The sequence below is a fragment of the Pipistrellus hanaki genome (genome assembly GCF_964339955.1).
Source record: "Pipistrellus hanaki genome assembly, chromosome: 2".
In the NCBI taxonomy this organism is placed as follows: Eukaryota; Metazoa; Chordata; class Mammalia; order Chiroptera; family Vespertilionidae; genus Pipistrellus; species Pipistrellus hanaki.
This window is the reverse complement of record NC_140504.1, coordinates 189,855,068-189,977,883: the sequence shown is the minus strand read 5'-3', so window position 1 is coordinate 189,977,883 and position 122,816 is coordinate 189,855,068. Positions and strand designations below refer to the sequence as shown.

Here is a 122,816-nt window from a genome sequence, read left to right as displayed (position 1 = left end):
CTCAGGTCATTGGGCTGTTCAGGTCAAATTAGCATATTAGCTCTTTATTATATAGTATTAAGATGGGCAGAGGTGATCCCACCTGTTTCTTTGTCCTGTAAATGTTGACTGAGCAACTACTGTGAATTTGGCACTGTTGTAGACAGCAGATGTAGCTGGATGGAAAGACAAGACACACTCCCCTGCCTTCAGGGAGCTTAGAGTTCGATGGAAGGACAGACAGACAAACTCTTGTGACACTGGAAGAGGAGGTTGCAGACAAAGTGCAGTGAAGACAAAGAAGGAACAACTCGGTCTCCTCAGGGTGGCCTGGCAGAGGTGGGAATAACGTGCACTCAGATGTGAAGTTGACCTGGGTGTTCCTGACAGACAAGGAAAGGAAAGGAGCTAGGCGAAGGCTTGAATCCTGCGCAGTGCTGGCAGAGCTTGGGAACCAGTGGGCCCGTGCAGCCAGAGCAAGTGGGGCAGGGAAAGGTGCAGAGGTGAGGCTGGGCACCGGTGCACCTGGTGTCTGGGCCCCGTTCTGGAACATCAACCAGACAGTTCTTGTAAGTGTTGTAATGAGTAGATTCAGGGTAGAAATACCCCCTCTTTTTCCCCTCCCTCATCCTTTACTCTTCTTTCTGGAAAGGTATGCTCAGCAGTGGTCCTCTGCCCTGCAAACTGTCCAAGCTCCTCTGCCCTCTGGGCTGTTTTGTTTCTTTGAATCTGTTAAAGCCCAGAGACAGGGCTGAGCCTAGGACTGTAAGTCATGGCCATGGCTTGCTATAGCCATTCCACTGTTCTTCATGTTGCCCTCTTCACTCCATGATCAAGACAACCCATGTAATTAAAAGAAAAAAAACCAGCAACCTGTTTCATCCTTTACACTTGTCTTCTTCATATTTGCTTTACAAGTTAATATTTTGTCCCAATTTTTCCATTTTTATTTAGGCAGGAGAAGAATAAGAGGTCCCCCTCCCCTAACCCCACCCCATAAGTCAACACCAGAAAACAGTATTCCCACTAATTCTCTAGACATGTCAGAAGACTGGAGTGGAAACGGATACTGGAATCAGACTTCTCTGTCATTAGTTATTAGGTTTTAGGCATTTATTTGGATGAATTCCTCTGCCCAGCATCTTTGAAATGCCACTTAAGTGTTTTGAGAAACTGGTGAGCTCGGTGAGGGAATGTTTCTGGGCAGAGGCCAGACAAAGGAAGCATTGGCTGTTTGCTTTAATTCTGACTACTTTGTATTCCTGTCTTGTAGCTCTTAGCAGAGACTGGCCCGAAGCACAATGCTCGATCTTGTCCCCACTCCCTGCCCCCGTCGCAAGTCAGCCTCAGAGAGTTCCAGCTTGTTGGCAAAAGCATACGTTCTGTTCTAAGTTTCGCTAGGAATTCAAGTCCTCCGGGGCCCTGTTCCCTTGTGGGGCTGTGAAACTTTGACTTTGCTTCTTATCTGCCCTTCTGAAACCAAATACAAGGAAATTCATGGGTTTAAAGCGGGGGGGAGAGAGAGATGGCAACCCAACTGGGCACAGGATACGAGGATAAAACTGGCGCCCCAAAAGAGGCCTGCTCTGCCAACATACATAAATACATATAGTCTGAGCTTGACACTATAATTTGGCCCAGAACAATATGTATTTTGAACTCATTTAGGTGAATGGTTTTGGCATTCCCAGTACCCACGGGGGAGCCTTTAATGGGCTGCATTTGCCCTATGCAGAATGATGCCTTTGTTCTGAGAAACAGCCTCCGAACACACTCCGAACACACTCAATCGAGTTGTCTCCTTTAGTGAGTGTCATCCTCTCATCCATTTCGAAAGATCTAAGGATGCAGCCTTGAAGTCCTGCTTGCAGGAAATGCAGAGATTGGGCATGGAGGATAAAATCTATGTAGTTTTGCTTTAAGTTTTCCAAACTGCTTACATTTTTTTTTTTATGTAACCAAGCCATAATTACATTTTGCTTGTTGTGGTGCAATCTGATTGTATTGTTGCAGGACTATTTTTGAACCTGTCCAAATAAACTCTCCAAGCAGTTCCACAAGGATGGAGTCCACCGGCTGGAACAGCCTCCTGAGTGGTTCTGAGACACGAACGGTTTCCTACTGCATGCTTTCTAATTACATAAATGCAAATGGGTGGAAGGGAGAAAGTGGAAATTCTAAGTACCAAAAGGAATGTTAAATTGAGGATAACAAGCTCATCTGGAAGCTATCACCACTTTTTTCTTTAAATGTGTTGCAAGTACCACTTCCCCTCGGACACCAAAGGATGATTTTGGGCAAACCAGGGCAGGGGCAGGGCAGAAATTCTCCTGTTCACTGAACAGCCTCCATGTGGAACAAGTGTGAGAGTCCGTGATAAGTCCTAGCGGGCGGGAATAAGGGGTTGAGGGAGGGTTACGCAGCAGGAAGAACACAGGATTTGGAATCAGAGGACCTGGGTCTGAGTTCCTACTCCACCATTTATTGCCATGCAACCATGGGAGTAGCGGGGGAGGGGAGGGGAGAGTTCCTTAAGCTTTCATCTGTAAAGGGAGAAAAAGAAATTCTTACCTTACAGGCTTTGAAGATCAAATACATGTGCTAACACAAGCATTTAAAAAGTTGTTGCTATTTGAATCTTAACAGAGTGCATGGTTTTAATGGTAAGTAGGGGATTGTTCCAGAACCGAAGGGCACACATAATCTTTGGGCTCCATTTGGCTCTTAGAGTCTAAATTAGCAAAAGCTGAGGGAGAAAATGGATGTCTCAGATGAGCTCCTAAAAATTGTTAGAAAACTGTGCGTGTCTTCAAAAATGAGTATTAATGTCAATTGTTTTCACTCTGCTCTGTCAAGATACACGAGTAAAATCACATGGTTTCTCCCCTTAGACACTCCACCTTAGCTTTCTAAAAATCAAGAGGTGCACACTGAGCACCCCGTCTCACTGCGAGGCCAGGAAGGGAGAGGAGGAGAATAGGACACTGAAGAAGCAGAATGGGAATCCGAGACTCCTCAAGGAGCTCTGGCTGGTAGGAAGCAGGAAACTGACTGGACGTTTGCATGCGGGATAATTGTCTTCAACTGCTCCATCCTCACTACCAGTTCAGTCAGAAGGCGGTGGGGGAAGGTAGTGTCAAGAATTCTATGAGGAATTCAAGAGTGGGCAGGGAGTGAGACTTTTAATAGGAAGACTTTAATAGGGACTAGAAAAAGAAACTCCTTCTCAACTGTCAGTCAAGTCATCTTTATTCCTGGTCTAGCCAGTTTGAGGCAGGCAGAACTTAATTTGATGACTTCAAATAAATATATAATAATAATTAGTATTTATTGGGTACATACTGTTTTACTGTTCTATGGCTTTACTTACCTCACATTGCATATTTTTTACAACAATCCTATGAGAGAAGTACTATTCATTTTATAGATAAGAGAGATTTTGAAAGGATAAATAAACTTGGCTCAGGGACAAACCAGCTAAGAAGTGATCCAGGAGGGATTTTTACTGATTCCAGAACCCAGGAAGGTTCATTCAAAATGGTTTGATCCAGTTTAAACCTGATTTGACACAAATCTTGATTAAACTAGTTGAAATTGATCAGAGTCCGTTTAATTGTGTTTAAATTGTTAAGAATAAGAACTTTGATATGAATAAGTTGATCTGATTTGAAATCAGCCATATTTGTTAAAAAGTAAAAATAATAATTCCTGTGTTCATTAATTAGAAACGTAATTGTCAACCAGAGCCTCAGGTCAGTGATACTGATGAGTTTTGCTAAATCCTTTCAAGTGAAGTAAAGCAACATGGTATTTTTATTGACCTATGCAACTTAAAAACTATATACAGCCCTGTTGGTATGGCTCAGTAGTTGAGTGTTGACCTATGAACCAGGAAGTCAGGGTTTGATTCCCAGTCAGGACACATGCCCAGGTTATGGGCTTATTCCTCATATGGGGGTACAGGAGGCAACCAATTGATGATTCTCTCTAATCATTGATGTTTCTATCCCTTCTCTGAAATCAATAAAAATATATTTAAACAAAGAAAACTTACACTTGCAGTTAGTTGTGTTTTTTTTTTAAGACGTAATTTACAACAGTAAAATGCATCCACCACTAGGTAGAAAATGGAAAGAAACCTTTTATATAATGTATACTAATAATTACTACCTTTATATTTTAAAGGGTTAAATAGTTTGGTAACTTTTGATTTTGATATAATCTTACACTTATAGAAAAGTTGTGAAAATAATACAAGGAGCTCCTTTGTACTCTACCCATATTTACCATTGTTCACATTTTTTCTTATTTATTTTCTTGTTCTGTGTGTGTGTGTGTGTGTGTGTGTGTGTGTGTGGTAGTTTTTGAACCATTTGAGAATAAGTTGGAGACATTATCTCCATTTACTTCTACACTAGAGGCCCAGTGCATGAAATGTGTGCAAAAGTAGGCCTGCCTTCCCCCGCTGCCGGCACCAGCTTCCCTCTGGCACCTGGGACCCAGGCTTCCCTCGCAGCCCTAGGTTCCTCTGGAAGGTCGTCCAAAGGGATGTCTGGTCTAATGAGCATATTACACTTTAATTATTATAGATGCTTCATTGTATATTTTCTAAGAATAAGGATATTATACTAGAGGCCTGGTGCACAAAATTCATGCAACAGAGGGTGAGGGGGGTCCCTCAGCCTGGCCTGTGCCCTCTCACAGTTCAGGAGCCCTCAGGAAACAGGCCTAAGCAGTCAGTCAGACATCCCCTTAGGGCAGGCCTAAGCTGTTAGTTGGACTTCCTTAGCCCTGCTGCAGAGGCAGAAGAGACTCCCGCCACTGCTGCTGTGCTCGCCAGCCATGAGCCTGTCTACTGGCTGAGTGGAGCTCCCCCTGTGGGAGCGCACTGACCACCAGAGGGCAGCCCCTGCATTGAGCATCTGCCCCCTGGTGGTCAGTGCACATCATAGCGACCGGTTGTGCCATTTGGTCGATTTGCATATTAGCCTTTTATTACATAGGAAAACCACAGTGCAGTTATCAAAACAGGGAATTAACATTGATACAATAGTATTTAATCCACAGTACATATCCAAATTTTGTAAATTGTTAAAGTAATATATTGTCACCCTGACCAGTTTGGCTCACTGGATTGATCATCGGCCTTTGGACTGACAGGTCCCAGGTTTGATTCCAGTCAAGGGGATGTACCTTGGTTGTGGGCACATCCCCAAGAGGGGCTGTGCAGGAGGCAGGTGATTAATGTTTCTCTCTCATCAATGTTTCTAACGCTATCCCTCTCCCTCTCTGTAAAAAAATCAATAAAACATATTAAAAAAAATAAAGTAATATATTGTCCAGTTGATTTCCGCAGTCCAGGGTCATATATTGTATATATTTGTTGAATCTCTTTCTTTAATCCAAAACAGTTCATCAGCCTTTTTTCTTAAACTAGTTTTTTGTTTTTTGGTTTTTTTTTTAATCCTCATCCAAGGATATGTTCACTGGTTTCAGAGAGAAGAAGAAAGGGAGAGAGAAAGAAACATGGGTTGCTCCTGTGCACTCCAACCAGGGATCAGAGGATCCTAGAGGATGCTCCAACTCACTGAGCCACCTGGCCAGGGCTTGACCTTGACATTTTTGTAGAATACAAGGCAGTTATTTTGTAGACTGTTTCTCAGTTTGGATTTGTTGATGTTTCCTCGTGATTAGAGTTCAGGTTTATAGTGTTGGCAGAGCTGTTGGGGTGTCCATCTGTCTCAACATTGAGGTGGTTTCGGTCACTTCTTAAAGTGGTGTTTGTTGGGTTGCTCCACTGTACATTTATTTCTTTTCTCTGTAATTAATTAGTAAATTATGGGGAGATTCCTTTGAGACTGTAAACATTCTGTTCCTTATCAAACCATCATTAGATTTAATGTTGCATTGATTCCTAAATTCATTATTCCTGATCATTTTATGAGGAAGACCTTTCCCTTCTCCCCCAAATATTTGCTCATTTATTCATATCCATGTGGACTTGTGAATTTTCATTTTATTAAACTGATTATAAGCCATTGCTGTCAATGTTTATTGTTCAAATTGTCCAGATTTTTTATTTATTTTTTATTTTTTTAAAGAATATATTTTATTGATTTTTACAGAGAGGAAGGGAGAGGGACAGAGTTAGAAACATCGATAGCTGCCTCCTGCACACCCCCTACTGGGGATGTGCTCACAACCAAGGTACATGCCCTTGACCGGAATCGAACCTGGGACCTTTTAGTCCACAGGCCGACGTACTGAGCCACACCGGCTAGGGCAAATTGTCGAGATTTTAATAGGAGTTTTTTCTTTTTTTTTCTTTTTTTTCTTTTTTTTTTTTTTCTTTTTTAATGCTTGCTGGATGAGCAATAACACACACTCGAATTTTTTTATATATATATTTTATTGATTTTTCACAGAGAGGAAGTTAGAGGGATAGAGAGCTAGAAACATCAATGAGAGAGAATCATTGACCAGCTGCCTCCTCCACACCTCCCACTGGGGATGTGCCCGCAACCAATGTACATGCCCTTGACCAGAATCGAACCTGGGACCCTTCAGTCCACAGACCGACGATCTATCCACCGAGCTAAACCGGTTTCGGAAATAGGAGTTTTTTCAAGCTGGTGCTTGTATCCTTCTGACTTGTCCACTCCATTCTTTAAGCACCAGACATCTCAGACTCTTCTTGTGTTTGCTTTCCCTCAACCCCAGGATCAGCTATTTCTCTGAGGAGCCCTCATTCCTTTTAGTGGAGAGTAGTAATTAGAAACCAAGATCTGTAGGTATGCTCATTGCTATTCGTGTGCCAAACGATAGAGCTACGAAATAGGTATATGTGTGTGTGACCTTGAGTTATACTGACATCTTAAGTCCAAAATCTAGGGTTTAGTTTGCCCCTCCCCCCATACTCCTAGAAACCTGCCTCTGGGATGTAACGTCTGAAGAGAATACTCATTTTCTATGTAGATAATATTTCTATGGAAATATACTGTGGTTCTTTGGGAAATGGCCATGGTGTGTGTGTGTCTGCTTGTGTCTTCCCATTTCTGTCATTCTTCACCTTCCACCCTTTCTGCTGCCTGTACCTCTGGATTTGTGGCATAGTTTGGTCCTCACTGTTTTTCAGTTAGGGAGTTGAGTTTCAGATTTCCTATATTTTCAAAACTTCTAAATTAACTTCCTTTTGAAGGTGGGTGGCCCTGACTGATCATGTCCATGGGTCAGTGACTTTCGATCAGAAGAAAGGCTTCCCAAAATTCTCCCTATATAGAGCATCCTCTGTTCTCATCCGAGCTGCTTCCCTGGGCCACTGTGTAATCATGAGACAGTCACTCAATCTCTCTGGCCCTCATTGTGAGGCTGTTGTAATGATCCCTTCCTGCTACTCAGCACAGATGTGAGGTCAAGCCCTCTGTTATTGAGGGAAGTGAAACAGCCAGCTAAACAAGGTAATTTTATGATATAACCAATTATGTAACAAAGTATGATCAAAAGAGTGATCCCCTGTTTGAACTGGAGGTGTAACTGTCAACAATAAAAAAACAAACAAATAAATAAATAAAATGAACTGGAGGTATTGCAATTCTGATATCACATGGCAGACTGTTTTACACCTCAGGAATAAAGAAAAGAGACTTTACCCTTTTCTCTCTCTGGTGGGCTTTAGAAATAAAAACCAAGTTCTAGCCCGGCTAGTGTGGCTCAGTGGTTGAGTGTGGACCTATGAACCAGGAAGTCACCGTTTGATTCCCAGTCAGGACATATGCCTGGTTTTTGTGCTTGATCCCCAGTGGGGGGCGTGTGGGAGGCAGCTAATCAATGATTCTCTCTCATGGATGTTTCTATCTCCCTCTTCCATTCCTCTCTGAAATCAATAAAAATGTATTTAAAAAGAAAATGCTGCCCTTGGTTGTGTGGCTCGGGCATCTCCCCTTGCACCAGAAGGTTACCAGTTTAATTCCTGGTCAGGGGTCAGGGCACATGCCAGGGTTGTAGGCTCCATCCCTGATCCCTGTAAGGGGCATGTGGGTGGCAGCTGATCAAAATGGCTCTCACGTGGATATTTTTCTCTCTCCCTCTCTAACAGTCAATAAAAAAAAAAAGCTGTGCTGTGGGATATTAAATATGCACAGAAGGACCATCTTTTGAGGGGGAACATTTTTATCCCACCCTGTGGATATGTGTGGGCCTCTGGGAGCTGGGAAATGAAAGAAACGATGATGATTTGCCTGGTGCTGCCCACCATCATGCAACCGTGTTTACCGTGTTTGCCGTGGGGGCAGGTCCCAGGGATTCCAGGCGGTGGCCCCTTCCTGCCAGCCCAGCTCAGGTGCTCACACGCTGGGTGGCTCTTACTGTGGGGTCAGGCACCCCAGCTGAAAAAAGCAGGGAGGCCGAAACCGGTTTGGCTCAGTGGTAGAGCATCGGTCTGCGGACTGAAAGGTCCCAGGTTCGATTCCGGACAGGGGCATGTACGTTGGTTGCGGGCACATCCCCGGTAGGGGGTGTGCAAGAGGCAGCTGGTTGATGTTTCTCTCTCATCGATGTTTCTAGCTCTCTAGCTCTCTCCTTTCCTCGCTGTAAAAAAATCAATAAAATATATTTTAAAAATAAAAAAAAGAAGGCAGGGAGAATTCAGTCGTGTTTGTGTGTGTGTGTGTGTGAGAGAGAGAGAGAGAGAGAGAGAGAGAGAGAGAGAGAGAGAGAGAGGGAGAAAGGGGGAGAGGGAGAGAGGGAGAGAGACACAGACATGGGTGGGGATGGAAGCAAACAAACGCAGAGCGAAGTGAGTGGTTGGGGAGAGCCCCTGGCATCCCGTCCCTGGCATTTAGGCCACATTCCTGGTAACCAGTATGTTTGTTCTTACACATGAGGAAACAACCATAACCACCACGCATACTGCCTCTTTGGAAAAAAGGACAGTTGGAGTCAGACAGACTTGGGTTTAAATTTCCACTCCAAACTTTCCAGAGTCTAGTTCTCATCTCTTGACTTTCTCCTCTCGTCTCCTTTATTCATAGTACTGGATTTTTTTTTTAAATATATTTTTATTGATTTCAGAGAGGAAGGGAGAGGGAGAGATAGAAACATCAATGGTGAGAGAATCATTGATCGGCTGCCTCCTGCACACCCCCTACTTGGGGATTGAGCCCCAAACCCTGGCATGTGCCCTTGACTGTAATGAAACCTGGGACCCTTCAGTCCTCAGGCCAATGCTCTATCCACTGAGCCAAACCAGCTGGGGCTGGATCCCTTTTCCTGATTCCTGGTTTTCCATCCTATCTACAAAGAGCAATATAAATTTTCCCATGGGGCTAAGCACCCTTCCCTTGGGCCCTCATTCCTGATGTCCTCTCTCAGCCTCAGTAGCCCTCGGGGACAGAGCCTTTGGTGCAGAGGCTTCCTGAGCCCCCAGGGACAGAGGAGGACACGTCTGATTCTGCGTCTGACTCACGGAGTGAATTTAGCATATCCTTTCCCTCCGTGGGAAGGGATGATACAAGTAGCTACCACTTCCTGAGAGCCGAGCCGGTGCCAGGCTCTGCTTCAGGGACCTGCCTCAGTGAATTCTCCAAGGAAGCCTGCAGGTGTGGACTCTTAAGCTTCCTATTTCACAGATGAAGAAACTGAGACTGGGGAGGTGTGGGACTTGATTGAGTAGGTGAGGAAGCTTTGTGCTCAAGCCTGGGTTTGATCCAGGGATTCTGACTCCCCGCCTCCCTTCGGCTATACACAAACCTCCCTAAAATAGCTTTCATTTTCCAGGAACTGTGCCGAGCACTTTGCATCCATTTATCTCCTTGAATCCTGGCTCCCTCTCATCCTGACCTTACCTTAAACGCCGCCTCTTTGAGATTCTTCGGAGGCTGCTTGCCGCACATCTCCCGCTCGGGCTCACTTAGCTCCTTCATAGCACTCTGCTTCGGAGAATCCCATTCGTCTGCTTATTTGTACACTCTCTGCCTTTCTGCTTCTTGAGGGCTGAGACCTTATCGGTCTAGTCCATTACTGTGTCCCCGACTCCTCTGTGCCTGTCGGGCACATAGTAGGCACGATAAATATTTGTTAAGGAAATGAGTCCCCACAACAACTCTGTAGAGTACACACCATACCAGCTGCGTTGTACAGAGAGGGAAACTGAGGCCCGGGCAAGAAACAACCTGCAGAGTCCCAGAGTCAGTGGGTAACGGTGCAAGGTTCAAACCCAAGCAGAGAGACTCCAGAACCTTCCATGATGAGTCTTAACGGCCTCTCCCAGCTTCACACATGCAAGCATGGATACACGTGGTCTTTATCTCATGGGAGAGGGAGGATCTGGGCCCCACTATCAACCCTCTGATTCTTCGGGGCGGACTCGGGAGGAAGGCCTTTTGCTTGTTTTCACTCTTTCTCCAGGAGAGTGCAGAGGTTTGGACCCCTGTCGAGGCCAGGCTGACGGGATTAGAGGAAACAGCTGGCCTGAGCCGGTGCCCTGCGGGAGGGAGCTCGCATTCCGGGACTCGGGGAGGGAGCAGCTCCCCACAGCCCAGTCACATTCCAGGTCGGTCTTTTTCTGAGCCCAGATGTTTGCTAATGAGCTGGGGAGAGAGGCTTTCAGCCCTCTCCCCCCTCCCTGGGCCCCACATTACCACGGCCCCAAGGGGCTGGCCCGGAGCCAGCAGGCTCTGGCTTCAGGCCTGTGCCCTGTGCCAGCCAGGCCTGTTGGGGCAACTGGCATACCGCTGCCAACCAGGTGCATGGCAGCGAGCTTGGAGACTCTAACGTGACAGGTCTGCCCTTCCTGCTGGGGCCGCCCCGCCCCGGGTCCGTGTGGTGCAGGGTCCCACACCGCATGGGGGCGGCTCTGAGGCAGCCACCGGGGTGTGGTGGGCAGTGGAGCTCCAGCTTCGGTCTGGGTTCAAGCCTAGACTTTGTCAGTCACTTTGCCAGCGATCTTGGGCAGGAAACTAAACATGTTTATGCTTTGACTTTTCTCACCTGTAAAATGGGAATAACGATGGGATTGTGGTGAGGATTTGATGGGGCTTAGCATAATGCCGCCGCATAATGGGTAGCTGTTAATAAAATTAACAAGTCACCTTCCAGACCACCTGCCCACACTGTGGTCCTGTCATGGCCAGTCTTCACCGGACGGATAGGCCTGACTCAACCCCAATCCCATATTCTTGGTTTAGGCAGTTGGGATTGTTCTAGAACCTCCCTGCGTTGAGCAGTGAACTGCCAAGGGCTTCTACTTCGGGCTCTCCCCGTGAGATCTGACAAGCTCATTAGGCCACACTCAGCTTCCTGCAGCTGGAGAGGGTTCTTACCACACGGAGGCATTTGCTGCCCACCCGCCCCAGGGGCCACGTTGGTAAGCAAAATGTAAACATAGCCAGAGCGCCTGCTGCGTCCAGTGCAAGGAGGCTGGGCTCTGTGGGACCAGATCATCTGACGGACAGAAGCCGTCACTGGCACCTCCTCTTCCCTGTGACTTCAGGTCAGTGGCTTCGCCTCTCTCTAGGCCGTGGCTTTTTTACTTATAAACTGGGGATAACAATACTTTATCTCATAGGTTTATTATACGGGTGGAAAGTACTTAGCATGGGACCAGGCACATAGGTGCTCAGGGAGTGTGACGTTATGATGGTTAGTTAGCCTCGGGGAGCACTTCCTGTGGGGGATAATACTTCATTGAGCCATGTATGTTGCCCACCTTGTCTGGCCCGACCTGAAATGCTGCTGACGCTGGAATCCTTGTGATCCTCAAGGAGCCCCTCCACGGGTCTGCAGCACTGGCAGGGTCCTGTGTCCCCTGCTCCAGGATCACAGCGGAAGAGGAAGTTTATGCCACCTGAGGTCTTGGGAAGGAAGGCTTTCCAATCTGCTGCTTGAAGAATGCCTTAGCTCCGGCCGGTTAGGCTCAGTGGATAGAGCATCGGCCTGCGAACTGAAAGATCCTGGGTTCAATTCCAGTCACAGGCACATGCCCAGATTGTGGGCTCGATTCCCATTGGGGCGAAGGGGGGAGGGGAAGCTTGCAGGAAGCGGTCAATCAATGATTCTCTCTTATCATTGATGTTTCTATCTCCCTCTTCCTTCCTCTCTGATATATATATATATATATATATATATATATATATATATATATATATATATATATTTTTTTTTTTTTTTTTTTTTTTAAAGAATGCCTTTAGCAGGAGATGAGGGGTAGGAATCCCCTGGCAGAGGGAACAGCATAAGCAGGTGCTGGGAGGCACGGGGAGGGCAGATAGGTCAGAGTACACCTCGGAGTTGGCAGCAGGCCACCAGGAGCCCCCGGGATGCTCAGTAACCTCCAGACTTCAGGGAGCTTCCACCAGGCTGCACAGGACAACTAGGATGGAAAACAAGTCTCCTAGTCCCAGGGTTGGGTCCTGGGTGGATACTTTTTTTAGGAGCAAAGCTAATTTCTCAGATCAGGGCATGACTGCAATCCACGCGAGTGCCCAACTGCAGATGGGTCAGTTGGGTGCCATCCACCCCAGGTGAGGCTGGACACTGAGCCAGGCCCAGGCTCTGCTCTCCCAGGAGCCAGAGGAATGAGCCCATTTCCTGGCGCTCTCTCCTGATAGTCCTTCCTGGGGTCTTCAGGCCCTTTTCCGGACGCTGAGCCCAGTTGAGCGGCTGCGGGCGGAGGTGCGTGACACTCGGTACTAACTGCTCCCGCCGGTCGCGTGCCCAGCAGTGTATCCGCCGGCCGGGAGCCCCCAGGACTTAGGGGCGAGGACAGCATCCTGGTGTCGGACTGGTGGACCGGGGCGCCGCACCCTCGGAGAGGACTGGGCTTCCCACCTAGAGCAACCAACCCCTCCGTGTTTGCCACCCCGAGGCCTGGCAGGGGCTGGCGGCCACCCTCTCGGGGAAGTCAGGCGGGGAGACAGCCGGGCGCAGAGACACCCGGCGGCGGCGGGAGCTTCCGAACAATCCGGGGCGCGGGGCTCTCCGCCGGGTCCCGGGGGCGCCATCGCTCCGCGCCCAGGCCGGCCCGAGGCTCCCGGGCGGCGGGGAGAAGCGGCCCGGCCCCGGCCGCCAGGCACCCCGCCCGCGCGCCCGGAGGGAGCGGCCGAGCGCACCGCCCGCTCCGCTCCGCGCCCTCCCTCCCGCGCCCCCGCCCTCGCTCCCTGTTTGGAGGGAGACACCCTGACGTCGGAGCCGCTCCCCGCACCGCGCCGCCCGCCCGCCCGCCCGGGGCCGCAGACGGCGCGCCGCGCAGCCCAGCCGAGCCTCCGGGGCCCCGCCAGCCCTGCCGGCCGCCTCCCCAGCCTCCGGGCCGCCGGGCCGCCACCCCCGGTCCGCGCCCAGCTCCGCGGGAACCGGCCGGCGCGCCGCACGGTAAGTCCCGTCCGGGCGGCACGCGGGCGCCCGGGGTCCGGAGAGTTCGGCCGCGCCCCCGGCTGCGAGCTCCGTGCCCGGCTGAGCTGCCCGGCGGCCCGGGGCGCGGGGCCGGGGCGCCGCCGCGGAGCCCCTCCGGACGTCGGGGCTGGGGCCGGGGACGTGGGCGCGGCGCGGGGCGGCCGGGGGACCGCGCTGCGCCCGGCGCCCGGAGCCCTCCCCGGACCCGCCCGGCGCTCCCCGGTCTCGGTGGGAGTTTCTGGAGCCGGGAGAGCGCGGGAGGGCGGTGCGCGGCGGGGCCGGAGCCCGGCGGGTGGAGGGCGGGTCGGGCGGCGCGCGGAGCTGGGCCCCGGGCTCCCGCATCCCCCGGGCTGCCTCCCCCCATCCCCCGGCCTCCCCGCGCCACGAGCCTCTCCGCACCGGGGCGATCTGCCTCCCTTTTGTCTCCCTGTCTCTGCCTCCCCGTCCGCCTCCCGCTCCCTCCCCGTCCCTCCGGCTCTGTCCCTTTCTTTCTGTTTCTCCGTCCTGAGTTTCCCCGGGTTTGCGTCTCTGCCCGTGCGCGTCTCTGTCTCTGCACCCCGCCCCGCAGCGGGGGCTCTGGGTGTCTGTGTGTCTCCCCGATCCCCCTCCCTCCAACTCAGACAGCCGCCCAGGGTCGGGGTCCTCGCCCCAGTTCCCTAGACCCTGAAACAGAAAGGAAACCCTCTCCCAGCCTGCCGCCTGCCCCTGGAGCCCGGCCGGGGTCATCCCCCGGAATGGAGCCTGGGGCCGGGGGAGCCGGCCTCTCCGGGGCTTAGGACACCCCCCTCCCCGCCCCCCGCCAGGCGGCCCGGACCCCAGGGCCCGCTGCCCGCCACCTGCCCGCCTGGCCCGGGCGGGGCGCCCTGATCTTTTACGAGCGGCCGGGAAGGGGCAGCTGCTGCCTTGGGGCGGCCGGGGGCCTGGCGGGCACGGGGGGAGGAGGGCACATGTTCGGGCTTTCGGAGGCCCTGGCCCAGCTGGCGGACACCAGCCTGTCAGTGAGGGGGACCCCCCACCCCCACCCCCACCCTCACCCCTCGGAAAACAGAGGTCAGGGCCTGAGGCCAAAGTCTGGGCCCTCAGGAGATGGGGGTGAGGAAGCAATTTGTCAACAGGCCCCTCATCCTTTGTTACTGTCAGACCGCCGGCCTCCGAACCTTCCCCAGATGCTGGGGCTGCTGGGGCTGCGGGGTGTGACGTGCCTTTAGCTGGAGACCGAAGAGAAGGTGAGGCTGGAGTATCTGCTCCGCCAGCCCCCCGCCCTCCCCATCTCTTCCCCCCACCTTTGCAAGCTTTCTCCAGGTCTGTGGAGTGGATGGGGGTGGAGTGGGGGGCGGGGGTGTAGGTGCTCTGCGTTGGCTACGGATATATCCTCATTCTTTTTTTTTTTATATATATATTTTATTGATTTTGTACAGAGAGGAAGGGAGAGAGATAGAGAGTCAGAAACATCGATGAGAGAGAGTCATCGATCAGCTGCCTCTTGCACACCCCCTACTGGGGATCTGCACGCAACCAAGGTACATGCCCTTGACCGGAATCGAACCGGGTTCCTTCAGTCCCCAAGCCGACGCTCTATCCATTGAGCCAAACCGGTTTCGGCTATCCTCATTCTTTTAAAGTGAAATCTCAGGCTGAGTTTAGCCCCTTCCCCCGGCCCCCAACCCCCCAAGGGTCGGAGGCTAGGGAGCCGGCGGCGGGGTGCTGGCGAGGTCTGCAGGGGACTTCTGCTGAGCAGATGTGCAGGCCGGCCCTGCAGCCGCTCATTAGCATGGGTTTGTTTCGGAAACAGCTTTGGGGCTTCCGGCTGCAGGGACTTCAGGGCAGGAGGGCCCTGGCCTGGGCTGGGGGTTTGTGGCCAGGAAGGTGGAGCTGCCTGGCAGAGACGGGCAGGCCTCTGGGGCCGGGGCTGGGCCCTGCGTGTCAGCCCCCTGGACAGTGGGTTCGGCTCTGCCAGCGCGCTGACGGAGCGGGAAGCCGCCCTGCGGTAAGAACAGTGCTCGGGGCCGATGCCCGGTGAGGGGACCTGCTGAAGTGGATGCTCCCTGTTTTACAGACGTGAGGCGGAGGGAGGTGAAGCCAGTGGCCTGGGCTGTAACCAGTAGACTATCCTGCCTCCAGGCACACAGGGAGCCAGGGCATGAGCTTGGGCCTGAAGTGGCCTGGGAAAGCCCGCTGAGCTGACCGGGGCTGGGTCTGACACCGGCCCGCCCCTCTCAGAGTGACCTTTGCAGTTGCACTCTTCACGGAAGTCCCTGCGCTCTGGCCAAGCCCCGCCGTGATTGCCGCGCCCTTGTGATCCCCGAGCCCAGGGCCACAAACGCCACACCCTCTGCACCCAGCAGCCAGCGCAGCCTGGCAGCCGGGCCCAGCCCTGTTTTCTGCAAGTTGGATTCTAGAGGGGGCTGGCCTCTCCTGGGTCCTGTCCCTTCAGTCCTCGGCCCAAGAATCAGAGTCTGAGTGGGATCTTCCTCTCGGCTCCACACCCCCTTCCTCCCCCCCAGTAAGAGTGTGTGAGGGGGACAGCACTTGACAGTTTATAAAACCTTTTCCTGGCCATCCTGTCATTTGCTTCCGTTTCCCCTCGAGGCTTCCCCTCATCACCGTGGCAGGTGCAACCCCGGATTTGCATATTTTCAGGACCACCCAGACCCTGGGGGGGGGAGTGGGGAGGGGAGGGGGAGGGGGCATCCTGTGGGAGGCCGAGGGGCGGGCGTGGGCAGAGTTCAGGGAGGATGTGTGGCCCAGGGAGACGCAGAGCTGGCAGTAACAGTGACGTTCACTGAGGACGGATCCCAGGACAGGGCCCTCCAGAGGTCTCCACGCACAGCTGCCCTGCGAGGTGGGGGGTTATCTCTGCCCACCTCGGCAGGTGAGGGAACTGCTGCAGAGGGAGGGTGACGTGGCTGAGCTAGGATGGAACTCGAGTGTCACAGTCCTCAGTGAAGGGAGGAGACCCAGACCCTGCTGAGAGAAGGGGGTGGGGGGGAGAGACAGAGGCAGAGACAGAGGCAGACAGGCTGGCTTGGGGTGCACGGATACTCTCTATCCAGAAAATCCTGCTGTGCTTGGCCCTAAGGGACCCTGAATATTTAGATGTACCCCAAAGAGGAAATGGGGAGCGATTGTTATACAAGTGGACTCAGCTCCACAAAGAGCTTCACAGTGGGGGGCAGGCCCAGGTCTCCCTGGAAACCTGCCCCCCTCCCTCCTGGGAATTTAAGACTGGATTCCGGGCCTCAGAATCACATGGGAGCCCATGCAGGTCCAGACCTACGGAGTCAGAAAGTCCGGGGCTGGGACCGGCCTCTCTGGGAAGAGGCGAGGTTCTGGGCAGTGTGGACACCTAGAGGACCCCGCAGTCCTGGCCCGAGGCCTGTGTTCCTGCTGACCCCCACCCCCAGCCTTCCCGCGGGAGCTGTGCGCTGAGCTCTCCCCGTGTGGGGGGCCTGGCGGCCGCTCTCTTGGGCTGAGCCTCCGTTTGCACAGGGCTGCGTGGGTCAGAGTGTCCCTCTGGGGGGACCTTCCTCCTGTGTGTTGGCAGCCTCAGAACGTGGCGGTGTTTGCACGAGGCCTAGGGCTGATGGGTTTGGAGCTGGGGGTGGACAGTGAGGGGGTAAACGGCCGCCCCCTGGGTTTGGCACCCTCTCTGAAGCCTCGCCTCGGCTCTGAGGAAGGGCAGTGCCATCCCCGAGGCTCCCAGGGGCAGGGTCGGCCGTGGCCATGAGCTCGTCTGCGGGGGAGTCAGCAGTGGGGTTTGAACTCTGTTTGAAGGGGCTTCCCAGATTCCCAGCCAGGCGGTGGCCACGCTCCGGAGCGGGAGACGCAGGCCGGCCAGGGATGAGAGACAGCGGCTGGGCCAGGGCAGGGCGGGGAGCCCCAGGCCTTAGGCCCACTCCAGACGATGCCCCAGGTTCCCGCGGCTTCTCCGTTTCCTGCTTCCTCCTCTGTGCCCCTCTGCGTGTGCCCAGGTGGCTGGTGGTTCCCCTGCGGCTGTCAGGTGCAGCCTCAGACCTATGTACGACCTGCGGGTTCTAACTGTGGGCAGGCATGTGCTAAGTGCATGCACTCATGTATTCAGTCCTCACGACCGAGGCAGTTGTCAACAGATCTGGAGCAAACCTCTTACCCTCTCTGTGACTCAGTGTCTTCATCGATAAAACGAGAACAAGGGTCTCGGCCGCAGAGGGTTGTTGTAAGGATGGATGAACGAGTTTGCAAAAGCACCTAGACCTGTGCCAGCCGGTACAGTTAGCTGTGTGCGCCGACGACAAATCCCCCCTCCTAGCCTTTGCTCGGGCAGTGCCTTCAGCCAGGGGCTCCCTTCCTGTCCTCACCATGATAACTGATTGCGATTCTGTGTCAAATCCAGAATCAAGAATCTCTGCTCCTGCCCTGGCCAGTGTGCTCAGTGGTTAGAGCATCCGCCTGCTCACTGAAGGGTTTGATTCTGATCAAGGGCAAGTACCTGGATTTTGAGTCCGATCCTCCTCTCCCCACCTTGTCAGTTGTGTGTGTGTGTGTGTGTGTAATTCTTTATTATTGAAAGTATTACAAATGTCTTCTTCCCCTCCCCAATTACCTATCCCCCCGCCCCCCCCCATCGTTGTGTGTCTTGATGTCTTGCTCACATCAATCACATCAATGTTTCTCTCTCTCTCCTCCTCCCTCCCTTCTACTCTCTCTGAAAAGCAATGGAAAAAATACCCTCAGGTGAGGATTAACAAAGTAAACGAAAAAGAACCTCTACTTCCTGCCCCCACACCCCTCTCGGGCTGCCCCTACTTTAACCCCCTCCCCTCCCCTCCCTCTCTGGGCTTCGAGCTCCTGCGTGGGCCCAGGGTCTGGGACCCCAGCGCCCCTGCCCACACCCCGCCTCCTAGAAGTTGCTCAGTAAATAAGTGTGGGCTGCAGTGAACCGTGTGGCTCAGGGGAAGGGCATGGTTTGGCCTGCCATGCTGGGGGGCCTTGGGACCAGTGGGGATCCCCCTTCCCACCTGGTCTTTTGAAGGCCCCTTGACTTGCTGTGTGACCTTCAGGGTGGGGAGGAAGGTCTAAAAAAAAAAAAAAAGCTGAGTTGCTGCTTGAAAAAAGAATCATAAACCCACAAAAAATTAAACCTGCCAGCAAAGAGCCTACCCCGGTCAGTGTGGAGGGGGCAGGGGGAGTGCTTGGTGGTGGGTGTGAGGGCGGGAGGAGGGTGGGGGTGTCCCGAGGACCAACATGCCTGGGAGTGAGCGGCCTGGCACCCTCCCCGCCTCCCATTCCAGCGCTGAGCTTTGGCTCTGCTGCCCGCCCAGCCTTTCCCATGATGCCCCAGGGGAAGAGGACTGGGTGCCCGCTGGGTACTGGGTGCTCTCCCTGCATCATCCCAGTTTTTCTCCAAGGAAGGGGCTCTGCTCCCCATTCTGGGGTGGAGGTCAGCGGGTGCAGAGAGGGGACCTTTGTTTCCCGTCATCTCGGAGCTCCGAGGCCGGAGGCTGGGGCTCACGGAGGAGAGCCCGCGGGCCTTGCATGGGGGGGCCCCAGGCTGCTGGCAGGGGAGGCTGGGTGTGGCCCAGGCCCCTCCTCCTGCCCAGGGCGGGGCGGGGGTGGGTGACCGCCCTTCGGTGGAACAGCTGACCCTCAGGATGAACTAGGAAGGGAGGAAGGTCAGGGAGGTGGCCTTCCCCTCCGCTTATCTCACTTCTCTTCAGCTTCGGCCGTTGCGTGGCCCTAACAACCAACCAGTCCCCGTCCTCTGGGCCAGCGACTTCCCTAAAAGACTCCCTGCTGTCTCCTAGTGAGCCTTGTCCTTTGGCCTCAGCCCCGACCTCTGCTCCCCGTGAGCCTCATCCTGGTCTAGACCCTGAGCTCATTCCAGCTCCTGCTCAGCCCCGAGCGCGCACCTCCAGGATTTCATTAAAATCCCAGTCTCCGGTCCAGATCCTAAGGAAACGGAAACCACGCCCTGTCCCCGGTGCTTCTCCCCCGGCCACACCTGCCCTGACCTTCCTGAGCCATCACGACGACGGGGTCAGGGACAGGACACAAGTCCCCGGGTTTCTCGGAGGTCTCCGAAGGGCCGGTCCAGCCTGGGGAAAAGCCAAAGGGATAAACCAACAAAAACATTAAAAACTTGCTAAACATGAAAGCTCTCTTCTGGTGAGCCGTGGCCAGACCCTGACTCAGGCTGATCCCCCGGGGACGGACGAGCACCGTTAGGAGAGAGGAGGCCTCCTGGATGCCAAGCCTGCTGAAAAATGAGCCAGGCTGCCAGCGAGGAAGGAGCCCGTTGTGTTTTGTTAGGATGTGGTTATACTAAAAACAGGGACTCTGCTGTCGATCTTGTGAGCGGGGCCGGAAACGTGTGGGTGAGAGCCGGGGCCGTAGCAGACTCCTCTGGGATGGGGGCATTGATGCTTCACCCCCGGAGCGGAGGGGACTTGCTGGACGGTGGAGGTCACAGCCCTGCAGGCTGGCCGAGCCCTGTGTGCAAGCCCAGCTCAGCCAGTCCACCTAGGTGTTCACTGCGAGGGGCAGGCAAGACCTCGCCCCAGCATGACCCTCCTCCCCGGACTCTGTCTAAAGCACCTGCCCCTTCAGTCAGGCAGTGGGCTGGCGGTGGTTCTGAATGGGATGTCCAGCTCCGAGCCAGCCCGATTTAGTGCTGGGCGTCTGTGGGACCGGTGGACAGTGCCTGACCCCTGCTCCTGTCTCAGCCTCACCCAGGCCCCGCTGGGGACGGTCCCTGGTGGATGCACCCCTGACGGACAGAGCCAACCTGGAGCTTGTTGGAACTGCAGACTCCCATCCGCCCTAGAACTTGCACTCCACAAGCCCCCGGGGAATTCTGAGCATCTACCAGGCTTGGGAACCGGTGGTCTAGGGCAGTGGTGGGCAGACTCATTAGTCAGCAGAACCAAATAACAACAGGACAACGATTGAAATTTCTTTAGAGAGCCAAATTTTTTAAACTTAAACTCCTTCTAATGCCACTTCTTCAAAATAGACTCGCCCAGGCCGTGGTGTTTTGTGGAAGAGCCACACTCAAGGGGCCAGTTTGCCGACCACGGGTCTAGGGCACCTCACTCACCTGACAGGTGGGGAGGCTGCCGCCTGAGTGTCCAGGGTCACATAGCATGTGTGGACTCCTGACCGTCCAGCGCCCTTTCCCCAGTGGACCTCCTTTCTGTATCTCCACCAAGCCTTCCTCCTCCTCAGTTTTCGAGGGGTTTGTCGGGGGGAACCTACAAAAGATGAACTTCGGGTACATGGGGAGAGAGTCCGCTCTGCAACCTTGGGACACACACTGCCCTGCAGCGCCACCTGCTGGCCAGTTCTAGTATTGTTCTAGTGTCTGGCTTCTTTCAAGAAGGGGTCAGGTGCTTGGCTGGGATTGTCTCCTGCATGTCCCAGGTTTGGAGGGAGCTGGGGTTAATGATGTGTACGTGTGTAGACTCAGGCTCAAGGCTTTGGTGGGTTATCCTAAAAAGAAATGCAGTCTAGTCCGGGGTTAATTTTTTTTTTTTTTTAACCTGGGGTTCAGCCAGCAACATGGTCCAAGTGTTTACAGTGACATGAAGGTGGAGGTTAGCTTTCCAGATGTCAGAATACTGGCCCCTGTGGCAGCATGTCCAGGAGGCATGCTGGATGGCCAGCCCTCGAGGGCCTGTACCGTGTGGGCCGTGGTTTGTGTTTTCCCAGAGGAGCGAGGAGGGGGCTAGTGATGGCTCAGCACTTGACACGTGCTTGCAACTTAGTGTCCCATTGGGTCCCAGCAGCAGTCCTTCACCACGCACAGCATCGCCATCCCTTTTTATTTTTTTAATTTATTTTTTAAATATATTTTATTGATTTTTTTACAGAGAGGAAGAGAGAGGGATAGAGAGCTAGAAACATCGATGAGAGAGAATCATCAATCAGCTGCCTCTTGCACACCCCCCACTGGGGATGTGCCCACAACCAAGGTACATGCCCTTGACCGGAATCGAACCCGGGACCTTTCAGTCCACAGGCTGACACTCTATCCACTGAGCCAAACCGGTTTCGGCTCACCATCCCTTTTTAGACAAAGCAGCTGAGGCACAGAGGGAAAAGCACTGTGTTCGAAGCTCCCTCGTAAGTTATAAAGATGACGGACACGGAGTGTGTGTTACCTGCCGAGGGCTTTTCATGCAATGCCTCATTTAACCTTCACGACAGCCATGGGGGTACACACGGTTACCAGCCCGTGTCGTGGTTCATGCGGAAACACGTGTCCAGGGTGTGGTTGGCTTGTACGTGGGAGAGTTAGGATCTGAACCCAGGCAGTCAGATGTCAGAGCTCGTGCTTACAATACCTGTGACCCTCACTTCCCAGCCTCCTCCGCCTGGCTGGCCTCACCGCAGTCTGTGCTCAGTTCTAGAGCTCCGCAGGACACGGGCATGATGCTCCGGGTTCTGGTGGGGGCCGTCCTCCCCGCCATGCTGCTGGCCGCCCCCCCGCCCATCAACAAGCTGGCGCTGTTCCCGGACAAGAGCGCCTGGTGTGAGGCCAAGAACATCACCCAGATCGTGGGCCACAGCGGCTGTGAGGCCAAGTCCATCCAGAACAGGTGGGGTCCCGGGCGTGGGTGGAGGGGAGGGGGCAGGGGCCCAGGAGGGTGGAGGGGAGGGGGCAGGGGCCCAGGAGGGTGGAGGGGAGGAGGACCGGGGCCCAGGAGGGAGGAGGGGAGGGGACTGGGGTTCAGGAGGGAGGAGGGGAGGAGGACCGGGGCCCAGGAGGGTGGAGGGGAGGGGACAGGGGTTCAGGAGGGAGGAGGGGAGGAGGATCGGGGTCCAGGAGGGTGGAGGGGAGGAGGATCGGGGTCCAGGAGGGTGGAGGGGAGGGGACTGGGGCCCAGGAGGGTAGAGGGGAGGGGACAGGGGTCCAGGAGGGAGGAGGGGAGGAGGAGGAGGACAGGGCTGCCCATCCCTGCCTCTGCCTCAGTGACAGGGGCACGGCGACCTCTCCTCCCACAGGGCGTGCCTGGGACAGTGCTTCAGCTACAGTGTCCCCAACACCTTCCCGCAGTCTACAGAGTCCCTGGTGCACTGTGACTCCTGCATGCCAGCCCAGTCCATGTGGGAGATTGTGAGTACCGTGCCCGCCCCTGCCCGGCCTGCCACGCCCCACAGAGCCCGGAGTAGTCCGGCTCGCCTGTCTTTCTGCCTTCGCCTTCTCTCACCTTCCTCACTGGCTTGACACATGACACCAGCTCACCTCCTGTCAGTCTCCAATGCCCGCTTGGGTGTCACCATCACAGGGCCTTTTGCTCATGCTCTTCGTTGTTGAGTGATTTTGACAAGTCTATTCCCACACTAGACTCTGAATTCCTCAACGGACTGTCTTTTTTTTTTTTTTTTTTTTTTTTTTAATATATATATTTCTATTTCAGAGAGAAAGGGAGAGGGAGAGAGAGATAGAAACATCAATGAAGAGAGAGAGTCATTAATCGGCTGCCTCCTGCATGCCCCCCACTGGGGATCGAGCCCGCAACCCTGGCAGGTGCCTTTGGCCGGAATTGAACCCGGGACCCTTCAGTGCGCAGGCCAGCGCTCTATTCAGTGAGCCAAACCGGCCAGGGCGAGGGACTAGCCTCGAGTCCCCAAAACTGGCACGGAGTTGAAGGAAGGAGGGAAAGAAAGGGAAGGAAGGAAGGAAGGAAGGAAGGAAGGAAGGAAGGAAGGAAGGGGAAGGTAACTAGGGGAACATAATGTTAAAAGGGTTCCTACAGGGCGAACCTCAGCCAGGCTGGCGGTCTGGGTGAGGGAGCGCTTGGAGGAATGAGTGTGAGCTCAGACAGAGGTTGAGGAGAAGGTAACGGCTGTGTTTGGGCCCGTGTTTGGGCCCGGCGGTAGGGCTGGGCTGGGTGCGGACCTCCCAGGCGGAGGGAACAGAATGTGCGAAGTCTCACGCGGATCAGGCAGCGCAGTTGGTGGGCGTGGTGCACAGTCAGGGGTGGAGAGGTCCCCAGGGGCAGCCTGAGGCCTGGGTGGCCTTAGCAAGAAGCCAGGATTTTTCTCCAAGTGCGGGGTGGGGGGGGGGGGGGGGGCGAGCACTGAGGGGAATTTAGTCAGGGGCAGGCCACATTGGGTTTGTCCCCCAGGGGGGCCTCTAGCTGATGAAAGGGGTGGATTGGAAGGCGGTGGGGTTGGGTGTGGGGAGTCAGGTGGCCTCTGCAGGGACTCTCCCCTTCTCTGCTGGGTGGGCCCGCAGAGCTAACTGGTGTCTCGCCCGTGGGCTCAGGATTCTTGGGCCCATGAGGATGTGAGAGCCTGAGGCCGCCCTGCACCCCTGGGCCCTGTCACCCCAGCTCCTGTCTCCGTGGGTGCCCTTTCCTGGCCTTGTATGGGGCTAACGGTGGGCGTCCCAGCTGCTTTTCTTGGTTTTGGCCCTTGGTCCCCTGGGCTGGCCCATGCCTTCCCTTTTCACCTCTCTGCTGCCCTCCGCAGGTCACGCTGGAGTGCCCCGGCCACGAGGAGGTGCCCAGGGTGGACAAGCTGGTGGAGAAGATCCTGCACTGCAGCTGCCAGGCGTGTGGCAAGGAGCCGAGTCACGAGGGGCTGAGCGTCTACGTGCAGGGCGAGGACGGCCCGGGCGCCCAGCCCGGCCCCCACCCCCACCCCCACCCCCATTCCCACCTCCACCCCAAAGGGGGGCAGACCCCTGAGCCCGAGGAACCCCCCGGGGCCCCCCACACCGAGGAGGAGGGGGCTGAGGACTGAGGCCCTCCACTCTTCCTCCCCGCGCGTCCCCCGTGGAATGCTGGGAGAAGTGTGTGGGGAGAGGCTGAAGCCCCCCTTTGGCACTGGATGGACTTGGATTCAGACTTGGACTTGGAATGCTTCCCGGTTGCCGTGGAGACCTGAGGGGGGGGGGGCGGGAGCCAGGCCGCACAATTTAATATATTTGGGAGTCGGGGGGAGGCCACTTCGTCGGAGGGGGCTCTCTTCCTCTCTGCCTCCTAGGGATGCGCCCTCGGGAGGGGAGAGCGCTGGCTAAGCCACTGGTGTGGGGGGGGGCCATGCAGATGGCGGAGCCAGATGGTGGGGCAGGCCCCTGGGCACAGGTGGAGCTGGGCCCTGAGCTGAGGTGGGTACTTGCCGCAGTGGCCCTGAAGGAGGGGCTGGGGCTGGGCTGGGCAGGCCACTGGCAGCAGCGGGAGCTCCAGCCCCACAGGCCTTCCCAGAGGCCTCCGCCCACCCCCATGCCCAGCGCCCCTTCTCCCCTTGCACTGAAGTGGCTCTCCCCCCGTGGTTGGGAGTCAGGCCGGGGCAGGACCCTGCTGACTCGTGGGCCTCTGGCTTCCTTTGCTTTCCAGGGGATGGAGGGAGGCAGGGAGGCCAGGGGGTGGGAGGGACCCCAGCCCATCAGCAGGAGAGCATCCCTCCTTTTCTCTGAGATCGTTGTCCACCCCCTCCCACGGCCCCCTACGTGCCAGGCCCCGCAGAAAGCTGATGAGACAGCCTCACCCCTTTGGGGAAGCTCTTTCTCAATCCCTGATGGTGGGGAGGGGTCTCCCTTGCTCAGATCCCCAGGAGGGGCCTGGGGGGGGTGGACTCTGGCTGAGCCGCAGGGGCGAGGGCTCTTGTGTTCACTGTGGCTCTGGCTGCCTGTCCCAGCGGCCTCCACCTCCCACTGCACTTTAACCCGGAGGAGGGGCGGGATCCGGTCCGGGGCGGGGCAGGCGGCGGGAAGAACTGCCTGTGTCCGCTCTTCTGTCCCCAGCTCTGTCCCCAGCAGCTTCCAGCCCCACGGCCCCCTGCCTGAGGGTGCCCTGCTCCTCATGGCTGTTCTGACAAGAGCTTCTGGAGCTTGTAACCAGTAGATTGTCCCCCTGATGGACCCTGAGTGTTCTCACGAATAAATCTGTTCAACGCCTGTGTTCTCTCCCTCACTGGCTGGCTCCGCCGACCCACGGTTCCTGAGGGGCCCCGCGGTGGGGCCTGGGGAAGGGTCAGCTGCACGGGGCGCCCTGAGTAGACCCTCCTGCATCCTGGGGTCCCTCTCACTTCTCTGCCAGGTGCATGGCACCCCTGGGCCCTGTCACCCCAGCTCCTGTCTCCTTGGGTGCCTGTTTCTGGCCTTGTATGGGGCTAACTGTGGGCTTCCCAGCTGCTCTTTTGGTTTTGGCCCTTGGTCCCTTAGGCTTGCCCATGCCATCCCTTTTCACCCTCACAGTGACCCAGCCTGGACCTTCTCTGGACTCCAGCCTGGCCTGGCGCAGGAGAAGGGGAAACGGACAAAACTGGTGCTGTGCTAAAAAACACACATAAACATGCATACACACACACGCACACTGGTGCTGTGCTAAGCACACACATACCCATGCAAACTGGTGCTGTGCTACACACACATACACACACTGGTGCTGTGCTAAAAATACACGTAAACACATACATACACATGCAAACTGGTGCTGTACTAAGCACACACACACATGCAAACTGGTGCTGTACTAAGCACACACACACATACACATGCAAACTGGTGCTGTGCTAAAAATATATGTATGCACATACATACATACACATACACACACAAACTGGTGCTGTGCTAAACACACACATACACACATACACATGCCAACTGGTGCTGTGCTAAACAGTTGACATAAATAGCTCACCATCCTCACCACCACTCTGTGGCGCGGGTATTGCCCTTGTTTTGCAGATGAGGCATGGGAAGTGCAGAGGGGTAAGTAGTGTTGCAGGGCCATCCAGGTAAGAAATGTCGCCAATAGGACTCAACTCCAGGCAGTCTGGGCTAATCGCTCTGTAGGTGCCAGTTCTCAATTACCTGCTGTGGGATGGTCCTGACACCGCACGGTGACCCTGCAAATTTGGTCACGTTAGCCCCATGCAGCTGAGCTTGGGCTCCTCCCCCCTCCCAGTTCTCCTTTGGAAGGGGACAGCGTGGGGGCCATGATCTCCTTTCTTCCTCACACACACTGCTGTAAACACCGCATACCCGGCAATTTACATACATTATTCCTAATTCCTGGGAAATACTTATCTTGCTAATGAGAAAAATGAGGTCCTTAAAGCCCTGGGAGTCCAATCTGGCGCCCCCTAGTGACGACTTCCTTCGTGTCCCAAGCCTTTCTTTCATGGCTGCTCCCTGCGCTGTTGTGATTTATGACTGTCCCAACTCAAGAATGGCACCTCCTGCATGCAGACTTCAGTGACCCTCCGTCTTGGAGGGACAAGTCCTGGCCATATTAATAGTCTTTCTATATGGCCTGAGGTGAGAACCCTCTCGGGGGGGGTGCAGAGAAAGCCCCGGGGGCTTCCGAGGACTCAGAGTCCAGGTCCAAATGAGAGGCCTGCTTACTGGGGCTTGGTTTTGGTGCTGGGCCTCGGAGACCTGAGCCCTTGGCCGGCTGTGTCTTGGTCAGGAACTGCCTCCATCCTGTGTATGGAACAAGGCAGGGAATAAATTCATCCACAGAAACATAAAGAAGTGAAGAGACTGCTTGGAAAGACAGCAGGAAGGTGGGTTGTGGGAGGGGGGGGCGGTGGCAGGCCTGGGAATGCTGGTCAGAGCCCAGGCCTCATGCTCTCTGCAGGAAGAGCCCCAGGAGTGTCTGAGTTTCAGCAAGAATAGAAGCAGGCTCGCGGGAGGAAGAGGGGGAGGCTGGAGAGCAGCTGGGAACTGCAATAGTTGAGGCAGGAGATGGTGGAGGCCAGAGTGGGGCAGGAGCAAAGTCTGGAAAGGCGGGGTCACACGGAAGGGGCGGGGCCACGCCGCTGAGACGCAGCTGATTGGATTGGGAGCCGCAAGTGGGCGGGGCCATATTGGAGGGCCTGGAGGCGCGTGGCGAGCTGTGTGTTTGCCAATCCGAGTGAGATGTCAAGTGGTGGCTGCCAGTTTTTCTCTTCGCCAACCTCAAACGGAACCACAACGGCTTAGAAAAGAAAAATTGCAGCGGACCCCCCCCCCCGCCCCCTCACCCGCAGGGGATTAAAATCTTTGCAGGGATTAGCACTGGCACACGGCCTGTCATGCAGGCCCCTCTCGGGTCGGGCCGATAATTGGCCCCAGCTTCCCCGCCTGGTTAGCCTCCTATGGAGCCAACAAGCCCCACCTATTTTATTTTATTTTATTTTTTCTCTAGCTCCAAGCCTCAGGGAAAAGCCAGTCTGCCTGGGTTCAAATCCTGGCAGGGCCACTCTTTAGCTGTGTGATCCTGAGCCAGTCACTAGGGATCTCCGGGGCTCAGTTAACACGGGGAATCATGATCACATCTTCTTCCCTCTCAGGGTCATGGCACAGCTTTCCACCCATCAATGTACGTGTAAAGCTTGACACAGTGTCTGGAGGATAGAAGACCTCGGTAACTGCCAGCCACCATTAAAATATTGAGCGTGAGTGATCGGCCCATAACGGCTTTTTGGGCTGATGGTTTTGTTCATGCGCTCATTGGACATGTATTTACTGACAGCCTGACATGTGCTGAGGATACAGCAGGGAGCAAAACCAACAGGCCCATCATGCAGTTCACTCATTCGGTTGATGTGTTCTGCGAGGGCAGCTTTGTGCAGGTCACACCCTCCCGGGACCGCGGTGTCTCCATGTCTGTAACGGGAGCTCTCTGGGTTCTCCAGGTGCTGACAAAAGCGGGGGCCTGGGGCAGAGGACGCTAAGGCTCAGCTGTTCCTTGCGTCACCCGCCTTCTCTAGGAAGAGAGTAGCCCGTGGCTAGGAGTAACCATCCTAAGCATCTTTGAAGGCCCCTCTGTACCCTAAAGTGTTAAGGAAGTCTCGGACATTATTTTTTTTAAAATATATATATTTTATTGATTTTTTACAGAGAGGAAGGGAGAGGGATAGAGAGTTAGGGACATCGATGAGAGAGAAACATCAATCAGCTGCCTCCTGCACCCCCCCACTCCCCGGGAATGTGCCTGCAACTGAGGCACATGCCCTTGACCAGAATTGAACCTGGGACCCTTCAGTCCGCAGGCCGACGCTCCATCCACTGAGCCAAACCGATTTCAGCTCGGACATTATTAATTTATCATGAAATGATAGATTGAGAAGCACACACAGGAAGAACTTCTGAAAAGTTCTGAAATTCAAGCTAGTAACAGCATGGCCACTAGGTGGCACCACCACCCAGGCCCAATCTTGAAAAAAAAATATTTTAAATTATAGCAAAGTACAGATCATAATATAACAAACATTTGTGACTCTGTCACCCAGAATGAACAAATATTAACGTGTTTGTCATGTTTTCTTTAGGTCTTTTTTTTTAAATAAAGGCTATCAAACATTACAGCAAATGTTAAAGCAGAGGGACTAATATTCTATTCCACTATAGTCCGTGAATTTTTCAAAGCTAAAATTGATCAGGCAGCCCCCATGGGTGGAATGGCTTAAATGCTCATTCTGTCCACATCTTTACCACCCCAATTTCAGAGTATCAGAGAACCGAAGCGGCTTTGCCAAGTTCACAGAGCAAGGAGCAGAATCAGGATTCCGAACCCACGTCACTGGGCTCCAAGATCTGCTGTGCACAGTGCGTCATAGGTTTGCTGTTGGTCAGCCAGGAATCCCTGGGCCGAAGGATTTTCTGCGGAGCTGAATGCATTCCCATTGTTCAGATGGGAAGACTGAGGCCAACAGCTAGCACTGACACAGCACCATCAAGTTCACAGATTACACCAGAGTCACATCCTCCCCTCAACAACCCGGTGAGGTGGCAGGGAGAAATTCTCCTCTCCCTTTCTAGGTCCTCCCATCTGGTCCAGTCATCAAACTGACATGAGACAAGTTGCAGACGAGAAAAATAGTGACTCAAGGGGATGGAGCCGCTAGCCCCAAGTCCACAGAGCTGGTGAGCCACAGAAATGGGACCCCAGGTCTGGTCTTTATGACGTTGGTATATGACACCCTATTCCTGGGGGCCTGGCAGAAACTGTAGGTAGGGGTGGTGCGGGTGGCATGGGAGGGACAACAGGCCTCCTCCCCCAGCTGCATCCACTGATCTGTGGGTAAGATGGGGGCTCTGAGCAACAAATACAGTGGCTGATGGGTGGCTGAAGGGTGCTCTAGGGTCTAAAGGTTTTTCTGTTTGGGGTGTTGAACAGACCCAGGTTTCAGTTCCACTTGGGTGAAGCTCTGAACCCCCGTGTTGCATCTCTCTCAGCATTTTTATAGTCAGAGCAATGTAACGGAGTCTTTGGAACATAGCAGGACTCACATGTGGAAATGGCTGCAGGATGCGCCTCTGTAGCATGCATGTTCTCTTGAGCAGAAGGCAATCGAGACCCTCTGGGCTCAAGAGAAACTTGGACCTCTCCCTTAAAAAAATCAAATTTGGCGCCCTGCCCATAATACCAGTTATCTCCAGAAATAACCTTTTGTTTGACCTCACTGTATGGCAGGGAGAACATCTGATTACCGCGCACCTGCTCTCCTTACTCATCTGTGAAGGGCCCTCCACCCTCTGAGGCCGGAGGCCCTAACCTCACCCTCAGCTCAGATGTCACAGACTCCATTTGCCCCGTCTGTCTCTGACCCCTGACGCGGGCGGGGTTCCCATATGTGCATACGCAATTCAGTTCGGTTATTTTCTCTTGTTAATCTGCCCCACGTCAATGTGATTATGAGACCAGCTGGAAGAACCTGGAAAGGCAAAGGGACCTTTATTCCTCCCGCTCAGAGGCATGGCTTCTCAGTTTCTATGGGGGGGGGGGGGCAGAAACATGTTCTCCCCACCCCCACCTCTGCCCACACTCTCTACATTTCCTTTATATTGCTCTCCATGACCGTTTTTTTCTCTAGCAAGTCTCCTTCCGCTGGAATGTAAACTCCACAGAGCTGGGGTCTCTGTCTTGGTTACTGTGTGTCCACGGGTCAGAACAGTATCACACCAGGTGCTCAGTAAGTGTTTCACAGTATTAGTCTGTGAAGTGTGATGGGGACTCTCAGCCCGGGGGAAGAGATACACAGCGGGGCCACAACCCCACCCCTCTGCCTGCAGTGATTCCACCCCCGACACCTGGCCTGGAGTTTCCCAAATCTGTCCACACTCCGGAGTGCCAGCAGGCCGGGGGCTGCTTCCTGAGCGCCTGACGCTGGAGGGGAAAGGGCTGGAAAGGGCTGAAAGGACTCCAGGAGGAGGGGACCTGCTGCTTACCTGAAGGTCTGAGGGAGTATGGGTAAGCATTATCTATATTATACAATATGTGTGCATGTGTGTATATGTGTGTGCACACATGCGGGTGTCCAGTGATCTGTCCAGTACCTTCCGCTGGGTTCCCGCTGACAGTGCGGTGCCTGGGCTGCGGGCGGGCGCGCAGACCCGCCTTGGGGGCTGTCCTCGATAGAGGCGGGCCACAGCCTCCTCCCCCGAGTTCCTCCTGCGCCGCTGCCACGTGTGGTCTGGGGAGGGGAGGGGTCCGCGGGGCCGGGGAGGGGTGCACGGGGCCGGGGAGGGGTGTGTGCGGGGCCGGAGAGGTGTGTGTGGGGCCGGGGAGGGGTGCGCGGGGCCGGGGAGGGGTGCGCGGGGCCGGTGAGGCTGCCACCGCTGGGGAGGCGACTTGCCGCAGCGGGGGCGCTCCGATCGACCCTCCACAGGCCTGGGGTGCCGGGGGCCCCGCCCGCCCGCGAGGCGAGGGCGCGGATCTCCCCGCCCCCCGCTCGGAGGGGCGCAGGCTCCGCGGAGCGAGGACCACGCGCCTCGGGTAGAGCCGCCGACTGCGCGCGTGCCGGCCCCGCGCACCCCTCCCGGCTCCCTGGGCGCCTGCCCGGAGGGCGGCCCGCTCCCCGCAGCCCCGCGGGCCCGGCTGCCGCAGTCCCGGCGGCGGAGCAGCGCCGAGCGCCCAGGTACCGAGCGCGGGCGGAGCGGGCGGAGGCCGGGCGGCCGGAGGGGAGGGACGGAGGCGCGGCCGCCGCTGCCCTGTCCCCGCCGGCGGGCCGGGCAGACCACCCCGGGCTTCCCCGCGGGGGGCCCCACCCCGCGACCCCGAGCGCCACGGCCCTGACCAGCGCACACCGGCCTCGGGGAGCGCCCCTTTGCCCTCTGCGCCTACCTCCCCGGGGCCCGGCCCTTCCCCCATCCCACCGCCCTTTCTAGGGGCCCCTGCGCTCACCCGTTGACCCTCCAGGAGCCATCCTGCGCCCTGTGAGGCGCTCTGCTCCCCATCAGGGGCCCCTCCCAAACTTCCTACCCTTCTATCCGGGTGCCCCTGCCCTCAGCCGAGGACGCCTGTGTAACAGACCCCTCTCCATCCTCCTGGGTCCCTGCCCTGGACTCATCTCCCCATCCCTCTCTTCCCACCTGTCCAGAGAGGCGGGGAAGGGGTCTGATCTCACCCAGGACGCCCCTCCAGGCTCCGCACCGTCAGGTCCTCGCCATCCTCAGGACTCCCCTCGTGGGTCTCACGGCCCGGCCGCCCCGATGGTGCCAGAGCCGGGCCCCGCGCACAACAGCACCCCGGCCTGGGGGTCGGGGCCGGCGCCGGGCGCCGGAGGCAGCGGCTGGGTGGCGGCCGCGCTGTGCGTGGTCATCGCCCTGACCGCCGCGGCCAACGCGCTGCTCATCGGCCTCATCGGCTCGCAGCCCGCGTTGCGCAACACGTCCAACTGCTTTCTGGTGTCGCTCTTCGCGTCCGACCTGCTGGTGGGGCTGGTGGTGATGCCGCCGGCCATGCTGAACGCGCTGTATGGGCGCTGGGTGCTGGCGCGGGGCCTGTGCCGGCTCTGGGCCGCCTTCGACGTGATGTGCTGCAGCGCCTCCATCCTCAACCTCTGCCTCATCTCGCTGGACCGCTACCTGCTCATCCTGTCGCCGCTGCGCTACAAGCTGCGCATGACGCCCGCGCGCGCCCTGGCGCTGGTGCTGGGCGCCTGGTCGCTGGCAGCGCTCGCCTCCTTCCTGCCTCTGCTGCTGGGCTGGCACGAGCTGGGCCGCGCGCGGGCGCCCGCCCCGGGCCAGTGCCGCCTGCTGGCCAGCCTGCCCTTCGTGCTCGTGGCGTCGGGCCTCACCTTCTTCCTGCCCTCGGGCGCCATCTGCTTCACCTACTGCCGGATCCTGCTGGCGGCCCGCAGGCAGGCCCTGCAGGTGGCCTCCCTCGCCACCGGCGCGGCCACGGGCATGGCCGGCCAGGCCTCGGAGCCGTCACAGGTACCGGGGTGCCCGGGGAGATGGGGCTGGCGGGTTGGAGAGACAGGAGCAGCCCCTGGATACCTCCTGGGGCGTCTGTCTCTTAGTATGTGTACACTTGCTGGCAAGGTCCGAGCCGCCACCCCCAGCTTTCCTCTGAACTCCAGACTCGGTGCGGGCCTGTCCACAGGACAGCTGCATGCGGAGGTGCGGCAGACTGCTGGGAGGTGACACCTACAAGAGGGAACTCAGGGCACCCAAGCCTCCCATCGGTTCCTGGGTCTCCCCCATGATGGCGGTGGCACCGTCATGACATCCCAGGCCAGAAACATAGAAAGATTTTCTCCCCTTGATCGTGGGACTCATTAGCGAGACCTGCTGGTGCTGTCTTTCACACACGTGCCATCTCAATGCCAGCTTCCTAAGCCAAGCCATTGATGCGTCTTACCTGGGGCCTTCGAGAGTCTCCCGTGGGCTCCCTGCTTCCTCCAGACCCGCTCCCCTCCATTTCTCGCACAGGAGTCAGAGTAGGAGAGAAAAAGAGTGACCCCAGCACTATCTTGCTGCAAACCCTCCAATGGCTCCCTGTTGTTGTCAAGGTAAAGAGGAGACCCAGCCCGGCTGGTGTGGCTCAATGGTTGAGCATCAACCTATGAACCAGGAGGTCACAGTTCAATTCCCAGTGAGGGTTCAATCCCCAGTGTAGGGTGTGCAAGAGGCAGCTAATCTATGATTCTCTCTCATCATTGATATTTCTATTTTTATCTCCCTCCTCTCTAAAATCAATTTTAAAAAGTGTGTGTGTGTGTGTGTGTGTGTGTGTATCCTATATAATAAAACCCTAATATGCAAATCAACTGAACAGCACATTGACCACCAGGGGGCAGACGCTCAATGCAGGAGCTGCCCCCTGGTGGTCAGTGTGCTCGCACAGGAGCAGTGCCACTCAGCCAGAAGCAGAGCTGATGGCTGGCGAGCACAGTGGCTGTGGCAGGAGCCTCTCGCCTCCCAGTGGTGCTAAGGACCCTTCAGGGGATGCTCAACTGGTGGCTTAGGCCCACTCCCTGTGCACTGGGCCTCTAGTATGTGTGTGTGTGTGTGTGTGTGTGTGTGTGTGTCCATGTCAGGATCTGGCCTCAGGAACCTGTCCTGCGACCTCTCCCACTTCACCTCCCCTCCTCCCTCTCTCTGCACCAGTCACATGGTTCTTCTGGCGGCTCCTTGAAGGTGCCAGGCTGACTTCTGGGCCAAGGTCTTTGCACTTGCTGTTCCCTCTGCCTGGAAATGTCCCCCCAGAGCTCCCCTTGCCTGACTTTCTCAGCTCACAGGTCACCTCCCCCTCGAGGCCGTTCTGTGGACCCACGTCCTGCCTGACTGGCTGTTGACCTGTGTGATTTGTCTGTCTCCCCACGTGAATGGAAGCTCCATGAGGACGGGAATGTCTGGGTCGGTTTTGATCTCCACTGCACACGCTCATGCTTCCTGTCATTGTGATTGGGGGAGGCGCTCCACATGCTGCCTGAGTCCTGCTGTCCACCCGAGGGGTGGGGCTTAGACTGACCAGACCTGAACCCCGGAGAATTAGGTCACACGCCGGAGGAAGTGTCAAGCTGGGCTCTCCAGATTCATCTTGGTGTAGCTTCAGGTGGAAGAGGCTCTTGCAGGATGGGGTGGGAGGTGCCTTGAGGGTCACTGGGTGAATAGGGAATTGGGTGGGGGCTGGGCGGGCAGGAGGTCCTGCCTGCAGGCCTGCTCTCTCCCCCTATCTGTGCTCATTGGAGGACATTCTGGAGTCTCGGCAGGTGTCTGTGGCCCTGGCTTGGCTCTTTAGCAGTAGGAAGAACTGCCACGGGCCAGCCCTACGCTCCTTGGGTTCTTGTAAAGGAACGTGTCCCGAACCTCGGGCACAGGGAACCACCTCTGGTTCCTGCCTTACCTCCCCTCCTCTCCCCCACTCTTCAAGCCACTTCATTCCTATGCGCTTAGTATTTTCTTTAAATCACCTCATTTATCTTTTTACTCCCATGCATTTGTTTAGGAAGGGAACTTGTTTCTTCCGGAAATGGAAAATCAATATCTTTGCCATAAATAGAAGGCGATCAGACACAGCTTCCGTGAGGGTGCAGAACCAGCAGTGTTCCCAAGACCAGCTCATTGGTCAGTGCCGGAGCCTCGGCCGGCTTCCTCTTTGTTGAGTGTTAGACGGATGGTAAAGCCAAAGGAGCATCCACATGAGGCTCTCTCGTGACGTAAGCAGAGAGCGGATGTTCCGACTCTGTGGCTCAGTTATTTCACAGGATGTCCATTTACCACTTCAAGCCCCCGCCCACCCCCCACGAAGCTCTGCACCTCACCCGTGGACATGCAGAGTCTGTCAGTCGCTGTGCCTGCGTTTGCAAACTGAAGCAAGGAGGGCACAGGGAGTCCTAAAACGAGTGCTGGGAGGATCATTTAGGCCAGCACCCTGGGCCTCTCCCATCAGAAATGTGTCTGTGCTGATTCCTCCTGCTCCCGGGAGGCCTTTTCTCCTGGTTTGAGTGTGGAAGAGCCAGACCCCGCCTCTCCCCTCGCTTCCCAAACCACCCGGCTCCTAAGCAGGCCTTCCGGTGCCGTGGTCCATGTTGCCTGGAGAATAGCTGTGTTTGGGACTTTGCTTCTGGGATGTGGCCTCTGTTCCGGCCTCCCGGGTCATGACCCCTTTCTTCCCACTCAGACAGTCCTGTCCGAGAGACCAGAGGGTGGAGGCTCTCTCAGTGCCTGGACTTACAGCAACTGATGAGAATGAACAAAAGCCGGGGCACGCTGGGCCTCTTTCCTCCTGTTTCAGCCCCAGTTAGCCCTTACCTCCCGCCCCAGTCCAGCCTCTGGCTTCCCCGCAGAAGCAAGGGAGTTGGACACGAGTCCCTGAAGTCCCAGCGCCTCTGGGCTGAGATCAGGGAGCTGAGCAGGGCGAGCATCTTCTTTCTCACCCCTCCCCTCTCCACACCTACATCTTGATGCGAACGGGATTGGAAAAGCCACGTGTGGCTCAGCCCGGCCTTTGGGCCCGAGGGGCTGTGAGAAAGGGGGTCATGCTTAGAGCTGAGGCAGAGACTGTGGGCGTGGGAGGTGGTGATGTCAGAGTAAGAGGCTGCCTGAATTGGGGGTGGGGGGGCGGGGAGGAAGAGAGAGAGGAGAATGGGCCCCAGTGGGAGTGGGGCTCATCCTTTGGAGATTCCAGAGGGACCCGTGAGGGAGCTCAGCATGATGGGAGCGAGTAGGAGGCCCTGCTGGCCATTTCTGCTTCCTCAGCTCCTCTGTCTGCCAGGATCCCGTGTCTCCGGTCCACAGCCCCTTCCCCATCGTCTTCCTCTGTACCTCGTCTTTCTCCCCTTCTCTCCTTCAGTTCCATTTCACCCCATTTTCTTCCTCCTGCGTCCCTCCAGCTTCCTCTGCACACTTCTCTCCCATCACTTTCTTCTCCTTTCCCTCCCTCCTCCCCAGCTTTCCCACCCTCCCTCACCCAGCAATGCATCATTCTGTCTTAGTAATCCATCTCCTCCATCTCTGCTTCCTCCTCCTCAGAGGGGGAGGCTGTGATCACAGAAATATCTCAGAGGGAGAGGAGGGGCTGGACTGGGGAGAGGCTGATGGAGGAGCAGTGTCGAGCAGGGCAGGCTTGGCTGCTGCTGGGTCTGAGGCGACCTTGTGGAGCCAGGGCTGGGAGCAGGAGCCTGTGTCTGGCTGGTCATGGGCTCAAATCCTGCCATCACACCCAGATGAATTCAGACAAGTCCTCCAACTCCCTATGCCCCTGGGGTAATGCTAGTTAGCACCTGAGGTTGAGAGAAGAACCAATAAGATGATATATGTACACTTGGCACACAGAGTGCTCAACAAATGTTCTCCTTTCCCCTTGTGGTAAAAATGGTTCTGGGGAGCTCACCCCCTTTTGAGCCTTTCTAGGAAAAAACACTATCGATGCCACCAGCATCATCATCATCATCATCATCATCACCATTATCCAAGAGGTAAACTGGACACTGACAACAGCCAACAACAGCATAGCGAACACATGGCACACACCATGTGCCAGGCTCTGCCTGAGTAACTCACTGCATACTCTCTTACTTCAGTTAATTCTTACCACAGTCATCTGAGGTCCATGCTATTGTGATTGCCATTCTGCAGATGGGAAAACGGAGGCACAGAGAGGTGAAGTGCCTTGTGGAAGGTCAACACCCAACCAACTGAGCCAGGCAGGACATGACTTCTTTGAAGCCTGTTAGTATTCTGCAGTGGGATGTGCCATGGTTTATTTAACTGCTCTCCTGATGGACATTTAGGCCATTTCTGCCTTTTTTTTTTTTTTCTATCACGAATAATGCCGTGGGACACCTTCTTATACCTGCCGAGGGTGCAGACCTGTGCGGGTGCTTATGAATATTGTCACCCGTGAGCGAAATTGGCCACTGGGAAGGCACTGCCAGGTTGTCCTCCAGGTCAGTGGTCACCAACTGGTGGTCCATGAGGCCCGAAAGGTTGGGGACCGCTGCTCCAGGAGGCTGCCCTCTGACAGTCACGCTTGTCATGGACACGTATAAGGGACATGTGGAGACAATGTGACCACGAGGGGCCGTGAGGTGGGTATGGGGCAGATAGGAGTGGGGAGGGGGAGGCTGGCATCAGCCAGAGGCTGGGGTGTGGGCTGACGGTTGCCATTGGCTCCTGCCCTGTGAGGGGCTCTTGGTGACAGCAGTAGGGTTTCTGCAGCCACACCCTGACTATGGCCTATGGATGCATCCCCCCCAAATGGCAGCGGGATGGTGAAGCAGAAGAAGTGCAGATCCTGGAGCCAGAAATGACGTTGGCCCCTGACTCAACACAAATCTGCGGTTACTTTGCCTCTCTGAACCTCCTCTGCAACATGGAGATAATAGCACGCGCCTCCTGTAAAGACGGAACGGCACCATGGATATCAAATGCTGGTGCATAGTTAGCGCTCAGTAAATGGGGTCACAGTGCTGATTTGGGGTCATTGATGCTTTGGCTCATGACCTTGTTCTGGCACAATGTGACATTGGGAAGGAACCCTCCTTCCTTTCTTCCCTTCTGCCTGTGTTCTTGGGTCAACTTGTTGGGGAGAAGAGCAGAAAAAAAACCGCCTACGATTGTTCTCTTCTCCACGGGAGAGCACAGAGGTAGTCTCAGATGATCTGTCACTCCATTTCCAGAGCTTTCTCCCCTGGTGATTGCCCCCAAGGTCTCTCCCTTAGTGCCCATGCCCTGGAGCTCTGAGAGGACCAAGGCTCTCTCTTGCCTCTCTCCTGCCCCAGGTCACCAGGTCTCAGAGGGGTTCCTGTATGGGGGGGGGGGCTTTTGGAGATGGTGGCTCCTCCTCCCCTGTGATCTGTCCCCATTGATGGCATCAATTCGAAGGCATGGCAGCTCCGAGGAGATTCTTTGGGGGAAGCAGGAGCTTCTCCTCCCGGATGTCCATGGTGGGGCCACACAAGCCATGTGGAGACCACTCTGGAGGAGAGAAAACGAGAAGAGGAAAGAGAAAAGCAGATCCCCACCCCCGCCTGCTTGCCCTTCTGCCTCGCCACAGCCCTGTGAGTCAGAGCATTTGTCCTGACGTCTGTGCTGTTTTGGGGAGCCAGAGCTGCTGGCAGAAGGACCCGGCTCCCGAGGGTGCTGAAATTTCTCCAACCTCATACACTCACCCTGAGCTCACATCAGGGCTACCATGTACGTAGCACTTTGTGTTGGGCACTGTGCATGCATTTATTACCCCAGCCCCACAGCGACTCCGTATGCTGAGTTGTTTCTCCCTCTTTACAGATGTGGGAACAGAGACTCAAGGCCACAGTGTGAGTAAGTGGTAGAGGCATGGTTTGAAGCCAGGTCCCTTGTCTTAAAAGCCCTGCCTGTGCCCAACGCTGCCCCACAGAGGCAAGAGGGAGGGAGCAGGGGCCTCTCCTTGTTTGCTCTTTGTGAATTTGTCCTTGATAATCCTATAACCAGGCTTCACCTGGGCAAACACACCGAGGGCTGGCAGTTGCCGTGTGCTTCATGTCTCCCCTCCTGCCCACTGACATTTCAGAATCAGACCCCCTGATCCTATAGGTGGATAGTAGGGAGCTGGTGTTTCAGCACCATGGACAGGAACAAAGACTCTGCTTCTTTGAAGAGGCTGGGGAAGGCAAGGCTGGAAGGTGTGTGTGTGTGTGTGTGTGTGTGTGTGTGTGTGTGTGTGTGTGTGTGTGTGGTGGTGGTGGTGGGGTGTCCTGAATCTGAGAGCATGTGGGGGGATTGACTTTTTTTGTGCTAATGTGATGGGGCTGACACATCCTGGCTTTGTCTCTTCCGCCCCCTTTCCATTTGGGAAGGTTGCTTGGGAATCTGGTTCCCTTCTTGCCTCCTTTTGACTCTGTCATCTCTCTATACCCAGCCCACTCCTGGCTGCCTCATGAACTAAGCTGCAGTTTAGGAAATGTTGGGGGCATTCTGTAGGCAGGTCTCACTTTGTGTACATGTTATATATGAAAATCCAAATTGCTTACAACCTGTGGTTTAGGGGAGGACTCCATGGACCCTCAGCGGTTCATGAGTGGACCTTACAATGGTCTCAGAAGCTCCTGGAATTGTGGGAATGTTTTTTAAAAAAATTTTAATTTTTTTTTTTTTTTTTTTTACACATTTATGTGTAAAAATGGAGCTTTTAGTTTTCTGGGGAGTAGTGTCTATTTCATTAGATTCTTGGTGGGCTCATGAGGTTGAAACAGTTATGGGAACTTCTGGGTGGAAGGATCATCCAGTTCAGGGAGACATTTTCATGTTTTGGGGCTGCGGACCCCCAGTTTTCAAAGTCATAATCTCATGCCCCTGTCCCCCTTCCGATGGCTGCTGTGGGGCAGCCCCGTTCTCCCCCTTCCTCTCCACACCCCTGCTCTTCAAGTCTGTGTTCGGGAATGGAGACGTCTGCCAGCGCACACATAATCTGAGCTGTGCAATGCCAAGGTCATGAGCACCACTACTACATTATAATACATTTCATTGTAAACGTTTGCTGTCTGCAAAGTGTTTTCAAAATAGCACTTTATTTTGTGGAGGGTGAGGGTAACAGTGCAAGCAAACAAAACCTTACTCCAAACCATGGACAGAACCCATATACAAAGAGATTGCCACGTCCTGGACAGCAGCAGGGGCTCTTGTCAAATACTCTTCAATTGCAATCAATTCTTGCAGCGCCAAAGGCTTTGGGGGGTGCTGGGGCTTACGGTCGTGCATGCCGGCCTGTGCAGAGCTGTCCTTTGCATGGAGCGTGGGTCTTTGGAACTGGTTTGTGTTTGGGGCAGTGTCGCTCTGTCTCACAGCAGTTCCTAGAGCTCGTTGGGAAGAGCTGGGTCAGGATCAGGGCTCAGTCTATCGCTGGGGTCAGGGCTCAGTCTGGGGCTAAGGTTGGCTCAGTCTGGTCCCCGGTTGAGGCTCAGTTTGACACCGTGGTTATACAGGACTTAGTCTATGGAAGCCTTCAGGGATCAATCAGTCCTTGGTTCATGGCTGATGGCAGGGTTTGGTCTGGAGTCAGGTCAGGCCTCAGGTTAGGGCTGAGTTGGGGCTGAGTCAAGGATCAGGACTGAGTCAATGATCAGGACTCAATTTATTGCTGATACTGGGGTCCAGTCTAGAATTAGGGTTGAGGCTCAGTCTGTGGAGGGGATCAGGGTCAGGCCTGGGCCCTCTCTCTCTCCGCTGACTCACGTGACCTTCCTTTCCGCAGGCGCCCAGGACCCCACGCCCAGGGATGGAGTCAGCTGACAGCAGGCGTCTGGCCACCAAGCACAGCAGGAAGGCCTTGAAGGCCAGCCTGACCCTGGGCATCCTGCTGGGCATGTTCTTTGTCACCTGGCTGCCCTTCTTTGTGGCCAACATAGCCCAGGTAATGCCACTGCAGGGGGCAGGGGAGTCCAGGCCTCGCTGGGGAGGCCCCCAAGCCCCACTGCAGCCCAGTCACGGAGGGAGGGAGGTGGGCTGCTGCTCATGGGCTGTTTGGCTGTGTCTGTCCCGGCTGTGCTGGGTGGGGGGTCTGTGTTCCTGCCCCGAGCGCAGACCTGACACACCCTTCCCTCCAGGCTGTGTGCGACTGCGTCTCGCCAGGCCTCTTCGATGTCCTCACGTGGCTGGGCTACTGCAACAGCACCATGAACCCCATCATCTACCCCCTCTTCATGCGGGACTTCAAGCGGGCCCTGGGCAAGCTGCTGCCCTGCCCCCACTGGCCCCAGGAGCCCCGGGCCAGCGCGGCCTCCCCCTCCATGCGGACCTCCCACAGCGGCGCCCGGCCGGGCCTGAGCCTGCAGCATGTGCTGCCCCTGCCCCTGCCCCCAGACTCCGACTCCGACCCTGACTCAGGCTCAGGGGGCTCCCCGGGCCTGCAGCTCCCGGCCCGGCTGCTGCTGCCGGGAGAGGCCACCCGGGACACTCTGCCGCCGGCCAGGACTTCAGCCACCGTCAACTTCTTCAACAGGGATCCCGCGGAGCCCCAGCTGCGGCTGCATCTGCTGGGTGCCCCCACGAACTGAGGGGGCTTGTGGTTAGGGTGTCAGGGGGGAGCTTGGCTGGGGGAAACCAAGCCCCCAGGCCTGGGGCCAGCTCCTGGCTGAGGCCAGGAGGCTGCAGGTCTCTCGGGAGCCCTATGAACTCTGGTGGGGGGCACTGAGTCAGCCCCACTACCCGCACCAGGCCTCCACCTGCGGGGTAATCGCTGGCTTCATGCAGTGTCTCCAGGATGCTGCTCTGCTGGGTATAACTTGTGTAGAGAATGGTTGGAGGGCTCTGGGAGTGGGGGAGGGGGCCCTTGGCTCAGATTAGGACAAAGACCATGGCTTTTGCACATTCTATCAGATCACACATTTACAGAGACGGGTCAGTGCAGGCTGAGCCCTTTGCTCCTCTGACTCTAGTTCATGGGCATGGTCTCCGGGGAGTTTGCTGAAAATGCACACCTCTGCCCCCACTCCGGACCTGCCGAGGCATAATCTACATGTGAGCAAGGTCCCCGGGGACTCGTGTGTGCGCATGGTTTGAGGTGTGCTGGTTAGCTGACCTTTAACCCTGAGGATGGTTTGCTGGACAGTTTTTGGACCAGGCAGCCCCTCGGAGGTGTGTGGCCTCCCAGGGAGCCCCTGCGCCTGGGAGCCAGGCCGGCCTCAACTGGAATCCCTGCCCATTACTGACTAGCTCTGCACTTAACCTCTCTGAGCCTGTTGTGGGATGTGCAACCTGGGGCAGTGATGCCTGCCTCGTAGGCTGTCATGAGAACTGGGACAATAGCATCGGATGCCAGCACCCGGCAGATAGTGGGTAGTACCTGTGGTTGTTAAACCTCCCGGCCGTTCAGCCCCCTGGCCTCTGGCTGCGGGCCAGGGAGGGCCATTTGTTCCCATTGTTTCCCCCCCACCCCGTCTTCCTCCTCTTCTTCAGCCCATCCCAGCTCCCAGGCTATGGCACTGCCTCTCCTGGGGCACAGGGGTGGCTGGTGGTTTTTTGCCCAACATCTGGGATGGGTGTCCTCTGCCCTGGGCTTCATTGGACCTAGAAGGAGACCTGCTGATACAGAACCAGCCCCTTGCCCCCACTCCCTGGGTCAGTGGGGGAAGAGGGCGTGGTGGCCACTCAGGTCAGCAGATTGAAGAGGAGCTGTCCCTGGTGTGGGCTGGTGCCTCGAGCAGGCAGGTGACCTCCGGCACAGGGACCTGGGTTTTTGTTTGTTTCGTTGTTGAGGGGGTGCTCAGTGACTTTGCCTGCTATAGGTTCCTTTTCAGTCTGAGGTTTTTCCCAAGAGTGTGTCCATGCAGCATCCACGTACCCTTCTGCCATCTTAATCTTCAGTCTGAGGTTTTTCTTACTCCCCACCTGCACCAGGTTCCATCAGCCCACACTCCCAGGGGGCTCTCCGCAGGTGGCCGGGCACTCTCCTTGGTGCTGATTAGCCTCCGGCCTTGGCTGCTGGCCGCGGGCTGCAGATGGTCCATGGTGCTTGTTGGGGCTTCCCCTCTGCCCCAGGCCTGCTCGAGTGGACTATCAATAAACACTAGCTGACCGCAGCGACTGCAGTGTGGACTGGATTCACGGGAGTGTGGACTGGGTCTGCTGGAGGGGCCACTCGGGCTGGGGATGCTGCTGATGGAAGTGGGAAGAGACCCTGGCACAGGGACCTGGGTTCATGTCCACACTCTGCCCCTAGTTTGCTCTGGGACCTCAGCCAAGTCACCTACCCTCTCAGGGGCTCAGTTTCCCATGAGCTGTCTGGATTAACAGCAGCAAGAGTTCTGTAAATATTTGTTAAATGAGCGAACAAATACACATGCCCCTAAGGACCAGTTCAGCTCCAACACCAATTCCTCCCATCTCTCCTCCCCATTGCCTGCTCCCGAGCTTGCCAACACTTTCTCTGTGTGGATCTTGATTTGCCCATCTGCACAATGGGTGTGGGGCGACCTCTGGCCCTGTCACTCATGGGCAGTGGGAGGAACAAAGGGGAAGGTCCTTAGAGGTGTAGGGTCCAGCCCTGGGCAGGGTCCCTGGATCCTGCTGGCACAGCTGGGGCAGCCCAGGTCATGGCTGCACGTCTGGGGGTTCTCTGCAGGGCAGGCAGCAGTAGGAAGCGAGGCCCCTTCGGGTTGGTCCAGCCCACTGGCACCTGGTACAATGGCTAAGAGCTGGGCTCCAGAGGCCCACGCTTGAGATGGACCAGCTGTGTGACCTTGAGCAGGTCACCTGACCTCTCTGGGCATCAGTGGCTACAGGTGTAAAATGAAAATGGTACTACCCTGTTTCCCCGAAAATAAGACAGTGTCTTATATTAATTTTTTCTCCCAAAGTTGCGCTAGGTCTTATTTTCAGGGGATGTCTTATCTTTCCATGCGCTAGGTCTTATTTTCGGGGAAACACGGTAGTAGCTGCCTCATCGGGTTGCTGCGGGGGCCAACTGAGGCAATCCACGGTCAATACTCGCTGGGTGGTAGCCCTTCTTTATTTTCACCATCACCATCACCATCCCCTCTGCTCCTGCTATGGCAATCCTTCCCCGCATCACCCACTCTTGCTACCAGGCCCAGCTCCCACCCGTACCGCACGCGGATTCAGCATTGCTCGCTGTGCTCTGTAACAGTTACATCCAGGGCCGCCATGCGGTACAGCTTTGGGGGTGCCTCTCTCATAGCATCGGGGTGACTGGCACCCCTGTTGTTGCATAGTGCACAGCCCACGTCTGATCGGCTCTCCTAAGAGCAGAGGGAGCCAGCTGCCTGCTCCTTCTGGTGCCCACTCCGTAGGTGTGTCAGAGGTGCCCGTGGGCTGGTGGGCAGCCCTGGAGTGGAAGGAGGGCAGGCAGATGGAGGTGTGTGTGTGTGGGGAGTGGCAGGTAGGAACCTCAGGCCCCAAAGAGCCCCCCGGACCTCCTGATGGGGAGCCAGCCCCACGCTGTGACCTAGAGGGTCCGAGGGCTCTCAGCTGTGCGTGGTTGACTCTGCAGGGAGGAGCCAGCGTCTCCCTACAATGCCCCCTCCTGTCAATTCCCTGCTCTTCACCCCCACAGCCTGCATTTAGGAAAGGCACTTCATGGTGGAAAGTCTTCCGAGCTCCTGCGGGGAGCCTGGTGGGCGGGGAGGAGCACCACGTATGGAAATCTGGGAAGACCGCTCCAGTCCCCTGTGGGGTCAATCCAGCCCCGGGCCGGGTCCCTGGTTCCTGCTGGCACAGCTGGGGCAGCCCAGTGGGTGGGGGCTCACGCCATGGCTGCAGGTCTGGGGGTTCTCCGCGGGGCAGGCAGCAGCAGCAGGAAGGGAGGCCCCTTCGGGTTGGTCCAGCCCCGTTGGCACCTGGGGTTGGCTGGGGTCAGCGGACGTGGGGTCTTGGGAGGCGTCTCTGAGTGCGGAACCCTGAGTTTGCCCATCCTGGTCGCTGGTCTCGTCCGATGAGGCGGCGGCTGCAGCCTGGCGACGCTCCTCTTGGGGCACGTTGCCTGGGGCCATCGTCAGCCCCTTTTCGTCCCAGCCTGGCTTGGTGGGAATGCCCACGGCCTTCAGGATGACATCCATCTGCTTGCCATAGTCCAAGTGGCCGCTGACCTGCAGGAGGACAGTGAATGAGGGCACTGTGGGGGGGCAGAACCCAGCCCTCCCCAGGGCCCCAAGCTAAGCTCCTGGGCCTCACCCTCCATCACACATGCTCTGTATCCAGCTCTCCATGACTCTGAAGTCCAGAGTGGGACTGGAACCTCTACGTTCAAGGCTGCTCTAAAACCCATTAAGTAACGATGGAATCTGGGTCCTGCTCTGGGGGCAGGAAGGAATCTCCTGATAGTTGGAGTGGAGGTTCTCATTCTGCGGCTTTAAGTTGTGGCAGAAGGGCTCTGCTGCTCACCACCCAGCTCTTGGCTCTTTTTAAAAAAATTTTAAAATATATTTTATTGATTTTTTACAGAGAGGAAGAGAGAGGGATAGAAAGCTAGAAACATCGATGAGAGAGAAACATCTATCAGCTGACACTTGCACACCCCCTACTGGGGATGTGCCCGCAACCAATGTACATGCCCTTGACCGGGATCGAACCTGAGACCTTTCAGTCTGCAGGCTGACGTTCTATCCACTGATCCAAACCAGTTTTGGCTAGCTCTTGGCTCTTATTCTCTGACCTCCACTTGCCTCAGCTGTAAAATGGGGACAATAAGCGTAGCTACATCAGACCGTTGCTGTAAAGGCCCCAGCCTGACAACAGAGCTATGTCACAGACTTCTTCTACAACCCACTCTCCCCGTTTCCCTGAGTCATAGAACTTCAGTGTATGGCTGGACACCTTCTTCTCTTGCAGCTGAGCATAGCACTGCGATCAATTCTGGCTGATGAATGAAGCAGCAGTGTTATGTGGTACCGCCTGGAGGTCTCTTTAAAAGGGGCGTGCTCTCCTTTCCCCCATATTTCCTTTCCTGCTGGCTGGAACTCTGACGTGATGGCCAGAGCGTCAGCAGCCATGTTGGACCATGAGTCAGCTCACGAAGTCCACCTGCTGGCTTGCACAGCAGCAAGGCCGGGAATTCTGGCCCCAGAAGACTATGGAGCCACCATCCCAGCCCTGAACAGCCTATTCTGTCCTGTTCTTACATGACAGCATCAATTCTTTTTGTTAAAGCCACTTCAAAGGCGCCTCGGTTAACAGGACCCGAATCTTCACTAAGACAAGGGTCAGGAACTCAGACGTGCCACCCTCTTCCTCCGAGACTAGAGACACCCCCGTTTACTGTGTGCAGATGTGTCAGCAGAAGTGTGAATAGAATGCAGGATGCCCAACTGTGATAATGAACCGTGCTCAACACACAGGCGGTCCTTCATACGTTGCGGAAAATGAACGCACTGGATGTACTCCTTGACAGGAGTTGGCTACTAATTAGAGATGAAGACATTGAGCCATAGAGAAGTAAAGTGACTTAAGTCATACAGCTGGAAAAGTATCAGAGCTGAGATTTGAGTCAGGTCTGTTCTCTTCACAGATAATCAGTGAGCGAGAGGAAAATTTTAAAAATCACTCACATTTTACAGATGAGGCAGTGAAGCTCAGAGAGGGGCTGTGGTTTGCTTAATGACACACAGCACGGGGAGAGGAAAGCCACGTGCTGTGCTTGAGAGGCGGCGTGCAGAGGCTGCTCAGCTCAGATCTGCTCCCTGCCCTGGAGTCCCATGCTTTACCGGCCAGGGTAGGGGGTCTGCGTCCGTGTCAAAGGTAAACCTGAGACAGAACTTCCCTTCAAGGCTGAAGAGGAAGACTCTGCTTATAACAAAGACAGGGAAACCCCGGGGGGGGGGGGGGGGGGGGGGAAGGCTGGTGTGGGGAGCTGTAGGAAGCAACACAAAGGCTTGGCTGATAACATCTGCATTTCCATCTGAATCACCGATCACACTGGCTTATGCAAACCATTTCTCAAAAACACAAAAAGATAGCTCCCTGTACAGTGTGTTATTTTCTCATAACCAGAACCTGCCTACTTCTCTTACCAAAACGTGTAAGTCGTGTTCAGTGACAGCACTCACACAGAAGGGCCTCTCAGAGTCCTGGGTACAGGGTGGGGGTCAAGGTGGGGCAGCTGCCTCCACAGAGGGTGGGCATTAGAACCGGAGTTTGGGACCTGAGAAACGCCTTGGCTCTGTCTCTGACTAGTAACTGGGTGAGTCCTTACGAGGTCCGGAACCCCGGGTCCCCATCTGTAAAATGAGGGTCATCACACCCACCCTGAATGACAGCTACAAGAGTTCAAGGGCCTGGCATTTCCAAGGGACCCTGTATATGCTCCCTCTTACTGCTATGTTCCATGGGGGACCCAAAACAGTTCTCCAGGGACATTAACTAGGGAGATGCTCACAGCACCTCCAGCACAGCACATGGCTTTGCTCTTCCCATGTTATGTGTCATGGACAAGCTACCGCCCCTCTCTGGGCTCCACATGACCTCAGGGTGTCTGTGGGAAGATATAATGCAAACAAGCCACAAATGTACGTTCCCTTACCTTAGTTTCCTTGGAAGCAGGGGGTGGAGGGGAGGGCGTTAGCTAGGCGGATCTAGGTGGGAACCCAAAGTGGCTGCCAAGCTCTAGCCATCACGTCTGCATCCCAGCCAGCAGAAACCTAGACCCACAGGGACAAGCAAGAACTGCCTCCCTATCCCTTTCCAATGTTGGTGAAGGTGGTGCTAGGGCTGGGCGGAGGCAGGCAGGGAGGACGGAGGGAGGTGTCTGTGGCCACTGGCTACAGCTGATTCCAGACGGAAATTTGCTGTGCAGCTTTCTAGAAGGCACAGCTCTGGTCCTTGGGGGCCACAGGTCAGGGTCCCAGCCCACCCTGTTCCTGAGCTGCCATTCTGCAAAGACCCAGGCGGAGAACTCTCTGGCAGAGCTCCAGTTTTATAGATGGGGGGAGGGGGGAAGAGAAGGGGGAGGGAGGAAGCAGGGGGAGGTGGGCGGCGGGCGGGAAAAGAGTATCTTTAGCAGTGGAAAGTTCTGGCGTGGCTGATGTTGGATCAAGATTTCAGCTTAGCCGTAGCAGGTTTGGCTCAGTGGATAGAATGTCAGCCTGCGGACTAAAGGGTCCCGGGTTCGGTTCTGGTCAAGGGCACGTGGCCAGGTTTCGGGCTCGATCCCCAGTAGGGAGCATGCAGGAGGCAGCTATCGGCGATTCTCTCTCATCGATGTTTCTATCTCTCTCTCCTTCTCCCTTCCTCTCTGAAATCAATAAATAATAATTAAATAAGATTTCAGCCTATGATCATCTCCCTGTCTGTCTTGATTGAAATTTGCCTCTCACCTCATTACATGCTGGGTGCCACTAGTGTGAGAAGCCACCCTAGACCTTCCCACGCTGGTTAGGGTCCCTCTTTGGGCTCCCTGTGACAGTATTCATGCACCCCATCATTTTCATCTGCTTACACGCTTGTGTTCTCTGACAGACTGAGCTTAGCGAGCACGGGGACCACTTCTAACTCACCTCTGCTCCCCACGGCCAGCCCTGTACATTGTGGGTGCTCACTGTTACGGATCCACACAGTATGAATGGGCCTCAGCACTTCCTGTTTCCTGCCTTGCAAGACGCCTCGACTTGCCCAAACAAGCTGCTGCTACCCACCTCTGCCTGCCCAACACCTCCTTTCAAGCCTATCGGGCACCTTCAAGCTCCTTTCCTCGTGGGCCTCAGTTTCCTTATCTGCAAAATGGGGCTAATAGAGACACCTATACCACGTGACCTTTTGTGAGGCTTCAATGAGACAATACATGTAACAGGCTCCCTGACCTAGAGGGAGAGGTCACTGATGGGACAGCACAGAGGTAGGGGAGTGTGTGTGTGTGTGTGTGTGTGTGTGTGTGTGTGCGCGCGCGCGCGCAGTAGGAATGCTGTGGGCAAGAGCCTAGGTCTGCGGCAGGTTCCCCGGATTCATCTGGCTCTGCCTCTCACATGCAGTGTCCCCTCCCGCAGCCTAAGTTCCCACATCTCTACAACGGGCTTCCTAGCCGTACTTCCTGGGAGCGCCCTAAGATCTGCGAAGCATGGAAAGCAGTACCTGGCACATGCTGGCTACCATTGTTCCTGTTAAGTGTCTATTTTATGCCACGCCTGTGCTAATAAGTTCTAGAAGCCAGCTGGCCTTTCCTTTGGGACATGAAGATTCAGAGACCCTGGGCTAGGTCTCTGGCCCAGAAGCCTTCTGACTTGGCCCCTGTGGTGGCGGAGTCCCCTGCCTATGGTAACCCACACTGGGAGGCAGCCTGGCCTTTGTCTGCCTCACTCACCCTGAGATGCGACAGGGCCAGCCCTTAGGTCAGGGGCCACCCCAGGCCACGTTTGGGCAGGTGGCTGGCATCTGAGATGATGCACCAAGGCCAGGCCAGGTGGTCCCGGGAGGAGGCAGCTCCGGAGGTCCTGCCCTGAGCACAGGGAGCAACGGCTTCCCCAGCAGCCCTACGGAAACTCTTTTGCCAGCAGCCTCTCCTCCAGCAAGAATTTTCAAGGAAAACAGGAGGGCGGCACAAAGCAATGCTAATTACTCTAATTGCCCCAAAGAGGAAAGCACTGCTTTTTGTGATGCTCTCCTAATGGGATAAAGAGCTATTATTAGGCAGAGCTGGGAGGCTGCCTTGTAGGCAGTCAGAGAGGGAGGTGTCTGGGAAGCTGCCGGGCCAGAGGGCAGAACGGAAGGTGGTGGCAGGCAGGAGAGGAGGGAGCTAGGATTAAGTGAGGGCCTTCTATTGGCCTAGCCCAGGGGTCCTCAAACTTTTTAAAGTGGGGGCCAGATCACGGTCCCTCAGAGAGCTGGAGGGCCGGACTATATGAACTACTAATTCCTACTGTAACACCTCGGCTGCGCTCACTGCCCAAAAAACCTGGCGGGCTGGATCAGACTCCTCTGCGGGCCGCATGTGGCCCGTGGGCCGTAGTTTGAAGACCCCTGGTAGCCTCTCACATGCGCTGCCTGGAAGGTAGGTGATTTCCCCCAGTTCACAGATGAGGAAACAGGCACAGAGACGTTAAGTAACTGGCCCAAGGTCACACAGCCAATATACCAATGACCAAACCAGGATTCTAGGCCATGCCTCCCTGGTGCCAATGGCCATGCTCTTCCCAATATATCCCACTCAGGAGCTTTCCTGGGGCAGAAACTGGATCTTGCGAAGGCTGTGGCATGGAAAGGAGTTTTCATTTAAAAGGAACGTACGGCCGTCCCTCCTCTGGCAGAGGGAGACTCTTGGGTGGTGAGGCACATATCACTTCTCCTATCCCCTTAAGGGCACAGGAACCCTTACGTGGGACGGAGGCCCCTGGACGTGAGTCAGGAGGCATCGCTCCGAGTCCTGTGGTTTCTGGTCTCGTCACCCAGTGCACCTCACTCCCACAGGGAGCTGGGCCGCTCAGGCCCTGGGCCTGGGGATAGGAACCCGCTGTCTCAAGCCTCGGCTTTCAGCCTGTGCCTTGGGGAAGCCTCACACCTACGTTCGGGGGCTGTGGTGAGGTTTGCATCCTATGAAGCAAGTCTGTCGGGGGAGGGATGATGGAAAAGGCGTCCTCTGGGGCCACCGGCTCCTGTCTGCCCCGGGATGACTCTCCCTTTAACCAGGTGCTTCTGCCGTGGCCTGGCCTGTCTCCTCCACCTGCGTCCTCTGGTTACTTTGGGAGAAAGCGGACTGTCCTGACTAGTTATCTGGGGTGAGGAACTCAGGGTGGGGACCCTGGGGGGAGGAATGGGGGAGAGGGGGAGGCGAGAGGCCTGGGGCAGAGCATGGGCTGTGGGGGCTCAAGTGCAGACTATTAAGTGCTAGTTTGTGATAGGAACTTTTCTAAGCCTCAGTTTCATACCCTATCCTGCGATAGGCGGGTGATAATGCTGAGGCCAAGCGTGTAAAGGGCCGGGTGATGAAGCCACGGCCCAGGGATGGTGCACAGAGAGGTGTCCCCTCCCCCCAAGCCGATGCCATGCTCTCCCTCCACGGTGAGGAATGGGCCGGGGCTAGAGCCCCTGGTTCAGGAAGTGCCCCGGCTGGCAGAGGCAGAGCCCTGGGAGGGCCAGGGGGTACTCACCACAGAGGACAGGTCCATGTTCTCCATCCTCCTGTCCTCCAGCAGCACAGGCTGCAGGCCGGCCACCTGGAGCTGCGCCGAGGACGTGCGGTACACGAAGCTCAGCAGCCAGTCCCCCCTGCGGGCACAGAACCGGTGAGCGCCAGCCTCGGGGAAGCCCCAGGACAAGGAGGGGCCCTGCTTAGCCCAGGGGAGTCTGGTGGGACTGGTGTTTCTGTGGGAAACCAGGGCGCTGACTGTACCCGTGGGGTGGGAACCGCAGGGGACCCTGGGCAGTGCTGCTCGGGGCATGGGAGCTCCAGGAAGGCGTGTGCTTTGTTCCCTGCTGGGTCCCCAGAGCTGAGAACTGACTGAATGCAGTAGATGGCCACCTATTGAATGAATGATTGAATGAATGAATGAATGGATGGGTGGATGGATGGGTGGATGGATGAGGGAACTGGGCGAAGTTCTGGACAAGTCAGCACATGGAACAGGAGAGGTGTTCTCGGGTCAGAGGAGTTCCCACTTTCCCCGGGATGCCTGATCCTCCTGGAGGAGTGGATAGATCGGAGCTGGGTGCACGTTCAGTTTTAATTCTTCCTTTGCTGTTTCTGACGCAGGCAGTTATAAACGAGCAAAGTCAGAATCGTTTCTTTCGAAACGTTTGTCTTATGAGAGCACTCTCCTCAAAGCGGAACAGCGCCCTCACAGGGACTGAGGAACAGAATGGGAACATCGGTGAGAAGGCTCCCTGTTCTCTAAGCTGTGCTGAGCAAACCATGGGCCTTCAAGACCCCCCTCTGCCTTTCTTGCCGGAGTGGGTCACCTGGAGCCAGTTCAAGTCCCGCCTGGTCGATGGTTCACTGTGTGATCTTGGACAAGATGCTCAGCCCCTCTGAGCCTCAGCCTCCTCTCAGGGGAGAGAGGGGAGGGGGGAGCGTGCACTGAGATGGGGAGTGGTGGGTGGAGCATGCACTGAGACGGCACGCATGTGCACAGTGCCCCCACGCGAGCACTGGAGAAGATTCAGGGACCAATCTACCGTCTACTCTGGGCCTTCGTGGGTGGTGTGGCCTCTCCTGCGTGGTCTACTCTGTTAGTGTCTGTGGGCTAAGAGAGACTTTCCATCCTTTCAAAATTCAGCGTGGATCACTTTCCCCGGGGGGCACCCCTGAACCCCTCCAGCTGATATCGTCACTCCTTTGTCCTTCACATCTATGCTCCTTTGGTGACGTTTGTCACACACCCTCCGTGTGTCCGGTCCTGGCTCTTTCCCCCAAGACTGCGCCTTGGTCCCATCTCCTGTATCCTGAGCTGAATCAGGAACTCCCTGGGGTGGGGTCCAGAAAGCCTTGCCTCAGTGGCCCTCCGGGCGATGCTGGGGCATGAATCACACAGCTGGACCCTTGATTGGCCATCACACGGCCCATTGAAGGGCGCTCCTTCGCTACTCAGAGGCTGAAGCCATTGTGGGTCCTCCCTGCTCCTCCTTCTACCTCATCTCCTGCTCACATGGTCCCTGGAGCAGAGGCCACATGGGGTCCCCCTGGGAGGCAGGATGAAACCTTCTCTTCATGAAGTGAGACAGGCCTGCCTGAGTTCACATCCTGGCTCTGCTGTGCAGTCCTGGTGAGGAACTGGACCCTCCAATACCACAGGGGGCAGCACCACTTGCCTGGCTAGGCTCTGGGGGTGTGTGTGAAGGGATGTGTATAGAGCTTTATTGAAGTACACTAGAAGCCCATTGCATGAAGATTTGTGTAAACAGGCCTTCCTTCCCTGGCTGCTGGCACTGGTTTTCCACTGGTACCTGGGACCCAGGCCTTCACTCTGGCCACAGTGGAGAAGCCAAGCCTCTTCAGTCTTCAGTCTTTGCTCGAGCTTCAGTCTTCACTCCACGCCTGCATATTCAAATTAACCCACCATATTTGTTGAGTTAATTTGCATAGTCACTCCTGATTGGCTGGTGGGTGTCACAGAAGTACGGCCAATTTGCATATTTCTCTTTTATCAGTGTAGAGTATACATTTGTTAGTGTACTTAGTCTGACAGTGTTGGTCTGATGCTCCCCTCACTTCACATTCAAGTAGGCTCATGGCAACTAAAATGCCTTTGGGAACCAAGAATATAAATTTCTGATTGGTGTTTAATTTACCAAGAAACTACAGTTATTGTCTTGGTCTGTTATGTTCCTTTCTTTTTCTCTCCTTCCTCCTTCTCCTCCTCCTCCTCCTCCTAACTCTCTCAAGGGATGGCCCAGGATTTCACAGAATAATTGAAAAGCAAGCTTATTAGCCTCCGGTCCTCAATAGAACAGATGGGTTTAATAAGAGTCTGTTGATCTCATATTGCACACATGCAATTTTAATTCTTTCCCTTGCTGCTTATGACAAGCACCAAGAAGTCGTGTGTCATGCGAAGATGCCAGAAACAGCCATTCTAACTGCCATAGTCTACTGGGCACCTGCTGGGTACCCTTTTTAATTCTCCTAGAACCTCATTTAATTTTCCCAGAACCCCTGTGCAGAGGGACTCCCGTTTCCATCTGATAGGCAGGAACACTAGGATTTAGAGTTGTTTGTCCAAAGCCACACAATAGGTAATGGTGGAGCCAAAATTTTAACTGAGGATAGTCTGACCTCAAAGGTTGGTCCATTCTTCTTCTTTTCTTGTTTTTAAAACTATCCTTACTTAAAAAAAAAAAAAAATTAATTAACGTCTCTTTCATGTCCTACCTCTGGTGCCTGTCCATTCCTTAAGAGTGGCCATGTCATCAGCTGCTGATGGCCCGCCTACACCTTCCTGGGGGGCTGCTGGGCAGGCAGGCTCATGTGCGCATGTGCAGACGGTTCTCCCTTCTTATATGGGATCGCAGTATGGATTATGGCACCCCCTTTTTCTCCCTTTAACTAGTCCCCTTCCTATGGTCCTTCAGGTTGTTTTCATTTTTAAGTTATAAATGAAGTTGCAACTACCCACTTTTTACAGCGCTCTCTGTGCACATGTGTATCTAGTAGATCAGGATCTTAGAAGTCAAACTTTAGGGGAGGAGTGTCAGAAAAGTGGCATGTTAAAACCCCCGATAGCTATTGCTGCTTGTCCTCCTGCCAGATGCTAGGTCCCCTGGGTTTGTTGGCGTGTTTGGTTGGCTTGTTCCCCTGCAGCCCCAGGCTGGTGCTCACTCAGAGTCTGTGGAGTGAACGCCCCACGTGGCCACTCCTGCTGCTGCTGAACAGTCACCGCATCTGCATGTGCTTGAACACCATGTGCCTCTCTCTACGCTTAACCATCCCCGCAGTCCTGGGAGTCACTAGTAACTCGCCTTCCTTTCTGATGGAGAAACCGAGCCAGTGTGGGGACCAGCTCTGTGTGGCTCTCGATCGTGAGCTCCTGAGCACGCCATCCTGTCCGGCTCTGCATGGAGACTGATGGGCATCTTCTCAGGCCCCTCCCCTGAGGTCTCAGCGATGGACATCATCTCTCTTCTTCCCCAAAGTCTGGGGCACGGCTGTGGCTGAAACCTCTCGAGTCCTCCTCTCGAACCCCATGCCAGGTGCCCCCACTCCAGCCCACAGCTGTCAGTCCTGGCAGGTCCCCGCCCCTTGCCGGAGGTCTGATGCATGGCCTGGGTCCCGTTCCCCTATCATTGCCAGCTTCCTGGTCCATCACCCTGCCCCGCCCAAAGCCGTGCTCGGACCTCAGCCTCCCGGCCCCTTCCTGCATTGCCAGGTGACGTGCACACGCGCTCCTAGTGGGCACTGGAGACTCCCGATGAGGCCAACCTTTGTTTCTCAAGCTATGCCCCACTCGCCCATGTCCCCCTCTCCCCTGGTCATGGGCACAGCCTGGTCTCAGGCCTGACACAGAGAGCCTGTGTCCAGCTCTTCACCCTGTGGGAAGGAGGCTTTCATTCAGAGCGCTAATGGGGCCAGGCCTCGGGCACACTGGCTGCTCCGTACGCGTGGGCACACCCACTGGGGGGAGGGGGGGCGGCAGACCTGCTGTAGCCATTGATGATCCTGCCGGACACCACCTTCCGGAAAGGCTCCCAGTTCTTGGCTTCTCCCTCCACGGGCGCGCCCAGCAGCACCACGTCCTCCACGATCCCCTGGCAATCTGGCGAGAGACCGAGAAGGCCGTCAGTGCCCCTGGCCACCATGCGTCCTGGGAGGGACTCTCCAACAGCGGTGGAGGAGATGGGTGTCACATACACAGGTGCGCACGCATATTCAGGCACACACATGTGCAAACACATGCACTCATGTGTTTGTGCACACATTCATGCAAACTCATGCATGCATGCATGCATGCGCACGCATACACACACACAAACACACGCACATGAGCACACAGTAATGGGAGCGTCTACTTCCTGAGTTCCAGGCCCTGCGTCAAGCCCCTTGCGTGCCTGAGCTATTCTGGCAAAGCACCGTTATTCCCATGTTAGAGTTAAGGAAAACCAAGGACATTTTTCTTTTCTTTTTTTTTTTTTTTTTTTTAAGTTTTCCTTTTTTTTTTTTTTTTTTTAAAGATACATTTTTTTTCTTTATTTAAAAAATTTTTTTTCCTTATATATTTTATTGGTTTTTTACAGAGAGGAAGGGAGAGAGACAGAGAGCCAGAAACGTCGATGAGAGAGAAACACCGACCAGCTGCCTCCTGCACACACCCCACCGGGGATGAGCCCGCAACCAAGGCACATGCCCTTGACCGGAATTGAACCCGGGACCCATCAGTCCCCAGACCGACCCTCCACCACTGAGCCAAACTGGCTTCCGCCCAAAGACATTTTTCAAGATCACATGGCCAGTGAGTGGCAGCCTGAGGTGGGACCCAGGCCTGTCCCACCATTCAGGAAGCTCACCACTGGCCAGGGACTCGGATGGGACATCCTTTAGAAGCAACTGACCGGCCTCCATCATCACATCTGCCCGGGGGAGGCACCACCGCCTCCCTTGGTGACGGCTCCTGGGAGCCAGTGCAGCACGGCAGGAAGGTGGGCGTGAAGGGGAGACGGGGCGGATGAGTCCGGGGAAGGATGGGCCCCTGGCACTGACGGCTTTGTTCGTGGCAACATTATGCCCAGACACCGAAATGGCCTTTGGGTTATGATTGATAATAGTATTTCACAAGCCAATAGCACACAGGGTCCTGTCTCTTAATAAGCCAATAAAGAAGTAACATTCTCCAAAGCAATGCTAGATGGAGGGCACGACTGTCCCAGGCAGAGGGGCGATGAAAGAAACGAAGCCCAAATCGCACTGAGGTGTGACTCTCCGCTGGCTGGTTCTCGGAGGAGTCGCTTCGCCAACCAGGAGCTGACCCCCGGCTGCCAGCGCTCATCCCGAGTCCCTGGTGCGAGAGCAGAACAAAGGTGCCCTGTGGGTGGGCCCGGAGCAGCCTTGCCCACGGCTGGAGCGAGTGTCCCGATACCTTTCGAGAGCCACTGAGGTCAGAGGGCGAAGCCTCGGCCGCACCGGACACTCTCTCGCTAAGCCCTGCAGACGCTTGATATTTCACGTTTCAGCGTCCGTTATGCCACAGTCGCTCTTCCATACATTTATGTCCATCAACATTGAGGAGCTCGACAATTCTGATGACATCATCCTGACACGGCCTCCCCAGGGCAAACAGATCACTCCTCAGATCGAAACAGCTTCATGTAAATTATAAACATTAAGATGTGAGACCCTAACACACCAGTCCGCAGCACCGGCCTAATGGCTCAGAGGCATTTTAGGCCAGGGCAGTGCCAAGGGCAGTTCCCGGCCCAGGGCCTCTCCACCAGGACTATCTGTCCCGAGGAAACAGGGAAGGAGCCTGGAAACCAGCAGTTCACAGGTGATTGTAATTACGAGCATCGTTCTTGACCAATGAGAGGTACCCATGCACCCCCCATTCTGTCACCCATCCATCACTTCACTCCCTTGCATTTTGCTCCTTGTCATTTACCACTTGTTTATGCCTGTCTCTCCCTCTAACACCCAGGTCCAATGAGGGCGAGTGCTCTAGCTGCCTTATCCACAGCCGCACGGGCTTAGCACAGTGCCTGGCGTATACTTGGTGCTCAATTAAGATTTGAATTAATGGCCGACTGAATGAATGAACTGCCACCCCTCAGGAAAGCCAGGAGATGTACTTCCTGATCGCAAAGCCCTGGTTCCATTCCCAGTTCCCCACACATGGCCCTTTCTTATGATTTTGAGTCTCTGCAGGCTCAACGTCACCGCTGGGGAATGGGCCCGGGAGGGGGCTTTGCTGATTGACATCGGACCACTGGCTCCCTCTCTCTGGGCTCCAGTTTCTAACCAGAGTGCAGCTAACCGCATTCTGTTTGGGCTTCCATGTCTGAGTTCGTCCTAGTAAAGGGTTCCAGGCTGAGAGAGGTCTGAGAACCCCTGCAGTACCAAGTTCTCTGAGTGCTCCTCTGTCTCTGACGTTGAAACATTCCGGGGCACAGAATGCTGATTTCGCTCCCTTTGCTTCCAGGGCGGTGATTATCTGGCAGGAGGAGGGAAGGCTTCGGTATGCTGGCGGTTGTGCTGAGCAGAAGGCTGACTCAGACACCATTTGATGTCAGGGCTATTTCAGGTGCCTACGTTGCAGCAAAGCTGTAGAGGACGAGATTTTTATTCCAGCCCCTTCCCTGGGCAGATGAGGAGACTGAGTCTCAGAAGGGGTGGGGGCATGCCCAAGGCCACACAGGGAGTGGGAACCAGGCTGGGACCAGGACCCAGACTGCACAGAGAGCTGCCTGCTCCATGGGGCCCTGCTTCCTGCTGTCTGCAGTAATAACACAAAGCTCAGAGATTGCATGCGCGTTACCATTGCTCCCACAGCGCCGAACGGTTATTGACCCAGGGCCAACGACTGAGCTCAGCAGCTCTCTCTGGGGGCCGCCCACTCAAGCCACCTGCTCTGCCCACTGAATCTCACAGAAGAGCTGGGACCACTTTCCATCCCTGAGTGTTGACACTTGGAGGGCTTGGGACCCCTTGTGGCCAGAAGTAGCAATGCAGGATTCCTGACTGAGTTATCCAGGGCAGCTGCTAGCATCCTGAAGTTGCCCGTGACCTTGAACTGAGACAAGTAGTTAAACCTCATTAGACTCAAGTCAGGGCGGGCTGCGGGCTGGAAGCACGTTTACCCTTCTCTGAAGCTGGCTGGCCGTTGTCTTACTAGACCTTTTCCTCTTTCCTCCTCAGGCTGCTGCCACACTCCGATTGCTCTTCTTAGGTTTTAGAGACGTTGCAAACCTGCTCTCTGTGATGTTGCAAACGTGGGATAAGCCATGTGACGGGCTCTCAGTAACACACATGTTAGCGAAGGGAGGTCGGCGAGAATCACTTGAGACACAGGGTGGAGTTCTGTGGGGCAGCTCAGAGCCGTCACCATTCCCGTAACAGGATGGTCCGGGAGGGGAAACTCGGGCTAGGAGACAGATGCTGGCCACTGGAGTAGGTGATGGAAGCGAAAAAATGCCAAAATTCATTGCTCGGTCCAAAACCTTATAACAGCAGATTTCAGCTGTCTGGGTAAAGGCGAAAGTCCCTTGCTCAGGGACCACCGTCAGTATGAAGCAGGCCTCTTCCTGGCACGGACGATCCCTCCCATGCCGAGAACTCATGCAGACGCCCCCACTGCTCAAGACCAAGAACAGACACCAGCTTTAACGTTTCCCAAGAGCCCCAGCGAGACTCCACCGCCGTTTTGCCGCGGGAACAATGAATGTTTGCTGCAACGTGTTTAGGTTTATTCCAATTGCTACCCTCCACCTTGGGAATTTTTAAGGCTTTAAAGATGGTCCTTCAGCTTACTTTTATCCGTGAGAACTTGGATAAACCAGTTTCTGTCTTGTCAAGTGCCCATGCTTTCAGCGGCTCACACTGGAATCCTTTTACCACGTGGCCCTTCTCAGTGGGGAGACTGTCTTAGCTTTTCAAAAAAATTAAGAGCTGCCCTGACCGGTTTGGCTCAGTGGATGGAGCGTCAGCCTTGGGACTGAAAGGTCCCAGGTTTGATTCCGGTCAAGGGCATGTACCTTGGTTGTGGGCACATCCCCAGTAGGAGGTGTGCAGGAGGCAGCTGATCGATGTTTCTAGCTCTCTATCCTTCTCCCTTCCTCTGTAAAAAAAAAAAAAAAAAAAAAAAAAAAAAAAAAAATCAATAAAATGTATTTAAAAAAAATTAAAAGCTGAGGACGAACACTGCCTTTGCAATAGCATACTTCCATCTACTCTATCACCTTGGCCTTAAAATATGTATATAAATTGAGTTTTTATAAAAGTAAATATTTAAAAAACATATATATTTATTTATTTCAGAGAGGAAGTGAGAGAGAGGGAGATAGAAACATCAGTGATGAGAGAGAATCACTGATAGGCTGCCCCCTGCACGCCCCACACTGGGGATCGAACTCGCAACCCAGGCCTGTGCCCCGGCCGGGAATCGAACTGTGATCTTTTGGTTCATAGGTGAACACTCAACCACTGAGCCACGCCAGCCGGGCAAAACTAAATATTTTTAAAATATACCAAACAGGGCCGGCTCTACCTACAAGCCCACGGAGAACCCTCTGTGCAGGGAAGGCCCCTCCGCCACTGGGAGCACCGCTCCCGGCCTGCCTTTGGCCTGTCTTTCCCACACAGTCGGCTCTCTCACAGCGGGGCAGGCCGGCCCGGGTGTTTCCGAACAGCCTCCCCTCGGAGCCGCACAGTCATCTCCCGCATGCCTGTCACGTCGTCAGTAATGAGATTCTCCTGGGCCGCAAAGACCAAAGGATCTCAAGTTTGAGGAGCGGAAGAGCCGGATTTTCTCCCTCCCGGCAGGGGGTCTTGTGTGCAGCCCGCGATAAGCGGCAAATGGATATCTCCCGCCTGCCGGCCCAGGAAACAGACCTTGAAGGAAATATGAATTGCATCCAGCACAAACAAGATCCATTCCAACACCCCCCTTCCCTCCCCGCACCACGATAAGCACATCGAGAGAAGCCGCCGGAGGGAGAGGGAGGGAGCCAGGTGGGGAGGGAGACAGAACTGAGGCAATAGGGACGCTCTGCCCGTCTCCCCCTCGCCCCCCACGCAGGGAAGAGCTGCTTAAAGAAGGTCACGTGGATATATTACAAGGACGTGGGGTGAATTCTTAGGGGACGAGTAAGCCTTCATCTGCCCCTTGGGGTCCCAGTCTCTTCGATTTGGCCATGCAGAGTGGTAAGGCTGGTACCAGCACCCCGGCACCCGGGAAATGAATCTGCACGCCTAACCCCCTCCTCGCTCCCACCCTGGGACGAAAGCTGGGTGGGTCCGAGGACAAAACAGAACTGGTGGGTGGATGTCACTGAAGGAATTGTCACATCTAAGGTGGTGTCAGCCGTCAGGAGGATGGAAGAGAGGAAGGGAAGAGGGATAGAAAGTTAGAAACATCGATGAGAGAGGAACATCGATAAGCCATCTCCTGCCACCCCCCCACCCCCTACTGAGGATGTGCCCACCACCAAGGTACATGCCCTTGACCGGAATCGAACCCGGGACCCTTGAGTCCACAGGCCAACGCTCTATCCATTGAGCCAAACCGGTTTCGGCCATAAGATTTTTTTTGATTGACTAATTTTAGAGAAAGGGAGGGAGAAAACAGAGAAACATTAATTTGTTGTTTCGCTTGTTTATGCATTCCAAATTTCCTGTTCTTTTTTTAGTGCTTTGTTCTTTCCACTTATTTTCAATGTTTTAATTTATGTCTTTAATAATTGCAAACACTTTTTTGGAGGGTCTAATCCTGATGCTTGTTGTTTCTGAGACTCTCCCCATGGCAGTTTTTCCCTTGTGTGTTTTAAAGTAAGTCTAGATTCTGAGCTCATGGTTAAAGCTGCTCACGTGTTCACAGATGGGAATCTGGTGGCCTGGGTGGAGGGCCTGTTTTTTTTTGTTTTTAAAAAAAATATATTTTATTGATTTTTACAGAGAGGAAGGAGAGAGACAGAGAGCTAGAAACGTCGATGAGAGAGAAACATCGACCAGCTGCCTCTTGCACACCCCCTACTGGGGATGTGCTGGCAATCAACGTACATGCCCCTGACTGGAATCGAACCCGAGACCTATCAATCCGCAGACCGATGCTCTACCACTGAGCCAAACCGGTTTCGGCGATGGCCTGTTTTCTCCAGAGTAAGATGGCATCAGCTTTTTTGACGTGGGATTCCTGGGTCTTGCAGGTAGCATTAATTTGAACGCTAATCCAGTAAGGCCTGGCCCTGAGTCTCTGAATTTCCAAGGAGACATCCCCGCCTCATTCTGGGGACATGCCTACTGCTTTGGCTTCTGTTTCCTCCTTGTTTCTCAACTCTGGTAATTTCCTTACTTTTGGGGAGCGCAGCCAAGCATTTAAAGGGACATTTGCTAGAGCTTGCCTCGCATTTCGGGAGTATTTGTAATGGAAGAATTTCCAGGCAAATTAGTCCATTATTGCCACTGCAGAAGCTTCTGGTTTAGCTCTGTTATTTGTTAACCTCCCTTTTATTTATTTTTAAAAATACATTTTTATTGATTTTTAGAGGGGAAAAAAGAGAGAGATAGAAACATCAATGATGAGAGAGATTGGCTACCTCCTGCACACCCCACACTGGGGATGGAGCCCATAACCCAGGCATGTGCCCTGACCAGGAATTGAACTGTGACTTCCAGGTTCATAGGTCAATGCTCAACCACTGAGCCATGCTGGCCAGGATGTTAAATTCCCTTTTTAAAGAAAAGGTTCAGGTCTCAGGCTCAGAGCTTTTGGCAGGTGACAGCATTATGCTAGATCTCAATAGCATTGTTTTATTTTTATTATATAACTTAGAGGCCTGGTGCATGAAATTCATGCATGGAGGGGGAGCCCTCAGCCCGGCCTACACCTTCTTGCAATCCAGGACCCCTTGGGGGATGTCCAACTGCTGGTTTAGTTCCAATTCTGCAGGGATACCAGCAGTTGGACATCCCTCTCACAATCCAGGACTGCTGGCCCCTAAGTGCTTGCCTGCCTACCTGCCCGAATGCCCCTAATCACTCTGCCTTCCTGCCTGACCACCCCTAACCACTCTGCATACTTGCCTGATCTCCCCTAACTGCTCACCTGCCTGCCTGATCACCCCTAACTGCTCTGCCTCCTTGCCTAATCACCCCTAACTGCTTTCCTGCCTGGCTAATCACCCCTAACAACCTCTGCCTACCTGCCTGATCGCCCCTAACTGCTCATCTGCCTGCCTGATTGCCCCTAACTGCCTATGCCTTGGCTCCTGCTGCCGTGGCTTCATTTGGAAGGATGTCTGGAATGATGTCCTGAGCAGCCTACATCCCAGGATGTCCCTGTGAGCATGCGTGTGTGTCCGTGGACCTCCTTGGTCCTGAGGCAGCTCTCAGGACCAAGGAGGCCATGACCCCTGTCACTGATTTCTCCTCCTCTCTGGAACTGATTTCTCCACCAGAGTCTGTCGCATGACAGGGGCCTCCCAGTGATGGCTGGGACATTGTAAAATTCTCAAAAACAACCTCATCTGAGTTCCCATCCACCTTAAAAAAAAAAAAAAAGAGCCATGTGACTGTTTTTTCATTGTTCTGGTCATTTTAAAACATGGTGGCTTGGCACTAAAAAGACACAATTATTATTTCGTTGTCCTTTCTTATAAGAAATGTTTGGCCAGATCAGTCCCTCCGGATTGTCATCCAGGAAAAGAAAAAGGTCACTCAAATAACAGCACATGTCGGGCAGCTGCTGCCTAGAAGTCCAGTCACGCTGAGCTGGGCAGAGCTTCTGCTCTGATAACACTGAGCGGTGGTCCGATGCCAGCCCGAGGCTGCCGGCCGCGGGAGCCGGGCCAGGATGCACCTGTCCATATCCTCATCTGGAAAACGGCCCAGGAGTCCCTGTGAGAAAGGGAAGCCTTCGGGCTGTTGGGAAGGTTCCATGGGATGATTCCTAGAAACACCTGGCACAGCAGGTACTGGGTAAATACCAGTTCTTCCCCCTCTTTGTGCTTTGGGTGCCTAAAATGTGAGCCAGAGGACGTAAGTGGGTGGCACAGACATCTCTCCGGAAGCAGGAGCAGCTGCTCAGTCTTGCACAAGCCCTCGATGGAAGGCAGTCAGTAGACTCGGCCCAGCCAGCTCGTCCCAAACCCACCCATTGCTGGGCTTTGAAGAAGGATATCTTCAAAATATCAAAATATATATCTTCTGGATAATATCTGCCCTCCTGAAAGTCACCACAAGGTGGCGGTGTGGCGACCACAAAAACTCCAGGTGTCTCTATGGCCAGGTATGGGAGCTTCCTGGAATGCCATTCCAGTTAAAGAGGGCTAGAGTGGCCTGCCAAGGGGTGGGCTGACCACACCCCAGATCGACCACGGCTCTCTAGGGCCTCTGAGATGAGCCATGAGACTGAACCTGGCTGTCCCTGCCTTTAACTAACTGTGCAGCCTGGGCAAGCGGGGTAACCACTCAGCTATAACGGGGCAGGGTAGAGACCCCTGGTATGGGAGTCAGGCCCGAGCCCACCCTCAGCTCTGTGGTGTACGGGCTGTGTGATGGAGAACAGATCCCCCGAGAGCTGAGCCTGCTCTCCTGAGAACCAGGGACAAGCGTCCCTCTGTCCCTGGCTGGCTGTGACAGTAAATGCAGCCACAACACGTGAAGGGCCCGCCGTGAAGGGAACTCGATCAGCTGGCTTCGTTTGGTGCAGCTCGACAAGCCCTGTTATAGGGGATCCAAGGTGGGGCCACACGGGGCTGGAGACCCTGCCTTGGGGAAGTGGGGCATGAGAGGAAAGGACTTCAATGGGTAGGTGCAGCCACAGGCGGGGACGGCTGCAGGGCAGGGCAGGGACTGTGTTCAGAAGGGAGATCCCCTTCTATCTGACGTCCCAATGGGGAAGAGACCTGGCTGACCTCTGCCCCCTCTGTGTTCTGCACAGGTCCTGGCAGAAGTAGGTGCTCAGCAGGTCGGCAGCTAATGGATAAATAAATATACCGAGTGAAAGTTAAAACGGAAGACTCAAGTCAGAGCCTGCGTCCGTCTCTGCTTTTAGTCTGACAGATCGAGCCCCTGCGTTCAGAGAACCCTGTTCATCCCCCCAACCTTCCTCCTCCCACTTCCCAGCAGAAGCCTTTGCGCAGGCGGCCGCCTGCCTTCCCAGGCCACTTACCTTCCTACCTCTGGGTCTTTGCTGTCGCCAAGCCTAGGCTCCAAGGCCTCCTGCCTCCCTCACTGCCTCTCAAGGCTACTAGTTCTTCAAGGCCTACCATTCTTCCCCCACTCTCCCCCCAAACCTCCCCTGCCACCCGGAGGAAAGGCTTAGTGTCGAGGCCCTTGTGATGAAGGCGCCTGGACCAGTCACCTCACCTCTCTGGGCTTCTGATTCTCCATTCGTAAAAAACGGAAACTATAACACCTGCTTCCAGGTGTAACCAGGCCCACACCTTCCACCGTGCCTGGGAAGAAGATCAAGATGGAGTCTGTCCCTCTCCGGCACATAGTAGGTTCTGTCCCTCTCCAGCACATAGTAGGTTCTCATCAGCTTCCTCCCTACCTCCACCCGTTGGAACGACGGTTCTTTATTCTGGAGATGAGCAGCTGCTCTCCATGAGTGTCTGCAGGGCAATGTGGCAGACGGAATAACCCCACTTCCCACTGCTCTCTGAGCCTGTGGCCCAGGCTCAACGAGTCCAACAAAGCCTCAGTCTCTAGCACCAGCTGAATTCCAAAATGTACAACCACCCAAATGGAAACGCAACGTGGGACCAGCTGCCTGATTCATCGTCTTCCCAGGTGCTCCCCAGGTGCTCCCCAAAGCGGAAGAGACCGCGATTGACCTCTAGGCTCAGTTTCCAAGGGAGCCCCTGCCGCCAGCCTCCTGACAGCCAGGCAGCTTCCTGAGAGATTCTTCCCCACCAGGACACTCCCCTCCCTGTTCTGGGTCTGCAAGCCCAGCCCCGACCTTGCTGGCCAGCCAGAGGCAGAGATGTCTGAGGCTCTGGGGGCGGAATAAGCCTGAACCTGAGCGCTCAGCTCCTAACGAGGGTGCAGCTCTCTGGCAGAGTAAGTCAGGTTGAAAGCTGGCACTTCCGTGTGCCCTCACGGGCCTTCTGTTCTGCTTTGATTGCTAGGAAGCTACTCGCTAAATTCGCAGCTCAATTACGGCAACGGGGTAAATCACAGGAGAAAATACCTTAATAACCCTAACAGGGACAAAAATAGTGGTTACTAAGTGCCTGCAGTGAGTCAGCCATTCTGCTAACTGCTTTACATGTACCAGTGGTAGGCAAACTCATTAGTCAACAGAGTGGCAAACCACGGCTCTCGAGCCACATGCTATATACTGATATATACTATCCCACTTAATCCTCTTAATCGTCCTCTGAAGAAATATTGCTAGACCCATTTCACAGGTGTGGAGACTGAGGCCTAGGACTAAAGCATGCACCTGTTCGTTCAGCTTGAAGTAGTGGAGCTGGAATTCAGGTCCAGGCCCTGCTTCCCTGTATCTGAGCCTCTTAGCTGGTTTATGTATCCCATTCAGGTTTGCCTTTTTTTCTGGCTGTGATGTTTTATATGTATCCACAAGTTGTTGCTTTCGTGGCTGTGTTTCCTGAGAAGTCCTAGCAATCCTTTGGGGAAAGAGATGTAGCTTTGTATGAATGAATAGATGAATGAATTAATGAGTGGAGGTGTGAATAAATGAGTGAACAAAAGAGAGAGGAAATCAAGAATAATGAAGAATATGCTACAGACTTAAAAGGTCAGAGTTTACACAGGGACATCCTGTCCCGGGGTTTCCTGCCATTAAAACACAAAGTGTGGTCTGTGCACTGACACCCACCCCCCCACCCCCGGCAGGAGCGTTTCTATCTTCTCTTCTGCACAACAGGCCTGGCAGTTTTCTAAAAGATAACAGTTTGGACCATACCGGCTAAGCAGGCTTGATGCTCATGGACATCCTAGATACAAGGACAAGCATCCCCACTTCCCATTACAGAACGCCAGGAACTGAGATGGTTAATTAACATGTAAATTAATGAGACTGGAGGGTTTCCCTCCCTGACTTAAACCCCCCCAGGAATGCACTTCTCTACAGACAGTCCAGATTCTTCAGTTATTATGGACTAAGTCTCATGCACAGGACTTGCTTCTGCAAAATTCTGAACGAGGGGCAGGCCAGGAGGGGAGGAGACAGCATGGCCACAGGAGAGGGGTCTGTCCAGGTGTCTGGGATGGTCATCAGGAAGAGAATTGTCCCTGGACACCATTCCCTCTCTATCCCTGTGCTCGCCACCAAAACTCTGGCCCATGCTGTGTCCCCAGGCACGTGGGCAGCGAGCACGGACATCTGTTCCATCCGCCGCGTGGCGATTATCGGGGGACGTAAAAGAATCAGCATTCGGTTTGTGCATTTGCATAATGGGGCTCTGATCAGCTCTGGGTGCAAAATGGATAAACTCATGTTTCTGAAAAGCCTAGGACCAAACCTGGGGACATGCTGGTCACGCGGGTACTGCAGCCTGCAAGTGCTCCGTCAGAGTGCCAGCGACCTCCAGGGCCCACAACAAGGGCATCTGCATCCCTGAGAGGAAGCAAATGCCCTCAAAGGCAGTTGGCATAATCCCTGGCCAAGCCTCTTGGAAACACCCCATTCATGTAGACAAAAGCAGCAAGAAAGCTAACTTCTGCTAACTCCTTCCTCCCTGGGAGCACGGTCGCCTAAAGACGGTCCTGTGTTTAGCGAGCTCAGACGTGGTGTCGCAGCCTTGGATAAATCCATCTAATAAAGTAACCGAGAGAGGAAGAAAGTGGCCCCTGTTTAATGGGGGTCTCCCATGTGCCAAGCATTGTGCTGTCATTTACACCATATTGCTGGGCCAGCTATGCGGTCCCCCACACCTACATCATTGTGCCAAGTCCCTTACCGGGCCCTGGAGACACAGGGGGAAGGAAATGGACACGTCCCTCCCCTCAACCTCTTCATTGGTAAAACAGGACTATCAATCCCCACATCTCAGGGCTCTTAGTACACCAAGGGGGGGGAGACTATGCAAAATGCTTAGTGTAGCTTAGTGCCTGGTACACTATGGGAAGGGTTCAATAAGCATTCAAGTCCCAGGACACTCGGGAGGCATCAGTGTCTCCTTTGACTAACTAGCCTGAGCCACAGAGGTGACATGACCTGCCTTAGGGGACCCAGACAGAAACTTGCAGGGCCTGGATTTGAACTCAGGCGTCTAGATCCCAGGCCCTTCATTCAGCTCCTGACTCTCAACTGATTGCCACGGGCCTGTGCATCTTGAAGATATGGGGTGTGTGTGTGTGTGTGTGTGTGTGTGTGATTCAATGGAGGCAGCTTACAGGTGGAGAGGGGGTGGGGGAGCCAGGACAGTCCTAATTAGTGGGTGGCGGTGCCAGGGTCCAGCAGCCCCATGGGTTTTATTTGCTGAGTGGATACACCGACAGGCAAGCCGACTCATCTCAGGATGTCTCTCCCATGGGGTGGACGGGGCCCCGGGCAGAGACAATGCCTCTAGTTCACTCCCTCCAAATCCTCCGGGAATGAAGAGGAGAGCAGATGCATACATCAGCCGAGGAAGAACTGATTTCTTGGCTCATGAGGCCATTGCCTGGCCCAGCCAGCAACCACAAGTCCATCTGAATGGAGCTCACTTTCCAACCAGTTAATTTTTGAAACCTTGAAAAGCAAATACATAGAGACTTGAGCATTCCACTGTGGTCTGGGGCCCGGGTCCCTCAGGGAGACTTGGAGAGTGGCTCTTGTTGGCATCAGGCACTGCCACCCCTGCCCTTGCCACCTGCTGGGGCCAGAAATACCCTGGGTCAGAGGATCGGTCACTCCCAAAGCGCGCCACCCTGCTGGCTGGCAGGTGGGCCATCGTCAGACGTGCCTGCTCGTCTCTGGGCGTTCTGGCTACGCTCATGTCCTGTCCGAACGCACACACGTGACAGGGGTGCTTTTGTCTTGGGGTGTCGAGTGGGCAAGATCACTGCATGGGTGTGCGTGTGCTGGCTGATCGTGCCTGCTGGGCAGTCCGGAAGTGGGGTGGCCCAAGTGTCCTGGGTCACTAGAAGGTTGGGCCAGTGACTGTATCTCTGTAAGCCTCAGTTTTCCCGTGTGTAAAATGGGCGCAGTGACAATCTCCTAGGATTATTGTGAGGATTCAATGACAGCTGGCAAGATGGTGGCAGGACGAAACAAGCAGGCTCTCTTTCTGTCTGAAGAGACGATGCCTCAGCCACACCGAGCATTCAGATGCTCATCCAGAAGGCAAGCGACTCCCAGTGGCAAGGCTGCTCTGAGAACCGGAGGAACAGATGGAGAGAGCTCCGAAGCTGCCTCACGCATCTCCAGGATGATGCACAGCGAGCAGGGTCCAGCCCCCCGATGCCCCTCTGCCAACCCAGACCTGAGGGTCAGTCCGCAGGGCCAATTCTCATCGTCTCATTTTAACCTCCCCACGAGCCTTCGAATGCTCTAAGTCCACCTTCAGATGAGGAAGCTGAGGTTCAGAGCGATTCAATGACCTCCCCCTGGTCCCACAGCTGGTCAGGCCCCAAATCCAGGCCCGTCTACCAGCAAAACCCCAGTTCTTTCCGTTGGGCCATCCGTGAAGATGCCGGGAAGGGAGCAGCGACCAGGAAAGAGGCAGGAAGGCAGCTGCTTTGGGAACCATCCCCGAAAACGGAGGTGCAGGGACATCTCTCAGTGTCTCCCGAACCGGCCCTGCCACCCAGAGGTGCCACCTGCCTCCCTCCACCAGCTTCCAGCCTCACTTCCGATTGCCACGGCCAAGTGGAAAATGGTAATTGATTCAGCTGGATCCGCAGGGGAACGGAAGATTTGGCCTGCGTTACCGATCTGAAGTTATCGTGTAATTTATGCTAATTGCAGCCAAAGACAGGCCTTGTCTTCTAAATGGAGAATCGGTCCTATTAATAAGAGCACGTCACTCCCGGTAATGAGGAGCCTGGCAGATGGTCTGCTGCATGGGCTGCGGGAAGGATGACAAGGAAAGGAGCAAAACGATGACAGCACAGAGAAGGACAACTTTTCAGGAGCCTCCCCCGGGGCAGGGGGAGCAGTTTTAGAGACCAAGGGAGTCTGCAGCCACCCTGGACCTGCAGGGGCCTCAGCCTGGAGGCTGTTAAAGGATGTGTTGACCAGGACCCAGCCTGGGTTGCCTGCCTGACTTCCTGCTCTCTGGCCTTCGCCACTGACCAGCGGGGACTTGAATTTCTTATTGCACATGGAGAGATAGATGTCCGGGGAGGCTGTGTCCTAGCCTAACCCAGAGGCAGGACTGAGAACCAGGTCTCACTGACAGCAAAGCCCATGCTTTCCTTTCCCCAATATGAGTCTGGGTTGCCATCGGAGGCTGGGTTACTGTCGGAGTCTGGGTTATTGTTGGAGTCTGGGTTATTGTCGGAGGCTGGGTTATTGTTGGAGTCTGGGTTACTGTCGGAGTCTGGGTTGCATTCGGAGCCTGGGTTACTGTCGGAGTCTGGGTTACTGTCAGAGGCTGGGTTGCCGTCGGAGGCTGGGTTATTGTTGGAGTCTGGGTTATTGTCGGAGTCTGGGTTATTGTCGGAGGCTGGGTTGCCGTCGGAGGCTGGGTTATTGTTGGAGTCTGGGTTATTGTCGGAGGCTGGGTTATTGTCGGAGGCTGGGTTGCCGTCGGAGGCTGGGTTATTGTTGGAGTCTGGGTTATTGTCGGAGGCTGGGTTATTGTTGGAGGCTGGGTTATTGTCGGAGTCTGGGTTATTGTCGGAGGCTGGGTTATTGTCGGAGGCTGGGTTATTGTCGGAGGCTGGGTTGCCGTCGGAGGCTGGGTTATTGTTGGAGTCTGGGTTATTGTCGGAGGCTGGGTTATTGTCGGAGGCTGGGTTGCCGTCGGAGGCTGGGTTATTGTTGGAGGCTGGGTTATTGTCGGAGTCTGGGTTATTGTCGGAGTCTGGGTTGCCGTCGGAGCCCGGGTTATTGTTGGAGTCTGGGTTGCTGTTGGAGTCTGGCTTACTGCCTGGCATTATGGGCGGAGTGCACTGCCCACCTTACACCCAGGCCTCGGCAATCGCTTGCTCTGGCAAGCAGAACACGTGGAAGATTAAAAACTGCCGAGCCCCGGAGTGTCGTCTCATACACCAGAAGGTTGTGTGGGGGAGGCAGCCCTTTCACACCCATGTTTCTCTCTCTCTCCCTGCCCCCCTTAACAATCCAAGTTTTAAAAATTGCCCAAAATTCTTTGCCACATCTCCCACCCAGAAGAGGAATCGATCTCCCTTGAACCCTTTGAATCTGACCAGGCCTGCCGCTTGGTTTAACAACAGAACATGGCAGGAGAGCTGCCTTCTAGAATCTCGGCCTTCAGACGCCTTGGGTTTCACTCTTGCCATCTTAAACGGCTGCCTGAGGACACCATCTAAGGAAGTCAGGCCTCGTGGGGGTGAGAGGTCTGGGGAGGGACTGAGGAGCCAGGGCGGCTGCCAGCGCCCACAGCCAGACTGTGAGTGGGATGGACTTGGATGGTCCAGGCATTCCAGCTCTGAGGGCAACTGCCGAGTGAGACGAGGAGAGGAACTGCCTAGTCCCAGGGTCGGCAAACTGCGGCTCGCGAGCCACATGCGGCTCTTTGGTCCCTGAGTGTGGCTCTTCCACAAGATACCACGGCCTGGGTGAGTCTATTTTGAAGAAGTGGCGTTAGAAGAAGTTTAAGTTTAAAAAATTTTGCTCTCAAAAGAAATTTCAAACGTTGTACTGTTGATAGTTGGCTCTGTTGACTAATGAGTTTGCCCGAGCACTGGCCTAGTCAATTGCCACCAGTAATCAGTTATGGCTGTTTTGAGCCACTGTGTGGGCAAATTGTTAGCAGTGATAATTAACTGATACAGAATGCTAGTAAATACGATGTGAGCAAAGTTCTGAATGTGCATGTGTGGCCTGGCCTGGCTCTGTGCTCTCGTGATAAACTGGAAGAGCATGCCCCGGAGGCTGCTGCCCTTCAACCTCCCCTGGACAAAGGCACGTGGAGCCAGATCCGAGCTCAGCCTGCAGCCTGGGCCCAAGCCTTTGCCACTTTACAGCCAGAAACAGGTTATTCGAGATCCTGGGCATGAAAATATCTGTCTGGGGGTGGTTTGTTACGTGGCGTCACTGGAGCACTAGCTGACTGATACACCCATCCTGCCTCTCTATATCCCACACGTTTTCATAGCAAGGACTGTGTTCTGTGTGAGAGACAGTCCCCCTGTTTGTCCCGAGAGAGGTTTCGGTGGCGATATAGGTATTATTTGTACAAAGCTGCAGAAAGACGGAACAAGGCGTTATGCAGTAGGAGTCAATGGCATTTCTGCAGCTCAGCAAAGCCATTTACTGGAGGGGATGAAGAGCTAAGGATGGGGAGACGATGGGGGGACCCAAGGGGGCCCTCCTAGCAGGCCATGAGGCCCCAGGTGGATTATCTCTGGCAGGCAGAGCAGGAAAGGCAGGCAAAGGGTGCCTTTTTGACTTGCTCTGTCTCGGCTGATGCCGGGAAGGGGAAGCTCGAATATAGAGAGGGAAGACACAACGCCCGCCTTCACCAAAGCTCCCGATTCAACCTCCTCAGTGGTTACTGCCTGACCTCTGACCCCAGGCTGGATTTTCCTGCTGAAAACAGCTCAGCCTCCCCAGGGCCTTCTGCATGGTGGTCCCAGGTTACCCAAACTGGGAATGGGACACTGTTGACTGATGTGGACAAACCAGGTGGAAAGGAGGCCGCTGAGAGCTGCAGGGGGCCTCAGGGGCCTCCAAAACGGCCTAGAGAAGGTGGGGAGGCCCCGCACGGTGCTCACACACAGGGCATGGCCCTTCCACACGGAACGCCGAGGATGGCACGTCCCCCTTGCCTGTGCAACCGAGAAAACAGCTCTGACCCCCCGTCCATGTCTAAAAGCTGAGAACACATTCACAGACTCACGACCCCAGGTCCCAAACCTCTGGACTGGGTGTAAACGTGGGGAGGGGGCTCGCCTGTGACAACAGCCAGACTCACCTTTCTCCTTCGCCATCTCGTGCAGGCAGAAGTAGATGACTCTGGCTCCCAGGCTGAAGCCAATCAAAGTGACAGGCCGCCGGCCCTGGGGGAGAAGGACACAGGTGTCTGGGAGGGCACACAGCTGGTTCTGCAGAACACCAGCTCCGAAGAGGGCGGCCCTTGCCCACTCCCCAGTGCCTGCCGTGAATGTGATGCAAGGTGCATGTGCCTGTCCCGCCCCCCCCCGAACTCCGATGGCCCAATCAGGAAAGTCAGGGCCCTCGTTCACACAGGATCACACCTGACCCCGGTGTCGGCTGCCTCCACGGCCCACAGGCAGCCGCTGGCTGGGTTAATTCCCTTTCACCTCAAACCATAATCCAGCTGCCATCTCTTCTGCCCCCGGAGACAGGACTCATCTACCTTGTGACCAATGACTGCAGGGCGGTGGGGCCATTCTGGAGCCGGGGAGAGGAGGGGGAAGGTACCCCAGATGCGAAGGGAAAAAGCAGAGTGACATGGGAGGGCCAGCTGTTCTCTCTCTAGACAGGCAGGTAGGGCATGAAATACTGGCCTTACGTGATAGGAGTAGGGAGTCAAGTTAGACGTAAAGAGGAACTTTCTGACTATAAAGAACTCGTAGAAAAGGTAACACATAAGAAAAAGGAAGTTATTTGGGGTATCTGGGCACAGGTTCTCCTTGGAGCAGATGAGCTCCCAAGGCCCAGTCCGGTCTCACCGGTCTATCCCTTTTCCTTGTTTTTGTGTCAACACATGTGCCTACCTCCATTTACAGCCATTAAATAGGACTCCAGCTCTGAGGACCCTGATGGCAGAGGCTGCTACTCAGCTCCCAACATCCCTACTCCCCCCCCCCCACCCTAGTCGGTGGAGACAGAACTGAGTTTTCCTGGCTCCCAGCCACAGGCAACGTTTGTAGTAACTCCCCTGTAGTGAGGGACAGCCACAGGCTGAGCCCGGGCCAGGGGTGTGAAGGAAGCAACTGGTGTGACTTCCAGGCATGCCCTTCACTCCACTTGCCTGCCTCTGATGGTTTGGGACAATGTGGATGTAACCTGGGACATATCACATGGTATATGGACCACTGATGATCTGCTCAGAGGGGAGCTCTATACTTCTTCTTTTTAAAAATATGTACATTTTTATTGATTTCAGAGAGGAAGGGAGAGGGAGAGAGAGATAGAAACATCAATGATGAGAGAGAATCATTGACCAGCTGCCTCCTGCACATCCTACCCTAGGCATGTGCCCTGACCGGGAATCGAACTGTTACCTGGCTCATAGGTCAACGTTCAACCACTGAGCCCTGCCGGCGGGCGAGAGCTCCGCACTTCTATGAAGAAACACCGGGCTTTGTCCTTCCCTGCGGTGCCTCCCTTATCCAGTCCTCACCTACTTACCTGCCAGGGATGCACAGTCCACAATTCTTACTGGTCTGTCCTAGGGTACTTTTGTGACTGGGGTCGGAGGAGCAGTGAAGACCCCCCCCCCCCAAAGCCACTGGGCTCCCCCCACACAGATGGATTTAGGGCTGACGTCTGTGCCAGCCCCCTCATTCCCCTCCGGGCCCCCAACCACAGCCGTTGCCACATACCTGCTGCCGGGAGAGCAGGACGTGGGCCAGGTGCTTGCCAACCTCTGCTGACCGATGGAGACAGACCCCCCAGGGGTTGTCGATGATGTTGGCGACAGAGAGAAGTGAGGCCGGCCAGGTCAAGGCAGCCGTAATGCCTGGGGAGGTGAAATGTCGGTGATGAAGTCAGTGGGGTTCCTTTTGGGGAAGGGGCTGGCTGGCTACTGGATGCCCGAGTGAGGGCGTGTGGCATCTCTGCCTTGGAACCTATAAGTTCTCCCAGTGTTGTCAAGCTGCTACATAGCAAAGAAGAAACTTGAAGCTCGTGCGTTTCTGACACATGGCCTAGATCCCTTCTGTTCAGGCATCTGTCATGTGGGAGATTCCAAAGATGACCCCACTTTGTCCCTCCACCTGGTACCCTCCCACTTAGCCTGGTAACTCTGCAGTGTCTCGCCCCTGCCCTGCCCCTCCACTGTGGGCTCAGCCATGTGACTTGCTTTGGCCAATGAGATGCTACTAGATTTGAGACTTCAAATGGACTTGTGCATGGAGGCCAGCCTCCCATGTGCTCCACCACTGGTGTGGGCTAGCCTGCTGACCCCAGGAGGAGGAGGAGAGACACATGGGACAGAGCCAAGTTGCCCTGGTTGCCCCAGCCCAGGCTAGCTAGATTGGTGGACAGTCAGCTGACCCACAGATGCACAAGCAGACCCAACAAAGATCAGCCAACTGCAGACTCATGACTCCAGAGCTATTATGATAAGTGATGGTTATTTTAAGTCACTGAATTTTGCGGTGGTTTCTTATGCAGCAATAACCAACCGATACATTATGTGATAATGGAATTGGCCGTTCACCTGTCTCCTCCCCACAAAGACCCTATACTTCTCCCAGACAGGAACTCAGTGTCTTAACCTCTCCATGTTCCTATGGGCCAGCACAGTGCCTGGCTCACCTGGGGCCTCAGGTACGCAAAGGTTTGGTACCAGCGTGGATTGGGAGCGGGGGCATGCAGCTGGGGGTAGACAGGAGGACTTACCAGACAACACTGTGTACTTCAGGGCCTCCTGGGCCACGATGTTTGCCAGGCCGCTGAGGATGGTCTCCAGGGCGTTGCCGAGCTCCATCAGGTACTTGGCCTCCCAGGCCAGGCAGTACTGCTCGCAGCTGCGTGCCAGGGCAGCCCACGGAGCGCTGAAGGTGCCTGGGGAGGACGCAGGTAGGTGGGGTCTCTCCTGTCTGTGTTAGAGGATGCCCCGCCCACTTCCCCAGACAGGGGACCACTCACCCTTGGGGATGGACAAGAGGCCCATGGTGTGTACTCTATACATACTGTTGAGTGGGTGGATTTATTGATGGGTGGGTGGGTGAACAGGTGGATAGATAATATTAGGATACAGGGATAGTTGGATGGATGACTGATGGAAGGATAGATGATGGATGGATGGATGTGTAGGTAGTTGGGTGGATGGGTGAATGGATAGACAGTTGTATGAATGGATGATGGGTGACAGATGAATGGATGAGTAGATGGATGTGGAATGAAGTCTCCTTACTTCTCTGAGCCTCAGTTTCCTCCTCTGCAAAATGGGGCTCCCTTACCCACCCTCTAAAGACACACACAGGCCAGAGCCAGGTCAGGCCCCCACAGCAGGCCTGCTCAGCCAACATCTATCCCCTCTACACCCTGGTCCACTCCACTCTGGTCCTCACGGTATTTGCCGGATGCCAGCCACCCCGTGATGGCGATGGTGATGTGCAGCTGCCTGCCTTCCGTCAGAGGCAGGAATGTGAACTCCTCAATGGCCCCGACACGCTTCTTCATCTTGTATCCTAAAGACCCAGACACAAAAACGAGAACGGAGGTGACCTGGAGTCCCCGGGGAGGGTTAGTCAGAGTGGCTCTCTGTGTTCACAACTCACACAGTGAGTGCTGGCCATGTGCCCTGCCCTTGGACACGTCTCTCATTTTCCAACTCACTAAGGTAGGTGCCATCATCGTCCCCCATTACAGATGAGGGCAAGAGGCTTCCAGAGGCTGGCCTGCCCCCGAGTGGCAGAGCTGGGGTTGGAGCTCACTGCCCAGGCTCATCACTACCACTCCGCCCTGACTCAGTCGGTTCCATGTCGTTTTTCCTGCCCACACCCTTCAGGGTTACAACACACTCCTTTCAGTAAAAGTGGACCCAACGGACCAAGATTTTCCATGTGGAAAGCGACAACCCATGTGAGGAGTTAGAGGATGCCCCATCCCAGGTCATATATGTCAGCAGCCCCCCAATAGGAATGTGGGGGGCTGCTGACACATATGACTTGGGAAAACTCCGCCAGCAGATGCTGGGAAATGAAGAGCAGCCATGTGCTCTCTTACATGAGGAAGCCCAAGTGTCTCCGAGGAGGCCCGTCTGGAAACTTCCTAAATGGTGACAGGGAGGTCCAATGAGACCTTTCTCAGGATGTCTACACAAGGTGCATTTTCTCAAGCGCAACCCTTACACCAACCCGTGTCGAGTGATCGCCCAGTTCTCTGTGAAGCCTGCTGCTAGTTCCGGCAGGCCTGGGACCCAGCATGAGAAAGGCCGTGTACTCCTCCTCCATCTTTCGGGGAGCCATCACTGGGGAGAATCTGGGTGGGTCCACCCTCCTCACTACCCCCTCCTCTGGAACCTTACCTGTCAGACTAGCTCCAGCTGCACCGAACAGCGACGTCATGACAGCTATGCCGGCCACCGAGCCCAGAGCCGCTGCCCCAGCGCTGCCAATGATCGTGGCGGCCCCGGCGGCAATAAGAGGGGCAGCCAGACCCCCGGTCACTCCTGCAAAGAAAGCAGAAAGTTGGGTAAAGTTGGGAGTGAGGACGTGGCCTGCTGGGTTATTCTCCCATCAGCTACCCACTGCCTTCCACAGAGGCACACTAATGAACACACTGCTGATGGAGCACCTGCTATGTGCCCGGGGACACCTGCCAGCCCATCTCCTCTCCACTCCCAGCCTGACATCCCCCGTCACTCTGCACTGCACTGACCCACGTGCCACCACCTCGGCTTGAGCTGGCCTTACCGATCACTGTCCCGCCTCCGACGGTCGCCAGGCCTATCAGGAGATAGCGCTTCCATTTCCTCCGGTTTTCTTTCTTCTTCCTGGACGCCTCAGCCGTTCTGAGGGAGAAGAAGTTGGTCCTTAGGGTCAGTTGTGCCTGGCACTCCTTGGGATCCCTCTGCCTCACCAACCCCCAAGCTGGGATCAACTCTGTCCTTCAGAGCAAGGTACCAAGGTCACCCTGGGCCCATCGGTGCTTTTAAAAAGCTGAAAACATTCTAAAACCCAGCTGGGGAATCCCAGTGTGTGGGATGCACTACTTACCCAAAGGATCCATCCTAACAGGGTTGCAATTTGAATGATGGGAAGACAAAAAAATAACAATAACAGTAAAAGAAGCGCAAAAATATCTTTTCACAGATGGACCCGGACGAGTACCGGATAGAATCACAGACTCCCTCGCCTCCTTCCTTCCTCCCCTTCCCCGTGACATCTGCGCTCGCCTCCTTCTGGGATATGTGGAAACCAATTTCTTTCAGAATCATCACTTCAAAGATGGGTTAGAGACATGTCTGCTCTGGAGACCGTGGCTGTGGGGCAATAGCTAGAATCGTTCGGACTGGAAAGGTAAAAGCTATAAGATGTAGCAGGAGGGAAGCATTTAGAGTGATTTGGGTCAGTTGAATCCTGAGAATTGCCAACGTGAGTGCTCAGAGCGTCACTCAGCCTGTTTTCCTGACGGACACCCGGTCCTCAGTGCTTTGGGACACTAAGGAGTAGGACCAAGAGGTCATTAGGGGCACAAACTCTGAACTGAAGTTGGAGTTGGGACAATTCAATGTGTAGAGCGATAGCCAAGATGTTGATAAAAGAGGAATGGTTAATATTGATTGTGGAATTCCTGCATGTTTCATGTGGTTTATTTTATCCTTGAAGCTGTGTCACTATTGCTACAAAGTCAGGGCTAAGATCCCCCTCGAGGGGCTGTGGGGATCGGTAAAGAGGAAGTCTGTCAACCATGTGGCACCATGGCACATGGTGAATGCTGACTAACGGTGGCTCCTGCTTCTGCCCGAGCCTCAGTTTCCTCTTTTGTAAAATGGGGACAACAACTCCTACCTCTTAAAGTAGTTGGTTTGTAAAGATTAAATCCATTCCTTCTTCATTCATTCAATCAACACACTGACTAAGAGTGGACGACCTGGGGGCCCTTCCAGGTGCCAGGGATCGGCAGTTTGGACCAGTATCTGTTTCCTTCCCATCTCTTCCCTCATGAACTGCACAAGATGTTGAGAAATAGCTCACCCAGCCCGGTCAGTGTGGCGTGGTGGTTGAGCACTGACCCATGAACCAGGAGGTCCTGGTTTGATTCCTAGTCAGGGCACATGCCCAAAAAGGGTGGTGGTGGTAATAACAATACTTAATTCCCAGGGGTATGGTGAGAGTTCTGGGCAACAGTCCACATTCAACCCTGGCATGCTGTCATCTGTCTGGTGGTCTCAGCCTGCACTTCTAGACCATCAATTCTCAGGGGATGGGCTCTGGATCAACTGCATCAGAATCCCCGGAGGGTAGCCATTAAAAGCACAGCTTTCCTGGGCCAGAAGCTCTGGGTGTGACGGTGTGGAAACTACCTGTAACCAGCTCTCCAGGGACCTAGTTTCCTAGTTTGAGAACCACAAGGCCAGACCTTCAGGGCTCAGGCTGAGCCTTTCCTGCTTTCCACCCTCAGCAGCTGGCCCTGGGCTAGGACAGGGAGGGTGCTCAGAGAGTGTTTCTTGAATAGAACATTCTGACCAGGATTGACCCTGAACCTCTTGCTGCAGCAATCTATCCCCCCACTCGCAGTCCACATCTATGAAAATCAGAGGGGTACGGTTCAGAACATAAACAATCACCATCGAGAATGAAATTCTGGCCAACCAGTGTGGATCGGTGGTTGAGTATTGACCTATGAACCAGGACATTGACCTATGAACCAGGAGGTCAGCATTCAATTCCCAGTCAGGGCATGTGCCCTGGTTATGTTCTTTGTCCCCAGTAGGAGGGACAGGAGGCAGGAGGCAGCTGGTCAATGATTCTCTCTCATCATTGATATTTCTATCTATTCCTCTCTCTTCCTCTTTGAAATGAAATCAACAGAAATATCTTAAAAAAAAAGAATGAAATCTGGTTGCAATAGCTATGTATGGTACCAGGTAGGTATTAGAAATATCGGGGAAACACGTGGTAAATTATATGATTGTCTAATCACTATGCTATCCTCTTGAAACTAATACAAAATCATATTGAATGTAAACTGTAATTTAAATAAATAAAATTATTTAAAAAAAGTAAAATTCTGGGATATTAGAACAAATCTGGAATGATATAACATTTTAATGATTACTACGGATTTGTTTTTAAGAACACAGTCACATTTTTGAGCTGGTGCCTTTGACATCTGTCAGCCCCATCTGCTTCTAGATGGTTCCTGCAGTGACATCAGCACATCTATGACACTAATCATCGTGTTTAGCTGAGCTTATGGAGGGGAGACTCATAGCCTCGAGGGAAGACAAGTACTAAAAAGTAAAAATAGTTCTTGAGGCTGTTGTATCTAAAGGTGTGAATGCTAGTGTATCACATCCATTTTGCCAAGGTTAGATGGACCATTACTCTAATCTCCCGCATTCTGCTTTGTATTATGAGTGAAATGTTTATAAACATTTGCTGAGTCACTCTCTCCTGGCATTCACCTGAACTGCCAATGTACTTCCTTATTTATGTAAGCACCTGAACGTCCTTCATAGCTGTTTTGTACATAACACGAAGAGCTTTGCCAGTCATCATCAATTATCCCAGCGTTTTCCTCCTGCTATTACTTCCCTTGTCTGAATGTCAACACGGAAAGCTGGAGGCATTCACTCGGAATGTCTGTCCTATAGTTGGGAGTGAGAGCTCCTCGCACAAATCCCAATTCAAATGAAGATCTGTTCCTACTATTGACTTGGCCTTTTGGTTAGGTACCATGGCAATCTCCGCCATCCTAGTCCCTGGCCACACTCAGGTTCTGGAAGGCCAGAGAGGACCCTGAGCTGGCCTTCCATGTCTGCCTTCCGAAGAGGCAGGTGTTTAAACACAGATCTGGGCCAAACCCCAGGCTGAAAACACAGATGCTTAACCAAGAGCAAGAGGTCATCCTGCCCATCTCACAGTCTCACACGTAGGTTTCAATCCCAGCCAGCTTATCTCCCTGGGAGGGTGCTCCTTGCCCAGTCATCCTTACCCCACCCTCTTCTTGGTTTTAGTCACCTTCTCCAGTGGATGGAGAAGAGAGCTTATCCCTGGGATATCTAGAGACACTTCCTAGTAAAAGCTCCGAAAGCTCCATAAAAGAACTACCTTTGCTGCTTTCTTCAGAATTAAGGAGGGAATCTGGGCCGGTCAATCATGCCTTGAGGGATGCGGCTGTGAGTGACGTGCAGACTGGATAGGTGGTTGAGTCAACTGACCAAGAGTAACCTTGGGCAAGTTAAGTCTCTCCTCTGACTTCCTGTTTCTTCCCTGTGAGACCCTATGGAGATGGTTAGGAACACCCAATGTGGAGACCTCATGTGCCTACATCAAGTAAACACTCAATAGTGATTAGATGTTGACCATGTTCTTATGATGTGACCAGTATCAACCTCCAGCAGGACTTTCCCTATGTGCCAGGCCCTGTTCCAAGCTTTTGATATGCATTCATTAACTGAATCCTCTGAACTGCCTAATGATGGAGATTCTACCATTATCCCCAAGTCTGAGAGGAAGAAACCGAGGCACAAAGGAGCAAAATCATCAAAGAAACAGGGAAAACTTGGATGGCTTAAGGACTCAGACAGGGACCCAAGGACAGAAAGGAGGTACGTCACACCCTGAACCCCAGCTGCGAAGGATCGCCTTGGGGTGCCGAGTGATAAGCTCACCTTGCAGAAACACAAAACCTTCAAGTTAAAGAAAACCTACATGCAATCCGATCCTCTGCTTGTATCGGCGAAGAAGCTGGTGCTGGTGCTGGTGCTGGTGCTGGTGCCGGAGAGGGAAAGCGGCATGGCCAGGCCCACAGAGACTGGGCAGCGGAATCAAACCAAGCACCAGGCTGAACATGTGCTATGCTTTTCCTGGGCCTCAGGTCCTTCCAGAGACCACAGACAGAACCTGAAGCATCTCCAAAGTCCCTAACATTGAATTAAAAAATTCCACACATGGACTATTTTTGTGAGAAGAGGGTTCATACATAGTAATAACAGCCATGATAACAGATACTATAATAAATAATGAGATTTGTCAGCGAGTTGCTCTGTCCAAGGCATATCTGAAGCACGTCACATGTATGAACTCATTTGAGCCCCATGAGAACCCTATGAGCAGGGTGCTATTATTTTTTAAAATATATTTTGTTGGTTTTTTACAGAGAGGAAGAGAGAGTTAGAAACATTGATGAGAGAGAAACATCAATCAGCTGCCTCCTTCATACCCCCTATTGAGGATGTGCCTGCAACCAAGATATATGATCTTGACAGGAATCGAACCTGGGACCCTTGAGTCCACAGGCCGATGCTCTATCCCCTGAGCCAAACTGGTTAGGACGCAGGGTCCTATCATTATCCCCATTTTGCAGGTGAGGAAACTGAGGCCCAGAGAAGTGAACTAACTTGTCCAAGGTCACACAGCTGGTAAGTGGCAGAGCTGGGCAGTGTTAGAACTTCTTCTGTTTCCAACATCCCCTGATCTGACTACCGGTATCACCAGGGCAAATCCTCTGGGTAATGTTTTTCTGACAACAAGTTTTGCAAACGACAGCTGCGAGTTTCCTCCATTTCAAGGCACCTGAGACACTGCAAATGTCCAAAACATTTCCAGACGCTGAGCAGCCCTCGTGAAGGTGGTCACTGACCTGGTTCTTACTTAACACAGTTCTGGGAGTCAGGTTTTTAAAACAGACCAAGCTTCTGCCTTTCTCAAGCAAACCTCCTCTCCTTTTGCCCTCCAAACCCTGGCAGGAGGGCGACTCCAGGTCTGAACGTGGCTTCAGAGCTAAATTCCCAGCCGGGCTGAGCTGGCACGACCTGGCTGCTCAGACAGTCACCGTGTCTGAACAAAACCCGAGGCTGGGAGACGTGCCTGGTGCACGGAGCCTGCAATTAGGCTGTGACTGGATCGATTGATTGCTCTGGGATTAGATTCTGTGTGTTTAGCAAAGAGCTGAGCTCTGGCCAAGTTGCCAGGGTAATTTTCCTCTACACACTCCTGACAATGCAAAGATAGCACAGCTGGTATGTCCCGGGACACATGGGCGGGGGGGGGCGGGATGGGAAAGACTCACATACTGCCCACTTGCTCATGCCAGCCCTGGGCCGAGCACCTTCTAACATGGTCGCATTCATTTTTCACAACCACCCTGGCAGGACGCTATCCTTATTCCCGTTTGACAGATAAGAATATTGCATTTTAGAGAAAGGAGAACACCTGCCCAAGGTCAAAAAGGTGAATGGATGTCAGGTAGGATTTGAACCCAGGCCACTCCAGCCCACGGACAAGAACCCGGTGTGACACCAGATGTTGGCACCACAGAATGTTCAAGTACAAGCCTTCAGCAATCACCCTTCAATCTCCTTTTCCTAGAAATGAGGACTGGGGCCCAGAGAGGGCAAGTGACTTGTGAAGGTCACACAACCAATCTGGCTGCCTCGGGACTCTCTGTGCACTGTCTCTTCATGGAACAAGGGGGTTTTTATCTGAAAAGTGCATTCAAGTGGCAGTTCTGGATTCCTGGCGGATGTGGCTAGTCTCGGGGCTCGCTTACTCAGATTCCTCCTCTTTGGTTTCCTTCAGGCTCTCAAGGAACGTCTCTTCCAGGAGATCCAGCTCCCCCAAAGGCAGGCGGAGGAGGAAGGTCACGTGGCAGATGAGGACCCGGGCCCGAGCATCGTATCGTCCTCGAAAGAGAGAAACAACACGGGGAAGGGAGTCAGTTTGCCTTTAAGAACAGAGACGTTAACAGCAGATAACAGATAAAACCCAAACCCTAGAAACATCCTAAACACGCAACCCATGAGAACCAGTCAATTAAACAATAGCACAGCTTCCTGGATGGAATATGTGCAACTATTAAAAATATTGATCATTTTGATGATGTTGACTCTACCAATCCATGAACATGGTATGTTCTTCCATCTGTTTATGCCTTCCTTTATCTCTTTTTTCAGTGTCCTGTAGTTTTCTGAGTATAGGTCTTTTATCTCCTTAAATTTATTCCTAGGTATCTTAAAAGCAAGGAAGTACTTTTTCAAATTAGCAAAGGTTATTTTTTTTAAAAAATCCCAAAGCTGTTAAGGAGGTGGTGAACACGGTGCTCAGGTGAGAGTGTGTAGTCTGACAATATTTATTTATTTATTAAATATATATTTTTATTGATTTCAGAGAGGAAGAGTGAGGGAGAGAGAGAAACATCAATGATGATAGAGAACCATTGATTGGCTGCCTCTCACAGGCCCCACACTGGGGACTGAGCCCTGATAACCTGTTTTCTGACAGGGAATTAAAGTGACCTCCTGGTTCATAGGTTGACACTCAACCACTGAGACATGCTAGCCTGGCGATTGTGAAGTCTGACAATATTTATATCAAAAACTTTAAATATGTGCATTTTCTCCTCCCCCCACCCCAAAATCATAGGGCCAGAAAGTAGAATGATGGATACTGGGGAGGAAGGGCATTGAAAAGGGGAGGATGAGGAACTATTGTTTAATGGAGACAGAGTCCCAGTTCTGCAAGATGAAGAGGGAGGGATGGTGGTGATGATTCATCATGTAATTGTACCTAATGCCACTGAACTGTACACTTACAAATGGGTAAGGTGCTGAATTTTATGTTACATGTATTTTACCACCATTTAAAAACATGGGAAGAAGAGATGCATCCCCCTTGGCCCAGGAAGTCCGGTGGTAAGACCGGCTTCCATATTGGATCTTTTTGACAGAGGGGAAACCACAAGGACCTAGTATCCCGCTGCTCTGCACCCACCTTCGTATAGGCTGTCTGATGACGTGCGCTGTCTAAAATGCACATCACAAAGTTCTGAGGAGAGGACACCTGTTCTCTGACCAGCCCCAACGAATGTTACAGAAGTATCTCCTTTGCTGGGCAACCCTATCTAATAAAGAGGGAATATGCTAATTGACCATCACACTCTCACAAAAGATGGCAGCACCCACAGCCAATAAGAAGGGAATATGTTAATTGACTGTCACACCCTCAAAGATGGCGGTGCCCACAGCCACAAGATGGCAGTGCCCAATCCTTTCAGTCCTGGTGGGTCTGGCCACTCTGTGCGCCTGCCTCCGGAGTTCCCCATCCCCTCAGCCCCTCAGCCACCCAGGACTGGCCTAAGGCGCAGGCCAGCCTTGGATGACAACTCAGGTAACCAGGGCCACCCAAGCTTGTGCTGCCAGCAGTGGCAGCAGCAGAGATATAATGGGGGCATTGCCTTCCCCTGATCACTGGGTCGTCTCCCACCCCCGAGGGTTTCCAGACCTTGAGAGGGGGCAGGCCAGGCTGAGGGAAGCCCCCTCCAGTGCATGAATTTTCATGTATCAGGTCTCTAGGAATATTATACTAAAGTAGTAGTGGCTAGCCTTCGACAAGATGCAGCCTCATGTCCTGAAGTTTGAGGTGTCCTTGAACCTTCCTTGAACTAGGGTCCTCAGAGCAAGCTGCGGTCTGGCAGCATTTGCCCAGCCGGCCTTGGCTGCCTCCCTCGGTGTGGAACTGTCTACGTGCTGGGGAACAGACACCTGCGTGTCGTATCTTGGGGTTATTGAGTCAATTAAAGCTCCAAACAAAGGAGCTCGCTGTGCTTTCACAGGATCAGACTATCGCACCAGGTGATAACCGAGCCGTGGAAATTAACCAAGCCTTGGCCGTGGTGGCTTAATTGGTAGCAATTATAATTAGTGACTAATTTTTATTCCATTCGTTAAGGCTGCAGTGGAACGGGCTGCCAGGGGCACAGGTAATCTCCCAAGGCATTCTCAGGCACGGGGCTCTCAGTGGCAGCCTCGTGGAAGGGTCACTTCAAGGAGCTTGGTGGCCAGGCTGCTGGACTTGGGGCTGATATCCCAGAGCTGCTGAGGGGTTGACAAAATTAGCATAAAACACAGGCACTCGGTGAGGATCAGCTATGGTTACATTTACTCCCAGGGCCCAGCAGAGGGCCTGGCGCATGCACTGGGTGCTCAGTTCCTATTTGCTGAATGGATGGTCCAGCCAGTGTTAATGCTGGTAACAAGCTGTATGATGCTCTAGGATGCTGATGGAGAACCCAGTGACCTGGTGACAATGTTTGCCTTTCACCACAACCGGAGACCAGTATCTCTAACCCTTCTGATTCATCAGGGAGGCAGGGCTTTCGTTTCAAGAATAAAGACCACGCCAGAGAGGAGAGCCAAGTTTGCGGCAGGGACTGCTCCGTCCCATGCAGCGTGCACCTCCGCAGGCCCCTTGGCCTAGAGTTGATGCCATCTTTGGCTTCAGAGTGCAGAGGGCAAAAACCACGATTCAAGTTTAAGTCTCCAGGGCACCAACGCAGAGTTCACGAGGAGACCGGCTTTGCCTTAAATGGCATTTTGAATGTCTGAAAGGTAGTCCTGGGCTATTTAACCTACTGAGCAGGCTCTCTTCTCCTGCCAGTGGGCATAACAGGACCGGCCTGAGCAGTTGATCTGAGGATTAGATGCTATGCAATTCCTCACAAGCTATGTTCGGGATCTAGAAGAGCAACTAGAATACCTTGTAAAGATTGCTGACTACAAATAAAGCAGCCCCTCCTGAGATGGCCAAGTTTGGGGTCCTAGAGCATTGGCTTCTGGCCAGGGCTGTGTTTGCTGTGCACCCCCGACTCCCCCTCCCCCCGGCCCCCGAGAACATGTGACAATGTATGGAGACTTTTCTGGTTGTCAGCACTCAGGAAGTGCTTCCGGTGTCTAATTGACTGGAGGCCTGGGATGCAGCTAAGCATCCTACACTGCACAGGAGGGCCCCCCCAGAGAAGGACCCAGCCCAATGGTCACCGTGTCTAGAACAGAAAGCCCGGCTTAGAGTCAGCTCACATTCAGGTTAACCTTCAACACACAAAGGACGTCTTGTTTTCGTTGTGTGTGCTAAGAGCTTTGTGGGTTGTTACAGGATGAGGAGAAAGAAGTGATTAGCACTCCCCGAAAATTCCACCCAGCTGCCCAAATGGCATCGTTCTGTGACTCAGATCCCCACACTGTCCGTAAAGGTCAACCTTCCAGGAAGTTCCGAGAAATGCAGCTTTTCATGTTGATCTGCTGTGCTGATCTCATGACTCATCACTCCCCTCACACCCGAGGGAAACCCAGACAGAGCCTCCTCCTCCGCTGTGTGCCCACCTCATCAAGGTCTGCTGTAGAGATTGAACCCTGCATCCATCCATTCCCCCATCTATCCATCCCCCCATCCATCCATATATGCATGCATTCATATATCCATCATCCTATTCATTTATCCTTTCATCTATTTATCTGTCCATCTATCCATCCATCCATCCATCCATCCATCCAGTACTAAATGCCCACCGTATGCCCAAAAGTGCTGTAGATGCTGAGAAGCGATGATATGCAATCCAGACAAGGCCCTGCCCTCATGGAGTCTGTGAGAAGGGACTTGAATAGATGGCCCAACTATGACACGGTTCCAGACCCTCAGTAGATGCCAAACTGTGGGCAGTACTGAACTCTATATATGCCACGTTTTTTCCTTTACATACAGACCTGTGAGGAAGTGTAATTTATAAATTAGGCACAGGAAGAGAGAAACAATGACTAGTAAGAAAAGAGAACAATTATAACAATATACTGCAATAAAAGTTATGTGACGGTGGTCTCTCTCTGATAAACGATTTGATAAGTGAGGTGGCTATTCTGTGACTAATGGGAGGGTGGCATACATGGCACAGATATGCTGGACAAAGGGATGATTCACATCTCAGGCCGGATGAAGCAGGACTTCAAGAGTTCATCACACGACTCAGAATAGTGTGCAATTTAAAGCTATGAATTGCTTATTTTTGGAAATTTCCATTTAATATTTTCGAACCGTGGTACACCACGGGTAACTGAAACCATGGAAAGGGAAACTGCAGAGAAGGGGGGTGGATTACTGTCATTAAGTTAGAGATCTCTTTATGAGAGACGTGCAGAGGAGAGGAAAGGAAGGGGGGAAGCGGAGGAGGAAGCCCTGGAGCAGGGGTCCTCAAACTTTTTAAAGTGGGGGCCAGATCACGGTCCCTCAGAGAGCTGGAGGGCCGGACTATATGAACTACTAATTCCTACTGTAACACCTCGGCTGCGCTCACTGCCCAAAAAACCTGGCGGGCCGGATCAGACTCCTCTGCGGGCCGCATGTGGCCCGCGGGCCATAGTTTGAAGACCCCTGCCCTGGAGGATGGAGGCAGAGACGGCAGTGATGCAGCCACAAGCCAAGGAGATGCAGCCACAGCCAAGGAGCACCTGGAGCTGTCAGCAGCTAAAGGCATGAGGGGTTCTCGCCCACAGCCTTCAGAGAGAGCAGGGCCCGGCTGACACCTTGCTTTCACACTTTTGGCCTCCAGGACTGCGAGAAAATACATTTCTGTGGCTTTAAGCCACCCATCTAAGGAACTTGGTTACGACAGCCCTAGGAAACGGATGTAGTGAAATCCTGAACTGCCACTTAGGAGCAAGCGTGGGTAAAGTGCTTAACCGCTCTGAGCCAACGTCCTCATCCATAAAACAGAACACTAGGACCATCCCATTAATTCTTCTAAGGATGTTTGCGGAGTGTTTGCTATGTGTAAGTATGTGGTAAAGAAAACTAGGCATGGCTCTGCCCCCATGGAGCTGACGGTGGGAGGGCAAGCCAGTCACCAAGCAAAGCAGCGTGCAGCTGGGTGTTCAACCTTGGCGGACATCATACCGAGGCGTGCCGGGGGCTTTCCCTGGGAAGTGGTGACTGAGCGGAGGGATGAGGGACAGGGAGAGAGCACCGGGCAAGAGGAACAGCACTATCTCCAGCCAGGGGAGGGCCACGTGCAAAGACCCATGGTGCCAGGAGCAGGTGCACTCAAGAGGGGAGGGCGTGTGTAAGAGGTGAGGAGGGGGAGGGGCCAGCCCACCAGGAGGCGGGGGAGTGGCCCCGGGTAGGAGCCAGGAGGCAGCATTGTGGACTTGCAGGGTAGAGACCAAACTGCAGGTCAGAGTGATGGCAGGAAGATCCGAGAGGAGACCCCTGCTGTTATCCAGGAGGAGGTGATGGTGGCTCAGACCAGGGTGGTGGATGTAGGTGAAGACGGGGCCAGATTCAAGAACTACTCAGAAGGCAAAACCACAGGCATGGCGAGGAAGAAATGAAGTAACTGCTAAGAAGTGCCCCACAGTGCTTGGCACGAATGAAGTGCTTCCGGCTCCCTGGCTTGTACCAAATGACCACAGGGAACCAGGCCACGGGTGGCAGCCCATCCCAGGCTTTCCTGGGGGAAGATGAGTACCCACAATTCACGGAGCGTAGAGAATCAACTCACCGTCCTTGAGGGAGAAGCTCAGCAGGTCCTGGGGGAAAGGAACAGAAATGTGTCACAGCCTGCTCATGTGACACATATGTATTGACGCCTACTAAGTGGGAGAACAAGACAGACAACATCTCTGCCTTATACTCCAGTGGCGAGCCAGACAAACGAATAAGCAAACAGTGTGTGAGCACTTCCGGGAGTGAAATGAAGTTGACCCACCTGCAGCCCCTGTCACAAGCTGCCTGTTTTCACTGCGCGCAGAGCCAGGGAGGGACATACCCAAGGGACACAGCAGAGCTGCTGCTTCTGAACAAAAGCACCACAGCGTGGCAGCAGGAGCCATGATTCTGGAGTCAGAGTGCCAGGATTCAAATCCGGGCTCAGCCACGTGTGAGCTGCATGACCTTGAACAACAAGGTACTTAATCTCCACGTACCTCTACAAAAGGGGAATGTGCCCTGACCGGTTTGGCTCAGCGTCAGCCTGCGGACTCAGGTGTCCCAGGTTCGATTCCCTTCAAGGGCATGTACCTTGGTTTTGGGTACATCCCTAGTAGGGGGTGTGCAGGAGGCAGCTGGTCCATGTTTCTCTCTCATCAATGTTTCTAGCTCTCTATCTGTCTCCCTTCCTCTCTGTAAAAAATCAATAAAATTATTTTTTTTAAAAATGAGAATGCTCACACTACCAACCTTATAAATTTGCTTTGAGATAATATTTGATAAAGGAGTTAATATTTGTTAAGTTACTAGCACATACAAAGCACTATTTAAGTAATACATGAAATCAATAGTAGATATTCAATAATGATCACTTCACATAGCTATGATCATCATCATACGTTATTCTGATGAAATATTTTATCTTCCAACTCCCACTAGACGTAGTTTGAGCCTGACTTAGAAAACCTTTTGTTCTGGTTCCCCCGGCAGCCGCCACCCGGGGGCTGGGTGTACCTGGGTGATCACCAACGGGTCGTCCTTCAAGACGGGGTCCTTCGTTAAGATCTGAGCAAACATGTCAGCTCCTTCGCCTCCCAGGCCGCTGGCAAACGCAGTCATGGTCGGCAGGACGGCTTCGGACAACTCCAGCCACCTGGCCAGGCCCGTCACAAACTCTATGCAGAAGGAGCTGAAAGACAGACACGACTCAGATCCGAAAGTTTCCCGATTGCACTTGGCAAGGCTGCTGGGAAGCTCAGAGGAGCCACGTTCACAATGGAAACAGCTAGCACATCCGACATCACCATGGTGCCTGCGGTCCACGGGATACAGAGGGGCCCAAACCTTATCTCGGGTGGCGGGATTCTAGCTTCTTCCCCCACCAAACCTCTGACCAACGAGGCTGATAAACCACAGGAATGAGGCCACGTGCCCCGGGCCCGGCCTGGGCCGGGCCTGGCCGGGGCTGTGAAACCAGAGAGAGCGAGGTGCGGCTCTGATGAGCAGCTCACAGCGCAGGGAGACAGGGAAACAACGAACTCATCCTGGTGGCGTGAGGTCTGCGAGGAGAGGGGCAGGGATCGATTGAGCCCTGGTGAGCCCCGAGGGAGCCCCAGACCGGCTGGGGAGGAGAGGAGCAGCAACTAGAAAAGGGTTCCCACAGAAGGAGACTTGCTGCTGTTGGGGAGCACCCAGATGTGCTTTCTCAGGAAAAGTCGGTCACTCAGCAGTAGATAAAGTGCAGAATCTGTCCTCCCCATGTCCACTGCCCCTATGGGCCTCTCTCCACACCAGGCATTGGAGTTGAGTCCCCAGGAGTCCCTGGCTGGAGGATGGCTGGATCGCTCTAGGGGAGAAGGAGCCCTTAGAGCTGAGACACGGCTGCAGGAAGCATGTGGCATTTGGGGATACATCAGGCTTTAAAGTTTCTGCTCGTGGCAGCGAGAACGGTGAGCACGGTGGGTGGGCAGGAGATGGGGAGCACGGGCGTTAGTTAGGAGGTGATCACACCAGTCCAGAGACAGGCCTCTCTCTAAACCCAGCAGCCCAGCCTGCCTCGCCCCCACTGTCCTGGGGCTCCCTGTACTGGGTCCTACACCCCTCGTGCTGGCCAGATCGGGTGGAATCAGGCCTCCTAGGGACAAGCAGAGCTCCCCGGTGGCGGGGACAATGTCAGAAGGCCTCCTGCTTGCACCACCTGGTGCCCCAGGCCCACGGGTCCCAGACAGCCCACCCATCCCGGTCCTCAGAGCTGGGGCGGCCGAAGCCCAGTGCAGAGAGTGCTGCAGGCCAGGCCCCCGGCAGGAGCGGTGAAATGCTCAGGTTCCAGCCCTGGTCCACCCCTATGACAGCCCAGGTCCCCAGGAGGCAGCTCTGAGGTGATTGGGACCGGTGCCTGTGGGAGGTCGGGGAGGAGGCAGGAGCGGGCAGGGAGCAGCGGGGTTACCAGGCAGCCCTGCAGGGAGTTCTGAAGATGAGTGGCCTTTCAGAGCCGCGGGAGGGCGAGAGGGCGAGAGGGCTGGGCCTTCTGCCGCCACATCCGCCAGCCATCGGATGCGGCTGCCCCGGGAAGGGGATAGGACCGTGGGCGAGGAGTCTCGCTTCCACTGCGACAGGCCCGGGCGGTGCTGGCAGCCCTCTCAGCAGCAGGGGGACAGTCTTTCATTCTTAAAGGGGCATCTGGGCGATGGAGCACCTTGCAAAAGTAACTTGACTCCTCTGGGCCTCAGTTTCCTTATCTGAAATGGGTTTAAGAGATCAACTACAGCCCTGGCCAGTGTGGCTCAGTTGGTTGGGTGTCGTTCTGGGCACCAAAAGGTTGTTGGTTCAATTCCTGGGCAGGGCACATATATACCCAGATTTGGGGCTCAATCCCCAGGAAGGGACATGCAGGAAGCAGCTTATTGATGTTTTCTCTCTCTCTTCTCTTCCTTCCTCTCTAAAATCAGTAAAAATATGCTAAGAGAGAGAGAGAGAGAGAGAGAGAGAGAGAGAGAGAGAGAGAGAGAGAGAGAGAAATATCAACTTTATAAGGTTGTTTGAAGTTAAATGAGATGATACATACGAAACACCCAAAGGAGGGATTGGTATGGAGTAGCTGTCCAGCTTATGTTAGCTAGCGGCATTACTTTTATTTATAAGCCAGCCAAGAGAGGTAGTGGAGAACAGGGTGCAGAGTCGAAGGCCCCCTTGGAGAGTCCCCTTCCTGCCTTTTCTTCATTTTTCTATGCTGTAAAATGCAGAGGGTAACAGACATACCTCGTAGGTTGGTTGGAAAGATTAAATGCCACAGTAACAGCGCCTGGCACCCGATAACCCTCAGTAAATGTTAGCTACTGCTATTACAATCACGTGATGGAACTCGCTGCCATTACCGGGGTTACCCAGGATGGGGTGTGGGTGGGAACGGGGCCCAGGGATGACTCTGTGAACTGAAGAGCACTCAGGGGTAACCTTTTCTGCAGACAGGGCGCGGGGCTGAGGGCAGCAGTGTGGCCCCGTGTCCACGGAGAACGTCTTGGATGCAGAGAAGCATCTCCTAACAAGAGTGGAGGCAAGTTAACAGCTCTGCCACTGGCTGTGTGACCTTGGACAAGTTACCTAACCTCTCTATGCTTCAGTTTCTTTGTCTGTAAAACAGGTGATAATGACGAAACCTGTTTCATAGGGTTGTTAAAAGGATCAACTAAGGTAACATCTGCCGTGTGTTTAGAATACTACCTGGCACATTTAAGGCACTCTATATGTTTCTTTAAATGAGCAACGGAATTAATAAATATATATGTAAAGGGGCAGAACAACAATCTATAATAATAAAAGCATAATATGCAAATCGCCTGAACAACTGAACAGCAGAACAACCATCTGGACGACCTTCCGGACACCCATGTATGACACGCACTGGCACCAGAGCAGACAAGGCGGGTGCGATGAGATTGGTTGGGGGCCCCCCCCACATCGCCCCATGATCACCCCACAGAGGGAGGCCCAGGCCTCCGGCCAGCGATGCTGTGGCGGGTGTACGGGGGGAGGGGGGGAGGAGCAGCCAGTGATCACCCCTTTGAGAAAGGCCCAGGCCAGCCAGACGATTTCCCCCCATGCCTGCTGCCCACGAGGGAAGCCTGGCAGCTCTGCACAGAGGATAAGCAGTGGCAGAGGTGGGGGCGGGGCCAGCTGCCAGCAGCTGGGGGAAGGAAAGCCCTGATAGGCCCTGATCGCAGGCCAGGCCTACGGACCCTCCCGCAGGGGTCCCGGATTGCGAGAGGGCACAGGCATTTTAGATGGGCGGAGCCTCAGGACTGTCTGAAGCGGTGGGTGGTCTCATTGAGATACAAGAAAATCGACAGCAGCAATGACAATCACAGAGGAGCGATCCCTCAGTCCCTGTGCACACTGCCTGTTTACTTCCCACCAATCCCCATGAGGGAGGATTGGTGCTAGATATAGGACACCCAGGCCTGGAAGGGGTATGGGACAGCTCCAGGGTTCAAGGCCACCACCGTCTGGCTCCAGAGGCCACGCTTCACCACTGCAGGGATTACAGACTCTCCAGGGATTGCAGACCTGGGCCTCACCCTGTGCCGGGCGCTGGCGGAGCAGGTGCATCCAACGTTCCCTTTCATCCTCGCCGCACCTGGCAGGTGGCGGCCCGGGCCGCAGAGATTAAACGCCTTATCAAGGGCGCCACTGATGCGAAGGGCAGAGCTTCGCCCGTGGTCCAGGGAGCCTGAACTTGAGTCCAGAGCTCCTCCTAGTCCCCAGGGGCCCGCACTCCACCAGGCCGCCACTTCTGGCCCGCAGCCTGTTCCCGCAGATTATGTTTTATTGGGACAATAAAACATAATCGCAGGAAAGAAACCTTTGGTGGAAAGAAACCAAATCAGAACTTTCAGGAAGGCGTGCCCCAAGGCAAATGCTTCCAGCCTCACGTGCTTAGAACTCATCGGGGGCGGGGGGGGGGGGGCGGAATGGGGGGAGACCCTGGACAATAACCCACTTTCCTACGTGCTCTCCCAGGCACAGGCCTGGCACACTGTCTAGGCTCATACATGTTTGCTTATGTGAACAAAACACACAGAGCTCTTCCCCATCTATGCACCAGCGTATCAGGCAGGGGATGTTCAGGCCAGAGGAAGCTTCTGGAAAAATGGAGGTTTCCCAGATATGGCACAGGCAGGAGCAGGGGAGAGTTGGGCCTTTGCAGGGAACAGAATATCCAACGAGATATAGTCTAACCTCAGACAGAGGATGTGATTCCATTATTAATGATGAGAATATTCAACATGTGTTGGGCAGTAGCTCAGCTCTGCAGGGCCACCCACACATTCCCTCCTCACAAGAGCCCTCTCTGACAGTGCTGCTTCTCTGAGGCAGTGACTCCCAACAGAACCCCCTTCCTGGCCAGCAGAACCCACTCTCCTGTGGAGGGCAGGAATGGCGAGGGCCTTGATTCTTCCCCAGCCCCCACACCTTGCTGGTGAGGCTCGGGCAAGTGACTGGATCTAGCCAGAATCCTTCGTGGCATATTCTGGGAGAGATTTCCTCCTGATGAGAGAGATTGAGGGGAATCCCTGCCCGCATCCTTTGTGCCCCGGGCCTTTTCCTGTGAGGAGGTGATGTGTGGAGCGGAGCAGCCGTGTTGTGATCTGGAGAGGAAGGCCAAGAGAATGCAGAGAAGCCAACCCAAAGGCTTTCTGAGGCACTGATCAAGCCTTTTGATTTCCTATTAAGTGAGGAGGGAAAACCTATTCTTTAAATCTCTGTTAGTGCAGTGTCCTATTACTTGCAGCTCCAAATACCCTGACTGGTAGGAGGAAGTGCCCGATTGTCTCCATTTTACAGATGAGGGAACTGGGGCAAATACAATAATTCCCAGCGTTAGCAAGTAACCAGTACATTTATTGAACACCTACTATGTGCCAGCACTGTGCTACATTATCTAATCCATCCCCTCCATTTTATAATATATATATATACACACACACACACACACACACACACCACACACACACACACACACACACTCACTGAGTGGCCAGATAATTATGATCTCTGAACACATAATAATTTGGCCACTCAGTGTATATCCTATAAATAAAAGGCTAATATGCAAATTGTCCCCTCAACCAGGAGTTCGAGCAGCAGGCCAGCCGGCCAACCACCCATGTCCCCTTCCCCCTGGTCAGGATGGCCGGACCCCACCCATTCATGAATTCATGCTGAGTGGCCAGATTATTATATGTCCAGAGATCATAATAATCTGGCCACTCAGTGTGTGTGTGTGTGTGTGTGTGTGTGTGTGTATACATATATATATGTCACTGTGTAAGTTTAAGGGATACAGCATAATGGTTTAACTTACATGCATTGTGAAATGATTACCACAATAGCCTTAGTTAAGCTTGCAGCACCTCATATAAACACAATAAAAAGAGAAAGCATAAAAAGAACAAGTGTGTTCCTTTCGATGAGAACTCTTAGGATTGACTCTTTTAACAACTTTCCTGTGTATCACACATCAGTGTTGGCACAGTCATGCTGTATATTACATTCTTAGCACTTATTAATCTTGTATGAAAGTTTGTACCTTTTACCCCCTTTCTTCAATCATTTAGTTCTTGTAATCATCCTGCTTCTAAACTCTTTCCCCATAGAATCATTGATGCCTTTCAAGGCCAAAGCCTGAGCTCTTACCAAGTCCTCTATTAGAATTTTAGATGTACATCTAATGCACGTGCTAGATATTGACAAGGCAGATATTAACACTGTAATTCGAACTCTCTTTTGCTCCCATGACATCCCATCTGTTCGCTACTACAATCAGTCATGCGTGTATCCTCCCCTTAGATTCTGTCTGCTTTGTTCACCTATACCTTCTCTGTACTTCAAATGATGGCTGGCACACAGTAGGTGCTCAGAAAATGCTTGGTGAAGGTATGAGTGCGGGATGAGAGGTCATATTCCCTGTCAGGCTGTGAGCTCCTTAAAAGCAAGAACAATGACTCTCCCCCCTTGTGGGCTGCTTGGTGCCTCTGAGGAAGCACGACCTTCCCTCTGTGAGACAAACGCACTCACCTCTGCTCAGGTTCCGGAAAGAGCTGGGACAGGGATATGCCACAGAGGGCAGCATAGGCAAAGCGGTTGGCCTCGGACAGCTCCCGGCCCGTGGGCAGGCGTGGGTCTCCCTCCGCAGCTGGCTCAGCCTCCTGATGCAGCTGGGGGCTGGGCCTGCCCCATGTGGCCATTTCCAGTCCTGCAGGGAAAAAACCCAGTGAGCATTGCATCAGGGGTAGGCAAAGGTTACTTAATGGGACACAAAAATTCCCAACCCTGAGAGGAAAGGTTCCTTGAAATTAAGAACTTCATCATCCTTAAGAAAGTGAAAAGATATACCAAACACTAGTAGGAGATATTTTCTTTTTTTTTTCTTCTTTTAAAAAAAAAAATATTTTATTGTTTTTTTACAGAGAGGAAGAGAGAGGGATAGAGAGTTAGAAACATCGATGAGAGAGAGTCATCCATCAGCTGCCTCCTGCACACCTCCCACTGGGGATGTGCTCACAACCAAGGTACATGTCCTTGACCAGAATCGAACCTGGGTCCTTTCAGTCTGCAGGCCGATGCTCTATCCACTGAGCCAAACCGGTTTCGGCTAGTAGGAGATATTTTCAACTTAGAGGCTGAGGTAATGGTGCTTATTAACCAAGACGGCATTTTATTAGGCTGATCTCCAGGGAGACCCACATTGGCTTTTAGTTCAAGATTAAACAACCCTGCACGGCTGGTGTGAGCGTTGGTTGTGCGTTGAGCGTTGACCCATGAACCAAGACGTCAGTGGTTGGATTGCCAGTCAGGGTGCATGCCCGGGTTGTGGGCTTGATCCCCATCTGGGGGCTGGCAGGAGACAGCTGATCAATGTTTCTCTCTCATAGATGTTCCCATTTCTCTCTCTCCCTCTTTCTCTAAAATCAATAAAAACATATTTTTAAAAAAGAATAAACAACCTTCTAATCAGAGAAGTGTGAGCTGGCCTGCTTCTAACCACAGCGAGAAGGGGAGATACAGGGGTAAGTAGGTTTATAGTTGTACTTGAAACTCAAAGTTTATTTTGTATTATTATTTAATAATTATTGTATGATTTTTATATATGAACAGCCATAACATTCCCGCGCCCCGGACTTAATGCACAAAAACTCAGCTCAGGCCAAATGCATTCATTCATTCATTCATTCATTCATTCATTCAACAAATACACTCCTGAAGCCCTATAATCCGTCCTCTCCACAGTGGCCCCGCATGGCCTTTTTTTCACAGACACCAACCCTGTCACCCGCCTGCTTAAAAGCCTCCGAAGGTTTCCCACGCACCAGGATGAGTACAATCCCCTTCGGATGGCCTACGACTCCCTGTGTGAGAGCCGCGCCTGCCCCCAACCTTCTCGTGCCCCCCACGCCCGGCTTGTTCACTACATTGCGGCCACACTGGCTGTCTTTCTTTTTTTTTCTTTTTTCTTTTTTTTAATTAATATATTTTATTGATCTTTTTCACACAGAGAGGAAGGGAGAGGGATAGATAGCTAGAAACATCGATGAAAGAGAATCATCGACCAGCTGCCTCCTGCACATACCCTACCAGGGAGGTGCCTGCAACCAAGGTACATGCCCTTAACCGGAATCGAACCTGGGACCCTTCAGTCCGCAGCCTGATGCTCTATCCACTGAGCCAAACCGGTTTCAGCCACACTGGCTGTCTTTCTGCTCTTCCAACACCCACACCGGTCTCCTTCCATTGCCATTCCTCCTGCCTGCGACACTCCTCCCCTGACCTTGACATCCTTTGGCCTCAGCCCGAATGTCTTCAGGCTAAAGTTCTTCTGTCCCTCTCTCCCAGCATCCTGTCTAGTTTCATAATACTTAGTTCTATCTTAAATAATATATTTTAAAATATTCTGTCTGTATACATATTTACTAATTTATACAAACAGAATATCTGCTTTTCAAAGCAGGCCCCTGGTTATTTCCTCATGGGTGTCCCCCAGATTTTGGAGCAGGCCCTGAATGTTATAGGCATTCAATTAACTACTTGCTGGATGAATGAAGAAGGATATATGATATATGATGTCCTGTTCTGGGCCTTGGGGCAGATCAGGGGACAAAACTGACAAATTCCCTGCTCTCCAAAGGCTTATGCTCTGTGGGACACAGGAAATAATAATAATACACCAATACATAATGATAATAATAATTTAAATAACTTGCCAAAGATTACATAGCTGGTAAGTGGTGGAATCAAGATTTGCATGTGAGCCGGGACCAGTTTGGCTCAATGGATAGAGCGTCGGCTTGGGGACTGAAGGGTCCCGGGTTCGATTCCGGTCAAGGGCATGTACCTTGGTTGCGGGCATATCCCTAGTGGGGGGTGTGCAAGAGCAGCTGATCGATGACTCTCTCTCATCGATGTTTCTAACTCTCTATCTCTCTCCCTTCCTCTCTGTATAAAATCAATAAAATATATTAAAAAAAAAAAAAGATTTGCATGTGAGTGGTCTGTTTATAGGATCCATGCCCTTAACAGTCAGCCAAATAAATCAGTAAACATTAGGTCAGGAAGTGGTCATGGGGGAGGGGGGCAATAAGGCAGTGAGGGAATAGGAAGTGATAGGCAGGAGGGACGTGGCTGTGGTCTGCAGATGACAGGTGCCCTTCCAGCAGAGGAGGCAGGAAGTAAAGGGGACAGCCCTGCCAATAGGGGGGAGAGTAATCCAGGTGATGAAACAGGACAGTAGAAGAGACAGACAAGTAAACAGATGATGACAAACCAGCAGACTAAATGCTGCGAAGAAGGAAACATATAGAGAGGGGTAAAAAGAAGGCGCCTGGAATGTAGAATTGGCTTCCTGGAGAAGGTGACGTCAGACAGGGGTGGGGGGCGGGGAGAGGAAGAACATGTTCTGGGCAGAGGGTAGAAGGGAGGAAATGCTTTTTAAGAGCCCTGAAGATGCTCAGTGCAGCCAGGGTTTGAGCGAGTGGGTGTGGAGGGGTAGACGAGGTCGGAGGGAATGTTGCCGGAGCCAGACCATGACGGACGAAGTTCTCCCAGCTAAGGAGTCAGACAACTGTAAGGCCACGGCCATGCTGGGAGCTGTGAGGATATGCAGGACCTCCCATACTATTTTTACAACTGCCTGTAGTCTATAATTATTTTAAAATAAAAAGTTAAAAAAATAAAAAGCACCGAAACCGGTTTGGCTCAGTGGAGAGAGCGTCGGCCTGCGGACTGAGAGGTCCCGGGTTCAATTCCGGTCAAGGGCATGTACCTTGGTTGCGGGCACATCCCCCGTAGGGGGTGTGCAAGAGGCAGCTGATCGATGTCTCTCTCTCATCGATGTTTCTAGCTATCCCACTCCCTTCCTCTCTGTAAAAAATCAATAAAATATATTTTAAAAATAAATAAATAAATAAATAAATAGCAAGAAGTGGAGTGTCTCTATAGAATTTGAAAGACCTTTTCTTAAGGTCTAAGTAAACTAAAAATAAAAATTCACCACCTCCCAGAATTAACCAGTTAGTGAATTTAATAAACACGTATTGCCCTACTATGTGCCAGGACTGTCCTGCATGCTGGGGACACAGCAGTGACTAAGACAGACAGACAACAACCCTCCATCACAGAGCTGTATTCCAGCGGGGCAGACAACAATGTGTAAACTCAGCACATTTACAAAAAGACCATTTGAAACAATGATGAGGGTTCTGAAGGGAAAGAAACCTTAAATAATATTTACCCAGATTTCAAGAAACAACTGTGGACCTCCCCTCAAGGTCTCAAAACAGCTGCCAGCTTCTGGATGGTTCTTCTGGGAAATATGCAAATTGTCCCAGAAGAGCAAACCAGAAAAACCAGCCTGTGGGTCCACAGGGAGTGGAGTCTGGAGGCCTGTGGGAGACAGGGATCCGGTTCCCCAGGCTCAGGAAGTCTCACTACTACTTTCCTCTGAGCCTTTGCCCCGCAGGTCCCTCTACCTGGGATCTCTTTCTCAGTAGGGCTTCAGGCAGCCCTGGACTTTGCTGGAACTGTCTGTTCTAACTCCTCGTACCCTGAGCTGTGGTTGCTGTACTAACTCCTTGGTAAGCTTGGCAGTAGAGGGCAGACACCGGATCCCTTTCATTCCCATGCCCAACCCTTACGTGCCATAGACTGAGTGATCAGAAAATGCCTGCTACGTGAATGGATGGATGGATGGATAAATGAACTAGTTTCGGGGGCTTAAGTGAGAGCTAGATTTTCCTGGTTATTTCTCTCCTATTCTTACCCTCCCATGGAGCATCAGATGAAGGACAGAGATGGAACAAGGGCCAAGTGTCTGAATTACCCAGGGATGTGCCAGAACCCCAAATCCAAGGTCCCCCAAAGCTTCAAATAACCTGAACTTCATCCTAATGGCCTGTTTTCATCCCAAGGAACTAGAATATTATTTTCTGCCTCTTTATGCCTCCGGAGGGTTTGTAATAAGTTATCAGTGATAACACCCTTCCGCTGGATGTTCACCTTCTATGGGGCATGGGAATGTGCCTGTACCACGCCTTATGAACTCAGAGAATCAAGCTATGAGTCCAACCATCTTAAAGAGTGCAGAGAAGAAAAATGGCTGGGAGAATATCCTCCAAAATTATTTCTGAAGTTGAGATGAGAATTTTCTGGATTCCCCAACTTTCTGCCATATATATGTACTAGTTTTGCACTTAGTGCAAAAAAAATTATTTTATGTCTCTATCCATAGCGAGGGGACTGTTAGGATTTATATCAGGATGGTGACAGTGGCTGTCTCTAAGCAGGGAGAGGGAAGGATTGATTGTGGATTATTTTTAAATTTTTCTTTTACGTTTCTGCTTTATGAATTTTTAATCATGAGCATGTACTGGTTTTAAAATCAGAAAAAAAATAGATGCGATTTTAAATTAGAATACGGTGTGCTGCTACAGGCTCATACTGGCTGGTGAGAAGTGATGCTAGTGCCTTGAAATGGGTCCTGACAGGAGTATTTACACCGCAGGGATTGGCAATTGTTACAAATGAGGAATTTTATTTTTCAGAGAGGTGGTGAATAGCATACCAATGTCTATATGATAAAATCCCAGTTATGCTTTTAAAAATGTTTCATGGAGCAAGAAGATCACAAGGAACTACATCAGAATGTTAATGATCATTGTCTCTCAGGGGTAGGGCTGTGGGACAAGAAGTAACTGGTATGTGTTCTTTCCATTTTTGGGGTATTTTTAACGTTTTCTGTCACAAGCTTATTGGTGCTTTTATCATAGAAAAAACAGCTTTAATTAAAAAAATGCCAATTCTGTTCTTAATCCCTAGAAGGGGAGTGCTTTATCTCAGAGAGTCTGGCCCTGTGCGGACCAGCCAAGCCTTGCAGGGCTGAGGTCACAGTTAAGTCCCACTCCTCTGACCAACAGGTTTTGTTATCAACAAAAAGGATATAAGGGTTGGCTGGACAGACAGGGATTTCCAGCCATCCACCATGGCGGGATGGAGGTGCCCAGGGTTCCAACTCCATGGATTGTCCAGTCAGATGGGCTGGGCCCCAAACTATTCCAGCTGTGGGTGTGTGTGGCAGCTGTGAGGTGAGGGAATGTGCCAACTGAACTGTGCATACTGGTCCTCAGGGGCCTGCACTGGACCCAGAAGAGCTCCGACTCTCAGAGAAACAACAAAGACCCAGTGAGAAGAGCAGGCGAACACTGAACCATGGCCAGACTGCAGAGACCAGCAATGGGATGGACAGGGACCTCGTCTTGTCTAGGACCTTGTCTCCATGCCCTACGACTATGGTTTTGCCAGTCACATTACCTGCCACCAAAGAAAACACTGGCTGCAGTATTTTTGTCAGTAGTGGGGGTAGACAGACATTCCACAAATATCTCTCCTTAGTCTGCAAGCACCCACAGTGGGTGTTCACCAGTGTTATGTTGACTAACGCCAAAAACAACACGTGGGGTTTCTCCTCAGGAAGATGGAAAAATTCTGAAGTCAGCATCGAGGAGAAAATCAAATCTGATCAATATCATCCTTAAGCCAAAATTGGTTTGGCTCAATGGATAGAGCGTTGGCTTGGGGACTGAAGGGTCCAGGGTTCGATTCCGGTCAAGGGCATGTACCTTGGTTGCGGGCACATCTCCAGTAGGGGGTGTGCAAGAGGCAGCTAATCAATGACTCTCTTTCATCGATGTTTCTAACTCTCTATCTCTCTCCCTTCCTCTCTGTACAAAATCAATAAAATATATTAAAAAAAAATATATGTATATATCATCCTTGAAAATCTTTTAAATCGCCCTTAATGCCCTGTGACCTGGGCCCTTAGAAGATCACATGCAAGAATACATTACTTTTGTTTTTCTTTACATGCTACAGTGACGGCCTTTATTTTACTTTTTTTTTTTTTTTTTTTTAACTTGGAGCAGCCAGTGAAGGTCAAGGTGAAATTTGATGTGCCTGTGCCAATGTGTGTGTATTGTTCTCTTTCTCGTTTCTGGTTAACTGCATTTTTAAATGAGTCTGCAGTACAATACAATGAGCATTTCAACTAGAGAAGTGGCTACAGAGTCACAGGAAGGCCGAGAACTAATTATCTAATTGTTCTAGAGCCAAGGAGAAGGAAAAGCGTCTGGTTGAAGAAATCCTTTATAAAAACTAGAGCTATAGCACTGATTTTAGCCAGAAACTCGAAAGACTGTAGTTCGAAGTTCACACACACACACACACACACACACACACTTGAGATGGTCTCAGAATGGAGAATTCAGGCAGGCCCAGTTTACTCCCCATTCCCCTCTCCAGCAATTTGGGAGAGAAACCCATTCATTCTGTACCTCTATCTGGAAGTTAAGTTGGAAGCCACTGGTAAATGCTGCAGCATCTCAGGAGGTCTCCATGGCAACAGTTCCAACAGAGGAGAACCCAGAGGGTTCTGGACAATCCCACTACAGACCAGAAGAAAAAACGGACGTTGGCACAAAAAGTTCCCATCCCAGACTCACTTCAGCAATCTGGAGGATGGGCGGGTGCTGGGGTGAACAGATGCCATCAGGGGGGTGCCCAGGCTCTGTAACACGTTGTCCATATTTATCATGTGCCTTCTTCCCCGACTCACACTCCAGTACAAGCTGCCACCCTCTCTCCGGCAGGAGCCTCCTCATCTCCCACTTCTTTCTGCCCTCACCCCTAGCTATCCACCACCCAGTACCCAGCCTGAAGTCAGACCACGCCCCTTCTCTGCTCCACACCTCCAACGACACCCTCCTCACCCACAGTCACAATCCTTACAATGGCAACTGGGCCACATACAACCTGCCCTCCTTTTTCTGTCCCCTTCGCTCATTCTGCTCCAGCGACACCACCCTGGATCCCATCAGGCACATTCCCACCTCAAGGCCTTAGCCTTGGCTGTTCCCTCTGCTGGGTATACTCTTTCCTCCCCCAGATAACCACCTGGCCAGCTCCCTTACCGCCCTCCGGCCTTGGCTCCGATCTCACAGCTCACTGAAGCTACCCTGTCCCAGCCTCTCATCCCAGGCCTTTTTACCTGGCTCCTTGCTTGCTTCAGAACACACATCACTTACTTGTCATTTACTTGTGTATGTTTACTGCTTACAGTCTACCTCCCTCTGCCCACATGTAAGTACAGTAGGCACTTACAATCATTTGTTGAATGAATAGAGGTTCCCACTTGGCATCACTAAAAAAATAATTCAAGAGGCAAATCTGCCTGGGAAGCAAGGGGAGAAATGGCACCGTCTGCAATGGTTTGTTTGACTCCCTGATTTTCAAACTGTTCCATAGGGCTCCAGGGACTTCTCTTACTCTGGTGGCCAAGAGGAAGTACCGTGGGAGCCCTCAACGCCCTGCCTTCAAATTATAACCGTAAATAATTCCTGGGTGTAGACCTCAGAATACAGACAGCAGGGCCTCAAAAAGGGTGTACCAATATGTTCACAGCAGCATTATTAACAACTAGAGGCCCAGTGCACGAAATTCATGCACAGGGTGTGGGGGGTGTCCCTCAGTCCAGCCTGCACCCTCTCCAATCTGGGACCCCTTGAGGGATGTTCAACTGCCCGTTTAGACCCGATGTGAGAGAAATACATCGATTGGTTGCCTCTACATGAGCCCCAACCAGAGCCTGGGCTGGGGAAGAGCCTGCAACCTAGGTGCATGCCCTTGACCAGAATTGAACCCGGGACCCTACGCTCTATCCAGTGAGTCAAACCAGTCAAGGTAATATAGTTTTATATAAAGCGAGGCCCCTGTATTTGCTCAAGAGCTACACCAAAAGGTAGATTTCATTACTGAGCATCCCTCTAAGCCAGTGTTTCCCAAAGTGTGGTACGCGTACCCCCAGGGGTACGGGAAGAGTTTTGTGGGGTTACACGTTGCACTGGAGTTTGGTGGGGATATGCACTGCACCGTGCTTAGCTGTGCCTAATTCTACGTTCTCATGAGTATGAGGGGTACTCAGCATTACGAAAATTATAGAAGGGGTACACATATGTCACAAGTTTGGGAAACACTGCTAAGCGAACATGGACCTACCCCAGAAAGCCTAGGAGTTATGGTCCAGGTGGAGTGCAGGGTACAGGCAGAAATTACTCCCAGTGAAGAGTGTAAAAATCCACCTGAGCTACACCTCCCTCCTATGTACCCAGGACGTCCTGTGACCTGCGGTACTATTATAGTCTAATTTGGCTCAGACCTGAAGGATGAGGAGGTGTTAACCAGGAAAAGGGAGACAGGGAGAGGAGTGGTCCAGAGGAGCATGGGCAAAGGCTCGGGAGAGGGAGGGAGCAGGGTGCTTCCAGCATAGAGGGCCATTGACAACGTGCTCTGAGACAGGCTGGAGGAGGCCCAGTGTAGGTGGGGTCTGGGCTGTGCAGAGCCTTGTGGTCCACGCTAAGGCTTTTGTTCTTCACGCTGAGAAAATGCACAGCCGCAGCGGGGTTTTACACAGAGGATGGAACAATCAAATCCGTCAGGCTGCCCAGTGGAGGGGAGCCAAGTGGAAAGAGCGTTGGCCCTAGCCGATTTGGATCAGTGGATAGAGCATCAGCCCATGTGGGCAGAAGGGTCCAGGGTTCGAATCTGGTCAAGAACACATACCTTGGTTACAGGTTCCCCAGCCCTGGTTGGGGTGCAGGCAGGAGGCAACCAATTGATGGGTCTCTCTCACATTGATGTTTCTGTCTCCCCCTCTCCCTTCCACTCTCTCTGAAAATCAATGGAAAAATATCGTTGGGTAAGGATTAATAACAACAAAAAACACAAACTATAAAAAATAATTTTAGCCAGAACCGGTTTGGCTCAGTGGATAGAGCGTCGGTCGCTGACTGAAAGGTCCCAGGTTCGATTCTGGTCAAGGGCATGTACCTTGGTTGCGGGCACATCCCCAGTAGAGGGTGTACAGGAGGCAGCTGGTCGATGTTTCTTTCTCATCGACGTTTCTAGCTCTCTATCCCTCTCCCTTCCTCTCTGTGGAAAATCAATAAGATATATTAAAAAAAATAATAATAATTTTAAAAAATACAAAGAAAGTGGTGTGGCCCCACTCCAGCCCCCCCTCTGCCCACTGTACCACATCCAAGGCCGCAGGCCCCCCTCTCATCTGAGGCCCCAGTGTACAGCGTACAGCAGTCTTCTCAAGTCCCCATGCACAGGCCCTGGTGGCCGAGCAACCACTGTCACTGGTGGTACCAGGCAGGGACAGCTGGGTTCAGGCGGATGAGAAATTCTGCAGGCTCAGACCCTGATAAGCTTCCCACACTGAGCTATGCTACCTAGTCAGGCAACCGCGCCCCTCCTGCCGCTCCTGGGCCTTAGGCCCAAAACGCAAAAAGGCTCCCCGGGTGGCAGACACTGCACGGGGCTCTTTGTGGTTCCTTCCATCCTCATGACAACCTCGGAGACAGACATTTTACAAATGAGGCCACTGTCCAAGAGGACTCAGTGAGGAAGCCGCAGAGCTAGGACCCGAGCCCACATCTGTCGGATGCTGCACCCGTGACGGCGCTAACGTGCTGACTGTGGTGTGACCATCCCACTTCTAGTGCCGGGCGGTCTCCTCCCGGAACTCACCCACCCCATCGCTGCCTCTCACATCTTACTGAGAGCAATAGCAGGTGACCGGCCGGGTTCCTAGAGCCTCTAAAGCAGCGGTCGCCAACCAGTGGTCCATGAGGTCCGAAAGGTTGGCGACCCACTGCTCTAAAGAAACATCCTAGCCAAAACCGGTTTGGTTCAGTGGATAGAGCGTCTGCCTGCGGACTGAAAGGCCCCAGGTTCTATTCTGGTCAAGGGCATGTACTTTGGTTGCGGGCACATCCCCAGTAGGGGGTGTGCAGGAGGCAGCTGATCGATGTTTCTCTCATCGATTTTTCTAACTCTCTATCCCTCTCCCTTCCTCTCTGTAAAAAATCAATAAAATATTTAAAAAAAAAAAAAAAAAAAGAAAGAAAGAAAGAAAGAAAGACAGACAGACAGACAGACAGACCCTGGCTTACACCTGGCCTGACAGGGCCTCTGACACAGGCCATGCTTTGGATTGTGCTTTGCCATTTACGAAGCATTTCGACATAGTATCATCAGCTCCGTGTATGTCTTATGACCCCCACTGTACTAGAAAGCAAAGGCCCAGAGAGGTAGACCACACAGCCAGGAAGTGGCAGTGCCAGGCTTCCAGGCGCTGAGGTGTTTGGTTTAGGGCTTCCTTTGGACCACTTTCTACCCACCTCGCCCCCTCACCCCCAAACCCCTGGGGGTGGGGTGAAAGCTCGAGCTGGCAGAGCATCTCCAACAAGCGAGGGTCAGAGGCTCAGAGGGTTGAAGGCTGTTCAGCCTTTCTTTGTCCTCTCTACATACTTCACAGGGTGGGAAGATTCCAATGGTCTCTCCTCTCTGCCCAGTCCCATCCCCCAAACCCTCCTCCCCGCCCCCTCTCCCTCCACTGAAGGGCAGTGTTCTATTCCACTCTCTGGGGTGTACTCTTGTTCACTGCTGTATTCTCAGGGCCTGAACAATGCACACACCGGCACACAGTAGGTGCTCAAGAAATAGCTGTTGAATGAATGAGTGGATACCGCTAAAACTTAAAGGGGTTACCTGTTTTCTGCAGTGAAATGCACACTAGATTAGGGAAAGGAGAACCATCTGTTGACTCCTACTCTGTGTTCTTCAGTAGTCTCTAGGCCAAGACCCTGGCTCAGGCCTGTCTGTGCTCCTGACTCCCTGTGTGAGCCAGGGCAGGGCAGAGAAGGGCACTGTGAAGGCCTACTCTGTGCCAGGCACTGGGTCAGGCTGCAGGGTGGGGTGTCCCAGGTTCTCATCCTGTTCTCCTCCCTCGCTGTGTGGTCTGGGGGGGTGGGGGTGGGGAGGGGGGGATTACCCCATCTCCCTGAGCTTCAGCTTCCTGAGCTGCAGACTCCACCCTGAAGTCAGCAGCAGCAATTCTCCCTCCTCTAACCACAGCGGCTGGCTGAGGACTCAGGCCGGCCTGTAACACTGGGGGCCGGCTTTGCTCCAGCCGGAGGGTCTGATAGGAGCTCAGAGGCTACAGGGACAAGGAAAAAGGGGGAGGGAGATGGGAAGGGGCGCCGGGGGAGCTGCGTGGGAACAGGGACGCCCAGGGACCCCAGGTGACCTTGAGCAAGTACCTTCTCCCCCTGGGACCAGAGCAGCGGCCTCACTCACCAAAGGAGGGGCTGGGGGACCGCTAAGGGCTCGGAGCTGGGAAGCAGGAGACAGCCCCAGGCTCCGCCCCGCCTCAGTTTCCCCAGCTGCCTCCCCACGTGGTTTCTAAGGGCACTTCCGGATCGGAAAGAAAACAAGCAACGGCCTGACAGCCCAGTCTCCGGGGCACTCCCGGTGCAGTGACGCCCACGAGGGGCGGGGGGTAGGGTGGGGGGGGCCGAGGGCCGATCGGAGCTCCCGCGAGGGGCCCAGGGGTGGCGGCGGGGAGGGGCCCCTTACCTGGAAGGAAGGCGGCGGTGGCGGCACGGAGGGGAAGGCGGCTCGGGCTCCTCCCGCCCGGCTCCTCCCCTGACCCGGCCCCGCCGCCCCGCGCCGGCCCGGCCCTGCCCGGTCCCGCCGCCCACCCTGCGCCCTGCACAGCCCGCCCCGCGCCGGGCCCGGCCTCCCCGCCGGGGGACGTGCGCTGGGATCGGGCCTTCCGGGCTCCAGGGGGGCCCCCTCCGGCCCCCCAGGCTTGTCCCTCCGCCACCCGCCACCCGGACAGGGGTGCCCACCCCGACAGGGTGCCCACCCGGACAGGGTGCCCACCCGGACAGGGTGCCCACCCGGACAGGGTGCCCACCCGGACAGGGTGCCGGCGTCAGGAAGTGACGGCCAAGCCCGGCGCGAACTCGGGGTGTGGGTGCAGGCCCTGCGCGAGGCGGCGCAGCCCCGCGGGGTGTCTGCAGAAAGGGCTCAGGGGTAAGGTGACCAGACGTCCCGTCCCGCGGCGTTTTTTAAAAACTTTTTTTAACACGCTGCGGGGACGCGGGGCACATTGTGAAACATCGGGACTGTCCCGCCCAAAGCAGGACGCCTGGTCACCTTAGCTTGCAGTGTTTCCCAAACTTTTGACATAGGTGTGCCCCTTCTATAATTTCCATAACGCTGAGTACCCCTCGTACTCGTGAGAACGTAGAATTAGGCACAGCTAAGCACGGTGCAGTGCATATCCCCACCAAACTCCGGTGCAACGTGTACCCCCACCGAACTCTTCCCGTGCCCCTGGGAGTATGCGTCCCACACTTTGGGAAACACTGAAGGGGAGGGCTGAGCAGTGGCTTGGATGGAAATCTTCCAAAGTAAATGATGGAAAACCAAATAGCCAGCCCCAGAAACACCCTTCCCGGGCACTCAGGCGGCCCATAGAAGCTTACGGATGTTGGAGTATCCAGGCAGTTAGCTGATTTTTCTTTCAGTTTCTCCAACACTATCTCTCCTTCAGCCTTAGGACCTTGCATGTGAGGTGCCGGCACCTGGCACTCTGCCCCCAGACCTTCCTCTTCCTGTGTCTGTTTCCAGCTTTTCACTGCGGCGTCCACTCAAGCTGGCATCTGTGAGTCTTCCCGAACCACCCAGCACGCAGTCATTGAACACAGGTTTACTGAGCACCTACTGTGTGCCAGGTACTGTTCTACAATATGTGCAGGGGAATCACATACTGGGCTTCCAGCACTGATCTATCTGACTCTGGAATTATTTTGTTTGTTTTCAGTTTGCACTTCGTTATCTGCCATCCGCACTAGAATTTAAAAGCCCAGAGAATGGGGGTCTCGGCTGCCTTGTCCTCTGCTATGTGCCCAACCCCAGGGCCTGTGCCAGGCTCTTGGTAGGTGCTCAAAGTCATTTAATGGATTCATGAATGAATCTTGTTCCTTTAGCTACCCTATGCATGCTTATCATACCCATTCTACAGGACAGGAAACTGAGGCTCAGGTCTAGGCCATGCAGAAGCCACAGAGCTAATGAGTACCAGAGCGGAAGCATGAATCATTGCAGCTACAAAGGCTGTTGCTCTTTTTGTCAGTGAAGACATCCAAGTACCTTGAATGGAAAAGGCCGCGGGTGAGGTCAGGGACCAGCTATCACTGTGGAATCCGTGAGTCATGCATGCCTTGTAGAATGCTCTGGGTCCTCCTCTGCTCATCTCCTCACTGGCCAATCAAGACCAAGAATTGCTCTGCCTTCCTGCAGGTCAACTGGGTCAGTAGTGTGTCTGGGTCAGGAAGTTGTGTCTGAGCATGTGGGCCTTGTCAAAATAGGACACGAGTGACCCTATGGCAGTGATGCCAACAGAAAGCCTCCAGCCAGCCCTTCTCGCAGTGTCTGGAGGCCCCTTCCAGCCAGATTGGCTTTGTGGAACCAGGCACCGTCTGCACAATGTCTTGGCGTTGCCCTGTCTCTAATTCGATTTGAGGTCCTGTATTGAACACTCTTGACTTTGGACATTGGATCCAGTTACAGCATACAGCCATGCCCACTGCCCACCTGGCACCCCACTCACCCCCACCACACAGCACAGAGGATCTGATCCATACCAGGCCTCTGGTCTGCCACTTGCCCTGTGCAGCCCGCCCCGAGGGCGCCTGGTGGACATTCGTCTGGAGCAGGGCCTTTCGGGAAGGTCTATCCCTCTCGTGTATGCCTTTGGAATGTTTGAGGTTTGGTGTTGGGCTTTGAAAATGTCACTCTCCTCACCTGGAAAAGGAGGGTCACTCAGCCCCTCACAAGGGATATACAGCTGAAGGGCTCTGAGTGGTGTCTGACACTCAGGACACACGCAATAAAAATTAGCTGCTATTGTTCTTGGCAAAAGATACTTGTTTTAAGATATCTCCTATCAACTCCTCCCAAAGGAATGTTGAGGGGGTTGTGCTGGAGGGAGAAGCCTTTTCCTAGCCACGAAGGAAACCACCCAGAATTCATTGAGTAGCGGGTGAGGTTGTAGGCATTGCAGACACAGCAGGGGGAAGGCTAATGCTTGGGCCAAAACTGACAGATTTAGTAAACAAAACAAACAAAACAGGATACACAACAAACAAATACGAGTATGTCTTAATATTGTATGTCTTTTAGTAGGAGTATGTCTTAATATTGCCAAGGACATGGTTATACTAAAATAAATTGTTCATTGTGCATCTGAAATGTACATGTAACAGTTATTCTGTATTTTAGCTAGCACCCCTACTTGGACCCCTCCCCCAGAGGTTCTGACTGTGCTGGTCTGGGTTGGGCCAGGCATAGGTATTGCTCACACGTTCACCAGGCATTCTCCTGTGTGCCCAGTGTCAGGGACCACTGATGAGGGCCTGTCTGCATGAGATGGTCAATAGTGGAGGGTTTGGGGCCGTGATGTGACGTGGCCTCATCTTTCAAAAGGATCTCACTGGTTCTTTGTGGAGGTCAGAGGGATAAGTGTAGACACAGGTAACCAGTTAGGAAGCTGTTGGAATCGTCCAGGCCAGGAAGAGTCTGGATTTGTTGAGTGCCTACAATGGGCTAAGCACAATAAAAGCATATAATGGAGACATAGGTTCTTGGGTTCTGCCCAGACCCACCCAGTGTAGAATTTCTTGGGGGTCTGGAAGCCTAGGAATTTATACTTTTAACAAGTTTCTCTGGGAAAAGGAAAAGAAACAATAACAACAACAAGTTCCCTTGGTGAGTCCAGTGGATAATCAGACTTGGAGCAATTAAACGATTGGATTCTATTGTCTCAGGAATTACAGAAATAACCACGAATACTGGTTATTCGTGGTTAGCATTACCCTTGTGGCTGGCTCTGCATGCTTTTCACACAGACTTCATATCATTTAATCCTCTGTACTTTATACGATTATTAGTCCCATTTCACAGAGGAAGGAAGCAACTGAGCCTCAGAGAGGTTATATAACTGGCCAGGGTCACTGAGCTGTAAGATATCAGAGCCAGGATTGGATCCCAGATCCGGCTGATTCTACTAAGTCTATGTTTCATAGGCTTAAACATCAATACAGGCTCAGAGATCTTTATATGAGTTGTACAATAAATAAAGGATCCCCAGCAGGGAATGGCTCCTTTGCCCCATAGATGGCCATCTTCCCAGGACATAGGTGGGGCCTGGCCCGGCCTGGGATTTTGAATGCCTGGGTGATGTCACCAGAGGCACCCCACATCCCTTCCCACAGGGCATCGTTATGAGGCCGTCAGGATGAACTTGAGACCGAGTGACTCAGAAGATGGTTTATGGTCACTTCTTTCCTAAATGACGCGCAGAATAGACAGGGCTCCGGTGGGGAGGGACTGGACACACCTTTAGAGGAAGGTCAAGGCACTGATGGTTTGTGGTTACCATGGATACCATCCTTGCTGAGCAATCTCTTGTTTATGTTTCCAAGGAACTTAACGTCTTCTTGTTAATTGGACCATCAGCTGGAATTAGCTATGTGGCAGGGAGTCTGAGGTCAAAGCCATTTGGGTTAATATTTTCCCCCCATTGTTCTTGTCTGTTAGGAGATTAGGACATGTCTTATTTATCCTCTTGTGTTCTTGTCCTGAGATTTGCAAATATTAAGACTGTCCTGTTCCTACTCACAGAGTCTGTGCCAGGAGACGGAAGTGGAGAGAAACAGTCTTAAGGAAGGCCCAGGTCTTAGTGTCACCATTGCCAAGGCCCAGCAGCAACCTGTCTTTGTGCCCCAGCTCCCTGGCTTGTGGCAGCTTGTTTGGGCTTTGGAAGGGCTGCAGGTCATGGGGGAATTTTTTTTTTAGAAACCAGGGGCTTAGACAGCTCCTGTATTGGTTTAGGAATATTGATTGCAAGCAACAGAAACGGATTCTGGCTAGCTAAAGAAAAATAATCATTGTAGAGAAGAAACCTGAGTGTTCACTGAATCAACCAGTGGCTCAAGGGCCAGAGCTGCGGAGCCCATTTGGTCTGCTGCTGCTGCTGCTGCCACTTTCAAACTTGCATTCTTCCATCACTATCTCCCCTTCCCCCCACCCTATTCATTACTAGCCTCAAGTTCTGGGAAAGATCATGTGACCTATATCATATGACCACCTCAGGAGAAATAGGAGGTGGGTAGTAGAAGGACCAAGTAGAAGGACCAGTTGGTGAAGTGGGAGAACCCTTCAATAAGATTAACCAGAGAGCAGTTATCTTAGAAAGGGAGAAGGGGGAGTAGGGTAAGTGGAGGGAGGTGGTTGAATATAAGACAAAGGAAAGAAGAGAAGACAAATGTCCACTACAGCTTTGTCCTCTTTGAGCAAACTAGCTCTTAAGGTGGGCATTCAAGCGTCCTGAAGGACAAGCTTGCCGGCCTCTCAATGCTGGCTGGCTGCAGACGGAAGCAGTGTGGAGCAGTGGGAAGTGCAGAGATAGCTTTGGGGTCAGTGAGTTCAAATTCTGGTACCTCCCTCACTCGCTTGTGACCTTGGTCAAGTAAGTGCCTTAATGCCCTGGGTTTTAATTTGTGAAATGGGGTGGCAATAGTAATTCTCATATGGCTGTTGCATAGATTAAAGATACATTAGGAATTGTGGATTGCGATTTTAACTCCATCTCTGATAGAATGGGCACTTTTTGTGTGTGGAGGAATATCAGAGCTTCTATGAACTTCGGTTTCCCACCCGCAAAATGGGAGAAGTAAGATCTAACTTGGAAAAATAAATAAATACATCTAACTTGGGAGTCCAGCAGACTTAATTATCAGCCTGACATGGCCACACATGCGCTACAAGACTCTGCGCAAGTTCTTTAGCTTTAACTTGAAATAATCCAGCGAAGGGGCATGGTGCAAGCACAGGCACAGGAGAGGTCCTCTATTGGTGTCCTTGTATGGCAGGTGTCACAACACCTTCTTTCTTTCTTTCTTTTTTTTTTTTTAAAATATATTTTATTTATTTTTTACAGAAAGGAAGGGAGAGGGATAGAGAGCTAGAAACATCGATGAGAAAGAAACATCGGCCAGCTGCCTCCTGCACCCCTCCCCCCCCCCACCGGGGATGTACCTACAACCAATGTACATGCCCTTGACCGGAATCGAACCTGGGACCCTTAGGTGTGGGCAGGGTGGGCTCCTGCTGCGAACTCTGTGCGGAAATCCACTCCAGGCCTCTCTCCTGGCTCCTGCTGGCTTGCTGGCCACTGTTGGCTTCCTGTGGCTTCTCCTCACCACCCTGGCCTCCGCCTTTATTGTCACATGGCGTACTCCCCGTGTGCCTTCACATTGTCCCCCTTCTGTGTGTCTGCCTCAGGGTCCAAATGTCCCCTATTTATAAGGACGCCAGTCATATTGTTTTAGGGCCCATCCTTGACTTCATTTTAACTTGATTATCATCCCTGTAAAAACCCTGTTTCCAAACGAGATCACATTCTGGGTGGTGGGGTTAGGGCCTCAACCTAGCTTTTTGGGGGGGAGGGGGACACAATTCAACCCATGGCAGGCGCTTTGCATGTGTTAGTTTTCCTTCCTCATCAAAGTGCCCCATCAAACAAGATGAAATACTCTGATCACTGCTTGGAACAGAGCAGACGCTCAATCAATATTTGTTGAACACGTTAATGCATGGATGGGCCGAAGATCTCATGGTGTTCTGAATTGTTCACAGTTCTCTACTGACCCAGTAAATAGTCCTCCTTTGAAAAGAGGGATCTCAAGATCTTTTGACGAGAATACAAAGTTCAGACGAATGGCTCCAGGCAGTTTCCGGAGCGGAGATCTGATAGCCCTTTGAATGTGCTCCATGCTGTTCCCACAGTCTGAGAAATTGCAGGAAGGTCTTTCATTCTGGAAAGGCTTGCCTTTGCCACAAAGAGCGAATTGCTCTGGCAAAGGCTGAAACACTTCCTGCAGTCATTTGCAAAGAGGTTCCCACCACGAACAGGTGCTGGAGGGTGAGGTGAGAACATGGCGGTGGGTAATGGGGCAGGAAGGCTCCCACAGCCTCAGCCCCAGACACCCAGGAAGTCAGGAAGCTATAACCAAGTTGGGGAATGCCAACTCTTCTGAATTCTTTACCCTTCAGGCCAGGGGCCCACATATCTTGAGGGCTTACGATGTGCCGGAAATGTTCCGTTTGATACGCCAAAGTGACTCCAAGTCTACATTCTGGAGCTGGGCTTCTGCAGTCTACTCTTGGCCCACCACTGCATCGCTGTGTGATCTCCAGCAAGTTGCTTAACTTCTCTGTGTCTCAGTATCCCTGTTTGTAACTTGGGGGTAATCATAGTATCTACCTTATAGCAGAGGTAACTTAACACATGCAATATACCACCCACAATGCATTAGAATCATGCTAGCCATGATTGTTTTTCTTATATTTTGCTGAGGACATGGCTGCTGCTGAGGCTGGTCATGGGGAGGTGAATTCTAGTGGCCAGGTTTTAATAAGATCGAATAAAATAAGAGGAGTCTGATCTCATCTTGTTAGAACTCGACCCCCTCTCTCTCCTTGTTTTTTCATTTCTCTGCTTTACCTCCATTTGATCTTGAATGCTCACCAAGGGTTATTTCGTTAATTCCTCCAGCAACCCTATGACATGGGGACTGTAAACTCTGTCTCCTGGGTAAGGAACCTGAGACTCAGACAGGTAAGGTGGCTTGTAAGTGGTGAAGCTGGAATTCAAGGCAGGTGTGTTTGACTGCAAGGCCACAGATTGGGAGATGGTTCTAATGGGGATGAAATTTGCCCAACCCTTCCTCCCCGCAATTCTTCATCCTTTGGACCTCCCCTTAGGATCTAAGCACAAAGTTCTCCACCAGATCGCCTGCCCTGGACAACGTTTCCACTTTGGATTGGCTTCTCTATCCCATCATCAAAGCCAGCCCCCTGAACAGGCCCCAAGGCACCCATTTACCCCAGGGGCCAAGGATTTATGACAAAGGCCACCCATTAGGACAGAGGGTTCTCCTCTGGGAGCGCTTTGAATCATCATGGAGACTCTGGAGGTGAGGCCTGTCCTTCCCAACCTCACAGGTGAGCAAGCTGAGGCTCAGAGAAGTTCTGTAACTGGCCCCATGCTGGGTCAGAACTTAGCTTTGAACCTTGGCCTGCCTCCCTGGTTTCTTCCACTCACACCCTTTTTCCACACTGCCTATTTCCTCTGCTCCCCTGCAGGGCAGCCTGGCCTGATACTGGCCGATGGGCTCCCTGTCCCCATACCGCAGGGGCCAGGAGGTCTTTGGGACCAGCTGGGCTTCCGGGGGAGTGGAGACAGCAGTGTCAGGGCATCTTTTCTCAGGGGGAGGGAGGGTACACTGGTTGGGGACCATGTGACAACAGAGCTCCCTGCAGGGGAGGCTGGGACTGGGTGGTAAAAGTCTGTAGGAAAGCCATCTCGTTTGTATCTTTCTCTTTAGCAGAGTTGACAGGTTCTAGAATTCTCTGTCCTCTCTTGAGTGCCTAGCCATTGGAATTTGGAGGCTCCTGAGCTTTGTCTTCTACTCTCCCTTGCAAACCCAAGTGGCCACTAGCTTCCTGGTTGTTTTGGAACTGCATGATGGAGCAGAAAGAGCTCTGAAAGTCGCCCCCTGTGCAGCCCGAGGCAGATGAATTTACCTCTCTGATCCTCAGTCTCCTCATCGGCAAATGATTTCTACTTGCACAGGTTATCATGGAGATTCAGCTAGATAAAGCACATAAAGCAGTTTGGCAGGGCTTGGCACATAGTACGCACTCAATAAACATGCACCCACCATTATGATGGTAGAAATGGTGCTGTCATTAACAACAGAAATCTTGGGGAAGATTTTCTTGGTGGTGGAGTGTCCAAGAACTAGATGGAATTGGAATGGTGGTGAGAAGAGAGAGAATGTTCTTTGCCTACCCTACTGGCACCCATCCCAAAGCCCACATGCCCGAGGCCAGCTCAGGAAATGACAAACAATTTTTGTCACTAACTCCCCCTGGGGAGACAGGGTATTCTTTTCTTCTACCAAAGGATTTTTCCATTGATTTTTAGAGAGAGTGGAAGAGAGAGGGAAAGAGAAATATCAATGTGAGAGAAACACATTGATTGGTTGCCTCCTGCATGAGCCCTGACCAGGGCCCAGGTCGGGGAGGAGCCTGCAACTGAGGTACGTGACCTTGACTGGAATTGAACCTGGGACCCTTCAGTCCATAGGCCGATGCTCTATCCACTGAGCAAAACCGGCTAGGGCGAGACAGGGTTCCCCTTGGCCTTGGCTTAACGGTGTGGGCAACACGTGCCCGCATCCACTCACACATTCTCTCCCAGCACCAGGAGCCCAAAAAGCCAAGAGCGTGGGTGTCACTGAGTTACCCTGGAAGGACCGTATAAGAGAAAAATAGAGGCACCCCGATTTAAGAACAGTTGATTGCACCCACACTTGTATCTTGACCTTTCTCTGCACAAGGCCACAGGAGATGTGGCCAATGCAAGTCCATTTCTTGGGGGCTGGGCAGTGCCCTCAGCTGCTGGGCTGCAGGGGTGTTAGGGATATTCCAGTCTACCAGCTCATTTCGGGGAAAGGGAAGCTCTGAGAAGCAGGACCCTGTTCACCAGCACGGGGTCCACCCCTGCGCTCCGGTGGCAGAGTTCTCACCTCCCTCCCGACAAAGGTACTGTCAGCCGTAGCGAGTCTCAGGGCAGGACAACAGATTGTGCTTGGGGAGCCTGTCTGAGGTCTCAAGTCTGCTTTCCTATGACGGCCTTTGGAAGGAAATAGCATGTCATCGCTCACCCTCCGCTCCCCTGCACCCCACGGGTCTCCCCGGCCGAGGCTTGACCTGGGTGACCGTGGAAGGTCATTCCTCCGTGCTACGGAGCTGCAATGACCAAGAAAAAACACAAAAGCCTTTCAGATGACTGCGGTTCTCGGGGTGAGGCGGGAAAGGAGGGGTTACTGGAGAGAGGACCGTTGCATTTACGAGGCCTCTTTAAGACGAACGCTCAAGTAGGAAGGGAGATGCAATAGTAAAGAAAGAAGCACTCACAATTTCCAGTTCTGGAGTGCCGGGCAGGTGGGCAGCGGGGCCAGCATGGGGGAAGCCCTTGCAACTCGGAGATTCTCCGTTAAGTCAGGGGGCCGGAAAACACGGACCTGGGAATTTCCAGACACACCCGCTCTCCCTTCCCCTCCCAGCTCTGCCAACTAAATGTGGGGGCTCCTGCTGGCGTCAGGAATACCACTTATCCATACAGGTTCTCTCCCTCCATTCTTGTGGGGAAGGGTGGTGTGGCGATACGATGCAAGACCCAAACTGCCAGCACCTTTGGCAAGGTGGGGTGGGCATGAGACGGGCAGCGTGGGTGGGGACTCAGGAGGACGTCCCATGAGTTCTGACTTCCCAGGAGGGAAAATGTGTAGCAGCCAGGAATATGAACAAACGACCCCGCACACAAAAACCCAGCCCCAAACCGAGCCGTGAAATAAAACCAGCTGCATACATTACAAAAACGGTAAAAGCGGCGTTCTGGTTCTATTTGTCCTTCAACACGTTCATATGGCACTACTTTCCTCAAGGTATAGGAAGGAAAACCCGGAGCCCTGAGTCAGAGGGACAGGAGGCCCCCATGCAGGGTTCAAGTCATTTGTGTCTCCTCTTCACCCCGAACAGCTCAGCCATGCCATCCCCGGGGCAGGCATAGGTCTGTCGTCCAAGTTCCGGACCCGAGACAGCATCTGGCTTTATTGCAAGTCTGGCCGGCATTCCGTCTCCTGAGGGAGCATCCTTCCTTCACGGCCCCTTACCCCGTTCCCTGTGAGAATACGGGGGCTGCAGAGGCACAAGGCGCTGTGGGTGCCTGGACGGGGCGCACGCAGGCCACGGAGGAGACCTCGCTGTGTTTCTGCTCCCCGCAGAAGAGGGTCCTGGGGGCCTGCCGGCCACGGCCCCGGCTGCGGGGGTGACAGCAGAAGAGGGAGGCCACCAGCAGGGCCAGCGCGATGATGAAGGTGAGCGTCCACTGCATGAGGCCGGGGTAGATGAAGGGCAGGATGAGGACGATGAGCAGGGCCAGCAGGAGCAGGTGTGCCACCAGGCGCCGGGCTGCCACGCGGTTGGCACTGGCCACGTCCTGCCCATCCCCTCCGGCCAAGCCGGGGTGCCCTGCTGTCAAGGCAGCGGCGGCGGCGGAGGCGGGAGTCACCAGCTTCTGAGGACAGAGCCACACTTCTGGGCACGGCCGGGCCAGCCGGCCCACCAGGGCCTCCTGGTCACGCAGGCTGCAGATGAGGCCCCCGGGGACGGCGGTGGCCTTGCGGCACAGCGGGCAGGTGACAGACCAGCTGTCGTTCTGCGGGCACAGCAGGAGCTTCAGGCAGACGGCACAGAAGGAGTGCTGGCAGCCCAGCAGCTTGGGGCGTCGGGCGCAGCTGTAGGGCTCCCGGCACACCAGGCACTCCAGGTCGGGGCCCACAGAGCCACGGTGCCCCCCAGCGGGGCCCGTGGTGGTGGTTCCTGCCGAGATGGGCTGGGGCTGGTGGGCGGCTGGCTGCTGGGGGGCCTTGGGGCAGGCCATTCTGGGCAGGGGGGCCGGCGGGACGGGGCAGCTCAGGGCCTGGGCATGGACCAGGCGCTGCGGGGACCTAGTCTGACCTCAGACGGTGGGTCAGCCTCCTGGTCCTTCTGCGAGGTGCCTGGTGACAGCAGCCGTCTGGCCCCCGCTCTCCAGGACTGCCCTGCTTGCCTCTGGGCTTGTGTTGCTCCTTCGATTATTATTATTTCTTTCCTGGGGTTAATCAGTAACCAGCAGGCTGGAGACTTTGAATTGCCTGATGGAAGGGCCAAAGTGGACAGGACCTATTAGTGAATCAGAACCGCCCAGTTGGGGCCAGGTGCCTCGGGGCTGGTGAGCTTCAGGATGCGTTAGAATTCCCACCACCACCACCACCACCACCACCACCAGGCCAACCCTGGAGCCTTTAAAAAAAAAAAAAAAAAAAAAAAAAAAAAAAAAATATATATATATATATATATATATATATATATATATATATATATATATATTTCATAGAGAGGAAGGGAGAGAGAGTTAGAAACATCGATGAGAGAAAAACATCCATCAGCTGTCTCCTACTGGGGATGTGCCCACAACCAAGGTACATGCCCTTGGCCGGAATCGAACCCGGGACCCTTCAGTCCGCAGGCCGATGCTCTATCCACTGAGCCAAACCGGTCAGGGCCCCCTGGAGCCTTTGAACAGGCAGATCTCTAGCCCTGAAACCCAGAGACAGACCCAGCAGGTCTGGAGGGGATCCGAGAATTTACAGTTAAACATTGCCGTCCAACCCAGGGGGACGAGGGCCCCACTTTCAGAAGCGCTGCCACAGGCGGTCTCAGACTCACCCTGTGGGTGTCAGGATCCGTGGGGATAAATGTCTGTCTGTGCTTTGAACACATTTACGAGCAGGTGGCCCATGAGAAAGAGAGAGGGAAAGTGTTCAGAGAAGGTTGGGGAGGAAAGCCCAGCCAAACAGTGGATTTACAGTTACTGCTTCCTGAGCATCTCGGTGTTCTGCTGTGCTCTTCGCACACCTAACTGCTGGGCACATCACATGGCACAGAACAGCTGCCATTTATCTGGCCGACTCTGAGGAAGCCCGCTGCCAGGGGTCCTGTCTTAGCCTCTGGCCCAGAGCGGAAAGGAGACACTGGGGGCCTGGCAGCGGAGGCGGCCCGGGGTCAGGGCAGGCCTGCTGGCTGCCTGCCAAGGGGCCTTCCACGGGGCAGGAATCTATTAGCGTCCAAGGTCGGGTTCCCAGCCTCTTGTGGCGGGGAACCCAATCTCATCAGTTTGTGTGTGGGCAATAAGCTTCCAGGAAGGTGACTCAAGTTAGCAGGACTCCGTGGGACCGCGAGACGGGCAGCATGGCAGTTAAGGAAACATAATCCCTTTTCCTGGCCCTGAGCGTCAGAGGGCGGGCGGGGTGGCGAGTCCACTCCCTCAGACAGCTACCCTGCTCACCTGTGGAGAGCCACGCAGAATCCAGCGCTTCTGATCCAGCTCTTCCCCACCCCAAGGGGCAGGCAGTGCCCTCTGGCTTCACCCTCCCCTGGACCCTCTGTCACTGAAATCTAATCTCTCTTCCCCTCTCCCCTTCCCCCTCCCCGCCGCTGACCATGGCAGCTCTTCTCCTTAGTCTTCAGTTTGACTGTCAGTTACTTCTTTCCATTCTGTTTCCTCCCAGATCAAGATGAAGGGGATCTCGGACGGAGCACTGGGCATCTGTTTTGCGCCCATGCCAAACATCCGTCTTTCCTTCTACGGTGGCCCGTGTTCCCTTTGGGCAAACACTGCTCCCAGGTCATTCTGTGTGGCTCCCAGTTCTGTGGAAGCGGGAGGTGAGGGGAGTCAGGGAAGACCAATCAGCTTTTTCCGTCCTGCTGGCTACAGCCATTGGTTCAGACGTAGGTATCTGATCTAAGCCGAGCCAATAAGATTCAAGTCTGGGACTTGTGTTGAGACTACTGAGAAATTTCTCTGCTTGATTTCCAAACTAAGGAATGGAACTCTGGAGCTGCCAGGACCACTGCATGCAAAGAAACTGCCTAAGAGTAAGGTCTCACACACACACGCGCGCGCACACACACACACACACACACACACACTAATCCTTTATAATAAAACCCTAATATGCAAATCGACCGAACCACAGAATGACCAGTAGCTATGACAAGCACTGACCATCAGGGGGCAGATGCTCAATGCAGGAGCTGCCCCCTGGTGGTCAGTGCACTCCCCCAGGGGGCGCACCCACTCAGTCAGAAGTTGGGCTCATTGCTGGTGAGTGCAGTAGCAGTGGTGGGAGCCTTTCCTGCCTCTGCAGCAGCATTAAGGACCCCTTGGGGGATGTCGAACTGCGAGAGGGCACAGGTTAAGCTGAGGGACCCTTCCCCCCGCTTGCCCCCAGTGCATGAATGTCGTGCACCAGGCCTCTAATAATAATAATAAAAATAGAGAAGAGTCAGAAAAGGGTTGATGACATTGAATGCCTGGATCCAGCCATGCCTGAAGTCATAGCTTTATCTTTGGCTTTTCCCCGTTATATTAACTTCTAAAATCCACCCCAATATTTATTCTAGAGCCAGAACCAAGGGAAATTGTAACACAGCAGTAGATGAAGAAGCCTTTATTTGGTGTCTGACACAGGGTCAAACATCAACCAGACAACCAGCCTGCACGTGGCCAAGAGTGAGCCAGTGCCCATGTGTCTCTAGGCTAAAAGACACTATTTCTCTTCTCTGCTTTGACTGGTACTTTATAATGCTCCTTTCTGTTTGCCAAGCCCTGGGAAAATCTGGGGATAGGAAGAGAAAATATTTGTGGAGCTGCATTCGTTTATATTGAGAAATAGACATTCCAGTGGAAAATATGGTGAAGTCAGCGTGGCCAGTGCCCCCTCTTCCGCTAGCCAGCTCTATTGGAAGCCCAATAATCAGGAAGATCGCTAAGTGAGGTTGAAATCAGACCAAGGGCAGTTCCGTGGGGTTAGTGTCTAAAGAATGACCATGTTGGGAAAAGACAATGAAGAAAACACATGGATTATAACCACCCAAATATTACAGAAATACATTAAGTGGAAGGTGAACGTCTCTTTGAGAAAGTTCCATGCCTTCCGTTGCCCCATCCTGCCACCTTGTCCCTGCCAGGTGCCTTGGCTTAACTGGCTTTGGAGTTGGACATCCAGCTCCTGTCGCTTTACTAGTGACCTTGGGTGAGTCATTTCCACTTCACTGAGGCTCAGTTTTTTAAGTTTGATTACATGGAGACAAACACACTGAAGGGATTGTGGGAGATGACTTAACCTTGAACCTCCATCCAGACCTGCTCACCGGAGGCTCAGTAATTTATACACCTGGCTTTGTAAGTGACCGCAATGTAATTGATCCTTTCAGGAGCACTAGACAAGACACTTTGGTGATCTGTTCTACCAATACTTTTTTTTTAATTAAAAAAATTAAATGTATCTTTATTGTTGAAAGTAATACAGATGTTTCCCTTTTTCTCCATTGACCCTCCAACCCCCAACCCCCAGTGCTCCTTAAAGAGCAGTGAATGTGGGCAGGATCTGGAGCACAGCCTGGAGCAGGTCTGACCCCGGGGAAGTACACCGTGTCTCCTGAGCCTTAAAATGTTGAATTCATTTAGATTTCTCCTTCTTGTCTGTGCTGTATTTGTGCTTGCTGTAACATTATAATTAAAAAACTCAGAGTCCGATCCAAATCTCCAAATAAAATATGTTTGTTTGTTTTTAATTGCTGTACAAATATGAACTCCTTAATTCTCAGTAAATTTTCCCCCCTCTTTGAAATGCAATTTCTTTCATCCTGTGACTTCAAATACTCCAGGGGTTAGAGGAGGAGTTTGAGAAGCTCAGTCTCAAGCTGGGTTAGAATTTCACACCCGGCTACAAGTGGGGAAATCGGAGCCCGGTTGGACCACTCTGAAAGCCTGCTGTGCTGGTAACCACAGCCCCACGCCTTCCAACGGACACTTTTGACCTGCGTTGTAGGCTCTGCATCAAGTTCCTTGGGAACGGAGTGAGGGAGCGGCACTATCCAGAGGTCAAACTGTCAGATCATGCCTGGTGTTTGATCTTGACCAACCCACTCTCACTCCACACTCCAGTAGCTGCCGAGAGCCCTGTCCCAGCCAAATGCCCAGCACCCAAGCCTTATTCTAGAGTTCCGACCTCTGTGCTCCTGAGGCTACACCTCCATCCCTCTCACAGCATCTGTGTGTCTGAGGTTGGATTGGTGGGGGAGACAGAGGAAGGGGATTAGGAACCAAACTGACGACAGGACAATAAAGATTAAGCATGGTGAAATGATGCAAAGAGAAAGTGCCCTATGTACCAATTGTAGGAAGTTGGAAACTGCACTTGTTTTCTTTTTCTGCTTCTAAGAATAATTATGTTTTAAAAAACCATGCTTAATGTAAAAAAAATAAAAAGGTAATTACTGATGATCATAAAGAGAAAGGCATCAGTAATCAGCAACCTCACAGCCCATAGAGAACCAGTTCTAATTCTGATATGTGCCTTTAGACTTCTTTCATTGCATACTTGAACCAAAACCCTCTCTTTCATTAAAACTGGACTCTGCTATTTATATTTTGGCAAAGTGTATTTTACTTAATAGCTTATCTTACATCTCTTTTGCATATTAATAAATACATTTCAACTCATTCGTGAAGGTTGTTCTATCATCTGAACATAGCATACTTTGTCTAGTCAGTTCCCATGAGAGGAATGTTGAGTTTTTCCTCCCATTTTCCACTGTTATTAACAGTCCTGTGACGAGCATCCTTGGACATGTGCTTTTCATATGTTGCCCTTTCAAAGTTGCATTCTGCATGTTATCTTCTCTATCTGCCTTTTTGGCTCAGAGCATCTGGTGGTTTAGGTCCCAAACTTTAATCTATGCTGAGTTGTTTATGAACTTGATTTAAGGCATGAAGGTTGGGAACTATTGTTGAGGAGCAATAGATGAAACCACTTTTGTCCGACACAGAATTATCACATTACATCAAGT

At 53.3% G+C, this 122,816-nt stretch overlaps 4 protein-coding genes across 6 annotated transcripts; 2 read left to right on the top strand and 2 right to left on the bottom strand.

Moving 5' to 3' along the window:
- The first annotated feature begins 13,122 nt into the window (after window positions 1–13,122).
- On the top strand, window positions 13,123–25,249 carry LOC311618078 (neuroblastoma suppressor of tumorigenicity 1). Its single transcript, XM_084875260.1, has 4 exons — window positions 13,123–13,344; window positions 21,747–21,941; window positions 22,348–22,459; window positions 23,821–25,249. Exons 2-4 carry the CDS (start codon window positions 21,772–21,774, stop codon window positions 24,091–24,093), a joined length of 555 nt encoding a protein of 184 aa, XP_084731386.1. The 5' UTR covers window positions 13,123–13,344; window positions 21,747–21,771; the 3' UTR covers window positions 24,094–25,249.
- A 5,932-nt stretch (window positions 25,250–31,181) lies between these two features.
- Window positions 31,182–43,312, top strand: HTR6 (5-hydroxytryptamine receptor 6). Of its 2 annotated transcripts, XM_084875254.1 has the most exons (4): window positions 31,182–31,200; window positions 31,663–32,500; window positions 40,245–40,403; window positions 40,597–43,312. In XM_084875254.1, exons 2-4 carry the CDS (start codon window positions 31,775–31,777, stop codon window positions 41,044–41,046), a joined length of 1,335 nt encoding a protein of 444 aa, XP_084731380.1. In that variant the 5' UTR covers window positions 31,182–31,200; window positions 31,663–31,774; the 3' UTR covers window positions 41,047–43,312. The 2 variants fall into 2 exon arrangements, with proteins under 2 accessions (XP_084731380.1, XP_084731381.1); XM_084875255.1 differs by lacking the exon at window positions 31,182–31,200 and having other exon boundaries at window positions 31,636–32,500.
- Window positions 43,313–43,470: 158 nt separating this feature from the next.
- Window positions 43,471–106,868, bottom strand: TMCO4 (transmembrane and coiled-coil domains 4). 2 transcript variants are annotated; one of them, XM_084875245.1, is made up of 15 exons: window positions 106,794–106,868; window positions 101,648–101,758; window positions 94,845–95,022; window positions 88,785–88,959; window positions 87,844–87,871; window positions 82,069–82,201; window positions 76,263–76,360; window positions 75,875–76,018; window positions 74,916–75,035; window positions 74,242–74,406; window positions 73,221–73,357; window positions 71,624–71,708; window positions 54,561–54,678; window positions 50,581–50,698; window positions 43,471–44,595 (listed from the first exon to the last, which is right to left on the bottom strand). In XM_084875245.1, exons 3-15 carry the CDS (start codon window positions 95,012–95,014, stop codon window positions 44,185–44,187), a joined length of 1,902 nt encoding a protein of 633 aa, XP_084731371.1. In that variant the 5' UTR covers window positions 95,015–95,022; window positions 101,648–101,758; window positions 106,794–106,868; the 3' UTR covers window positions 43,471–44,184. The 2 variants fall into 2 exon arrangements, with proteins under 2 accessions (XP_084731371.1, XP_084731372.1); XM_084875246.1 differs by lacking the exons at window positions 43,471–44,595; window positions 50,581–50,698; window positions 54,561–54,678 and adding an exon at window positions 65,879–67,269.
- A 10,159-nt stretch (window positions 106,869–117,027) lies between these two features.
- Window positions 117,028–117,801, bottom strand: RNF186 (ring finger protein 186; the record flags this gene model as incomplete). Its single annotated transcript, XM_084871321.1, has 1 exon — window positions 117,028–117,801. The coding sequence occupies one exon, from the start codon at window positions 117,799–117,801 to the stop codon at window positions 117,028–117,030; it is 774 nt and encodes a 257-aa protein (XP_084727447.1).
- Between the last annotated feature and the right edge of the window lie 5,015 nt (window positions 117,802–122,816).

Coding starts and splice junctions, on each gene's coding strand:
- LOC311618078 (XM_084875260.1), top strand. CDS start 21,772: ATGATGCTCCGGGTTCTGGTGGGGGCCGTCCTCCCCGCCATGCTGCTG. Junction 21,942..22,347: donor GCCAAGTCCATCCAGAACAG/GTGGGGTCCCGG, acceptor CTCCTCCCACAG/GGCGTGCCTGGGACAGTGCT. Junction 22,460..23,820: donor CCCAGTCCATGTGGGAGATT/GTGAGTACCGTG, acceptor TGCCCTCCGCAG/GTCACGCTGGAGTGCCCCGG.
- HTR6 (XM_084875254.1), top strand. CDS start 31,775: ATGGTGCCAGAGCCGGGCCCCGCGCACAACAGCACCCCGGCCTGGGGG. Junction 32,501..40,244: donor AGGCCTCGGAGCCGTCACAG/GTACCGGGGTGC, acceptor TCCTTTCCGCAG/GCGCCCAGGACCCCACGCCC. Junction 40,404..40,596: donor TTGTGGCCAACATAGCCCAG/GTAATGCCACTG, acceptor CCTTCCCTCCAG/GCTGTGTGCGACTGCGTCTC.
- TMCO4 (XM_084875245.1), bottom strand. CDS start 95,014: ATGGCCACATGGGGCAGGCCCAGCCCCCAGCTGCATCAGGAGGCTGAG. Junction 87,872..88,784: donor ACCCGTTGGTGATCACCCAG/GTACACCCAGCC, acceptor CCTTTCCCCCAG/GACCTGCTGAGCTTCTCCCT. Junction 50,699..54,560: donor ATCATCAATGGCTACAGCAG/GTCTGCCGCCCC, acceptor CTGTGCCCGCAG/GGGGGACTGGCTGCTGAGCT.